This window comes from Diceros bicornis, chromosome 20, assembly GCF_020826845.1.
Source record: "Diceros bicornis minor isolate mBicDic1 chromosome 20, mDicBic1.mat.cur, whole genome shotgun sequence".
Taxonomy (NCBI): domain Eukaryota; kingdom Metazoa; phylum Chordata; class Mammalia; order Perissodactyla; family Rhinocerotidae; genus Diceros; species Diceros bicornis.
Genome location: NC_080759.1, coordinates 62342521 through 62459507, shown reverse-complemented (window position 1 = coordinate 62459507; position 116987 = coordinate 62342521). Strand labels below are relative to the sequence as shown.

General features: G+C 49.1%; 1 protein-coding gene across 1 annotated transcript; it reads left to right on the top strand.

The window, feature by feature from the left end:
* Nucleotides 1-33572: 33572 nt before the first annotated feature.
* Nucleotides 33573-113761, top strand: PLEKHG4B (pleckstrin homology and RhoGEF domain containing G4B). The gene is made up of 21 exons (XM_058563518.1): nt 33573-33790; nt 54605-54802; nt 70041-71253; nt 77188-77361; nt 77896-78019; nt 82458-82551; nt 88634-88720; nt 90687-90803; nt 91157-91255; nt 91928-92070; nt 92624-92765; nt 96831-96995; nt 97827-98584; nt 101073-101325; nt 102478-102567; nt 102639-102869; nt 105435-105605; nt 106239-106419; nt 109928-110044; nt 110250-110510; nt 113481-113761. Exons 1-21 carry the CDS (start codon nt 33740-33742, stop codon nt 113759-113761), a joined length of 4950 nt encoding a protein of 1649 aa, XP_058419501.1. The 5' UTR covers nt 33573-33739.
* The last annotated feature ends 3226 nt before the right edge of the window (nt 113762-116987 follow it).

Here is a 116987-nt window from a genome sequence, read left to right as displayed (position 1 = left end):
CTGTCCCAGCTCCCACCCCACCCCCAACCCCCTCCACCCCCACCCCCCACCCACCCCAGTTTCTGTAGTCAATAAGCATCTCACAGTGCAGTGTAAGAAAATAAAAGTGCTGTGGACAGTTCTGGAGCACATGCTGAGCCAACAGCTGGACATCAAGGCTGCCCTGTTACCTGAGGCTGGACTTCTCCACTGGGTTCCTAGCACCCAGCTTCTCTGCCAGCTGGTTGCTGTGAGGGGGCTGAGGCTGCCTCAGGATTGTAAGCACAGGTGCATTTCCGGGCAGGGCTGTAGTGGGCTGGAATGAGGCTGGAGGGTCTGGGGTGGCTTGTCTCCTGTTGTCTTCGTTCCTCTCATTCGTAGTGTTGGCCACATCGTCCTGGGAGCCACATTCCTCTGAGTGGCAAGTTTCTGGAGAGGGAGCAACTGGCCTGTTGTCTGCCAAAGAACAGCAGTCTTCATATGGCCTCTGTGTTCTCCCAACATGCACACACAGATTCACTCTTTCCATGTTCCATCTTCTCTTTAACTGGCTCTCCTTCTTCTAAGTTCTGAATCCTGGGTTTTTGTTGTTATTGTTGTTTGTTTATTTTTGCTTTAACCACTTCAATTTCTTTTCTTTCGATTCCCCATACTTTTTGCACCCTGATGTTTCCTGTGAAAGGAGATGATTGTGAGTCTTTTTAGTATGAAGGAGTGTCTGAGGGAATGTGCTTGAAGAGCACGTGTGTGAGGCAGGGTCTGTGAAGAGGGTCAGTGAGGATTGTGCACATAAATAATCCATAATCAATCTATAAATTAAAATTGGGGTGAGTTTATTGTGAGCCAGGTCTGAGGACTATAGCCCGGGGGCTTCCTTCCCCAAGGAAAGAAGCACACCAAAGAAGTGGGGTGTACAGAGTGGTTATATACCATCTTGGAACAAAGAGCATATATCACATATGACAGGAATACCTCTTCTACTACTGTCACACGATGCTTAGCTGGCATGGCAGATCAGTGGTCAGCAGGTCAGTGGTCACAAGGTGAGGACAGCAGGTTGATAATTAATCCTTAGTTTCCAGGAAGAGATGCTTATCCTTAAAGAAATGCTGATATGGGGGGAAGCTACACCCCTATCTTTAAGGCCATCATTCTTGTCTTTGGGACATTGTAAACATTTAAAACAGATATACAATGCATGCTCAACAGGCCATGTCAGGCCTTTTCGGAAAAACGAGATCAGGCTGAATTAGTTTTAAACCAGATGGCTTCCTCATATGCTCAAATATAGCCTATTGCTCTTCATTTCTTCATCAGGATGTGTATGAATGTGTTTACACCCCAAATTCATGATAGTGATGAAGGCTGAGGTGTTTGGGTGGGTTTTGTGAGGCAGGATGTCTCACAGGGTGGGTGTGCTGCTATGTGAGGTGAATGAGGTAGAAGAGAGTTTAGGGAGACTTTTAAATCCCAGAATTTCTCTCAACCTAGGTCCAGTGTTCTCAGTCTGGTTGGCCAGGTGCCAGCCAGTGAGCTGAGCATTTCCCATTTCCCTTTAACTCATTAAAAACCGTACAGCATCCCCATGAGTCAGCCTCAGGAAATGGCTGAGAGAAAGCCAGTGCTGGTCCAGGGTCACCCGGCTAAAGAGAGCCAGACAGGTCCTTCACACCCCCCCCCCCCCGCAGTGGCCTCCTGGGACCAGGCAGAGTGGGCACCTGGCCCCACTGCACAATGTGCTCCACCTGGACCCTAACAGCTTGAGAAATAGGATGAGGAAATGGAGAGTTCCCAGCTAAAACACATGGCAGAAGGGACCCTGAGGATTTTAGACAAAAAGACCTTTGTACTTAACCTACAGGCGAGGAGCTGAGGGAGCAGAAAAGGTGTATCTGGCAGGGTTGTGTGGGTGATGGGGGAGCCCTCAGGAAGAGTGCTCATCTCCAGGAGGCAGCAGCAGTCAAGACGGAGCCCCCAGCTCTCCTGGAGGAAATTGATTCCTTGTTTCCCAGGACTGCTGATAGAGAGTCCAAACTTCAGGGAAGGCACATTCAAGCCACATTCTAAGGACATTTTTGCAAAGGTCATGAATGACTATTTTGGAAACTAAGAAAACTATAAAGGAAAAAAAAACCCTGCCAATAATTTCACCACTAACAGATAATGTCATTGTAGCATTCTATATTCCTTTCTTGCCTTTTTTTATTTTATGATGGAAGTCAAACTGTTTGTATAATATTATTTATTTTTTAACTTAATATACTATTGTCTTGTCAGTCACATGTTTCACAAGCGTGAATAGTCACCCTATATTCTACAATATAGATATATCATGAATTTAACTCCAAAAATGTTTACACACACCCACAAAGAAGAGGAAAGAGATGGAAAAGCCAACATTTATTGAGCATTGACTGTGGGCCATGGACCATTCCTAGCAAATCCACACATATTAATAATCTCTCAGCAATCATACATGGGAATGACTATAATCCCCACTTTACAGTTAAAGAGAGCAAGCTTGTTTTAAACAGCTTTATTGCTATTGTATAAAAATATATACTCACTTAAAAACTTAACTCAGGAAAGTACAATGACATATCATACCCTTACCCAGAGATAGCCACTGTTAACATTTTGGAAAAATCTTTGCAGATATCATCCAGCACATTTCATGTTCATAAATGACTTTAAATAAATAAAAGAATACATGCTGATCTGTGCCCTGTCTCTTTAAAGGAACAAGATGTCATGGACATCTTTTCCATATCAATAAATATAATTGTACATTGTTTTTTAATGTTTACACAGGTGATTTGTGGTACTTATTAAAACTTATTAATACCTAACTTCTATTGGTGGAATTTTAGGGTGTTTTATTTTACTTTTAATGGAATTTCTAAGGAATATTTGTAAATCTTGCAAAGAAAAGATATGATTTTAAAACAAGTGATAATGTATGCTTTTAAGATACTTGTTATTTCATTTCTTAGGGGTTCACAAGAAAAGGTGAGCCCTTAGTACTGGAATAATTCAGTTCAGTTATGTTCACGATTGCCTGGCATCCCATTCTGGTTCATTTACCCTATTTTTCAGAGAGCTCAGATACCAGACAGACAGCCCAATAGCCAACAAGATGAAAGGTCATCTCCACCTCAGTTTTGGAAGCAAAGAGCATGCATTTTACCCTTAATTCTAAGCATGACAAATGGAGAGGATTTGTAGTGACTTACTTATTACAAAGTATTGGACTGACAATTGAAAAGCAAAAGGTGAATCAACCACTCTGTATTTTCCCAGACGAATCCCATTTAGACTCTAAAACACACACACACACACACACACACACACACACACACACGCACACACACACTTCCCCGTGGAAAACAGACCCAAAACACTGTTAGGTCAAAAATAAATTACACTACCTGGAAGTAAAATTAATTACACCACCAGATGACCTGGCACTTCCAGAACGTCTGAGTGAGGAGCTTGGCAGGTCCTCTTCCTAAAAAGCAATGACAATATTGGAGAAAATTTTTTAAAACACAGATTTCAGGACCCTGGAGGTGGGCCAGAGGCATGCAACAAACTGAGAAGCATTTATTCAGGAAATCTACTAAAGCTCGGTTGGAACAGTGGAAGTCTGTGGCGTTTTAGCCAGAGGCTGCTCCTGTTCCCCCAGGTCCAAGGCATGGTAGTTCTATAGGGAAGGGCAAGCCACAAGGCGGGGTAGCTTGATTTGGAGCCAAGTGTGGAAAAACCCATGTCCAGGGCCATTTTCAAAACAGTAGCAGTCTTGGTGTCACCCAGTCAGAGAGGCCAACAGCGCAGCTGCCCCTGGCCACGCTACGGTTTGGGGTAACCGCGGGCCAGCAGCCTGGGCAGAAGGTTAACTGAGAAGGAGAACCGTGTGCCACTGGTCTCCAGTCATTCTGGAAAGTTGCAAATATGCACAAGGCCGCACGCAAGCTCAGGAGAAGCCGGAGAGGGTCCCAGCTATGACTCATTCCTGGATGAATGTGAAGCCTTGCACACGCAGAAGGTAAAAGTTAGGACAGGCCTACAAACTGTCGGAGCTGTTAATGTAGTGGAAATGACACTCAGATCCATTGGCAAAGGAGGAAAGCCTCACTGGCTAATGGCGTTTGCTGTGGACTGAATTGTGTCCCCCCAAATCCATGTGCCGAAGCCCTGACCCCCAATGTGACTGTTATTGGAGATGGGGACTTTGAAGAAGTACTCAAGGGTAAGTGAGGTCATAAGGGTGGGCCCTGATCCAGTGGGACTGGTGTCCTTAGAAGAAGAAGAAGAGACACCAGGGATGCGCATGCACAGGAAGAAGACTTCAGCATCCAGGCCTGTGAGACCGTGAGTGTCGTTTAAGTCACCTAGTCTGTGATATTTGTCCAGTGGTCCAAAGCGACTGATCAGTATTTAAGCACAACCTCCTTGGATGAATTCAGAAGGAAAAGATCTACATAGAACAAAGGCTTCCCCACAAGACGGTAAGCAGAAGAGAAGTGTGAGCTGAATCTGACTTGTTGACTGTATCTGCCAGCACCCAGCACAGAACCAGCACACAGTACGTGCTCTGTGAATATCTGCTGAACGATGGGATGGACTGATGAACCGCAGAGCCCAGGTCCAGCCAGTGTCTCCATCCATGTCAGCACCTAAGAGAGCTCTGAGGGCTGGATGAGGGGAGCACCAGAGGGTCCCCTTTCTCCTCCCAGGACCCCGATGGCCTAAAGGGCTTTCTGAGGTCAGCCTTGCCCTCCTCCCTGATTGAGGCTAACATTCAATACCTTTCCCTTGGGTAGCGGTAGCAAGGGGGGTTTCAGGATTCATGAAAAGATGGATCTATCATAATCTCAATTCCCAGACCATATGGGGTATTGATATTTGCAGCAGCCTAACCCTGTTGGTAGTTCTCCCACGCAGGGGCACTGAAAGCGTCAGGAAACAGATGGATAGATGCCAATTTGTGCATGTAAGGCCATAACAAAAAGCTGGCTGTGACGTGGTTTGAAATAGAAAAAGAGACAATTTTTGTGATTTTTTAAAAAATAAAATTAGGATCCCAATACCACTGGATAAGAACCTAGAACACATTATCAAGTTATGTAAACTACTGGCAAGATGGTAGGGGCTGGAGGGCCGAGTGTCAGCACCAACAGCCTGTCATGTGAACGGGGAAGGTGGTATCTCTGGGGAGAGAGTTCCACCTTCTCCCTGACTCCCAGAACCACTTCCCAGCCCTTGTCTCACTTCATCCTGCCATCCGTGCTTGCTGCCCTGCCCAGATCTCTTGTCCAGCTCAGGTCCATCTCTCTCTGCTCTCACCCCCCTCTGGTACCTTGGTCCTGTCCCAGTGTCAGAGTCCCTGGGAGAGAAGGTAAGTCCAGCATCCATAGCATCAGGAACCATCTCAACCCCCACCTCTCCTCAATACATAAAGAGATCTTTACAATTAATAACGAAAGGACACAGATCCCGGTTGAGAAGAGGCATAAATAAGTGAGTCACACAAGAAGCAGAGGCACTGGTGAATCTGTGAAAGAAGTGTCCAGATCCAGACAGGTGGCTTTTTCTGTCCTTTCCAGTGCTGGTTCCTTTCAGAGTCCCAGCCTCTCGTCATTACTCCAAAGTGCACCCATGGCATGTTTATCTGAAATGTGCATTTGCCTGTATATTCTGTGACCAGACAGGGGATTTGTTTTTTCAAATGAAAAAGTGAGTTTGGCATTTATGCTTGAGAAGTGGAAATGTTGGAAATTCTGGGACTGTGACATTATAATTGCTAAGAAAGTCAGTATTTCTTCCTGTATTCGGGGGAGCCACAGGCTGACTGCAGCCTTCTCCATCCAGACAGGGCTGGTCCTGCTGAGGCGAGGCCAGCAGGGCCTCCTCCTCCAGCTCCTGTTGGCTCTGCAAGCTCTTCTCCTGTCCTGTATCCTGTGGTCTTGTTACTGGACACAAACACAGGTTCTTTACCCACCACACAAGAGAGGCCAAAGGAAAACTGGAACACCAGGCTTGTGGCAAGGAAGGGGTTTTTATTTCAGGTGATGTCAGCCAGGAGACAAGAGTGAGCCCTCGAATTTGTCCCATCTCCCCAAAAGATGGGAGGCAAGGGGTTTTAAAGGTTGTGAGGAATGTAGCTGCTTGTAGGGAGGGGGATCCTGTGGCCTTGCTGGTGGGCACTTTCCCATCAGCCTGCATTTGGCCTTGTGAGGCTGCTGGCAGGGAGGAGGATGATGAGATAAGGGAATGCCAGGTGGGTGTCCTTGGTTGTTTAACTTTGTAGCTGGCTTTTTCCGATTGCATATGTAAATACACCGGTTTGGGTAAACTGAAACTGCCCCATTTTGGCCATTTCAAAGTGACATCTCCTTTAGCATGTTTAATTAACATTGCCTGAAGGGTGGATTTATATGCTCTTACAATATCAGGCAGGGGAAACATTCCCCAGTGAGACACAATGTTTATCCCCATAACATAATTTATAATACAATCAGACAAAAGAAATGCATTTTACATAGAGCCTATTTAAATATACTAATTTTTACAAAACTTTATCTTAATTGTGTTTTTGTGTATGCGTGTTTGTGTCTGTATATATGTGCACATGTGTGTTTGTGTGTGCACTGTGTTTTTGCACATGCACATGTGTATTTGTGTGTACACATGCATGTGTTTTGGGAGGGCGGCTCTCCAGTCTTGGCACACGGCTCCCCTGGCTGGCTTGGCTGCCCCTGAACTTTGGGCTCTCTGTCCCTTATGGCCTCTGCCATCAGCCTTGCTGAGTTAGGGGTGGGCCTGGCCTGAGGGTCCCATGAAAGGCACAGGTCAGAGCAGCCCCCCAAGTTCCAGAGAGCTGTGCAGCCTTCTCCTCTCTGCAGCAGTGGGTCCAGGCCAGGTACACGCAGGGGGCTGGGGAGCTCTCCAGGGGCTGAGGCGGGCCTGGGCTCTGGGGAGGGATGTTTCTGGCCCTGGAAGGAGGAGCCAGGTTCAGTCCTGCCCCATCTAGCTGTGTCACACACACTTTGGGCTTCACAACTGCAGAAAGTCGGATTTTTCTCTTCCCTCATTTTTCTTGTTTACTTTTCCTGTCTTTCTCTCCCCACTTTATTGATTTGCTCTCAAAACACCTGTTTGTAAACTAGCGCTGAGGTGGTCCAGGGATAGCCTGTCCACCATCTGAGTTCTCACCACGTGAGCTCTGCCTGCATCCTGTCCGACCCTCAGTGCCCACTTCGTTCAGGCAACACCAGTGCCACCAGATTGGAGCTCACAGAACATTGGCAGGTTTCCTGTGTGCTCTTCCCAGAACCCAGGGGCAGAGACTGTTGGACAGAGGTGGTCACTGCGTCCTGCTCGGTCCCCTCCCCTCCTGGACCAACAGGTTCTGTTTCTGTCTCTCTCCTCAAGCACGCCCTGGGCCTCTTCCTCCTCCTCCTCCAGCTCCTCTGCTGCTGCACCTAGGTCCTGCCAAAACCACCCTATGGGGAGAAGCAACCCCCTAACGTCTGAGCAGGCCCTGTATTGAGGCGCACAGGGAGGATTCTGCAGAGAGGAGCGGGCTGGCAGAGGGTTGAGCCCTGGAGGTGCCTCTAAGGGGTGGAGGGGGTGTACCGAGGGGAGAACACCATTGGAAGGAAAACAGAAGCCCCTCCCCCCGGGTCAGAGGGAACACCCTGGGTCTCAGGTGCAGCGGGTGAAGCTCCTGTGGAAATCGGAAGCTGTTTCCCACTCTGACGAGGTGGGACTGTGGCAGAGAGTGAACGCATTGTTTTCATGGCAAAGGCTCCCGTTGGCTGCTCAGCCTGCATTCTGCTTCTGTGAGAGACACAGAGTGAGCCACGGGGCTTGTTATGAAAACACAGAATGGACGGTGGCAGGACCACACATGGGGATAACGTGCCCTGTGATGGGGAACAAGAGACAGGAGCACATTTTGGGGAGAGAAACAGTGCTTGGAAACAAGGCCAAACATACAACCCAGGAGAGTGGCAGTGTGGTCACCTCCCCAGAGAGCAGCAGTGTGGTGATTCGGGCAGTTTTCAGTGTGAAGACATATTTGCGTAAGGTTCCTCCAGGAACCCAGACTGATCCTTGTGGCACGTTTGTGCATCCTCTTCAGACACGTGAGTGTCCACGGAATGGGTTTCAGCAGCTGAGCCTGAAGTTTAATTTTCTCATCTCCATCCCTTTCTTGCTCCTCATCATAACCCAGAGTGGCCTCGTTTCGCGTGGCTGGGACGTTTAAGGGGCATTCAGTCCACAGGACAGCCCATCGTTGTCAACAGAGTTTTTCTTTCTGCTTCTTTTGTAGCTTCATTCAAACAGGAGCCACTAGTGAAACCCAGAGGGAAGTGGTGACGTCTCACAATTACTGACGCTTTTCACACCGCGGTGGGTAGACTAAAGTTTGCGCTACCTTGAGTTGAGATAAAAGTATGCATTTTCCCTTGTATTATTTAAAATACATTATGTGGTGTAGATTCAGCCAAAAAGAAAAAGCAAGTGCGCTTAGCACCCCTTCGATGCCACGAAACTGGGTCACAGCTGGCCTTCGTGTTGGATGAAGGGCAGCTAGTTCGATTGGAGAGGTGCAGGAAAGGCCTTTGCCACAGGAATGCCCCTCCCCCCTGCTCAACATGCCCCAGACGCCTTCAACAGGGAGACAGAAACTGGGTTAAAACGCACGTGCCTCGGAGAGAGAACTGGATGGGTCTCTGAATGACCCACATCCAGGAGACAGGAGCGCCCTTTGCCAGAAGCGATGTGGCCGAGGGAGGAGCCGGGGCTCGAGGAGGGCTTGGTGTTTGTGCGTCAGACGTGCAGTGAGTCTCATGAAAGGAGACGCAGAGGATTGTGAGGAACTCTCGAAAGGAATTGCGGCGGGCTTAACGAATGTTAGACCATATTTATTTTCACAAGTTATTTGTCAACCTTAAGTGAAACCACAGCTCTGAGAAGATTCAGGAGAGGGTTTAGGACATTTAACTGAATACTAGCTGGAACACTTTTACAGATGCTTTTTATTTGGAGATTTTATCAGAAATTTATTTTAATTAGAACTCTTTCTTCTCCATAAAATTTTAGGATTACATTTAACCTCAGAGGCCCTACCCAGTTTTTGGAAATACACCGCCTAGAATTCTGCGTCATGGCCTAGGCAGTCCAGGCCAGCCCACAATGCTCAGCAGCGGGTAATATGTCCAAGGCTGTACTACGTGCAGAACCAGCCCTCAAGAGTTACGTGGGAAATATATTCAGTTTCAGTTTGCCGTGCGAGTGAGGCCTTTGTCTCCCTCCAGCCATCGTGCGATGTCTCCTGCCTTCCACTTCTGCAGTTGTGGAGACGTGCGCTCTGGCCTGAAACGTGAGATGGACAGAAGAGGAGGGACAGACGTTTGCTGTCTGATGGGGGCGCTATAGAGGCTCCACATGAGAGGAAGGGCTCTGAGCTCTGACGGCCGGCCCCTTGGTCACTGTGTCCCAGCACGCTGCAGGCTGTTTCAGACAGAAAGGAAGGGGGTGGGAGAGAGGGTCAAAGACAGTGACCTCAGGGACAGATGCAGGTGTGGTCAGTTTACCAGGAAGAGGCTAGGGATGTCCCTTGACACTGCCCTCGCCCGCGGACTGCCCAGGACGGCCCTGAGGCAACGGTGTGTGGGCAGGAGTGCCGTGAAGGGTCTGAGGAGGGCTGCTGCTTCTGTCCAGCTGAGACAGGCATTTGGGTGCCTTTGTTTATAGGGAGGCGGGCATGCTGCAGTGACCAGCTTTAAGGAGGACCTGATAAGACAAGGTCTCAGCACAGCTTGTTTTATTGTGAAGGGGAGAAGTTCATCAGATTCCTCATCAGTGATTTGTGGAGAATTCAACAGGATTCAATGACAGCAGATGTTCTTGGCTCCACACTTGTTTATTTCTTGCTCAGGTAACAGTCGCGGCAGGCGGCCCCATTGGCAGATGGCTCTATCCAGCAGGTCATCCAGGTACCTTCCAGCCTGTGGCCCTGGCTTCCTCCAGGGCTACACCACCTGTCTCTAGGTGAAAACGGGAACGAGGGCCTCGAGGGGGCCCGGCAGGACCTCCCATGGGAGAGAGCTCAGTGCCACCGGAGCCACGCACCTGAACACAGCTCTGCTCTGGGAGGAAGAGCGGACTTGGTAAATGGCTAAAACAGCCCCAAATCTTAAAACTGCTAATCAGGAGAAGTGCCGAATAATGTTCTGTGGTTCAATGTAACTTTAGTCACAAATCTTTGGTGGTCTGCTATTTAACCATCTATAGATGTTGCGTGACACACGTGTGTGAAATGTGTGTGTGTGTGCAGTCAGTGCCCTAAGGCAGTGGACACCAGTGTGTCAGGATGCAAACTGCTCCCACTGTGACTTCTCTGTCATTGTCTTGTTACCCATGCCTGACGTTCCACAGAGCAGTGCCAGATTCTAAAGGCTGATTCCAGGCTGGGTCCAGTCATCTTGGTCCAGGGCAAAGAGGCAGGACCTCCCAAGCCCCAGGAAGACCTCCTGTGAGAGGGCCTGGCTCTGGAGGGGGCTCAGCCAATGGGACATGGCCAGTCGCCCTTCCCTTGAAGCAGCAGCCATGGGAACGGAGTCCCTGTGAGGTTGGCCACGCTGGAGCCCTTACTCTGTGCTCATCAGAAGGGCCCTCTCCAGCCTAAGTGAGTAGGAAGGAGCAAAACCGTGGCTCTCAGCTCCCAACCCAGGCAGGTTCCTTGCTTGTGCAGGAAGTATTAAGCCAGGAAAGTTCAGACACACCTCATAACAGAGCCAAGGAGCCTCCTTCACCAACTCCAGCTCCCTCTTAGCGTGTTTGCTGCTCTCGGGGTGGGCTCCCCTCATCCTGGTGGGGGTGCCATCTTGTCTGTCTGCACACCTGGCCTGCCTCACGCTCCGGCCAGCTCACCCCTGGAGGAGGCCAGCACTTGGGGGCTTGTATGAAGCCTGCAGACAGCTCTGGGTGAGTGAAGAGAGGGGTTAGGGCAGAGGGAAAAGCATGGGTGGTGGTGCGGGAGGAACTGAGGGCAACCTGGGCAGGATGGCCTCCACCTGGGAAGAAGGAGGGAAACGCACCAGCACACAACAGAGGATCAACAGCAGATGCAGGTCGTGCCGTCCCCAAAGGTGCAGAGCCAGCACCCCTCACCTCTGTTGTCCTGGCTGCCTGAGCCCTGATTGCAAAGCCCGCAGGTGGTGGGAGAGGCCTGAACAGTGTAGAGAACAAGAAAACACTGGTTTCAGGAAAATGATATTTCTTCTGCTCAGTGTGCATTCTTTGCCCAATTTGCTAGATTCTTTTCTTCTGGGTGTAGACGCTGCCTCACAGTGCAGAAGGCCCTTTGCTTCCAAACCCTGAGATCCCTTGGGGCTGCAGTCTCCTCCCTGTTGCTGCATTTTCAGCCTTTGAAAGAGAAGATCAAGGAGCAGAACGAGTAGGGTGAGCTGTGAGGAGGCTGCGTGCAGCTTGTCTAAACAGTTTCGGGAGATCACAGCAAGATTTCAGATCAAAGAGGCCAGCCAGGCTCTGCACACCCCCCAGCCCCTGCCCCGTGGGGCTCCGTCCTGCAGGGAGTCTCCTTTGTCCTTTCCACCAAGGGGCACCCTGCAGGGCGCCCTTCGGACCTCACTTGTCCTCAGTAATCCTGAGGAAAGGTGGCTCTTTATGTCTCTTTGGAACCAATGTTTCCAGAGTAGAAACATTCAAGAAGTTTAAGAGGGGCCGTTTTGAAAAGAGTTAATGAGAGAGAGAGAGAGAGAGAGAGAGAGAGAGGAGTTCTTATCTCAAGTAGCACAATATGCAATTACCAAACAATAATGGTTTTAATGAAATTCATTAACTCATCTTTGATGAGTAAAATGGCCAGATTGTAGGAATGCTCAAATCATTGCACTGAGCTGGCTTTATGTTGTATTTTAGTTCAGAGTGTCCAACTGAGCAGTCAAGGTAGGTTTGATACGTAACCTCAGGAAATTCTTTCCTTTCTCACACGTTGGCAGGACCAGGTGTCAGTAGGCTCAGTGTGGGATCCCGGAGGCAGACAGTGGGGAGGAGCCAGAGGACAAGGCCAGACTGAAGGGGAGGTGGGGGGGGCTCGACATGTCCTCCGTGCCCAGACGAGGGTCGGGATTGAAGGCAGGACCCCGTCCCCTAGCAGAGCAGAAGGTAGGAACGGGTCAGGAGGATGTGGCCCGGGGGCCCCTCTGTGGCTCCAGGCTGAGGGCAATGGACAGTCTGAAGGCCTGCAGTGTCCAGGACAGGAGCCATGGCCACACGTGGCTAGTGAGCACTTGAAGTGTGCCTCCCCCAAACTGAGAGGCTGTGAGTGTGAGGGACATGTGGATTTCTAAGATCGTAGTGGAAAAAAACAAAATATCTCAATAATTTCTATATTGATCTCGTGTTGAGTTACAGTATTTTGACTGTGCTGAGTTACATAACATATATTATTAAAATATATTGCATCTGCTTGTTTACTTCTGTTTACCTTTTTAAAACGTGACAAACAGAAACTTCCAGATGGCAGCCGTGGCTCACGTTCTCTTTCCAGACCATCCCTTGGGTGGAGAGCTGGCTCCCCTCACCAGAGTTCATCACAGTGCAGACTTTGAGCAAGGTTGGTTCCCAGGTGACTGGGATCTTGCGCACAAAAGGCAGCTTGTGGATCAGCATATTGATCACGAGGATGGGCATAGAAATCCACTGGGGCCATCCAGGATGAACTACTGGTTGCCACTGGGAGCAGGATTATGGTCCTGCAGTGAGGCCGTAGAGGGGGTACATGGGGCATCCCCCCCATCCCACAGTGAGGACGCTGCCCTGTGAAGCTTGTAGTGTCTCTCCATCCCTATGGCCATCTTCCTGGAGCACCTGTTTTATCTGATAAGGAACTCACAACATTATTTTCATACAAAGAAATTACCCTGCAGCTGAGTCTTGGAATCTAACACCACATGCCCGTGGAAATTCAACATAGTGCCTGGGTTCTAATAAGTTCTGGAAGCCAGGGCAGCCCTGCAGTCAGGTGTGCTGAGGAGCGCCACTGCCAGGTCATTTCCAGTGTGTTCCTGACCTCACTCTCCACCAGCCTCTCTCTCTCTACACTCCTTGTCTGTCTTTCCTACCCCGCCACGTTGTCTTCCTTCTCCATCCACTTTTCACTTCCCACCACTCTTACCATCAGGAACCTGTACAGAATCATCCCAAACCCACTACCGACTGTTTTGACCTTGAGGAAAAACAGGCAGGATGCTCCGCTCCTTTCTGTCCCTTTCCTGTGGTTCTCAGACCACCTATTTCGAGGAGCCCTGTCCAGAAACCTAATTTGTCATGGCATCTCCCAGTGAGCTCTCTTCACTCTGTGTGAGGAGAGCTCCAGGCTCCTGTTGTTCTCCAGGGGCCTCGTGTTACATCCCATCCAGCCTCTCCCAGGCACACAGTCCCGCTAACACGCAAGGAAACTGGCAATGCATCTTAGCGGTGTGCCCAGGAGAAAGAGGGGCCCTCTGTCTAGGCAAATGCTGAAGTCTCTATAGACCCAAGGTGTTTGCACTGGCTTCTCTCAAAGCTCGAATGTTCTTTCCCCCAGAGATCTATGCGTTCACAGCCTATTTTCTTTCAGGACCCTACTCAAATACCACCTATAAAGTGAGACCATTCCTAGACATCCCTTCTTTCAATTTTAACCCCTCCCCCAGTCCTTCATCTCCCCTCCTTCCCTGCTTCATTTTTCCTCCTTAATACTTCACCAGCTAAAATATTACGTATTTCACATATTTATTTTGGTTTATTGTATACTCCCCTTCTTGAATGTACACTCTATGAGGACGTGGAATTTCTATGTTTTGTTCAGTGCTGTTTTCCTAGAGCCTAGAATAGTTCCTGGTACACAGTAGGTGCTTGATGAACAGTTGCTGAACAACTGAACAAAGGTAAGAGCAGAAATTATTGAATTAGAAAACAAACAATACAATAGTATAAACAAAGCCAAAAGTTAGTTCTTTGACAAACTGACAAGCTCTGGTGAGACTAGTCAAGAAGAGAGGAGACAGAAATAATCAATATCAAGAATCAAAAATGTAAGTTCAGCTTCTGGTGTGAAGGAGTAAGCTCCTAACAAACCAATCCTCCCAGAGATAATAACTGTAAACTTCAGAGAAATCCCAAAACAACCACCTATGGGCACTGATGGGTGAACAAAAGCAGACAGGTTTTGGAGAAGAATCAAAAGGTAAGGAAGTGGCCATCACAAGATGAGTTCCAATTTTCATGGCCCTGAGGACAGCCACACCATGGTGCAGGGCGGCTAGAACTCCCATGGAAAGTCCACCTTCTTTCTGGCCTGAGGAACCAAGGGAAAGAGCCCAGGACAACCCAGGCCAACAGCTGTTGAAGGGAGTGTATCAGTCAGGGTCCACCCACAGAAGCAAAACTAGTAGGAGATAGAAGGAATTGGCTTCTGTGGTTGTGGGGGCTGGCTGAGCAGGTCTGAAATCCATTGCATGGGCTCTCAGGAAGGGAAGACCACAGGCAGGCTGGAACTCACAGGCATGGGCCAAAGCTGCTGTCCACAGGCAGAATCTCTCTCTCTCATTCTCAATCTCTCTCTCTCTCTCTCTCTCTCTCTCTCATCTCTCTTCTCTCAATCTCCCTCTCTCCTTAGTCCTGCTTTTAAGACCTTCCAGTTGATTTAATCAGGCCCACCAGATTATTCTGGACAATCTCCTTTACTTAATATCAATTGATTATGGATTTTAATTATATCCATCTATTGATTATGGACTTTAATTGCTCTCCTCAAAGCAACACCTAGATTAGTATTTCATTGAATAATGGGACTGTAGCCTAGCCAAATTGACAGATTTAAAAAAAATTAGAAGGAATCTGGAAAGGAGAGAGCTAGAGAGAATGGGATCTCTAAATTTTGCATATAAACTCTGCCTAGGTCTCAGGCCAATGCCCCAGCTACATATGCCTGAGGCCAACTGAAAGCTATCTGAACTGAGATCTTAACTGCTTGCCACCACAGGTGAGACAGAAAATGCAGTTTGAGTCTCACCAAGTCAATTACCCGCTAAAACAAACACATCAACACTCTTCAGAGGAGTATAACAGAATCCAGAGTCTCCACAACATCACATTCATGTTGCCTGAGATACAATCCAAAATTAATTGACATGTGAAGAACTAGGACAATGCCACTATTCTTAAGGGAAAAGACAATCAACAGAGGCCACACCCAAGATGACCCAGATGTGGGAATTATCAGACAGGGCTTTAGAGCAGCCACTGTAACTGTGCTCAACGAGGTAAAGGAAAATATGCTTGTAATGAAAAATAATATAGGAAATCTCAGAAGACAAATAGAAAATATAGAAAAAAACAACGGAGGTTTTATAACTGAACAATACAATATCTAAAATAGAAAATTTATTGTATGATCTTAATAACAGAATGTACATGAAGAGGAAAGTGTGATCTGGAATATAGACAAATAGAAATTGTCCAATTTTAAGAATAGAGAAGAGGAAAAAAAGAACAGAGCCTAAAGAATCTGTGGTACAATATCAAAAGGTCTAACATATGGGTAATTGGATTTCTTGACAGAGAGGAGACACAAAATGGGGCAGGAAAAACATTTGAATAAATAATGGTCCAAAATTTGGTAAGGAATGAAAAAAGAGACGTAACTACCAATATTGTAGATATTTAGAAATATGAGAATATTTTGAATAACTTGATGCTGATAAATTTAAAAATTTATGTGATGTAGACAAATTCCTAGAAAAATAAAACTTAAACTGACTCAAAAACAAGCAGTAAATCTAATAGTCTTAAAACCATCATAAGAGAGTGACGTCAGCATCATGGCGGAGTGAGCTTTCCCGTGAATTCTTCCCCCACAAGATACAACAAAAGTAACAGCCACAGACCAACAACGGAATCCCAGACAGTGAAAAGCTAGAGCGGAGGGATCCACACTGCCGCACATCTGAGAGCGGAACGTGCTGGGCCCCCAGAGGAAGTGGGGAGAGGTAAGGAGAACTCCGCTCCCTCCCCATCAGATCAGCGATCCGGTCCGCGCGGCTCCCAGAGAGGGGGGAGGGGCGGCCCTCGGCGGGAAACTGTAGCTCTTCGGGCTCTCTCAGCCAGTGGGAAACTCCCGCACAGAGGGCTCAGAGGAGCCACAGGGCTACCATCAACATCTGAGCAACCCAGAGAGCGGATAAAGAGGGGCAAACGAGAAGCCTCCCACGTCAGGGACCCAGAGGGCAAAAGAGAGAGCTCCCCCCTCCCCGCAACCCGGAGTCTGCAGCTCGACCAGATCTAGCGGTCCGAGGCAGACCTGAATAAACTGGACTGGACCCGTGGATCGCAGTGGGGAAACAAAACAAAACAAAACAAAACAAAACTGCGGATCGCAGCAGAAAAACTGGGGCAGAGCGCAGGAGGCTTAGACTACACAGCCCTTTACCACCAGACAGTGGCGGCAGGTGGAAATTGCAACCAGAGACTTCCAGGATGAGGAAAATCAAAACCAACACAGGAACCACAATGCAAAAATATATGAAATCACCAGACCAGAAACAAAATGACAAGCACCCAGAAATCAACCCCGAAGACACAGAAATCCATAAACTAAATGACAGAGATTTCAAAATAGCTATCATAAAAACACTCAACGAAATACGAGACAACACAGACAAACAATTAAATGAGATTAGGAGTTTCTTCACAAAAGAGATTGAAATCATAAAGAAAAACCTATCAGTGCTGATGGAGATGAAGAACACAATGGAGGAGATAAAGGAGAATCTGGAATCTTTAAAGAACAGAGCTGACAATATGGAGGAAAGAATTAGTACTTTAGAGGATAGGAATACAGATATACTCCAGATGGAAGAAGAGAGAGAACTAAGACTAAAAAGAAATGAAGAAAGACTCCGAGAAATATCGGACTCTATTAGAAAATGTAACATAAGAATTATAGGTATTCCTGAGGGAGAGGAGAGGGAAAGAGGAACAGAGAGCCTATTCAAGGAAATAATAGCTGAAAATTTCCCAAATCTGGGGAAGGAGCAGGAAATACCAGTAAGCGAAGCCAACAGGACGCCTATATATATTAACAGACAAAGGCCTTCACCACGACACCTAGTGGTAAGGCTAGCCAGGGTCAACGACAAAGAAACAATATTAAGGGCAGCTAGACAAAAACAAAAAATAACGTACAAAGGAACTCCCATCAGGCTCTCAGCGGATTTCTCAACAGAAACTTTTCAGGCTAGAAGAGACTGGAATGATATATTCAAAATACTAAAAGACAAAAACTTTCAGCCAAGAATACTCTATCCAGCAAAAATATCCTTCAAATATGATGGAGAAATAGTAACTCTCCCAGATAAACAAAAGCTAAGGGAGTTCATGGCCACGAGACCGCCACTACAAGAAATACTCAAGAAGGCCCTCAGGCCTGAAAACAAGAAGAGAAAGGGAACACAAAGCTTGGAGTAAGGAGAAAAGTAGGTAGACAAAATCAGAGAAATAGTAGATCTTTACCGGAATAGGTTAGCAACCACTTAAATACTAAACTCAAAGATCAAAGGAAGAAATTCACCAAAAATAAATTTAACCTCATCACTGTAAACACACAGCCACAACACAAGATAGAATAAGGTATAACAAGAGCAACTTAGAAGGGGAAGAGGAAAGTGACTGAATTGACTTACTATAAGGAAATAGGAGGCTATCAGATAATGGACTATCTCATACAGAAGATTTTTCGCCCAAACCTCAAGGTAACCACTAAACAAATAATCAAATTAAAAACACATATGATAAACAAAGAGAAAACTAGAAGAATCATAAGACAGAACAACCAAACTGAATTGGCAGTCCAAAACAAATGGGACAAGAAACAAAGGAAATGCAAAAGAACCAGAAAATAAGTGACAAAACAGCAAAATTCAGCCCTCATATTTCAATAATTACCCTAAATGTAAATGGATTGAACTCTCCAATCAAAAGATACAGAGTGGCAGGATGGATTAAAAAGCAAGACCCAACAATATGCTGCCTTCAGGAAACACATCTTAGCACTAAAGACAAGCACAGGCTCAGAGTGAAAGGATGGAAGACAATACTCCAAGCTAATGGCAAACAAAAGAAAGCAGGTGTTGCCATACTCATATCAGACAAAGTAGACTTCAAGATAAAACAGGTTAAGAAAGACAAAGAAGGGAAATATATAATGATAAAAGGGACACTCCATCAAGAAGACATATCACTTATAAATATATATGCACCCAACATAGGAGCACCAATGTACATAAAACAACTATTAACAAACCTAAAAGGAGAAATCAACAACAACACAATAATAGTAGGGGATCTTAACACCCCACTTACAGCAATGGATAGATCATCCAGACAAAAAGTTAATAAAGAAATATTAGACTTAAATGAAAAACTGGACGAGATAGACCTAGTAGACATATACAGAGCACTCCACCCAAAAACAGCTGACTACACATTCTTCTCAAGCGCGCATGGAACATTCTCTAGGATAGACCATATGTTGGGAAACAAAGCAAACCTCAATAAATTTAAGAAGATTGAAATCATAACAAGCATCTTTTCAGACCATAAGGCTATGAAACTGGAAATGAACCAGGAAAAAAAAACTGGGAAAGTGACAAAAATGTGGAGATTAAACAACATGCTACTGAACAACCAATGGATCATTGATGAAATTAAAGGAGAAATCAAAAACTATCTGGAAACAAACGAAAATGATAACATGCCATATCAAACCATATGGGACGCAGCAAAAGCGGTCCTGAGAGGGAAACTCATAGCGATACAAGCCCACCTTAACAAACAAGAAAAAGCCCTAATAGGCAACCTTAAATTACACCTAACAGAACTAGAAAAAGAAGAACAAACAAAGCCCAAAGCCAGCAGAAGGAGAGAAATAATAAAAATCAGAGCAGAAATAAATGATATTGAAACCAAAGAAACAGTAGAAAGGATTAATGAAACAAAGAGTTGGTTCTTCGAGAAGATAAACAAAATAGACAAACCCTTAGCCAGGCTAACTAAGAAAAAAAGAGAAGGGCTCAAGTAAATAAAATTAGAAATGAAAGAGGAGAAATTACAACGGATACCATGGAAATACAGAGGATTATAAGAGAATACTATGAGAAATTATATGCCAACAAATTGGACAATCTAGAAGAAATGGATAAATTCTTAGACTTATACAACCTCCCAAAATTGAACCAAGAAGAAATGGAGAATCTGAATAGACCAATCACAAGTAAAGAGATTGAAATAGTAATCAAAAACCTCCCAAAAAATAAAAGTCCAGGACCAGATGGCTTCTCCAGTGAATTTTACCAAACATTCAAAGAAGATTTAATACCCATCCTCCTCAAACTATTCCAAAAAATAGAGGAAGATGGAACACTTCCTGAATCATTCTATGAGGCCAACATCACCCTGATACCAAAACCAGACAAAGACAATACAAAGAAAGAAAATTACAGGCCAATATCGCTGATGAACATTGATGCAAAAATCCTCAACAAAATATTGGCAAACCGAATACAACAATATATTAAAAAGATCATACACCATGATCAAGTGGGATTTATACCAGAGACGCAGGGATGGTTCAACATCTGCAAATCAATCAACGTGATACATCACATCAACAAAACAAAGAATAAAAACCACATGATCGTCTCAATAGACGCAGAGAAGGCATTTGACAAGATACAACATCCATTTATGATAAAAACTCTCAATAAAATGGGAATAGAAGGAAAGTACCTCAACATAATAAAGGCCATATATGACAAACCCACAGCTAACATCATACTCAACGGGGAAAGACTGAAAGCCATTCCTCTGAGAACAGGAACGAGGCAGGGCTGCCCACTCTCACCACTCCTGTTCAACATAGTACTGGAGGTTTTGGCCAGACCAATTAGGCAAGAAAAAGGAATAAAAGGAATCCAAATAGGTAACGAAGAAGTGAAACTCTCACTATTTGCAGATGACATGATTGTATATATAGAAAACCCTAAAGAATCTGTTGGAAAACTGTTAGAAACAATCAACAACTACAGCAAAGTTGCAGGGTACAAAATCAATCTACAAAAATCAGTTGCATTTCTATATGCTAATAATGAACTAACAGAAAGAGAGCTCAAAAAGATAATACCATTTACAATTGCATCAAAAAGAATAACATACCTAGGAATAAATCTTACCAAGGAGGTGAAGGACCTATACAATGAGAACTACAAGACATTATTGAGGGAAATCTACGATGACATAAAGAAATGGAAAGATATCCCATGCACGTGGATTGGAAGAATAAACATAGTTAAAATGTCTATATTACCTAAAGCAATCTACAGATTCAATGCAATCCCAATCAGAATCCCAATGACATTCTTCACAGAAATAGAAAAAAGAATACTAAAATTTATATGGGGCAACAAAAGACCCCGAATAGCTAAAGAAATCCTAAAGAAAAAGAACAAAGCAGGAGGCATCACAATTCCTGACTTCAAAACGTACTACAAAGCAATAGTAATCAAAACAGCATGGTACTGGTACAAAAACAGACACACAGATCAATGGAACAGAATTGAAAGCCCAGAAATAAAACCACACATATACGGACAGCTAATTTTCGACAAAGGTGCTAAGGACATGCAATGGAGAAAGGAAAGTCTCTTCAATAAATGGTGTTGGGAAAACTGGACAGCCACATGCAAAAGAATGAAAGTGGACCATGTGCTATCGCCATTCACAAAAATTAACTCAAAATGGATCAAAGACCTGAAGGTGAGACCTGAAATTATAAAACTCATAGAAGAAAATATAGGCAACACACTATTTGACATTGGGTTTAAAGGAATCTTTTCGGATGACATGCCTACCCAGACTAGGGAAACTAAAGAAAAAATAAACAAGTGGGACTTTATCAGACTAAAGAGCTTTTATAAGACAAATGAAACCAGAATCAAGATGAACAAACAACCAACCAGCTGGGAGAGAATATTTGCAAAACATACATCTGACAAGGGGTTGATCTCCATAATATATAAAGAACTCACACAATTGAACAACAAAAAAACAAACAACCCGATCAAAAAATGGGCAGAGGAAATGAACAGACACTTCTCCAAGGAAGATATACAGATGGCCAATAGGCACATGAAAAGATGCTCAACATCACTAATCATCAGGGAAATGCAAATCAAAACAACACTAAGATACCACCTCACGCCCGTTAGAATGGCTATAATCACCAAGACAAAAAACAACAAATGTTGGAGAGGATGTGGAGAAACAGGAACCCTCATACACAGCTGGTGGGAATGCAAATTGGTGCAGCCTCTATGGAAAACGGTATGGAGATTCCTCAAAGAATTAAAAATAGAGATGCCCTATGATCCAGCCATCCCACTACTGGGAATCTATCCAACGCACCTGAAATCAACAATCCAAAGAGGCTTATGCACCCCTATGTTCATTGCAGCATTATTCACCATAGCCAAGAAGTGGAAGCAACCTAAGTGTCCCTCGACTGACGATTGGATTAAGAAAATGTGGTATATATATACAATGGAATACTACTCAGCCATAAAAAAAGACAAAATCGTCCCATTTGCAACAACATGGATGGGCCTGGAGCGTATTATGTTAAGTGAAATAAGCCAGAAAGAGAAAGACAAACACTGTATGATCTCACTCATATGTGGAATATAAACCAACACATGGACAGAGAAAACTGGACTGTGGTTACCCGGGAAGTGGGGGTGGGGGGTGGGCACAAGGGGTGAAGGGAGTCATATATGGGGTGATGGACAAACAAAAATGTACAACCCAAAATTTCACAATGTTAGAAACCATTAAAATATCAATAAAAAAAAAAAGAATACTAAAAAAAAAAAAAAAACCATCATAAAAAACTAAATCAACCATCAAAATTCATTTCCCTAGGAAAACTCCAGGTCCAGATGTTTCCCAGGAAGTTTATCAGACATATAAAGGGCAAATAATTCCAATATTACATAAATTCTTCTAAAGAATAGAAAATGAAAGAATATTTCCCAATTTATTTACAAGGTTAGCATAAGTCTTGATACTAAAATTGACAAGGCTAGAACAAGAAAGGAATAGTATAGGCCAATCTCATGCATGAACATAGGTGCAGAAATTCTAAAATATTAGTAAACTGGATCTAGTAATGTACAAAAATGGTACTATAGCATGATCAAATAGGGTTTATCCCAGGGAAGCAGGGCTAGTTTAACATTAGAAAATCAATTAATATAATCCACATATCAACAGATCAAAGGAGAAAAATCATATGATCATCTCCACTGCAACAGAAAAAGCATTTGAAAATTCAACATCTTTGGGAAGGGTTTGCCCTTACACTAGAGCTGAAGGTACACACAGCCATCAGTTCTGCCTCTGGGCATCTACAGTAGAAAGGTGTTGTGCCTGCTTATTGGGAGACGTGTTCAAGAATATTCACGGCAGCACTACTCTTTAGTGACCAAGAAGAGGAAATAACACGTGTGCACCAGAGGAAAATGGACACCCAAAGTGTGGTGTTTTGTACCATGGAAGACTGTGCAGGTCGTGAGGAGGAAGGAGCTGCAGCTCAGTGTGTGTTCATAGACATTCACACGCACATAATCACACCCATCTGTGAATCTCATAAACACAGCATAGGTCTCCAAACCAGGGACAACTAAATTCCATTGCGTAACTGTATGTGTGGGTGGTGAGCAAGGAAACATTCTACCGTGAGGTCAATGATGGCCTCAGGTGGGGAGGGGTCACAGGGACACAAGGGCTGCAGAGGATGCTCGGTGCACTAACCTGGCTGATGGCTAACAGAGGAGGTATACATCGCCTTATATACTCTTTTGATTATATGACAAGTCACAATAAAAGAGAAGAAATAATCAATAGGGACAAAAATGGGGCCCTGAACTTGGACCCAGAAAGCTGAGCCTGCACCATCAAGACTTGAGCTCTCCCTGCACATTTATGCAGGATCCACCTCCCCTCAGGTCTGACTCTCCAGGTGCCTCTTGTCCCACCTTTCTGCTCCTGGAGAAGGCAGAGGACCAGGCCTGCAGTCAGAGGTCAGGCCGGGGAAACACAAAGGGCGATCCCTCCCCCGATTCCAGGCTTCCCAGGCCCTCCCAACCACAGCTGTCCATCTCCCACCTTCACCACCTGGGACCGCTCTCTCTCAGGTCCACCTCCCAGGAGACGGTGTTGGCTGGCCTCCCTGGGCTGAGCTCAGACGCTGCATGTTGGTCACACTCCACTGAGGGGGTGCTTGAAATCCACCGCAAAGTTTCCATTTCCATCACATGCCCCTCCACGGGGGACGGGTGCTGCCCTTCTGGAGCTGAAGCCTTAGCGGGGAAGGCGGACGTGAATCGGACAACCGCAGGAATAACACCCAAAGTTACACCACACAAGTGCTAACGGGGGGCTACAGAGAGGCTTTGAAAGGGACCCAGCCAGTTAGAGGGGTGGGGGCTTTGCAGAGGGAGGGCTTCGGCTGAGATCTGCAAATGGGTGGGAGTTGGGCGGGGGATGGATGGGGAACAGCATGCGCCAAGTCCCTGTGGGCACAGAGTGTGGCTGGTCTGTGGCTCTGTGAGCCCTTCCAGTTGTTTCCTCCTCCCACACTCCACTGAAGGCAGCCAAAGCTGGCGGGCCGGCAGCGCAGCCCTGGCGTGAGGGCAGTAAACAGACTTCTGAGGAGTGGGAGGTGGGTCATCAGGCCCCCTTCTGCTCTTCAGAGCCCTCCGCATGCTCTTGAAGCCCGGACTTGGCTGGTGTGGTGGCCCGGGGCCTGCAGCGTCTGAGCCCACACCATGGTTTGTGTTTACACGGGCCTTCCCTGTCCTCCTGGGGCAGGTGTCTCCCATGTGCTGAGACGCACAGAAGGCCCTGCTGTGAAATAACTCACATTCCAAGGGAAGTAGAATGTTTGCCTCCGCGGGAGGGGAGGGCCTGAGTCTCACTTTGTGCTCAGAGTAAAATCCTGCGTATGATGGAAGGAGTGTGAGCAGACTGCTCAGGCCTCTCCAGCCCCTCCCCCTGAGCTCCCTGGGAGGCAACAGGTGGTGCAGGATTAGAACAGGTGGATGTTCTAAACCCTCTCATGATATTCGTTTTTTTTTTTTTTGAGGAAGATCGACCCTGAGCTAACATCTGCTGCCAATCTTCCTCTTTTCTTCTTTTTCCTCCCCAAAACCCCAGTACATAGTTGTATATCCTGGTTGTAGGACCTTCTAGTTTTTCTATGTGGGTCACCTGCCACAGCATGGCTTGATGATCGGTGAATAGATCTGTGCCCAGGATCAGAACTGGCAAACCCCGAGCCACTGAAGCAGAACATGCAAACTTATCACTATACCGCTGGGCCGGCCCCATGATGTTCGGTTTTGACTGAAAACAATTTTAATACGTATGCTACATGATTGTACCACTAGTGATCAAGGAGCATAGTTTCTATTGTATCTTGGAAGATTTAGCAAATTAACATGTTAGAAACTTTTAACAAGTTAAAAATTTTGATCTCAGTAATGGTCTTAGAGTTTTAATGTTTATTTAGATTTGAAATGCCTATAGTTGGAGAAAAAACATTTAAACATAGTAGCAAAACCTGTAAACAGGTGTAGCTCTTTTCTTGCACTGTAGTGTAACCTGAGCTGCTGCACACAGGCGTTTGCTGAAGGTCTTTGTTTTCCACAGTGGGCAAATGTTGGAGTGTGTTTGGGAAAGCATAATTGGGTAGCCTAGGACACGAGCATCGCCCCACCTGTGCTGTGTGAAAGGGCTGCAGCGCCCAACACGCTCGGTGACCTGTGAGCGGGGTCAGCCGGCCAGCACCGAGTTACGGATGGAGACAGACTCAAAGCAGAAGCCCTGCTGGGCCCGAGAACACGGCATCTTTGTGCCGCTGTGTCTGTGATCGCTGGTCACATTCACTTGGCTGAGCCACTTTCTGATATTTCGTGACCACCAAAACGTTCATCTAGAAAGCTAATATTTTCTGTTATTATGTTCTTTACTATAGCCTATCAGAACAACAAGAGATTGAGAGAAAGTGAAGTGAATGATCCAGTTTTTAAATGTAAGTGGCATCTGTGAAATGAAAAATACAAAAAGTTAAAATGTTCTACAAACAAGTAAATGAAGAAGTTCCCAACAAATTTGAGGCAAAGAGCATGCTCAAAAATGTCTCTTTATTAAAGACTTCTAAATGCTCAAACAACAGAACCTAAATGCTCAAAAGTAAAAGCCAAACAGCAGCTGTGGCCCACAGCCTGCCGGGTCCGTGACTCTTGGGGGCAGAGCCTCACAGTCCTGTCAGCAAGACAGCCCTGTCCCCTTCCCTGGATGCTTCATATTCCTGCCGCAGAGAGCTGACAGACAGCCACAGGTCATCTCCTCAAAGACACCTCCACAGGTCACCCCCCCAGGACAACCCATGGCCACACTGGCTGTGTCCCCAGCTCCCCTCCTCCACTTCCCTGTGGGGCCACACTAGCCTTTTGTAGTCCCATAATGCACTGTGCTCACCCTGCCTCAGGGACGCTGTGCCTGCTGATCCCTCTGTGGGGTGGGCTTGACCTCTGACCTCTGGGCGGTGAGCCCGTCTCTCCCTTCAACCTGACATGTCTACAGCCAGGCCCAAGCCTCCTTCTCTCTCTCTCGTCCCCTCCTGGTGCTTCTCACAACTTGTTTTGTCTTTTCTTCATTTGAGGCTGTCCCCACATTGGGAGGCGAGGCCTCTGAGGGCAGGGCTTGCATCTGCTTGTGTCCAGCTCAGTGTCCAGAGCTCACAGGTGCACAGTAGAAGGTGCTGGGCCCACCAGCACCTCCCTCATCTCCTTTCTGCTTCCCTGGGGGCCAACCTGATGGCCGTCCTGGCGAGGGGTTAACAAATGAGCAGCATCCATGTCCACTCCCCAAACACACTTCCCCTTACCTGCTGCTCTCTGCCTTTCCTTCATCTTGGGAGATAAAAGGTTAAAAATTCACGGGACTGATGGGGCAAGTGAGTCCAGTGCAGAGATGGCCTGGGATCAGGAAGGAAGGGAGGGCGAGAGGAAGGCAGGGGGTGTGCGTTAGCCTGCAAGAGGCAGGGAGGTCGAGGTGGGAAGGCACCAAGGGCTGAACCAGGATGGGGCTGGCAGATCACCAGGTTTGCAGAGGCCTGTTCAAGCCGCGCCCAAGGCCCTCCCAGGGCCTGGCCCTGGCCCAGTGCACACAGATGCTCCACGAAGCACATGTGAGTGGCCCTGCACAGGCTTCCCTCTGGCCTGGGGGGGAACTTCCACTGCAGGGCATTTCCACCATACCCAGCAGGTGTGTGGACCCCTCTGCAAGGAGCTCACTGAGTACCACAGCCTGCGCTGACAGAGGCGGGCATAGACTGCTCCTTGATGGAATTCTCATTCAATACACGCTCCATCCACCCTGTGCCTCCCCAGGATGCCCACTCAGCTGTTTCACATAATTGTTGTCTGTGGCCAGTATATTTCCCAAGATAATCTATGATTTAAACTTAAACTGAAAGATGGAGCAAATGTAGAATAGAATAAAAATTAAAAGTTGAAAAGCAATTTGAGCCATAAGCCCAGCCCTTGGCAGCTCCACAGCAGAAACCCAGACCGTGGAACTCGCTGCAGACGGTGGTGGTTCCGCAAGCAACATCCCACAGAGAAAAGGCGCTCCTGGTGCCGTGCACCCACAGAGACCTGCACAGTCGTTAACACAGAGGCCTCCTGGAGTCAAGCCTGCTTATGCCATTCCGTGCATGATTCTACGCTTTAATAGCATGTTAAAGTTAGTCCAGAGCATCTAGGGTCGTTCTGGGCTTTGCCTAAATGACACCACACCATTCTGATCCTTTGTAACTTTCTGTCTTTTTCATTCAAACTTGCTTCTGAGGTTTCTGTCTTTTCATTCACTTTATCAGCTGTACTCCTTTCCTAAGTGTCAGCTCGCTTTTCCGCACCCACGCTGATGGACATTTAGCGTGCCTCTGACACTGGGCCGTCACCGAGCTGCAGGAGGACTTAGTGAGGCCCTCGCCCAGCATGGCATTCTTCTCAGGTGTGTGCCTTGAGGGTGTTTGCTGAACAGGAAGTTTCGTCGCTCACCACCAATAGTCTCAGCAAACACCAAACACTTGGGGTTTTTAGACCTCAATATTTTAAAATATTAAATATTTTCACTTCATATTATATTTTATAAAAAATATTTTTAACTTTAAATATTTTTAGGCCTTAAATACTTTGCTAAATGACAGGTATAAAATGAGAGCTTGTTTACACTTGCATTTTCCTAATTACTAGAAATATTGAACATTTTTTGTTTACTGTCCATTAGGGTTTAGACTTTTGAAATGTCAATTCATAACCTTTGCCTAATATCCTATTAGATTGTCTTTCTTATTACTAGTTTTTAGGAGCTTTATATATATTCTGGATTCTGGTCATTACTTGGCCACAAGAGCATCAAACATCTCTCATTTTATGGCTCATCCTTTAAACGTATCACCCAGCAGTAGGAAATTTTAATGTAGTCAAATACATCAATCATTTTATTCAGTCTGTGCTTTGTGGCTCATTTATTAAATACTTCCCTATCCCAACTTCATAATGATCTTTTTTTTAAGTTTTAAGGTTTTGCCTTTCATATTTAGTTCTTCAATCTATTTGCAATTTATTTTCATTGAGGTAAAATTCACATATCGTAAAATTCACTATCTTAAGTGAAAAATTCAGTGGTTCGATACATTCACAACATTATGAAACCATCACCACCATCTAGTTCCAGAACATTTTCATCACCCCAAAAGGAACCCTTGTACCCATTAAGCATTCACTACCCATCAGCCCCTCTGCTGTGCCCCTGGCAAACAATCATTTGCTTCCTGTCTCTATGGATTTATCCACTCCAGATATTTAATATGAACAGAATCATACACTATGTGGCCTTTTGTGTCTGGCTTCTTTGAGTTAGCAAAATGTTTTTAAGGCTCATCCATGTTGTAGCATGTATCAGAACTCCATTCCTCTCCATGGCTGAATAATAGTCCATGGTAAGGATACCACATTTTGTTTATCCACTCATCTGTGTGTGGATATTGGCTTGTTTCCACATTCTGGCTATTGTGAACAGTGCTGCTACAAACATCTGTGTACAAGTTTTTGTGTGAACTTATATTTTCATTTCTCTTGGCCATATACCTAGGAATGGAATTGCTGGGTTACGTAGTAACTCCATGTTTAACTTTTTGAGGAAATGCTGAACTGTTTTCCACAGAGGCTGAACCATTTTACATTCCCAAGAGCAATGTACAAGGATTACAATTTCTCCATCCTCACCTACACTTATTATTTTCTCCTTTTTTATAGTCATCCCAGTGAGTGTGAAGTGGCATCTCACTGTAGATTTGATTTACATGTCCCCAGTGATTGTGATGCTTCGTGAGCTTGTTGGCCACGTGTGTATCTTCTTTGGAGAACTATTTAAGTCCTTTGCCCATTGCTTAATTGTTTGTCTCTGTTGTAGAGTTTTAGGAGCTCTTTGTGTATTCTGGATATTAATCCTTTATTGAATATATGAGTCACAAATATTTTCTCCCATTTTATGGGCTGTCTTTTCACTTTCTTGATAGTGTCCTTTGATGCACAAAATTTTTTAATTTTGATGAAGTCCAATTTACATATTTTTTCTTCTGTTGCTTGTGTTTTGGGTGTCATATCTAAGAAACCACTGCCAAATCCAAGGACTTGAAGATTTATTCCTGTGTTTTCTTCTAAGAATTTTATAGCTTTAGCTATAAAAGAAAAAAAAAAGCTTTATATCTTTAGCTATAAAATTTGATCCATTTTTAGTTAATTTTTGTATACGGTATGAGGTAAGAGTCCAACTTCATTCTTTTGCATGAGGATGTCTAGTTTTCCCACCACCATTTGTTGAAAAGACTGTCCTTTCCCCATTGAATGTTCTTGGCACCCTCGTTGAAAATCATAGTTTTGACCATATATGTGAGGGTTTATTTCTAGGCTCTATATTCTGTCCCATTGGTCTATATGTCCGTCCTTATGCAAGTACCATACTGTTTTAATTATTGTATCTTTGCAGTAATTTTCAAACTCAGGTAGTGTGAGTCTTCCAACTTTGTTCTTTTTTTCAAGACTGTTTTTGCTATTAGGGGCCCCTTGCAATTCCATGTGAATTTGAGGGTCAGCCTTTCCATTTCTGCAAAAAAGGCTCTTGGAATTTTGAAAGGGATTCTGTTGAATCTGTAGATCACTTTGGGTAGTATTGACATCTTTACAATGTTGTCTTCTTATCCATGAATATGGGATGTCTCTCCATTTATTTAGATTTTTTTCATCTCTTTCAGCAAAGTTTTACAGTTTTCAGCATACAAATCTTTCACCTCCTTGATTAGATTTATTCCTAAGTACTTAATTCTTTTGGACGCTATTGTAAAAGGAATCACTTTCTTAATTTCTCTTTTGGATTGTTCATTGCTGGTGTATAGAAACACAACTGATTTGTGTGTGTTGATCTTGTACCCTGCAACTTTGCTGAATTCATCTATTAGCTCTAGTAACTCTTTTGTGGATTCTTTGGCATTTTGTATATATAGGATCATGTCACTGTGAATAGAGATAGTTTTACCTCTTCCTTTCCAATTTGAATGCCTTTTATTTCTTTTTGTTGTCTCCAACAGCTCTGGATAGAACTTCCAGTGCAATGTTGAATAGAAGTGGTGAAAGCAGGCATCTTTGTCTTATTCCTGATCTCAGGGAGAAAGCTTTCAGTCTTTCACCACTGTGTATGATGTCAACTGTGGGTTTCCCATATATACTGTTTATCGTGTAGAGGAATTTTCTCTCTAATCCTAATTTTCTGAGAGTTTTTTTCATGAAAGAGTGTTGGATTTTTAAAATGCCGTTTTTGCCTCCATTAAGACGATCATGGGGTTTTTTCCCATCATTCTGTTAATGATGTGTTACATTGATCATTTTCTTATACTGAACCACTTTTGCATTCCAGGGATAAATCTCACTTGTTCATGGTGAATAATCCTTCTAGTATGGTGTCGGATTCTATTTGCTAAAATTTTGTTGAGGATTTTTGCATTTACATTTATCAGGGATACTGGTCTGTAGTTTCCTTTTCTTGTGATGTCTTTATCTGGCTTTGGTATCAGAGTAATGCTGCCCTCAAAATAAGTTAGGAAGTATTCCCTCTTCTTCATTTTTTTTGAGAGTTTGAGAAGGAGGCCCATCTACTCTTGCAAATTCTCACTATGGGCATGTTCCCCAGCTCAGTGCTGGTCCCTCTTCACTTCTGTCTGCACATTCAGCTCCTCATCTCTAAACACACTTATGTGTGAATGCTCCCAGATCTGTATTTCCAACCTGACTTCTTCTCTCAGCACCCAGCTCATACAGCAATAGCTCCACTCAACACATCTAACTGGCATCTCAACGTTAATATACCTTCTCCTCCAAAATCTGCTTCTCCTCCAGTCTCTCCCATCTCAGTAAATGGCACCAACTTCCACATGCTGATCAGGCCCCATATCCTTGATTTGCTGCCTTGGTGATGACTCTTAATTGAAGACAGGAGAATCCACTGCAGCTAATTTAAGCAGTAAGGAATGTGTTAGAAGATATTGGGTAGACTATAGCATCTGTGAGAGGGTCAGGTAACCGGGAACGGACAGAAACGTCAGTAACCCAGACAAACATCTGGTCGTGCTGTAGGATTGTGTCAGGAAAACCCCCACTGCCCTGTTTCCTTCTGCTCAGCATCAGTGCTGCCAGGGACAGGACCTGAACTGCCCCAGATGAACCAGACAGCTCCCCCACCGGTGTGCTGAGATAGCAGCTACTTCATGCAGTGTATGTGGTGCATGTCTCTGCAAAACCAGGCACATCTGTAATCTCAGATGCAAGGGGTCTGGGACATGTGGTTTTGCAGTCTCCAGCTTCTGTATACAGGAGGGTGCGCTAGAGGTGGCTGGCAGGGCCATGATCAGCTGATTCCCAATGCCTGCCTCTGTCCTCCTGGGCTTCCTTCCCTCACTCTCCACAGCCAGCCATCAGCCATTCCTCTCGGCTCTCTCTGCCTCTGAATACATCCTGCTTTACCATTTCTCACAACCTCTGTCATTGCCATCTTGATCCAACCCCCATCACTCTCATCAAGATCGTGGCAGTTGCTTCCTGACTGGTCTTCTTGCCTCGACCAGCTGTGGTCTCCACACAGCAGCCGAGGGGAGGTGCCAGGAATGTGAATCAGATAATGTCACTTCCTTTCCACACTCTATCCACAATGGTTTCCCAGGACACTCATCACCATGACCTACTTATCCCTGCAGCCTTTCCACCCTCGTCTCCTTTGTGTAAGCCCTCATTCACTGGGCTCCGAAGTACACCAGTCTTCTTCAAGCACACCAGATCCGTTCCCACCTGGGGGCTTTTGCACAGGCAGCTCCTTCAGCCTGGAAATCAGGAGCAGCTCCTGCCTTCATTTTCTTCTGGTCCCTGTGCAGTCTTCTCTGCCAGAGAGGCCTGCCTTCACCACCTGCTTTATTCAGATTTATTTTCTTTGCTCACTGGTATATTGCTTGTCTCCCTCCATCGGAATGTCAGGTCTCCTAGGGGCCTGACAGGGCCTATGCAGTGACTGGCCAAAAGTAGGTGAGCAATAAGTACCGTTTGAATAAATCAAGCCATCTCAATAGCACAAGTTTTTAGAAAAATGTCTTAGGAAATATCCCTGACTCTATGGATACACAGCAAAGAAGGAACCAGATCCTTAGAAACCGTGGCTGGAAACAGCACACAGAGGACTCCTGGGCTCTCCCTGTGTGGGCCCAGCTTTCCCTCTGCACAACAGAGGTGTGGCAGGGATGGGCTCCACCCTGGGCCCCAAAGTGTCCAGTAAGAGTGAGATTCCAGGGCTACCCCTGACCAGGCGTCCAGGTCACTGTCGACCTCCCCTGAGGTCAGCTCCTGAATCCTGGAGGAGATGACCAGAGACAAAGTCGCTTGCTCTGGAGGCGTGCCAACTTCCCGACTTCTGCCTTGGCAGGTGCTGTGGGCCCACACAGGTGTATACAGCATGGATCCTATTACTGGAGCAACACGGGCAGGACTCCCACAGGGAGAGCAGGTGAGAGTAGGATGAGGCAGGGATGCTTGGGGGCCTCAGGAGCCGCAGACACTGAGCAACACCCAGCTCCCCAGCACTGAGATGGGTGGGGCTGGATGTTCCAACCAGAGGAATTCCAAAAGGCCTTGTGCTCGGTGAGGGGTGGAACTCATCCCTGACACCCTTCACCTTCATCCACTCTGTAACCTGTGGCCAAGAGCATTTCAGCTCCAACACTATTCATTTCTCTGCACAACTGAACATTATCCCCAAATGAGCACATCTGTCCTGCAGCAGGTGGGATGAGCCAGCTTCCAGGTCTCTGGTCAGGCCACAGCGCAGGATGAGAGACCTGAAGGCAGGGTGAGTTCTGCTGTGAGAACCCCCTAGAGGAGGCTCTGCTGGGAGACCCCCAGATGGGGCCCTGCTGGGAGACCCTCCTAGAGGGGGCCCTGCTGGGAGACCCCCCCCCCCCACACACACACACACACACACGGCAAGTTCTTCTGAAACCCTGGCTGCGTTCCAGCACACAGCAGGTGCTCAGGGAAGGTGCTCCATGAGCAAGAACCCTACAAGTCACCTGGCTACAGGGAAGTAGTTTCTGACTGGAGTGGGGGAGATACTTTGTTTTTGGAGGTTCTCCATAAACCAAGGCATTAGAATTGCAAACCCAGTGAGACCCTGTTCAACTCTCCAGGTGTCTGATGTGCTAAGGAGGGGAAAGTGGGCCTCTTGGCTCAACCCCTTCTCAGATGCGTCCCAGAGGGCTCAAGAGCTCCTATTTATTGGGCAGAGAGCATCCCATCAGCGGGTGTTCCCACCGGGACGGGAAGAGGAGGCCGGTTGAATTACACCAGTGGAAATCAGGGTCCAATTGTCTTCAGCAGTCTGTCTATACTAGCGAAAATCAGAGACCTATCTGTCTACACCGGTGAAAGTGAGGTGTGAATCTGTCTACACTGGGGGAAGTCAGGGTCCCATAGTCTACACCAGCGGAAATCAGGCGCTGGTCTGTCTACACCGGCAGAAATCAGATGAGGCGCCACAGCCGCTTTTCTGAGAACAAAATGGCAGGTCCCCGAGGTTGCGTGAGAACAGAAGTAAAAGCAAATGCCACCGCCGCCCCCGCTCTGGGAGGGAGGAGCCCCGCGTCCCGCCCCGCGCCGGGTCGCCGCCCAGGTGCGTCTCCCGGAGGGGAGACCCCCTCCGCCCGGCCCCGGAGCCTCCGGGACGGGAGACCCCCCCCTCCGTCTCCGCCCCCGAGCTTCCGGGAGGGAAGACCCGGTGCATCCCCCCATCCACGCTCCGCCGCCCTCCATCCCCCGCCCCGGAGCCCTTGGGAGGGTCCACCTCAGCCCGACGCGGCCCTTCTCACGTCCCCGGCTCGGCCGGCGGAGGCCGGGAGGGCATCGCGCAGGGACAGCGGCCTCGGGGCGGTTTCCTCCGAGGTCGGGACAAAGACGGCGCCACCATGGCTCTCAGCGCTGAGGACTGCACAGGCGACAAGGGCAGGGGCGCCAAGGTAGGGGACCCGCCAAGGCGGGGAAGGGGGTCCCGGGGTGGCTGCTGCAGGAGGGGGAGGAAGCTTTGACTTTTCCGTCACTTAAAGACCAGTTTAGCAAACTTTTCCTTTAACCTCATGAATATTTATGAGAAAAGTATGCTTTTCAAGATATTTGCATTCCTGGGGTCTGAAGGGAGTGCAGGGGGAGGGGGTGCAGGGCTAAAGGACACTTGTGAGATCGTTGCCAGCAATGAGAATGCTTCCAACTTATTCGTTAGCTCAAACCTGGTGGGACAAACCAATGAACTATGGTGCTCAAATACAAAGAATTTTTACTAAAAAATACCAGGATTGACTTTTATGTTGGAATGTCAGTTGATTTAAATAATGAACATTGCCTAGTAAAACAAGACAGTCATTTCAGGTTTGGAAAAGTGTGATGGAGGCTGTTCTGTATTTTTTCGTGTGAATTGCAAAATGTGTGCTGGGTTTGTCTTTCATTTTTTCCTATGGAACGAGATTAAAGAGTGTTTTAGTATAGTAATTACTCTCTACTCCTGTTACCCAACAGCATTTTTACTTAAAAAGTTTAGTTGGTACTTTCAGGTGCCTAATTAAGAATTAAAACATATAATTAAAAAATTCAGTTAGAAGAAGTTGAAATCATGCATAATTAATAGCTTACGAAATGGCTGAGTTAAACTAGCTGAGCGTTAAGGCAGCCTTCTCCACGTAAAGAGATTTCAAAGTGGACAGAAGTGAGGTTTGGCTTCCCATTTCCCTGAACCTGCCTCAGATTCACAGGATCTGGGTCAAGAGGACCTTTGGAGGTCACTGTTTGGTCTCAGTGAAACTCGTTCAGATTCTGTGATTTTTAGCAGCAACACGGTTCCATTCACGATGGAATCATATCTCTGTGTTAGCTGTGCTGGGCGGCCGCCGTCAAGATAACGAACCCACTTCTGCTTCTGAGACGACACCCCGTTTTGATCTCACTGTGCAGGGTCTAGTCTGCAAGTGTGCAAGGGCGGCATGAGTTGGCAACACAAGTGGACTAGCCTGGTGGGCCGCAGAGAGCAGTCCCTGACCTTCCCAGCGGCTCGTGGGCCTGGGTGCCAGGTAACCTGTGGTTAGCGGGACACTCCTCATCGTTGTGTCCGGTTAGAGGGGACCAAGGCAGGTCTAGTCTGAAATTGCCTTTGTGAAATGCAGACCTCTGTCTGTGGCATGGTTAGTTCTCAACCCTGCTGGTGGTCTTTCATGAATACTTTACTACTTGCACAGCATGCCGGGCTAAGGAGATAAAGTCGGCCCTGAATTTGCCCCAAAGCTCTCTGAGATGTGTGTTCACAGGTTGTATCAGCCAACGAAACACCGGAGATCCCAGATTCCCAGATCTCAGTGTTTTTTATGAGAATCATTCAAGCCCGGATCACACGCCACCACCTCCCTCCTTCCAAATACAACTAATGTGTCCTCTCTTTGTGCTTGAACACGTACAAGTCACTTAGAGCCTGCTGGCTACCCATTCTGCAGACGGTGAGAAGCAAGGCTGCCACGCTGGCCCCCTGTCTCCTAGCCAAGAAGCAGCCGGTGGTTTTCCTCCCATACGACCATGCCCTGGAGCAGTGGGGCCTCTGCTCAGTGTTTGCCCTCCTGTCCTGTCAGTCAGCTCTTTGTGGGAAGCTCCATGGGGCGGGGCCTGTGGCTCCCTCCCCCTCATCGCCCCACCCCTGGCAGGACCTGGCCATGAGCGAGCAGGTGTGCACAAGCCAGTGCCCACTTGTCCCGCCAAGAATGAGCCCAGGGAGATGGTTGGTCTGACCTAGGAGCCCAGCGCACTTTCGAGGGGGTGGGGAGTGAAGAGGAGGCTGGGGTGAGGGAGGTGGTGTAAGTTCTGTCCTGCACGTGTTGGTCCTGGAGCACCTTGGGAATCTGGGGTCCCATGAGCAGAAGGCATCCCACAATCACCATTTACCTTACAAGGGGCCAAGGAAGGCAGGTGCCCGTGGGGAGTGGGGAGAGGCTCTGGACACTGACTGTTGTCCAGAGAGCAGGTCTGGGGGCTTGGAGACTGGATCCACACCCACATCAACCCTCTCTCAGCTGCCAGCCTTGGGGCTAGTAGTTCGGCCTCTCAGAGCTTCAGTCTGTTCATGGTTTACAGGAATGATGTGTGTCCCACCTACCTCCTGGAGCACCATCGAGGTCCAGTTTGAAAATGGATGTGTAGATGCTTCCTGAAAAGAAACCCAGTTCATCATTCAGCTGAATGTTCTTAAATTGAAGGCTGCCTCTGTCCTGATAGCAGGACACCTTTCCAGGTGTCTCCAGGTGTCTCGGTCCACACCTGGACCCAAATTCTCAAAGACAGAGCTTTCAGATACTTTTAGACAAGTGTCTGACCTTTAGGAATTTTCACCAACAGTGAGAAAACCTGGTTGTGCAAAAAATACTTTGTGGTGAATTTCTTTCAAAACTACTTATGTTTCTGAGATCTAGGACAGGGATTAAATCTAATGCCAACAACAGTTTGGGACATGTATTAATTTGAAGTTCTCCACTAGAATTGTTCAAGTCAACCAGGTAATAAGTATGTGCACCTCCCCTGGAGAAGTCTCACCTGTCTACAGATCCCTGACTTGGGGACCCCTGATCCTGGTGGGCGTCACCCTCAGAAAGCTCCCCTGGTCATCCTGCGTGCAGCTTCCCAACTTGGGGACCCCCAATCCTGGTGGGCATCACCCTCAGAAAGCTCCCCTGGTCATACTGCCTGCAGCCCTGCCCGCAGCACCCCCCCAGGCCCATCCTGCTGGGTTTCTCCCTAGGAGGGTCTCCATAGGAGGGTCCAAGCCGACATCATCTTGTGCCCATCTCCCCTGGCAGCACCAGCTTTGTTTCCTTCCCCTTGTTCCTCTGCTGCCTGGAATAGTGCTTCATAGCACACAGTAGGTACTCAACAAACACTTGTCACATAGTGGCAACCCCCTCTCACCCTTCTGAAGCCCACTTTCTCTCACACACACACACACCCCACCTGATCCCAGCCTTCCGTGGCCCGCTTGGAAGCGGAGCCGGCCCTGTGCCATTCTGTCTGCTGCTTTCCGCCTGACCCGAGCTCACGTTATTCCTGAGACTTTCAAGAATAAAAATGACAGCTGCAGAGGGAGCAGCCAGGTTACGGCCGATCCTGGGAAACTTTATTTCTCTAAGTGTGATATAGTCAAAGCAGGTCCACAACAGTTCTAGAGAAAGGCTGACAAGACCCGGTGGGACGTGGTGAATGTGCCCGGTGTGTGTGTTTTGGGGTTGGGACGATGGTGCACAGAGCAGAAGAGAAGAAAGGCCTGAGTTTTAAATGAATGGAAAGGGCTACCAGGAGAAGGATGGCCTGTCCCTTCGTTGTCCAGGGGAGGAGTCCGGGTTTGGCAGGAAAGCTTTGACCTGGAATTAGCTGGGGGCCATCAGGTGAGTCTCCTGCCCGCCCTGCTTCCTCTCTAGAGGGTGAAGGCCTTCATGAGCTTCTGAGAGCCCTTGGGCCCTGTCCCTGGCTGCAGTGAGACATCTGGCAGTGTGGCGCGGAGGCAGTGGGCTCAGTGGCTGGGGTGCAGGCTGTGTGGCCGAGTGGCCTGGGTTCAGTTCTGGTTTCCCCACTGAGTGGGTGGACAGGCAACCCCTCAACCTCACCATCTGTGGAACGGGATGATGACAGTGTTACAAAGTGCATACAACAGTGTCTGGCACACAGTAAGTGCTCTAAAAATGTTTTCCTTCTTGAATTCAAACACTGTCAGTAAAACACAGCAAGTGAGGAGGGAGAACAGTGACCCTACCCTGGGCAGAGGGGGCTGCTCACAGCACTAGCCAGAGGAGACCCCACACGTCCGGTCCCAATTTTCCCTGCATGCAGGGCCATGATTTTTACATCCCTGCGACTTGCTCATGGACACACACCTCTGCACCACATTCCCGCCCTCCCTCTAGATTTGCTGCCATTATTTGCAGAATCCCTGCCAGACCCGTGTGAGAATTCAGCAAACCTGGTCATGCCTTCTGCACTCAAAACCCTGTCCTGAAAGGGCACAAAAGTCGAGTAATTTCCTGGTCTGTAATCAGAACTTCCCGAGCCCGTTGTACCAGTGGGTTGTCCCTAGCAGTGGCAGCACTCCAAATACCGTCTTGATTAAGTGCACGTTTAAAATATCCTGATTTGTTTTAAACAGCGTTATAACTGGAAACTGCAAAAAAATCACCCTCTCTCACCTCCACCCTCACTCACTTCACACTCTTCATTCACCTCCCACCCCTCACTCAAAGGAGAGGCCAGTGGGGAGAGAAGCAAAATGTAAAAATTCCGAGTAATAAACCTGTGGTCACTTGAGCTGAGAACCTGTGGGTTCAAGGAAACCCACATCTTATGAGTGGCCATATCATCTGTTGTCTAAATTGGAGCACTTTGAGGGGGAAAAGAGAGGTAATGCTGAGACCTCAAGTGAAATTGTCTGGGAAACCCTGGACAGGGTCACCAGCCTTTGACTTGGGGTATCACGGCCTCCTAGAGACTGTGTTCTTAGCAATAGGGGTGGTCCCCCCTGTGTATGGGGGATGCTCATAGACTGAGCATCTGCTGACTTCCCTCCTAGAGCCAGGTGCTGTAATTCCCCGTGTGAGCCCCTCAGAGCCAGGCTGTACAGGCATGCTGGCTACCCAGCACCCAGTGAGTCGCTAGCAGAACTGCCACGTGGAGCCAGCAGGGGCCCACCCAGCAGACGTGGACGCACCCTCTGTCCTCACGCACCAGCCCACTAGTTAGGGCTCTGCCAGGTCCAGGCTCCTTGTACACTGAGCCTGGCCACCACTGGGAGCCCTGCCTCTTGGCAGTGATCTTCCAGTGTGCACCAGCACTCCTTTCCTCTATCCTATGCTTGTCTTTCTTGCTTCAAGGGCTCCCCCTGTTTTGGAATTCCAAGAGTTGGTATACTGCCTGCCATCCTGAGTGTGGTTTTGGGCTCCAGGCTCCAGCTTCATCTTTAGACTTAAGATCCCAACAGTTTTGTTCAGCATGTCTTTCTCTGTCCCTCTCTCGGCCCTCACATTGGAAACCACACAGGCCGTTCACATCATATGCAGCCATACATGCCAGGCCTGCCTTTGCCAGGGGCCACTGTGCTTTGCGGAGCAGCTCAGTGGTGACTTTCCTGGGGCAGGGAGGCCGTGAAATGCACTATTTAGCACTCCAAGTACATACATCACAGGTTTCTCATTAGAATAACTATTTTGTTGCTCTAATCATGTATATAGAGTGTGCATTTTCCCCTAAAATACCTTAAATTGTGCTTAACCACACTGCCACTTACCTCTACCTTCCTGCAATCCAATACAGCCTCAGGAGATATTCCTATAGAGCCTTCCCAGCAGAACTTCTGCAAACTTGAAGCCTTCACTCCAACCTCCTTCTGGAAAAAACAAAGGTACTTCAACCCAGGGCCAGCACCAATTCGCCGAACAACCTCAGCCCAATCAACACCGATTCCCAAACAACTTCAGCCTGGTGTCAGCAGTCATCTCCTGTCCCTCTCAAACTAAAGATTAAGTCTAAATCACAAGGTCCTTTAGGAGGGGCACAGGAGTCATGCGTAATTTAAAAGCATTTCTGTGGTTCCATTAGCACCATCAATTGGGGCTACTCACCTTAATGGTTAAAATCAAATTAGGACCTGGGTACCAGCCACCTTCAAGGCCCCGTCAAGTGGAGAAACACTGCCAGTCTGAGAGGGAGTTTTCTCAGATTCCTGTACTCCCATTTTGAAGAACCCAAATCAGACTGACTTGCATCTCAGCTGCAGTCACAGCAGTGGCCTGGGGTCCCTGCTCACAGGATGCTTCAGAAAGATGTTAGGTAACATTTTTAAGCTAGTAGTGCAAATATACGATGTCACACTCCCACTTATTGTTTTTGTACCTAGTCCTCTTTTATTTATGTTGGAATGTAATCTGAAAGTGTAAAAAAACATGTAATTGGTGATTCAGGTGGAATCTGCTGTCAGATCTACAATTTAAAATAATTAGTTTCAAGCCTCCCTCAAGAGATCATCTGGAATTACTTGTTTCTCTGTTGGAGACACGCATGGGGAAGGGCGGGGAGGCCAGGTGTGCTGGCTGAAGACAGGATGCCAGGCAGACACCCTCCAAGCAGCCGGACTCAGACAAAGGGAACTTACTCTGCTTTTGAAGGTGGTTTGTTTGGGCTCAATTTAACAGTGATGTGAACGAAAAAGGACAACAAAAAGGGAGATGAGAATAAGTTTTTCTCTTTTTACTTGAGAAGCCACACGTCTAATTGAGCTGGCACATTTCAAGAGCACTTCTCTTTCCTGCCAAAGGGTTTTCCAGATAAATTCAGCAGGAAAGAATGGTTATCATCAGTCATTCTCCTAAAGAACCTTAAACATGGGTGCAGAGACACACGGACACCGTTGGCCAAACAGGTGCCAAACTCGTCTACGTGTGCACCTTGGGGACTCCAGGTCTTCACAAAGGACTGATGTAGAAAAGTTAGGTGTAATTAAGACTACAGGAGATTTTTTTGAGTTGACGTAATCTTTTCTGATCTAGCCGTGGCTTAGAATGAACAAAGCCCTGACTTCCAGCTGAAATCGTATTTCAGCATGAGGAAACCAATCCGGACTGATTGAGGTTAACGTCAGTCATGCCCACTTTTTATCGAGCGCCTTCAAAGAACTAAAAGAACTAAAGAACTAAATTTAGCCAAAATGCCTTAAAAGCCAACATTTCATTGTCAGCTTGCATTTTGTATTAAAAAAGAAAAAGCCTTGAAGTCCTTTTAAGATGAAATATACTGTTACCCTTGTGGAATAATTGGGAATTACATTCATAGTAGTTTTCCCGTTTTACAAATGAAAAAACCAGATGTGCAGGAATTTCGGGGACTTTGTGCTATGCCACAGCCAATATAGAACCCCAGGTGACATTTGCCTGTGGTGTCCCCCCCGGCCTTGCCTGGGGCCCCAGGACACTGCCCACCACCTGGCCAGCCTCCCCTTCATCGGCACCTCCACACCAGCCTCTCCATCCGTTCCTGGGGCCTGTTTCTCATCCTGCCGGCCCTGTCTTACTCCTGCTCATTCTTCCTCCTGCCCCTCTGGTAGTCTCGTTTCCCTTCTGTGCTGAGGGCAGGGCTGTGTCTGTTTGACTGACCTCTGCAGAATCGGCAGGTAAACAGCAAGGTGGCATCGCTCCCTGGTCACTGCCAACACAACGGGCTCCCGAGCCCAGGGCAAGCCTTGGTCTGGTACCTGGTATTTGCAGCTGCTTCTGTCCTGGGTTAGGACCACATGAACAGGTGACAGGTGGTGAGGTCTGTGCTAAGGCTTCCCATGTGCAACCATCATTACGTAACAGATGCCGACATGAAAGTGTACCACAAGACTTTCACAGCCCCCAATTTGGGAATTCCCCTATAGCATGTTAGGCTATCGAAGGCAAAAAAGGATAACTGAGGACTTTAAATGACTGCTTTAGACATTTTCCGTGCACTTGACCATGAGTAGAAATGAACAAGCCCCCAGAGATAGAGGTGCTGGGTGGCCATCCCCTCACTCTGAGGCTAAGACCATCGACTGCCCAGCCTCAAAGCACGCTCACAGCAAAGCTGTTCCTGAGCAAAATCGGAGAGGATCACATGTCCTGACAATTAGCTGAAACTTGAGTGTTGAATCAGAGAATGGTGGTGTTAACAAAGCCCTTGCTCCTCCGTATCTTCACCCAGAAACGTAGCCGTGCTGCAGCCAGGTCCCTTCGACTCATGGGCAGCAGATGGAAGCAGGGTGGGGGCTGCCCCCTCCTCTGTCCACTCGTGCCCCTCGGCTGCCTGGCAAGAGTTCTTTCCCTGAGAGTGGGGTCAGCAGACCTTCCGTGAAGTGCCAGACAGTGAGTGTTTTAAACTCTGAGGGGCCGTACGGTCTCGGGCACAAATGCTCAGCTCTGCCTTTGTAGCACAAAAGCAGCCATGGGCAGAATGTGGAATGAGGGTGGCTGTGTCCCAATAAGGCTATATATGGACACTGAAATTTGAATTTCATAGAACTTTCATGTCACAAACTAGTATTCTTTTTTTTTTTGACCCCAAGGGTCATGGTTTGCCGACCTCTGAGTGTTTGGTAGAGAGCAACAGAAGAACGGAGTGACAACAGGATGCCCCCACACCTCCTGGCAAAATCCTGGGCACTCCTTCTGGTGTTTAGAGGCTGAAGAGGCAGACTTTACAAAGAACACCTGGTGGAGAGTGTGAGTGTGTCTGTAGAGGGAGATTTACTGGCAGATGAAACCCCATGAGTTCAGGGCACATTCTCTGAAGTCGGGCCAGTGCAGATTTGATAGCACGCTACTGACGTAACTGCACAATCAATGTGGACGGGTGGGGCTGTGTTGTTCTGACAGTCACAGGAGCTAGATGTGCGAATGTGGTTGTAAACCGTGAAGTGCCGTCTCATTTACCACCACTGCGATCATCGTGGCGTTAGGCGGCCACACAGTGGGACAGGTACATCTACACCCAGCTGGCTGCCTGGGAGCCGAGGTGCACGACGCTCCTGTGCCTGGGTTAGGGGCAGCTCCGTGGAAGGGTGTCTGAGGGGGAAACGGTCCACTCCTCACTCTGCACCAGCAGCTGGGCAGTCATGACCCCTCTGTTACCCCGCAGCTGACTCGGTTTCTTCCTCTGGAGGAAGGCCCTCTGATATTCTTTCTGTCTCTGAAGCTCTGTTTGGGGAGGATTGGTTTTAGAAATGCTTGAAAAGTTTTGTTTATATGATTTTGTTTAATAACATAGGATTGGTTCTATTTGTGATTTGTTTAACGTCAAGCCCTGGATAGGAAAGCAGGTCCCTTACAACATGATTACAATGGGAAATGAGATCCTCCAGCAATGGAAAAGGGAATCACGTTGAAGAAAGGACCGTAGCTCTGAGCTGGTGTATTCCAGCCTCTGAGGGCTGAGGGTTGTTCCCGCAAGAAGCGTGCAGCTCCCTGTGGCTTGTCCTCAGGAGGAGAGCTTCTGGCAGGCCCTGTCAGACACGCATCTGCCATGGGCCAGGTCCTCTCCTGAGGTCCCTGCCCTCAGTCCTCACTGCATCCTGTGAGCGCCTCCTGGGTACCAGCCAAGGAAACCAAGGCCCAGAGTGGAGATGGAGCAAGGTGCACAGGTCTGGCCCCTTCATTACACCTCTAACACAGTCAGGAGCCTAGAGGCCCATCCCGCTGCCCCAGCTGGATGTGCCGATGGGCAGGTGTGAGAGGGAGGATTCAGAATTCTTCCTCAGAACAGCCTTTCACTGCATCTGCCAGTTTCATCTCAGCAAGTTCTTAAAAAACACTACATTAGTCTGGGTAACTGGGATAAGCAAGAAGAACATAAAATCAGTTTTAAAAAGAGATTGTTGGGGGCTGGCCTGGTGGTGTGGCGGTTAGGTTTGCGCGCTCCGGGGTTCACAGGTTCAGATCCTGTGTGAAGACCTACGCACTGTTCATCAAGCCACGCCGAGGCGGCATCCCACATAAAAGAGCTACAACTCTACAACTGTGATACACAACTGTGTACTGGGGCTTTGGGGAGAAAAAAGAAAAAAAAGAGGAAGATTGGCAACAGACGTTAGCATAGGGCCAAATCTTCCTCAAAGGAAAAAAAAACAAATTGTTGGAGCATAAGGCACCTGGAAAGTCCTTGTTCTGGGTGGATTTGGGCATCTGAGGTGGGGGGAAAGAAAAGAAAGTGGCATTGCAGCCTCGTTCTACTCGTAAACTCGAGAAAAGCTGGCCCACCAGGATCTGAGTGTGAAATTACAAAGGGGAGCTGTCGCAGCCCCGAGACGGTCACTGGGCCGAGTGTTCAACGTTAACGGATTTTCGTTGTCAGGCATCCCCAGCACCCCATAATCCACCATAATCCGTACACCAGCTTTACAATGGCTGACGCCAGGTGGTGTGTGTCATATTTAGTAAGTTGTGTGTAAATTCAGAGAAGACATTTTCAGGGTTATATTTGGAATCATTTTCTGGATTCACCTCCTGGGCCTGTTACTCACGGTGTGGCCCTGGAGCTTGAACCCAGAAATAGCTCCTTTGTTTTGGCATTCTCCTAATTTGGCCCTGAAAACTGAAAAGTGTTGGTACCATGAAAAAGCAAAGTGTGTGGATGATGAAACTCAGATGTTTCCAGAACACTCTCAGTTTCCTGGAAATACAGACAAAATCAAGATTTGTCAATCAGGCCTCCCACCCTGGAGCTACCATGCCAACGGTGGGGGACAGAGCACCAAGGTTCTGCTCCTCGCCCACCTCATGGAGCTGGGTCTCCCCAGGAAGCTTCTAAGAACCAGCTGCAGTTCAGGATGCACCAGCGTGTCTGCAGACGGCTCAGTCCCTCCAGGTGCATTACCAGGAGGGCCCCTCAGTAGAGGTAGTCACCCGTGCCAAGGTGTGTGCCGCGGCTGCCCTGCTGGGTGAAGGCCGTGAGTTCAGGTGTCCCCTGGGTCCGTGTTCCCGGCCCTGGGGAGCATCTCAGGATGGGCAGCCTATGCTGCAGTAACCAGCGACTCCCGAGGCTCAGGGGTCAGCACAGCGATGACTCGCTCATGCTGCCCGCCCACCATGATGTTGATATCAGTTTTACTCTGGGGTCCAGGCTCGTGGAACGGCCTCTCGCTGAGGTGTTGCCCAACTCGTGGCAGAGGGAAAGGTAGCATGGTCGAGCACGAGCCGGCTCCCAGCGCTTCCACTGGAATTGGCACCTGCCACTGCCACCACGCTTTGTCACATGGCCATGCCTGACGCGAGGGCAGGGACATGCCATCCTCCCCAGGGAGGCAGGATTCCTTGAACAAACAGCCCCCCACGGAGGGTTTGCTCTGTTTTATGCCAGCACAGTACCTTAGTGGAATACGGGCATTTCCTCGTCCAGCATCACAGAGAATGGATGTTCCTCAGAGGGATCTTTTCCATGTAAATGAAGCATGCTCTTCTAGAGCCCGAGCTTCTCAGTCATAAACATTTGGTCAAACATTTCCCTGCCTCTCTCTTCTTTTTTGTTTTTTTTTTTTTGTTTCGTTTTTTTGTGTGTGAGGAAGAGTAGCCCTGAGCTAACATCCATTGCCGATCCTCCTCTTTTTGCTGAGGAGAATTGGCCCTGAGCTAACAGCTGTGCCCATTTCCTCTACTTTATATGGGACGCTGCCACAGCATGGCTTGATGAGCGGTGTGTAGATCCGAGCCTGGGATCCAAACCTGCGAACCCCAGGCCGCCGAAGCGGAGCGCATGAACTTAACCACTATGCCAACCAACAGGCCAGCCCCTCTGCCTCTCTCTTCTAAAGATTCTGTGGATGTTTCTTGATGTAACTCAACTCCGTGAACACACAGGGGCCGACCGCATGGTGCACTGGCTAAAAGCAGACCCTGGTTTTGGAGACACAAAACTAGAGGACAGCTAAGTGCTAAGTGAGCAGTTCTGAACTTGAGAAAGAAAGCTCACCTGGGTTAGGAAGGCAGAGAAGTGTTTGTGGAAAGCGTGAGGTGAGCTACAACAGCCCAGGGTCAGGGCCCAGGGAGCGCTGGTCAGGGAGAGAAGACCCAGCCCACCGGTGGCAGGCACTGCCTCAGCCCAGGAAAGGCCAAAGGTGGTGGCCGGGGTCAGTGATGGGGCCGGGTGGAGGCTCAGCGGGAGACACTGGCCCAGATGGAGCCATCCAGGACCCACTTCCCCAGCCAAGGACGCGCCGGTCATGGCGATGTCAGTCATGTAAACCCTCCTGCACCCTGGCCCAGGAAGCCCACTCTATAGAGGCAGCTGCAGCGGGGCCATCCCTAGTCTCCAGTCCTCTGTAGAATGGACACTCCGCTCCCTGGGGGTCCTCACATGCAGGACATCGCTAGAGCGAGCTCCTGTGTGCATCTCTGACTCTGGGACCCACTGGCACCTGAGAATCGACCAGGTGGCAAGGGCTACCTGAGGCTGCTTCCTGCGGGCCTGGCAGTATTTCTGCTCCTTCTGAGGCCCCTGCTCTGGTTTCATAGTTCAGTGGACCCTTGGGAACCAAGTCCTGGGCATCGCTCAGAGTAGCCAGAATTTCCCTGGAAACAATGGCCTTTTGCAGAATTGCCTGTCTTCCTTGACACCCACAAGGTGTTTAGTTAGAGACCCATGTCTCTGCCAGGCCCACTGCTTCCCCGGGCAGGCGGGCAGCCTTAGGACGTCGCCATCGCTCACTGACAAGTAGCTGTTGAAGGTCCAGTTCAGGAAGGACGTCGTAGATGGCAGGCACTTGTGGTTCACAGAACTCACACAGAACCCCTAACCCAGGGCCGGCCCCGTGGCTTAGCGGTTAAGTGCGCGCGCTCCGCTGCTGGCGGCCCGGGTTCGGATCCCGGGTGTGCACCAATGCACCGCTTCTCCGGCCATGCTGAGGCCGCGTCCCACATACAGCAACTAGAAGGATGTGCAACTGTGACATACAACTATCTACTGGGGCTTTGGGGGAAAAAATAAATAAATAAAAATAAAAAATAAAAGAACTCCTAACCTGAAGGTTGTTAATGTTAAAAAAGGGAGAAAGGGCAGGAAAGCGAGCCGTGGTGAGAGAAGAGGCTTCCTTAGCTTTGCATTCCACTGCTTCAGGACCCTCATTTGAATAGGAGCAATCTCTTAACCATTTCCAGTTACTTGAACACCCAGGCTGCTCTATGTGAGTGATCCGGCAGCTCCGTGTCCTGCCCCCTCGTCTTTCAGATGGGGTCTCGGTCCTTAGGTTGAAAATTTTGCTCTTGAGATTTTAAAAACACCTTAGGCCTAGATACAGAGTTGTTTTTAAATACTTGTATATTTATTTAATACTTCTTGTTGTTAGGTAGGAAAAACTTCAAGCAGTATTTAGTGTCCAATGTAGTGAACATTTAGCACTGCACTTTACAAACGAGTTTCAAATTAGAGTTTTTTTCTCACCACTGCTCTCTGCAAGCTCCATGCCTTGTTGAGATTCACTCTGATGGCCCCTCCTGCAGCAGGACAGGCTGAGAGCAGATCCAGGTGAAAACAAGACTGCAGAAGGGGAAGGTGGAGTCCAGGGGGACGCACGGCAGGAGTGAGGGGAGTGTTGGTGTGCTTTCCGAGTGTGTGTGTACATATGTGTGCCTGTGTGTATGTGTGTGCACGCATGCAGGGAGACGGTCTCTGTGCATGTGTGTGTGCGGGGAGATGAAGGTGCAGGGCGCAGTCCTCGTGTGTTTGTGCATGCATGCATGCATGCATGTGTGCGTGTGTGCACATGTGGGGAGACCGAGGGACAGGGTGCTGTCCCAGTCCCCTTGTCTTCCCACCGGGATTTGCTTGGTGCGGACTGTGGGCAGCAGGCTGGAATGTGCGGATTTCTGGGGCCCCCCCGCTGGGATGTGCTGACGCAGACCCACCTGTCTCCGGCTTTTGGGGTTAAAGATAATGGGCTCATTGTCAGTGCTCAGCCACTGTAAAGCCAGCTCCGGCCCTGCCCGACTCTCACTCCTGGAGGAGGGAGCCAGCCCTGGTGAGACAACCATGTGTGTTCCTGGGGACAGCCCCTGGGACCCACCTGACAGTGCTCCCTCGCTGTTTGCTTCCTCCTGGGAACCTGGCCCCGCAGACACCCTGCTGGGCCTGCTGGGCTCTGCTGGGCTTCTGGCTCTCAGCTGCTGGTCCCCCACCCTGGGCACCCAGGCCCTGGCCCCATCCTGTCCTGTTGTGGGTCCTGGGACGTTGCACTTGAGGCCTCAGAGATGGGTGGGCACCCTGCAGGAAGGGATAAGGAATCCCTGGAATGCTCCTGGTCGGCCCACCCTGTCTGCGGTGGGGAAGTGGTCTGCACCCTGCTTCCATAGCGAGGCCGGCCTGGACCCCAGGCACTGCTGTCTGCTTGCTCTGTGCTCCCGCCTGCCCACCCCACTCAGGGTCTGGCCTCGTTCCCTGGACCGTGGTCGGTTCTTTGGGGTCCTTTCCCCCTCAGACTGTGAGTTACTGGAGGGCGGGGATCACCCTGGGCAGGGGCTGGGTGGGGATGTTGGTATGGACAGAAGAAGGGAATTGGGCCAGCTGTGGGACATCCTGAGGCTTCCTGCCCAATGTACTGGTGTGGAAAGGGGACTCTGGACAGAGCACGGTGGTATCTGTCACCCAGGCCACAGGTGTGCCAGATATGTGTACCTGGGCTTCAGGGGGGGGGATGAAAGGTGTAAAGTGGTGCCCTTCCTGTGGCTTCACCACCCTCGGCTCAGTTATAACCCAGAGGTTTGAAAGGTGGCTGTTGAATCAGCTGTGGAATTAGGAGAGAAAGAATCTCATTGATAGAGGACTCCTCACAGCCCCCTCCCCAGCTGCTGGTGTCTCTCGTCTCCACTAGGCTTCCTGTGCCAATTTCAGTGGAATACGAGTCAGGAAAAATATGTGTCAGGAGAACCAAATATTTGCCTGGCAAGGCCTCTTGCCAGGCCCTGAGGATCTCTACGTCTATGTCCTCAGAATTCAAGGTGCACGTTGCTTTTGTTGATCACCAAACTCTTCCACAAGTGTAGAATGTGAACCTAAAGAGGCACAGGCATTTTCCCTTCCCTCTCCTTCCTTCTGGGTACTAGCTTTGGGCCAAAAGAATCTTCACCCTTAGAAACATCTTCAGACTCCCCACCTGTGAGGGTCAGGAATCCCAAATTCACAACAGCCTGCGAGAAAAAAGCAGGCTGGGTGTAGACAGGCCAGGTATACACATGCTGGATGTAAATGAGCCTAGTGTAGACAGGCCCGTGTAGATGGACCAGGTGTAGACAGGCCAGGTACAGACAAGTTGGATGTAGACAGGCCAGATGTAGACAGACCAGGTATAGATAGAACAGGTATAGACAGGTTGGATGTAGGCAGACCAGATGTAGACAGACCAGGTATAGATAGAACAGGTATAGACAGGTTGGATGTAGGCAGACCAGGTGTAGACAGAACAGGTATAGACAGGTTGGATATAGGCAGACCAGGTGTAGACAGAGCAGGTATAGACAGGTTGGATGTAGGAAGACCAGGTGTAGACAGACCAGGTATAGACAGGTTGGATGTGGGCAGCCCAGGTGTAGACAGACCAGGTATAGACAGGTTGGATGTAGGCAGACCAGGTATAGACAGACCAGGTGTAGACAGGTTGGATGTAGGCAGACCAGGTATAGGCAGGTTGGATGTAGGCAGACAAGGTATAGACAGACCAGGTATAGACAGGTTGGATGTGGGTAGCCCAGGTGTAGACAGACCAGGTACAGACAGGTTGGATGTAGGCAGACCAGGTGTAGACAGGCTGGCACACCAGCCCAGGTGAGGGCAGTAGGCTTTCTAGCCTGGTTTTCTTTGATTCAAAGGTGGATTCTGGGTCTGTGCACGCAGGAAACCAGAGATGGCCATCAGCACCCTGGGCAGGACGCCTGGTGCAGTCACTGGGCCCTTTCAGGAAGGAGGCCCCTGTTAACGGCACCTGAGTGGCTGTAATCAGGTTGGCTGCCAACCACACTCCTGGGGAGTGTGGGTTTCACACCTGGCCTCCTCATTCACACCCATAGGGCTGAGAAAGTGGCTATTGACGAAAAGTGGGGCAGAGGAGGTACAGTGTAGGCACTCCTCCCATCCCTGGGGCCCTGCTCAGAGGGACTGCAGGAACAGCTTGTGACCCACATTGGAGCCTACTGCTGCCCCTACATCCTGATTTTTGTTAATAAAATCTGGCCAGAGGCCACAGCGGTGAATTAAAAGGCTACCCTGACCTCCTGGGATGGAAGTGCCTGGGTGATGGGCACTGCCACGTCCCCACTCCACATAGTTCCACCCTAGTCTGAAGCATCTTGGGTTTTGCTGGGGGCTGGTCATGGGGCTACAGGAGGAGCCTAGCTTCCAGACCAGATGAGGGGCCTTTGTGACCACTATCCCTGACCCGGTCCACCCACCCAGGCCTTGCCTCCTGGTTGATGCTCCTAGCCCACCCTCTCCCACCCAACTGGAGCCCCCAGCCCACCCCCTCCCACCCCACTGGAGCCCCCGGCTCATCCCCTCCCACCCCACTGGAGCTCCCGGCTCATCCCCTCCCACCCCACTGGAGCCCCCCGACCCACCCCCTCCCACCCCACTGGAGCCCCCAGCCCATCTCCTCTCACTGCATTGGAGCCCCCAGCCCACCTTGTGTTTGCTCTTTGCACCCTGATGTCAGCACCCTGTGGAATTTTGGAATGAAACGACATGGCTGGGGCCCTGAGAAGCCACCTAGCCAGTCTTTCGCCACCATGGCTGCTCCATCCTCCCCTCACCCCACTCTGACCTCGAGCTAAGCATCCCATGGTCCTGTCCTAGAGATGCCCCACTGTCCCCTGGGTGCATAGACCCAAACGTGAGGGATCACCCACAAGATTGGGCAGCTGGGCTCCTTTGGTCACCAGGGGTGGCCACAGGGAAGGCGTCCCCAGGGTGGCTTTGCCGATGCCTTTGATGTTCTTGCACTTTCTGTCCCCACTGGAATGTGAGGGACTGCGCTAGGTCAACCACTAGCTCACATCTGTTCAAGGAGGGTGGGGAGAGGGTCTCAGAGCCCGGTCTATGCACCACCTGCTCGGGGACCTAGCTATCTAGCAGTCTGTCATTTTGGGGTACCTTTCCCTGGGCGATGGGGGTGGCCCCCTCAGTAAACCACTACAGACCCTCTCGGTAGGTAAAAGGATGCTGGTGTCTAGGGCCACCCGGCCAATGGCCACTCCAGCGGCCCTGGGGCTCCATCCTGGGCTTACACCTTCACTTAGGGATGTTGAACTTGAATTAAGATGTGAGCATTGATGGATGGGGTTTGCTGGGCCAGCCTAGGCCATGTTCCTGCAGCCTGCAGGGCCCCGGATGGGGCACCCCCTGATGTTCCATTGCCGCATTCATCAGCTGGCCTTCTCCTTTCAGTCAGTCCGGTCCTCGAAACAAGAAGAAATTTCCTCTGCTTTAACATTTGGCATGTTACCTGCCCCCTGGGTGGAAGAAGCAGGTCGTTTCCAGCTGATGTGTGTTTTAGAACCAAGCAGCCAGGTGTCTTTCCCAAGTCTTGGCAACCAACCCCCCACGGGGTGGGCACCAACAGACCTGTGGACCCCTATCCTCTGTCTTCTCGTCTCGGGCACGTGTGAGGTCTGGAGAATAGTAGGGAGGGCCCGTGCACTGAGACCGGGTCATCTCCTGTGGGCCTGGTGCCAGGAGGAACATGCTTAGTCACGGGGGAACACGAATGATGAGAAACAAGGATCTTGACTTTAAAAATAACCCCAACTTCAATAAAATTTTACCTAAAGTTAGTTGGGAAAATAAATCGTTTGTTGAAGAGTGAAGTTTTAAAATGTTTTTCCAGACATAAATTTTCTGTTGTTAAAGGCAGTCCTGCCAAATGACCAAACAGTGAATTAACAGTTCTGTGAAATGGTGATTAAATGCTTTTACACCAGTACTGGATCAGCCATTCCACTAACATGTATTTAGCACATAATCACATTCTAAGCCACAGTAAGATTTATGATCAAGTACAAGGCAAAGGTCCTGTGTTTGAAGTCAGCCCATCTCCATGCTTGTACATTTGGTTGAAACAGGAATCTTGAGTTATATAAGGAAAAGAAATCAGTCCTTTACTGTCAACAAGGTCATCAACATCTATCTTTGTGTCCTCTCATTCCTGTTATTTGGGATGTTTTTTTGGTGTGCCAGGTTTTGGTGAATGGGTGAGTTATATCGTACAGAGAGTGGGCCCAGATCGAAACAGTTACAGGTGCCCACATGACATTATCCCTGACCTTGTGTCTACTCTCTTCTCCTCCTCTGCACACGAAGACCTAGAAACTATTTTAAGAATTTGCCCACACATGTTTCTCTTGGCTCACCACTTATGTAGGCATGCACACACACTTTCAGAAGCCCTTGCACACATACGGGCCCTCAACACACCCAGTCCTCGAACGCAAACTTCGCCCTCACACACACCAGGCCTTCACACACACACACTGTCCTTCACAGACAGCTGGCCCTTGCACAGTGGCCCCCACACACAGATACCTGGCCCTCATATACACACTGGCCTTTACATACACGCCTGGCCCTGGTACCTACACGTTCAGCCCAGCAAACATCAGGGAAGGAAATGCTAAACAGAGTAAATCTTCCAGATGATTGAACTTCACTCTTTAAGATACCAAAACAATGTTCTCTTTTCAGCGTTTCTTATGGAAATCTTTCTAAAATATACTGTACACTTTCCTGTTTTCTTAAACTGAATTGAACATACTCAAGGTAATTTGATTTTGCTGGAATGTAATAGTTTCTGCCTCACTGCTCTCAGGCTTCCTTATGTCTGCCTCTCCCTCTTACAGTTTGTGTGTCCTGAAAACACTCAGTTGTCAGTGTCCAGTTGGCCTGCACTGAGCAAATGCTGCAGCACTCCAGCCTGGTCCAGCCCTCAGGCTGCGGGTTTGTTTGTATCTGTTCTGCCGTGCAGACCTAGACATCCACCTCTCGTCCTGTAACCTGGCTCATTCATCAGAACCCCTCTTCCCAAGAGTGAGAACAAGCACCATCCACAAAATGATTAGAGAGGTCCCACGGCAGTGGCCCTGGGCGCAGCATTGTGTCTCTGTCTCTCCCTAGTCATGAGGTGCACAGAATGCAGGTGACAGCCAGGAAGGGGCTGCGCGGGGGCCCTGCATGTAGTTACTCAGGGGTACATCAGCATATAAGAGGCTGGAGAAGTTGTTTCACTTGGCTTACCCAAGGCTTCCTCAATTTACTTGACCTGGGAAATGGCCTATCGGCTGGCAGACAGCTTCCCTTGGGCAACTCTTACCTAGACCAGGCTCTGAGTGGGGGCTGCACAGGGAATGGGAGCCCGTGGAGGGGTGCCCCCAAGCCAACTCTGGGAGCCTGATGCAGTCACAATGGAATCAAAGGGCAGAGAAGGGGTCAGGGAGGCCGTGGCTGCCCTGTGAGTGACCAGGCCTGTCTCTAGGGTCTCAGTGAGCATCAGCCCCTCACATTGGGCAGTTTTCAGAAGATGAACCAGTGAAGTGGACGACAGGAGATCTGTCAGGAGGTTGCTGACCACAGCTGGACACGAGAAGTCAGGACTTGCCCTTTGGATCTGGAGGAGGAATGGGCCTGGATTTGGGCATCTGAGCAGCCGGAGGACATCTCTCCCTGGGAAAGTCTAAAGTTTGCATTTCAATTCCTCCAAGATAGGTCATGAAAGACATGTCCCGTAGGATTGCGTTCCACTTCCTTCCTGCCAGTCTCACCATTAAGCGTTTGCTTCAAATCTCCATAAGGAGTGTCATGGCATGTCTGGCCCCTGGAGGGCGATTCCTGCCCCTGGCTCAAGACCAGCTCCGTTCATTCTCATGGACTGGATGTTTGCTTGTGACTCAGGTGTGGTTTGAGTTTTTGGAAATCAGACCACATTGGCATTTTCTGGACAAAATCAGTATTTAGATAATTCCCACCAACAAGTGAGTGGCCCTGTCTGGTGGGAAAGGGCCAGGTGTGTGGATGGAGGGGAGCAGATAGACATGGGAGGCCCGTGTGGAGCGTGGGAGCTCCAGAGGGTGTCTGACCTGCTGCCTCACCACTCTGACACAGAGGCAGGAGCTGAGCTGGCTCAGGTCTTCCTTGAGTCATGTGGTTTCCAGAAGCTGAAGTGACACTGCAGCACACACCTCCTTATTCATGGTATAGCCTGGCCCCTCAGACAGGACAGAATGCCTCTCTCCGGGTCCTTATCCACTTCAGGTCCAGAGGATTGGCTTTTTTATTTTCAGTTTACTTAGGAAACTATCCATATGATTAGCTGTTCAGAGGAGTCTCAGATGTCCCTTTAAAAATCGATTTTGCAACTTTAACCTCTTTGGCTATTAATGGTTATTTGTAGCCTTGCGTTTCTTTCCCAAACAAATGAACTTTGTGGTATTTCCCCAGGAAATGTTACATCTAAAAGTAGCATTAAACATTTTTTAAACTAAAAATTCTGTCTTTTCATAAAAGCATATTGCACCAAAAATGTAAAGGGGAAATTAGATACCAATGATACTGTTTCCAGAATGACTGAATAGGCACAATTCTGTGATTTTGATGAAGGATTTCCTAATAGTTTCTATTTAAATTTTTAAAAAATCATCAATACAATTAAAATGTATTTGCTGTAGATGAACTTCTTTTCTAAGTATAAAATGGCACATGGACCAGCTCTCTCCTCCCCACAGGGGTCCCTCCATTCCCTGTGCAGACCTAGGAGTGCCAGGGAGAGGGGCCCAGGGAAGGGGAAGGCCCCCTGAGAAATTCCACATGCTCCATGGAAGATCCTAAAATGCAGGATCTAAGGTGCATGTTTCAGAATTTGATGGATGGAACTTATGCCAAATCTAAACTTGATTGTCCCTTGTGTGATAACAGTGACAACCTTCACTTACAAGGTGTTATTTAGGGTTCCCCTCGTAGGCACAGGTGTCAGGTCTACCTAATGCAGGCATGAGCACTTCCTCAGTGTGCTTCTGCTGTGTGATAACATGAAGGACCAGCAGATCATCCCCAACAGGAACTCCCCTCTATTTGCCTGTACCTTCCCTATTTCACTAAGGTAAATCACATACCCAGACGTAAGACAGGTGCCTTCAAAGTGGACCCTTAAGTGCCAGCCTGTGAAAGCGTCCTGTGTACCTGATTAATTGATGTCTTAAATTTCCAGATCTTCTCTTCCATTTCAGGATCTGGAATCCCTCGACACCTATATCCAGAACACACTCTCTGCCCTCTACCCACCTTTTGAGGCCACAGCGGCCACAGTGCTCTGGCAGCTGTTCAGCGTGGCTGAGAGGCTCCATGGCGGGGATGGGCTACGCTGCCTCACTGATTTCCTCATCCCAGCCAAGAGGGCCCTACAGCACCTGCAGCAGGAAGCTTGTGTGAGTACCTCCTCTCAGGAGATAGAAACTGTGTAGGGACCTCACTCAGGGGACAGAGCCTGTGCGAGAACTTCCCCTCAGGGGACAGAGCCTTTGTGAGACCCTCCACAATTAAGGGGAAAGAGCCTGTGTGAGGACTTCCTCTCAAGGGACAGAGCCTGTGTGGGACCCTCCCCTAAAGGGACAAAGCCTGTGTGAGACCCTCCCCTCAGGGACAGAGCCTGTGTGAGACCCTCTGCTCAGGAGATAGAGCCTCTGTGAAACCCTCCCCTCAGGGACAGAGCCTGTGTGAGACCCTCCCCTCAGGGACAGCTCCTGTGTGAGACCCTCTGCTCAGGAGGCAGAGCCTCTGTGAGACCCTCTCCTCAAGGACAGAGCCTCTGTGAGACTCTCCCCTCAGGAGGCAGAGCCTCTGTGAGACCCTCCCCTCAGGTGACAGAGCCTGTGTGAGACCCTTCCCTCAGGGGACAGAGCCTGTGTGAGACTCTCCCCTCAGGAGGCAGAGCCTCTGTGAGACCCTCCCCTCGGGGGACAGAGCCTCTGTGAGACCCTCCCCTCAGGGGACAGAGCCTGTGTGAGACCCTCCCCTCAGGACAGAGCCTGTGTGAGACTCTTCCCTCAGGTGACAGAGCCTCTGTGAGACCCTCCCCTTGGGGGACAGAGCCTCTGTGAGACCCTCCCCTCAGGGGACAGAGCCTGTGTGAGACCCTCCCCTCAGGAGGCAGAGCCTCTGTGAGACCCTCCCCTCAGGGACAGAGCCTGTGTGAGACCCTCCCCTGAGGGGACAGAGCCTGTGTGAGACCCTCCCCTCAGGGACAGAGCCTGTGTGAGTACTTCCCCTGCAAGGAACACCTTACTGTTCTTGCCTGGAAGAAGTGACAGGCAAACTGTTACCTGGTACATGGAAAATATTTAAGCTGAGCAAGTGGAATTTAGGTCCGAGGAAATATGCCAATGAAAGAGGCAAAGTAGAGCCTGCCTCTGAGCATTTGAAATTAAACCTGTAATTAAAACAGATATAAAACAAGAGAGCATTTGTTAATTTCTTTCTGAAAGAAAGCTGTGAGGTTATGAAAAAATAAAAATAAATTGTAACCTCTTCCATTTTTTTATAGAGTTTAAACATATAAATGGAGATATCTTCCCATTCCCCTCTGTTTTATTGGTCCATATAGGCGCTGGCTCAGCTCCTTCCCTCTGGCTTCTGGCTCCTCCTTTCCCTCATCCAAAATGCTGGGTGAAATAAGGCTATGTGTCCCAGAGATGGGGCTTCTCAGTCCTGCCAGGGAGTATAGAGCTTGCTCTGTCTGCAGACATCCATTCTGGTTCCCTCCAGTGAGTTTGAATGAAGGAACTAAGTCACCCTCCTGAGTAGTCATCTCAAAGCCAACTTATTGGATCAGTTTCAGTATATACAAATAAACCCTGCTTAATGAATTTCTCATGTGTTTAGTTTATTTCTTGGGATATTTTTATTATTTTTGAGGCAATGTTAAAACTAATTATAGTCAAGTTGTGGGTATATTGCAGTGAGCTACTGGAAAGATTCATGGGTAAATCTTAAAAAGGAAGATTTTTATTAATCAGCACCTTTTATTGCTCCATTGATATTGAATTAGGGCTTAAAAAAAAAAAAAAAAACTACCACTGGGCTACTTTGATTTATTAAACTCTTTGAATGTCTTTTAGCTAGAATGACCATGGTAGAGAAATGATGAAGGATATCCTAGATTTATTCTTTGTATGAAGTAGTCTACCCAGAGGACATTTTCCTTTGTGATTATGTACCTTTTGTACATTTAAAGGATGCTGATTGACATAGGGAAGAAGCGGAAAAAGGTGCTGTCAGGAGAGAGAAACAGCAGCACAGGAACCAATCTGCTTTAAGTTGGATCTGAAAATACCTGTTTCCTTTCAAAGGTGTTTCTTGAAAAGCTGTTCTGAGCTAATGTTTTGCCTTATTTCTTCTGTTAAGCTTCTTTTTCCTTCCATTTTAACCATAAGTCCTACCCCTTCCCACTTACAAAATTGCTTATCTTCTGAGAAAGCCAAAGGAATATTAGTCTTTAATATGGATACATATTTACAAGTATTTAATTTGATAAGCACAAAAGGAAATTTAGGAACAATCTTACTATTTGCATATTTATATTGCTTTTTACTTTAATAAAATAAAATTTGATCATGTATGACATAGGAAAAAATGAACTTGACAACTGTGAATATAAACATATTTTAGTTAATATAAATTCAATGAAGCTTTTATTCATTTACTCACTATTGTATAAGTATGTGACTTGGAGATCATTATTAATCATATTAATTTTAAGATAAGTTGTCATATTAAGCTAAGAATTCAATAACCACCATTCTCCCACCCTCTATAGATACAAGAAATGCTTAAAATCACTCATCAACTTATTTATAACTTTGTTTCATCAAACTTTGAGTCTGAAATGTCTAGAGAAGTTTAAAGGAAGTAATCACCAAAGATATAAAAATGGAATGTTTCTACAAAGCGGGGAAAGCAGGGGGCAGGGGATTAGAATAAAGAGAATGGAATCAGAAAGGAGGGAGTAAAGGGAACAAAGACATGGGAAAGAAAAAGCGCAGCATATACAATAACAGGTGGAAAGTAAAGTTATTAAAAATGGTAGACCAGCTAAATTCTAATCAAAGGATAACTGGTGTAGCATTATTCATAGCAAACTAAATACAGTAAAGGGCAAAATACATTGTTAGAGCTAAAGAGGATCATTCAATAAGAATACTAGTAACAACCAGGAATACATAACAATCTGTAACACCTAACAACAGAGGTGCCTGAAAATGTTTGAAGCATAAATTGAGGGAATTACAAGGAGTAATTCACAATTATAGTACCTCTCTCCAAAGCAAACAAGATAAGCAGACCGCTTATTACTTAGGATATAGGTTTGAACACATGATATCTCTCTTCCACTAATGGGCACACACCGAGTGCTGAACCCACCAATTTTAGAATACACACCTTTCTCAAGCACACATGGGACACTGTCGAAAATTTGGTAAAATTCTGGTCAAATATTACAATTAGAGGATATACATTTATCTCAAAAATGTATACAATCAGAGAATATTAGAGAACATATGTTCTTCTTAAGTGTACATGTACATTTATCAAAATTAACCGAAATTGACCATTAGCCATAAAGAGTCAGCAAATACCTAAGATATCTAAAGATTGCAATGCAATAAAACTAGAAATCAATAATAAAAAAAAACTTACACTTGGAAAGTTGTAAATGCACTCCTAAATAGAGAAAGGGTCATACTGAGAACCACAAAGGAAACTGGCAAAACATTTGGAGCTGATGAGCAGGTGAGTCCTATTTCCAGTGAGGACCTAGAAGCGTGTGAAAGACCTTTACTCTTTCCAAACAACAAGAAATGCCTAGATACGCCAAAACAATTACACTTTCTTTTAAAGCCATCCAAGAGCTGTGGAAACACAAAGGTATAAAATACGTAAATTATGGAGAAACAATGCCTTCCTAAGTGAGCAAAGAACAGAGGACATTTTCATACCTGGGACCAGTCACTGAGGTTGTGGAGAGGATGGATGGAGGAGCAAGTTGCCAGAGAAGGATCATCTGTGCTCAGATAAGGAGAAATTGAACTTAAGAAACTTCAAGACTGACATACCAGATTGGAATCTGAAGGAGCCTTGATTGTGAGGATAATCTTCTCTACTAATCCTAAGCAATTCTCTTATGGGGAATTCTGCTAAGTGGAGACTGAGAAGTGGAGACAGAAAGCAAAAGGTCTCAAAATCTTATAGTCACATGGTTTCAAAGTGTCCTGATCTCCAACTCTCATGGTCTCATGGTCTCACAGTCTTAAAATTTTAGTCTCATAGTTTCAACATCTCTCAGTTTCAAAGTCCAGCGGTAATTGGTACCAGGCCCCCCTGGCTGGAGAGTTGTGAACTCACCATCAAAGTATTTAAAACCAGAGGTAAACTGAAATTAACCAAAGCTGAACCAAACCCCACCCAATTCAAATTTTATAAGATATCCCTGGTAGCCAAGGGAGTCAGACGCTGAGCTGGAAAGTGGGGAGACATCTCATGAGACTCTTTAGCTTAAATTCCAAGGCTCTGCTAGAGTTTAAAGGCACAACCCATCCCAACTACCTCTATTTCTAAATGCATTAAACTGATAAACTCGTCATCCTAGCTGCCTAACAGAGGAAAGAGCATTTCCTCTTTTAAAAAAATTATCTACTTTTGACAAAATCTCTGGCATAAAATTAAAAAATTACAAGATGTGCAAAGGCATCAGATTATCAACCCATAAACATAGGAAAAATTTGTCAGTAGAAACAGACTCATATAGACTACCCAGGTTTGGAGTTATCAGGCAAAGACTTTTTTTAAATTATGATAAACATATGGATGAAGTGGATGAAGAGATGGAGAATTTCATAAAAGATTTGAAAACTATAAAAAAAGAACAAAATGGAAATCTTAGAACTAAAAAATGCAATATCTACAGTAAAAAAAAAACTTACTGGGTGGGATTAACATAGATTGGACACAACAAAAGAAAGGATACATGAATTTGAAGACGTGCTAAAAGAAATCAAGAAAATGGAAGCACAGAGAGAAAAGAGAGTGGAGGAAAAAAATAAGCAAAGCCTCCATAACCTGTGGGAGTACTGAGCAGTCAAACATGTGTAATTGGATTCCCAGAAGGGGAAGAGTGAGGGGCCGGCCTGGTGGCGTAGTGGATAAATTTGTGCACTCTGCTTCAGTGTCCTGGGGTTCGCAGGTTTGAATCCCAGATGTGGACCACCTTAATGAGTGGTGACTCATTAGGCCATGCTGTGGCAGCATCTCACATACAAAATAGGGGAAGATGGGCACAGATGTTAGCTCAGGGCTAATCTTCCTCAGCAAAAAGAGGAAGATTGGCAATGGATGTTAGCTCAAGGCCAATCTTCCTCACCAAAAAACATTTTTAAAAAACAAGGGGATGAGTAAGAAAATAGGGCAGAAAACATATTTGAAGAAATGTTATTGGAAAATTTTCTAATTTGTTAAAAAACAGCAACCCATAGATCTAGGAAGCTCATCAAATCCAGAACAGAATAAATGAAAACAAAATAACACTTAGACACATTGTAATTAAAATGCTGAAAAACAATCATAAAGAGGAAATCTTAAAAGCTGGTGGAGAAAAAAGGCACATCTTTACATACGGGCGGCAGCAATAAGAATGATGGGTGACTTTTCTTCAGAAGCATTGGACTTTAAAAGACAATGGAAAAACATCTCTAAAACGTTGAAATCAAACTAAAATTCTATATCCAGCAAAAATATCTTTCAAACATGAAGATAAAATAATGGCATTTTCAGAGAAATAAAAGAATAGACTGCAGAGGTGCGATGCAAGAAATGCTAAAAGGAGGTCTTCAGGCTGAGGGAGATGGTCCCAGGTAGAAGCTCAGGTTTACAGTAAGGAATGAAGAGCATGAGAAAGGCTGAATATGGAGTCAGTGTGAATTTCTTTTAAAAAGTATCAACTGCTTAAAACAATATATTGTGGGATTTATAACGAATGTAGTAATCAAATATATGACAACAAAGCACAAAGTGTGGGAGGGAGTAAATTGAATTATACTACTATAAGAGTCTTGCATTGTTTTTAAATAATAAAATATTACTTGAAGATAGACTGTGATAAGTTAAAGATGCATATTGTAATCTTGAGAGCAACCTCAAGAAATAACACAAAGAACTATAACTAAAAATTCATGGGGGAGATAAATGAAATCCAAAAAATAGGAGAGGGAATAAAAGGAAGAACAAAGGAACAAAAAAGAATAAAAAGGGGCAAATAGAAATTACATGCCAAAGTGATAGATTTAGTCCAACTGTATCAATAATTATATTAAATGTGGTTAAATGAACTAAGCATTCCAAGTAAAAGGCACAGATTATCAGACTGGAAAAAAAGGCAAGAACTACTAGATACTGGTTATAAGAAATGTTCTTTAAATATAAAGACATACAAAGTGTGAAAGTAAAAGAATGGAAAAGATACACCACTAAGCACAAGAAAGTTACATGATGGTCTCAATATCAGACAAGTTAGATTTCACACAGTGGGTATCACCGGAGACAAATAGGGACGAGACATTTCATAATGATGAAAGGCTCGATTTGTCAGCAAGGTATGTAATAACAAAGCTTGAAAATACAGAGAGCCAAATGACGACACTAAATGGAGGTTTTCATGCTCCTCTCTCACCAACTGACAGAACAATTAGTCAAAAAAGGCCAGTAAGGATATAAAGGGTCTGAACAACACTATTAACAAACTGACCTATTTGACATTTGTGGAACATACATCCAACAAATGCAGAATACCCATTCTTTTCCAGTGCACATGAAACACTTTTCAAGATAGACTACATGCTGTAGGCCATCAAAAAATAAAGTTTCAATAAATTTCAAAGGACAGAAATCATACAGAGTATTTTTTTCCAACCACAGGATATTAAATCAGAATTAAATAACAAAAAAAGATAACTAGAAATTCCTAAAACATTTGGAAATGAAGTAACATATTTGTAAATAACCCATGGGTTAAAAAAAAATCACAAGGAAAATTATTGGAACTGAATCATAATGAGAACACAGCATGTAGAAATTTTTACATATAGCTAAAGCAATGCTTAGAGTATAATATATAGTTTTGGGGGGAGAAGTCTAATATTAACTATCTAAATTTCCACCTCAAGAAGCTAGGAAGAGAAGAGGTAATTAAATCCAATTTAATTGAAACCTAAACTGATTAAACATGAGTGCAAGATAGAGGGCAGCTTTTTCTGTGAAAACGAAGTTGAATCTTCTGCAAAGACTCACTAAACGTCACACAAAAAAAGTACCGTCATTTTAGGTATGAGCAATATAACTGAAAAGACTGGGATATTTTAGGGGGAAAAAATCCAGAAGAATCCTTATATTCATATTCCTTTCCTAATGTCTTAAATTCTTGTTCCACATCACAAGTACTGGAAGACAAAGCAGTCTGGGTGTGGTCAACCCAAGGAAGACAGGCAAGCTCTCCAAGTCAGCAGAAAAAGCTGGGCCTCCTGCGCCCATTAGAGTCCCATCAAGAGACAGAAACCAGACAGAAATGTAGTCAGGGGAGCTTAACGTAGAGAGCTATTATCTAGGAACATGGGATTAACTACAGAGGGACAAGCGGCTACGGAGAATCCCTGGGGCTGAGGGAGAGTCCCCAGGGAACAAACCTCAAGGGGGTCCCCTCCCCCATCCCCTCCAGGGTAGTGGTGTGTGAATGTGCATTTACATATTTAAAACAAAAATAAAACATTTGGAGTATGTATGACCATTGATTTTTTAGTGATGCCCTGCTTTACCAAGCCAACTACCAGTCCTGAACAGTCGGAGCTGGAGGAAGCTTAAAATGGTATTGTCAGCACTAAAAATCACTGGGGAGATGGCGGGTTTTCAGAATGTGACGAGCAGTCACTCTACACTCTGCAGGTCACTCAGGAAAATGTCTGTGTGGACTTTCTCCCCACCCAGGACCAGATTAAATCCAGGTGAGTTAGAGTTAAACACAAACAGAGAGAGAGGTAGGGAGTGAGTGGGAACCTGGTTTCCAACAGGAAAGGACTGACTTCTCACTCAAGCCAAGAGTGACATCACGAAGAGATGGAAACAGAGATTGATGGCAGAAACATCTAGAAAATTTGTGCTTCAGAAGCATCAGAAGCAAAATTAAAAGCCAAATGAAAGCTATTTCTTACATTGTGTTTGCAGAGAACTCATAGAAATAAGTAAAACACTAAGAGTCCAATAAAAAAGTTGGCAAAGCCCTGAAGAGAGAATTTGCAGAAGAGACGCTACAGTTCATGGAAGCCCTGGGAAGTCCAACCTCCTGGTGATCAGAGAAACACAAAGTAAATGACAAGACACAGTTTTTGCTTTGTAATGAACAGAAAAATGTAGAGATTAATATTTAGAGCAGAGAGAATTCAGTGAGATAGACAACCTGATACTCCTGTCATGATCATGGAAGTTGGAATGACCTCACGGGAAAGCAGTTGTTGTAACATATATGGAGACTCTTTAAATTGTCGTGCACAGTTTGAACCAGAAATTTTAGCCCACAGCAAATGATCTAAAGTGCAGGTCCAGATTTATTCCTAATAATATGTGTTGCAATATTACTTACAATAGAAAAAAATGGAAATAAATATTAGGGGGATGGTTAAATTAATAATGTGTGAATATGATGGACGTTATACAGAGATTAAAATTGTTTTTAAAGAAATTTCAAAAAAATACATGAGGAAATGATTATGATATAATATTAAGCCAAAAAGAGGGTGTATATTTGTTTCATATCAGTTTTCTTACCGTCCATTTTTTAAGACGAGGATGTGCAGTGACGTCAGCGTGCTTGTGCTGCTAGGCCCATGAGTATGGATGTGGAGTGTCCTGCTTTTCTACTTTCTTAACTTTAGAAATATCCCGTAATTAGTAAAATCAGAAAAGAAACCTTTGAAAGTCAGAGATAAAAGGAAAACTAATGTCCTAGTCTATGCAGCTTTACCTTACTTAGGTCCCTGATGTAGAATGCTCAGCCCCGACTGGAACACACAGACACTGACGAGGTCATGGGTGCATGGAGTTGCATGAGGCGGCCAGACTCCATGCACAGAGCTAGGACCGAGGGCACATTGAAGACCATCTAGTGGCCTGACCACTGCATAGTCGCCACTCGAGAAGCCAGTCAGCCAGTAAATATGTTCAGGTGCCTCTGGTGTCTGGTGTAGGCTGCTGAGTGGACAACCTGAGGTCAGCCACAGGACCAGGTGGACAGAGAGGACAGGCTTCCATGGACACACACAGAGGGAAACCTTCTGTCTGTGCACAGTCAGGCCCCAGGAAGGTTGCCCATCCCCTTGCCCAGGACAACTTGAGAGTGGACGTTCTCCATTGAACAATGGGATGCGGAGTTGTCAAGGGCCCAGGGAGGCTCAGCCACAGTTTTCACGTTTAATCCACAACCAAGTTCCCCTCTGGCTTTTCCAAAGGACCAGACGAGTTCTGTTTTGTTTTCAGTTTTCCAAGTGGGAGAATGATGCTGAGCTTTTTGAAATATTGTAATAACTGGTGTGATGCATCTATTATGATTGAACACCTGCTAATGATCTTGAGAAATTCAGGTTCCCGGACCGCTTTGTGAAAGCTCATTATAAAGAAGGATGCTGTACTTGTTTTAGCAGCTGAACTGCAGCCTTTAAACAGTGAGGCCCACTCACCTCCTTTCGAATAAAAAGCTTTGGTTCTGACACTTCCTCCTTGAAACACTGTAAACAGCCCGAGCACACCATTCAGAGAAGATATTGAGATGAAAGAAAGAATTACTCTTTGCAACCTGGAGTTTTCTCAGAACTGGAACTATTCAGAACATGACTAGAAGATTTATAGCATCTGTCTAATTTGGCAGCAGTCCCAGGGGAGCCAAAAGATTTACAATCAAAGCTGTGGTGATTTTACCCAAGGAGAATCTCAGAATTGTGGATTGCGTCAGGGCTAGGAAGAATGATGTTCTTCTCTCTATTTGTTTGCTTTTCAAACCCTTGATGTGCATTCTACTTTGGAATAATCTTGCCATAATTCAGTTGTTCATGGTATGTGCGTTATTATGAAATCAAAGCCAAAGCCCCCAAAAGTACGACCTGAAGAAGCTTCTCATCATTTCAACTGATACAGAAAAAACATTTTGACAAAATTCAACACCTTTTTATGGTAAAACCACTTAAACTAAGAACAGAAGGAAACTACTTCAACAAAATAAAGGCCATATATGAAAAACCTACAGCTAACTTCATACGCAGTGGTGACAGACTGAAAGGGTTTCCTCTAAGATCAGGAACAAGACAAGGATGCCCACTTTCTCCACTGCTATGCAACTCTGTCCTGGAAATTCTAGCCAAAACTATCTCTGTTCACAGATGGCGTGATGCTGTTATGTAGGAAACCATAATTATTTGATAAAAAATTGTTGGAACTAACAAACAACTTCAGCAAAGTTGCAGGATACAAAAATCAACATACACGAATCAGTGTGTTTCTATACACAAACAATGAACACTAGGAAAAGTAAGCTAAAAAAATTTCCATTTACAATAACATCCAAAAGAATAAAATATCTAGGAATAAATTTAAACAAGGAGGTGAAACATTTCTGAAAATTACAAAACATTGCTGAAATAAATAAAAGAAGACCTTAAAAATAGAAAGACATCCTGTGTTCACGGATTAGAAGATTTAATGTTGTTAAGCTATCAGTACTACCCAAAGCTATCTATAGATTCAATGCAATCTCAATCAAACAATATTTTTTGCAGAAACAGAAAAATCTATCATAAAATTCATATGGAATCTCAAAGGAACCCAAATAGCCAAAATAATCTTGAGGAAGAACAAAGTTAGAAGACTCACATTTCCTGATTTCGAAACTCATTACAAAGCCACAGTAATCAAAACAGTGTGGCACTGACATAAAGACAAACATATAGACCAATGAAATAGAATAGAGAGCCCAGAAATAAACCCTCACATACGTGGTCAAATGATCTTTGACAAGGATGCCAAGAGCATTCAATGGGGAAAAACAGGCTTTTCAACAAATGGGAAAACTGGATATCCACATGCAAAAGAATGAGGTTGGACCCTTACCTAACCATATACAAAAATTAAATCAAGATGGATCAAGGATCTAAAAGCAAGAGCTAAAACTATAAAACTCTTAGAATAAAACATAGGGAAAAAGCTTCAAGATGTTGTATTTGGCAATGGTTTCTTAGATATAATACCAAAAGCATAGGCAGCAAAAGTAAAAATAGATAAATTGGACCGCATCAAAATTTAAAACTTTGTCTGTAAAAGGGCACTATTAACAGAGCAAAAAAGCAACCCTCAGAATGGGAGAAAATATTTTCAAGTCACATATCTGATAAGGGATTAATATCCAAAATATGTGAATAACTCTAAAAATTCCACAAGAACAACAAAAAACAACCCCATTCAGAAATGGGCAAAGGTCTTGAATAGACATTTCTCCAAAGAAGACATACAAATGGCCAATAAGCACATGAAAAGATGCTCAGCATCACTAATCTTTAGGGAAACGCAAATCAAAACCACAATTAGATATCACTTTCCATTGATCAAGATGGCTATTACCAAAAAAACAGAAAACAAGAAACATTGTCGAGGATGTGGAGAAATTGAAATCCTTGTGCATTAAGGTAGGAATGTAAAATGGTGCAGCCACTGTGCAAGACAGTCTGGTCATTCCTCAAAAAAGCAAACATAGAATTATCATGTGATCCAGCAATTCCTCTTCTGGGGAGATACGTAAAAGAATTGAAAGCAGGGACTGGAACAGGTATTTGTACACCCATGTTCATAGCAGCACTGTCCACAATAGCCAGAAGATAGAAACAACCCAAATATCCATCAATAGATGAATGGATAAACAAAATGTGGCATATATATTCAATGGAATGTTATTCAGCCTTAAAAAAAACAAATTCTGACACATACTACAACATGGATGAACCTTGAGAACATTATGCTACGTAAATAAGCTGGTCACAAAAGGACAAATCCTGTGTGACTCTACTTATATGAGGCACTTCGCGTAGTCAAAGTCATAGAGACAGAAAGTAGATGGTGGGTGTCAGGAGCTGGGGGAGGGGAAATGGAGAGTTATTGTTTAATGGGTGGAGTTCCAATTTGGGAGGATGGAAAAGTCCTGGAGATGGATGGTGGTGACGGCTGCACAACAACATGAACCTACTTAATGCCGCTGAACTGTACTCCTAAATGAGGTTAAGACGGTAGATTTTATATTATGCATGTTTTTCCACAATAAAAGCAGCAGCAGCAGCTGCTGCTTCACGTTGTTTCCGACTGCCCTCCTGCTCTGGGCTTGTGCCTTGGGTCTACGGCAGCTGCCAGGCTGGGAACCTCACCGTTGCTGACCCCGTGGGGCCGAGCGACGTGCTGGATGTTCAGGTCTAGTGTGGGGAGGTTGCTGACCCCTCAGCAAGGACGATGACCCACATCTGCAGCCACCCACATTAGCGGGCACCAGCTCCACCCCAACGATCCCCGTGGGGCCTCCCAAGGGCCCTGGAATAGCCATACCCTTCGATGTCCTCTAAGGCCTCAGATTCCACAGAAGAATCTGAAACCCAGGCAGGGCCCCAGGCCCAAAGATGTACATGGTATTTTAATTTGTCAGAGCAAAATTTGGGGGAAATAAGTATCCAGCAGTGAAGTGATCTGTGTGAAGGGTTTCTAATAGCACAGGAAGTGCAGGTGAAATAACGTTAGGTGAAAAGTCAAGATGCGCAGTCGTATTTGTGATGTGATCTCAACCATTAAAAACGCACAGAAAGGGCCGGCCCCATGGCTTAGCGGTTAAGTGCGCACGCTCCACTACTGGAGGCCCGGGTTCGGATCCTGGGCGCACACCGACGCACCGCTTCTCTGGCCATGCTGAGGCCGCATCCCACATACAGCAACTAGAAGGATGTGCAACTATGACATAACAACTATCTACTGGGGTTTTGGGGAAAAAAAGGAGGAGGATTGGCAATAGATGTTAGCTCAGAGCTGATCTTCCTCAGCAAAAAGAGGAGGATTAGCATGGATGTTAGCTCAGGGCTGATCTTCCTCACAAAAAAAAAAAAAACCGCACAGAAAAAATAGTGAAAAGAAGCACATATAAACGTCGACAATTCCAACCTCTGGGGGTTGGTGTTGGGATTATTTTATTCTTTTTTTTTTTTTGTGGATCCTCCAGTTTGAGCAGAGCACAAGTATTATTTGTAATTAAATGTGGCCACAGGTGTGACGGTGCCTGGAGGGTGCTCAGCAAATACTGGCCCCATCTGCACCAGAGGCTGCGCTGTGCGTCCCTCCTCACAGGCCCTCAGCTCCCTGAGATCTGGACAACCCTCCTCCGTTCTGCATCCCATGTGCGAGTGCTCAGGAAGGCAGCAGGAACATGGTTCATCAGACCTTCGCTCCTAAGAACACACCAGTATATTTAAGGTACAGTTTCCAAAGTAAACTCCAGATATATGAAACTATTAAATATTTTTTAAACCTCAACTTTTAGGAAAACTAACAGAAAATAAATGTGAAAGGCAACCTTTAGTAAGATGTCATATTCTAAGTTTTAAGGCAATAAAAGATATCACAAAAAAATCAAGAAATTCAATTTGTATAAAATTTAAACTTCTGTAGAGAGGAAAAGAGTATAACTAAGCTATAAAGCAAATAAACTGGGACGAATATGTGCAGCAAGTGGATCCATAACGTACAGAAACGTTTGCTAATGGTGAGTGCAAAAAGTATTGTCTGTTAAATTTAAAAACAAAAAAACCTCACAGCAACTAATAAGGCAAAAATAAGACCACAATTCATAAAAGGAGCAAAAATTCATATAGAAAATGTACAGAAAAGAAAACAAGCATCATGAAAAGGGTTGGCTTCACTATCACATAGATGTGAATATTCCACGCTACACATATTAATTTAGAAAAGGATTTAACGTAAAGTTCATGCTGCTGAATCACGGCAGAGCTGTTATACGATCCGTCGCTGCTGACGCTGCATCTCTTTTGATGGCAAATTGCTCATATTGTCAAGAATCATAAAATACGTTCATAACCTTAAATCCTGTAATCCTAATCCCAGAAATGTATCCTAAAACGAAAATTTAAAAGAAGAAGAAACTGTATCATGAAAATTTCCTTGCGTTTATTATTTACAATAGAAGAAGCAGCACTGTAGATTTCTGACAATAGAGGAACAGTTCAATGCAGTCGTGCATCACATAATGACGGGGATGCGTTCTGAGAAATGTGTCGTTAGGCAATTTCATCGTTGCGTGAGCATCATAGAGTGACCTTACACAACCTAGATGGTACAGCCTACTACACACCTAGGCTCTATGGTACTAACCTTATGGGACCCCTGTCGTCTGTGTGGTCCATTGTTGACCAAATGTCGTGATGCAGTGGTAACCGCAGCCATCAAGGTGGTAACTGTGAGAGAGTAACAGAAATGTTTGCTGAGGATGACAGCAAACAAAAATACCAAATTATATCTACATTATTGTTACAGTTTAGAAAAGTTACATGGATAAGGGAAAGAAAAGCCGAAAATCTCTTGATTTTCGATATATATCGAAATATCTCGAATATATCGAGATATATTAGAATGAGATTTCTTTCTTTCTTTTTCATTTTCTCTATTGTTGTAATATGTTTGTGCAATGAAGTCATTGATGGAGTAGGGAAAAACCAAGTTGCAAAGCAAAAAATACTGAAACTAAACTCGTAGTGTAGAATGTGGTCCCATGTTAGAACGTGTAGCTGCAGCTTCTGACATCTCAGGGGGTCCCACCCTTTGTTCCCCAAACTGCCTGACACTCTCATGCCCTGTGAAGATGCTGCCCACATTTGACTTGTGTCTCATCCATCCTGAAGTCTAAACCTTTTCTAGAGCAAGTTCTTTTCAAAGAAGTGCTTAAGAATTCACCCCATAGTCTACAGCCTGGTTGTAAACTTCATTGACTCCTTCAAATAAGTAGAAAGGATTCTGTTGCATTAGGTCGGAGCTTGCAGCCGATGTTGCTGGTGTCCTGTCCGCATCCCGGGTCCTGTCACTGCACCCCCACCCTGCGACTCCAGAGGCAGGGATCTTCTTGGGGGGCTGCCCATGGGTGCCTGGGAAAGCCAGAAATGAGGTGGCGCTTAGACCAAGGGCTGGCGGAGTCAAGAGTGTGAAAGCCCAGCCCCTTGCCCAGGTGGGGACAGCTCCTAGGAGTAACTCACCCCAGAGTCCCCGTGGGCTCTGGCCGCAGCTGCCTGTGGTGAGTCTGGGCCTGGGTCTCCTCCCTCCCTGTCCTGGGGCCCTCCTCCTACAGCCTCCACAAACAGCTGTAAAAGTGTGTTTTTAACTGACTTCACTGAACCAAAAAGAAACCCCTGTTTTCAGTCCTAGTGATTTGTTTGGTGTTCTGAGGTGCAGGGGGCCCAGTCGCTCACCCTCCACTGATGGATGGAGACCAGGGGCTCTGACAGGCTCATACCGATGGTTGATCTCCTTCCTCCTCTCTTGTCCCAGGCCAGGTACACCGGCCTCGTCTTCTTCCACGAAGGCTGGCCGCTGTGCGTCCACGAGAAGGTGGTGGTGCAGTTGGCATCCCTGCGCGGAGTCAGGCTCAGGCCTGGGGACTTCTACCTTCAGGTCACCTCGGTGAGAAAGCAGTCGGCCAGACTGGTCTTAAAATGCCTCTCCCGTCTCGGAGGAGGCTCAGAAGAAGTCGCTGTCCCTGAAGCCATGTACGGCCGCGTCTTCACAGCAGAGTTCCTGGAATGGCTGAATGGGGAGCGGAACAGCGTCCCCTTGCAAAACTGCTTGCTGACCACAGGCTCGGCCGTCTACCGCATCCCGTGGAGCAACCTCACAGATCCCGTCTTCGTACCCATGACCAGAACTGTCCTGCCCAGTGGCTCCAGCCATCCCGGGCCTGAGCAGCTGCCGCCCCGCAGCACCTTGGAGGTCCTGGCGCCAGCACCAGCCTTGGCCAGCCCTTGTCCCCAGGGGAGCACTCCTTCCAGCGCCACCTCGACCCTACTCCCCCACAGTGGGCCTCCTGGCAGTGACCAGCCCAGCCATCTTCCTCACCTGAGAGGATCTGAGTGGGAAAGCCCCAGGGCCAGATCCGGAAGCTCCGACAGAGGCCTTGTAGGGGTCGGCCCCTCAGACCAGAGCCCATGGGAGCCCCCTGGGAGCCCTGAAGAACCAGGAGGGTGGCTGGACGCCCTGGACAAGAAGGACAGCCCCCAGGCCATCACCTTCCACAGGGACACAGTCAGCCTGAGCTCCAGGAGGCGGCCGCCCAGGGACCAGGCCAGCGTGGAGGCCAGACGCTGGTTCAGGAAGTCCTACATGGAGGCCCTGCGGAACCCCATGCCCCTGGGCTCCAGCTCCGAGGAGTCCCTCCGGGATGAGGCCTGCAGCTCCCAGACCAAGGAGGCCAGGGCAGAGGCTGACCCAACCCAGAAAGAAACCCCCAGCCCCCGGGGAGACCCCCAGGGGATCCCGAGTGAAGAGAGCAGTCCAGGAGCTGCTGGGAGGACCCTTCCCAGGAGGTCTCAGTCCTGGGACAGGTCCCTCAGAAGCTCCCAAAGTGACAGCCAGTGGGCTTCCAACCACTCAGCAAGTGCCAGGCCCTGGGGTCTCTTAGGACGACAAGCTGCGGGGACCAGAAATGCAGGCCCCAGCGGCCCCTCATGTGCCACAGCAGAGAGTCCTGGCTGCAACAAAGAAGAAGGTGAGTGTTCCCTCCTCCTCCCCCACACCCTCCCCTCCCTCTTCCTTCTCCCTAGTCTCTCCCCTCCCCCAACACCCTCCCCTCTTCCCCATTTTCCCCTGCTTCTCTGCTCTCTGCTCTCCTTATACTTTCCCCTCCTCCCTCCCTCACTCTTCCCCTCCTCCCTGCCTCACTCTCCCCTCCTCCATACCCTCCCCTCCTCCTCTCCCTTCCCCACACCCTCCCCTCTCTCCTCACCCCTCTTTCTCTCCTCCCTTCTCCCACTCTACTGCCTTGTCACCTTTCATCTGGTCAGTTGATTCGGTAGAAGCCTGTCTTCATATCTATATCGACTGTTGAAAATAAGGCTCACATGTGTTCATTTCCTGTGTCTGCCACAACCAAGTACAACAACATAAATTTATTCTCTCACAGTGCTGGAGGCCAGAAGTCTGACATCAAGGTGCCCCAGGATCTAGAGGAGGGTCCTTCCTGCCTCTTCCAGCTGCTGGGGCTCCAGGCATCCTTGGGCTTGTGTCCACAGCCGTTGCTCTTCTCCCTATGTCTCTGTGCCTCAGACCTCCTCTCCTTTCTCTTATAAGGACACCTATTATTGGATTTAGGGCCCACCCTAAACTTCACTTATTCATGTCTGCAAAGACCCTTTCCAAATAAGGTCACATTCACAGGATCTGGGAGTGGACACATCCTTTTTGGAGTGTCAACTTTAAAATAATATAGCCAGTTATTTTACCAGCAAAATGAGTTTATTCGGGAATAGCAAAAGAATTGCACTTCAGGACATGCCAGCTATGGCGAACCACAGGCAAGTCCAGAGAACAGACGAGGGGAGCTTGCTTCTACAGAGAAAAAGGGGGAATTGGGAGGGGCTGTTCTAAATGAAAGCCCATTGGAGGAGAGTAAGAATTCAGGATGGTGATGGCTTCTCATTGACTGAGCTGTGGCATTTCCATTGGCTGGGCTTATTGCCAGGCAAGAAGAAAATCTTCCTTCCTCCTGCTAGAGCAGTAAAGCGGTAGGCAACTTTCTGTTGGAGGTGCAAAGTACCTCTCTTCCTGTTTGGGGTAATTGATGAGTGATAGGGTATGAGAGCTCTCTCTACAGCCCTTCCCAACTTCAACATCAGCTGAGGTTTCCTTTATTAATTTTCACAGAGGTAACCATTCACCCCACCACATTGCATTAATACTCCTTTCATATAGGTAAATCAGGTGTAATGTTCATTTTTAAATAGAACTAGGTCGGTGATTTTATGCTCCTTAGTTGCAGACACACATCTTGAAGGACCTCATTAAGTCACTGAACTATTCCCTGTGGCATTCCTAAGTACAGGGATTGTCTCTTTTCCATATAGCTCTAGAGGGAAATGTGATTATTTAAAGGAGTGTTTGCAGGGCATGAAGAAAGAGAAGGAAAGAATGACAACGTATTTCTTAAGTCAAATATTTCAACTATTTCGCTTTTTTTAAATAAAAAAATATTCTGTGAAGAGCACGAACACTGGCTTTGGAAAGAAGTGAAAAGTGTGAAAGTGCTGTAGGCCTCGGAAAGCAGGTTTAGCCCAGCAACCCGACACAATACAGTAACGGAGCCTAAGCTCTCCTCTCTGCCCTTTCCTCACCTGCAAGACAGCAACACCAGCCTGCCCACCTGGCCCAACAAGGGGCTCCAACGGGGACAGCAGCCAGGGCTCTTGGAGACCCAGAGAATTGCTCGCAGCTCTGGATGGGCCTGCCCGCAGCACACTGCAAAGGACGCTCACCCAAAATTAAGTTGTCTGCTCCTGCTTGAAATTCTGACAGAATTTGGATGGCGTGGAACACATGCTGCACTTACTACAAAGCGTTTTATAATAAAATTATTTACTGAGGGTTAACACTCTTTAAAGACATTCTGTTGCCTCACTGCAGTTCAGCTAAAATTAAAATAAAGCAATAACTCCCCGGCCATTGTTTCTAGGTCCTAAACTTTTCTTTATGTCCATTTCCTTTCCTGTTTGTTTTGGGCAGAAAACACACACAATTCTTACACACATAGACTGGATGACAATGAAAACTCAAGTCTGCAGCTAATCCGTGTCTAGCAGATAGAGCCTATGTCTTCACCTCGTGTCAGGATAAAATACAATCAAGTAAATTTCTCTCCATGGAGAAATGCTGGCTGTGCAAACACCATCCGTGGACATTCAGGCGCAGCGTCACTGGACAACGTTGTAGCACAGGGTGGTAGATGTTGACGGCAACCAGACGAGATCTGACAATCATGAAGGTGGCAGGTTTAGTTCAAACAAACTGGTGCTGTCAAGTGGAAGCTGGGCCATGGCCGTGGCTCCCTATGTGCATCTGGGAAGACCCAAGGTCTCGTCATCAGAGATGCTGTATTCTCAAGTGATCGTTTGTCTTGGGCCCCAGTGGGCTTTGCCTACTCGGTATCCAGAAATTACACGTCAGAGAACACTGAGGGTTGTCGGGGGGAAGTCTCTTCCCCTGGAGGTGAGAGGAGTTTACTTCCTGGGGAGAGCGCCTCTTCCCTTCTTACTCCACCTCGTCTCCCTCTGCGGTGATCATGCAGAACCCGCCTGTGCAATGTCTGATGTCACAGGAGGAAGGAAGGCACTGTGAATAAGCAGACGCTGCTTCCACCTGTGAAGAGGTGGGCAGAAGAGCCGGAACGATTGATTACCCAACCAATGACCAGTGGGTCACTGATACAGGCGATTGCCTTCAGTCACTGCTGCCTGGCAACACACACCTGTCCCTGGAGTCGACAGTTTGTGGTGTGGTCCCAGACCCCATGTGTTCATTAATGCAGGAAAATGCCTCAGCTGGAGCCTCTTGCTGACACCTAAGTTGAAAAAGTAACATTTAGCACACTCATTCTTCTACAGTGACAAGTGCAGTTTGCTCCTCCTGTTCCAGCTTGTTCCTCCTGTTCCAGCTTGTTCCTCCTGTTCTGGCTTGCTCCTCCTCTGTTCTGGCTTGCTCCTCCTCTGTTCCGTCTTGCTCCAGTTCCTGAGACTTTGCTTTGTCTCTTCTTTGAACATAAAATTAACCTAATTTCAAAACTATAAACATAACTTTTCAGAATTCATTTCAAGAATATCATACTCAAATCATTCACCATTCATTCAACCACTAGTAACCAAGCAGCTGTTTCTTAGTTAGCCACATGAGGATGCTACTTTTATTCCTGGCCATTTTAATATTGTAGCCCCCAGGACCTCAGACTCCTCCTCTCACTGTTCCACGGTCTGCAGGCTAAATTCAGGAAAAGCCCACATGAATGACCTACTCAACTAGGAAGATGTCTAATGAGAAAAGTCCCACGTGAATGTTATGCTTGTTCCCCCTTCCATGTGAGAAAGCTTGGGGTTCGCTGCAGAATTGGAATATTTGGGAGGCCAAGGATTTTACCAATAGCTGGTGATGTGTTCTAAAAAATATATGAACATTCATGAAAAAAAATTTATTCTTAAGGATACTGTGTGATTGGAGCTCATCAACTGGTGAAGGGATAGACAGAATAAAGTCCATCCTACAATGGAAAGGAATGACGCTCTGACACAGGCAATGTCATGGGTGAACCTCAAAAACAATTATGCTGAGTGAAAGAAGCCAGACAAGAGACCACATAATGTTTGGTGGAAATGGTACATAAGTAGTACAGAAGGGAGACAAGTGGTTGCCTGGGGCTGGGGTGGGAGTGGAGACTCACTGTAAAGGGGCATGAGGGGTCTTTTTGGAGGGATAAAAATGTTCTAAGACTGATTTGTGGTGATAGCTGCACCACTTGGTAAGGTCAGTAAAAACCTCTGAATTGTCCACTTGAAATGGGCGAATTTTATGATATGTGTTAACTTGAAAAGCAAATTTACCAGTTATTTTACCCTCCAAACGAGTTTATTCAGGAATAACCAAAAGAATTGCAATTTCAGATGTGCACACTATGGCAAACCATAGGCCAATCCAGAAAACAAAGGAGGGGAGCTGCTTTTACAGAGAAAAATGGGGGGGAGGGGGCAAGTAGAGGTTGTTCTAAGTGAAAGTCCACTGGGGGAAAGCAACAGTTCAGGGTGGCAACAGCTTCTCATTGGCTGAGCTGTGTTGTTTCTCATTGGCTGAGCTGCACTGTTTCTCATTGGCTGAGCTGGGGTGTTTCTCATTGGCTGAGCTGCAGGAGCTTCTCATTGGATGAGTTGTGGTGTTTCTCATTGGCTGAGCTGCAGAGGCTTCTCATTGGCTGAGTTGCAGTGTGTCTGGTTGGCTGGGCTGTTGCTGGGTGGGAGAGAAATCTTCCTTCAGTAGTAAAGTAGCTGTACTTCTTGTCAGAGAAGCAAGGAATGATAGGGCACGAGAGCTCCCCCTGCAGGGGGAGAGCTTCCCTGCTCCAACTTAGTTAAGGTTTCTTTTATTAATTTCCACGTATGTAAAATATACCTCAATAAAGTTGTTTTTTATTTTTAAAATGCTGTGGACCTTTCTGGCCCAGCTAAAATGAGAAATCTGTAAACAAAGTTATAAGATGTTAGCGCTGAAAGAAGTTAAGGCAGAGGCTTACGGACAGGGAAGCAAAACCTGGATTGGCTCACGGTGCCCACTAGGTCTCAGGTTCCAGCGCCTGCAGGCCAGCTCTGGCCAAGCCTGTCCCTCCTACTGCAGGGGCAGCGCGGGCCTCGGGGGATGCAAGGCTGGGATGATGGACCTGCTTGCTCTGTCTGTGGTGTGTCTCATCCCCTGTGAAGTGCAGTGTGAGAACAGCACTGAGTAGTGAGCCCACAACCCGGGGCCACTGCCATCCCCTTCAAGGTGATGCTCAAGGGCGAGGCCCCCCCGCTGGCATGATGCTCGAGGGAGAGGCCCCCCTCCTCTGGGGTGATGCACAAGGGTGAGGTACCCTTCCTCTGGGGTGATGCACAAGGGCGAAGTACCCCTCCTCTGGGGTGATGCACAAGGGCGAGGTACCCCTCCTCTGGGGTGGTGCCCAAAGGCGAGGCCCTCCTCCTCTGGGGTGATGCATGAGGGCGAGGCTCCCCTCCTCTGGGGTGGTGCACGAGGGCGAGGCTCCCCCCTCCTCTGGGGTGGTGCCTGAGGGCAAGGCCCTCCTCGTCTGGGGTGATGCACAAGGGCGAGGCCCCCCACCTCTGGGATGGTGTACGAGGGCAAGGCCCCCCTCCTCTTGGGTGATGCTCGAGGGTAAGGTACCCCCTCCTCTGGGGTGATGCAGGAGTGTAAGCCCCCTTTCCTGGTGTGATATATGAGGGCGAGGACCCCCCACTCTCACTATGATAATGCTTGCCCTTCGGATGCTTTCACCCCCCATGGATATATTTTACAACAGTCTTTGGGAAATCTGTATTAGAAAATAAATTAGGATGACATCATTCAGTATAAAAATGTTTCCTGGGGCCGGCCCAGTAGCGTAGTGGTTAAGTACGTTCACTCCGCTTCGGCAGCCCAGGGTTCGCAGTTTCGGATCCCGGGCGCGCACCGACGCACTGCTTGTCAAACCATGCTGTAACAGCGTCCCATATAAAGTGGAGGAGGATGGGCACAGATGTTAGCCCAGGGCCAATCTTCCTCAGCAAAAATGAGGAGGATTGGCATCCAATGTTAGCTCAGGGTTGATCTTCCTCACAAAAACAAATAAATAAATAAAAGAAAATAAATAAGATGTTTCTCCCTGAGGTGTCTTAGGTAGTGAGCACTCTTGGGGAAACTGAAATATTCCATTTTTACATGTTTATTTATGCCCTACTTCTTAGGAACATGCCTGTCCTGTATGGTGTGGCACTCTTACATTTCACACCAGAAATGGGACAAGTTCTCAGGGAACCCCACTATTTTCTCACATGATTTTCTCCTTGGATTTGTGGCAAGCTGAGCAGCCACCTCCAAACCAGAGGCATACTTCATCTTTGACCTTCCCGTCGCCCAGCCAGTGTATACACCAGTGGCAGCAGCTTCCGGGGACAAGATGTGCTTGCTGAGCTGCTGTGCACCGAGGGTGAAGGACGGCTGCCTGGCATAGGAGACTCGCCCAACCGGGTGCCTGGGCAGGTGCTGGAAATCAACCAGGAGCTACTGCAGTCCGGGGTCGTCACCCTCCCAGGTGAGCATGGCTGTCTTGCTCTGTTCTGGCTGCTGTAACAAAATACCACAGACGGGGTAGCTTATAAACAACAGAAACTTATTTCCCACAGTTCTGGAGGCTGGACGTCCAAGATCAAGGTGCTGGCAAGGTTGGGTATTGGTGAGGGCCCACTTCCTGGTTCATAGTTGGCACTTTCTCCCTGTGTCCTTAGGTGGTAGAAAGGGCAAGGGAGCTCTGTGGGGTCTCTTTTATAAAGGCACTAATCCCACTCATGATGGCTCCACCCTCATGACCTAAACACCTGCCAAAGGCCCCACCTCCTAATACCATCAAATCAGACATTAGGATTTCAACTATGATTTTGAGGGGAACACAAACATTCAGACCTTATCAATGGCCATCACCTGCCAGGTGAGCAGCAGGCTCTCCTCTCCTGGAAAATCTCACATCTAGGCCATCAGTTTGCAGACCCTGGCTTGGTATTTCTCAAGCTTGAAGCCACATGTGTCCCCATTGGGGCAGCCCCCTTTCACACTCCCTCTGTTTCTGCAGGGACCCGAGACCGCCAGGGAAGAGCAGTGGCACAGGTCTGCCTGAGGGGCCCACTGTGGTCCAGCAAACACACCTCCAGTGCCGAGCTGATCTGCCTGCTGAAGTACCTCCATGGCATCCCCAGGTGGGACTGAGCCAGGTTCCCACCTTTCAGACCCCTTTGGGGATAAACCCCGGTGAGCGTGTGTCCTTACATGGGGCTTTCCATCTGTAACTTCAGGAGGCCCCTGGTGACGTGGGCAGCAGACTTCCACCTGCCCCTTGGGCTTTTGCTGTCTGGCCCCTCAATGCTGCCAGCCTCGTGTGACACCTCTCCCCTCTTTCCCAGATCCTCGGCTGTCCCCCACACACTGCTCCCCTCCCACTCAGCCTCACCTCTCCCCTCTGAATCAAGGCTCTGCCACGTACTATAGCCCTGAATTCTGTGCTGCTCTGCATTGTTCAATACTTGCTCTAAGCATTCTTTATCTACATGTTTTATACTCCACCTCTTTCTAAAAAAGATTTGAAGTGGCCCTGGATAAAGACATGAACTGACATAAACAGAATATTTAGAACGAACTGGTGAACAAATCACACAAATGAGTGGTACCTGGAACCAGGAAGCAGGGAAGACCGACTCGTGCTAAGCCTTATGTTCAGCCAGGCAGCGCCACATGCCAGGAAGAAAGAGAGCATGCCGGCTCCTCAAGAGAGCTGGCACATCTTTCCTGTTATGGAATTCTAGGAGGACCACGCCTCCTCAATCCTGCATAAGGACAATGGTGTGGAGCAGGTCTGATCAGGAAGCAGATGTGGCCTTCTCCAGGGCTGTGGTTTTGGGTGTCTCCGTGGACCAAGGACGGAGATGAGAAAGCCAGAGTCAAGGATGGTTAAAGTGCGTTATTTAGGGCCCCTCAGTCCCATCAGATGCAGACACACTTTGGACGGCTCTCATGGCCACCAGACCAAGAGTCCCCCACGGTGCTGGGTGGATGGAGCTCCCAGGGGAGGCAACATCACCCAACGGACAAGCTCAGTCCTGAGGTGTAGGCAGTAAAACTAGTGCCCTGCAGAGGACTGAGAACCTCACTCTGGGAAAGGAGTTAGGGAGAATACTTTAATTCTTTTTCTGCCTAAATGTTCCTGCAGTGATTCTATGTATCCAGAGTGAGGTTCCCTGTCCTCTGCAGGGCACTAGTTTTACTGCCTTCGGATGAGCCTGGGATTTCAAAGTTATCCTTCAGCACAGAATTCAAAATATAATGAAACTACTCTGAAAAAAAGTAGGGATTCATCCCCATATTAGTTTATACCTTGTAAGCCTCAGTTAAACATCTTCAAAGCCCTAGGATAATGACATTTTCTATTTAGCAAAAGCTTTCTTCTACGGGAGCCTCCAGAATTAGTTCGGGCAGTGATAGAGAGTGACCCTGATTGACAAGGGCGATCGCCTCCTACGCTTTTTGGAGTGTACGCCTTTCCACACGCTTAGCCTCGTTCAGCTGGCGAGCTGTGTGCTGTGTTCTCCATTTGCAATAAAACGCCTGAGAGGAGAGGGTTAGGTGACTTGTGGGGTCGTCAGGGCCAGGAGTTGAGCCTGGATTGTCAGCCCCTTCTGCTTGTTCAGCTCTGCCACAGCAAATTCAGACAGCCCAACTCTCCTCACCAGAGACGGCATCTTCCCCAGCTCACGAAGCTCTGGGAGAAAGCCAGAGTTCCTAAAGCACTTAGGGGAATGCACTCTGGAGCCTCATGGTCTGGCTGATTATTTCCCCACCAGCATTGTAATTTTCTTAGCATCTGATTGACTGTTGCACCTTGAGAAGTGAAAATCTGCCCACCCTGTGGGATGTGACACATGCCTTCAGATGTTGGAATGAGGTACCTGAGATGTCAGCATTGTTAGGAAAAGCGTCCAGCAGTGTCTTGTTATCAATTACTGCAGGTGTGTTACAAGGAGCCAGGTATTCCTGTGAGTGTGCCTTGTACGTGGACTACCATCCAACTCTTAGATATACAGAATCTCAAAATTAGAAAGGATCTTGGCTGTCATCCATTCAACCTCCTGTGCAATGCAGGAATCCATCCACCCACCCACCTTCTTACCCATCCACCATCCATCCAGCCAACATCATTCAACCACCCATCCATCCATCTATCCATCCATCTGTGCATCTATCCATCCACCATCCATCAATCCACACACCCACCCATCCATTACTCCATCCATCCATCCATCCACCTATCCATCCATCTATCCAACACTTACCTGAGAACACAAAAGAGAACAGCATATGGTTCCTGCCCTCAAGGAGACATATATGTGAACCCAAATCATCGCTGCTCCTAGCATAAAACAAGTCCACAGTGCTGGAAAGGAGCTGAGTCTCAGCCGGGACGGCGACTTCCCGCCCGTGCTCTGTGTCCTGGAGGAGGGTGAATGTTTGCAGACAGGAAGAGAAGGACTTTCTAGGTAGAAAGAAGAGCACACGCAAAGCCCCAGAGCAGTTGCTCACTTTCTGAGTCCAGAGGGCGCCCTGACAACAGGCAGGAGAGTGAGGACGAGAGACACTATGAAGGCAGTGGGTCCCCTGGGCCAGAACACCACGCTGACCTCAGGGGATGGAGAGGCCAGTGTGGTGGCAGGAAGATAGAAGAGAGGATTCCATAGACATGCAGACCTGGGATGCCAAGGGCAGGTCTGCACAGTGGCCTGGTGTGGACCAGGGACCCCGAGGGTGCCAGATTGGGGGAGCTTGGAGGCTGCCTGCACACAGGAGTGAGGCAGGAAGCAGAGGAGTTACATGAGCAGCTCCATCCCTCACAGGCAGTAGTGGAAGGAAAGCAAGTTTGTTCTGGGGGTTCTGGCTGAGTAGCCTGAGGCATCATAAGCCGCTCCAGACAGGAGCACGTGTCTCCCTTCCAATCCTGTGCCCACATGAATGCAGGAATGAATGACTGGATCCCTCTCAGCCTGCCCAGGACCAGGGTCCAGCAGCATCTGAACTCTGGACACAGTCCCCAGGAAGGGCTGGGTTGTTCACTCAGCAGCTGTCCCCTTCAGCAAAGCTGCCAAGTGGAGGAGATTGAGGAGGGGAACATGTGGGTCTGGACAACGGCCGCCTCCAGGGCTCACTTCCTGCGCCAAGACAAGCCCATATGGCAGCGAGACCAGGTCCGGCCTCTGAGGCTGCTGGCCGGAAGCAGACCCTGAGACACAGGTCCAGGGGCCTCAGTAGACTTCATGGCTGAAGACAAACCCCGTGGGGAAGGGCGTCAGGGAAGGGAGGCCCACAATCCAGCCATCCTCACTGGAGGCCACCGGGCCTGATCTCCAGGAAGCACCGGCACCAGGGAGGACACAGGACCCTCTGGGGAGGTGGAGTGCCGTGCCCGGCTCCTGACAGCACCACCCAGGACTGCTCCCAGGGCTGTAGACTCCACCGCGCTTCTAGCCACGCATGCGGCAAACAAGGTTCCCCAGCAGAGAAGGCCCTGGAGCAGAGATGTCGGGCTCTGGGCTCCCCCTAGAGTGGGAGGGAGGGGAGACGGGGTGCCAGCATCTGCCTGCTTCTCCCAACCTGGTCTTTTCTGAACAGCCAGGTGTGTCCAACTTAGATCCTAGAACACCACTTCTGTCCTCAACACATTGGTCTCCCCCAAGAAACACATCCTTTTAAAAAATATTCTTTAGCAATTATACCCCAAACTGAACACACCCTGACTATGGGGGCAAACAGGGACGCACTCGCCCTTTGGCCAGGACAGGGCACTAACACAACGTGTGGTTCCACCACTTTGTGTGAGCCAGTCAGCACATCACTGTCTCGTTGTGAGTGCTGTGTCCATTTTGAGATCGGCATCCAAAGGTACCACGTAATTAGGATATTAGTTAATCCTGGAAGTTAGAGTTGAAGAAGTTCCCCAAGGAACATGAAAGCTTTTGAAGAAAGAATATATCAACTCGCTCTTGCCTATTATTTTTTCCTATAAAATTTAGAACTGAAGCTTCCAGTCACAATCACAATAGAGACAACACTTTTCAATGGAGGTTTTCAAAAAATGGGAGTTTTAGTCTGGAGGATGTCTGTAGTGCTACCTGAGCTCTGGATAACCCTGATGACCTGACTGACTGTCCCGAGCTTCAGTCTGGAGAATGGGCTGTCCCTGTCTGGTTCCTATCCACCCCCAGAGGGGAAGTCTGTGTCCATATTAAAGCCCAAATGAACGAGTACAGGAAAGCTCTGGGGCCTTTGCCACCTTGGCGGGTGGTGAAGGCCTCTTCCATCCTGCACGCATCTGCAGCGTCCATGGGGTGGGAGAGCAAGTGACTGCAGCCCTGGACGCTGTCCGGCATGGCTGGTCCATCAGTGAGCCCTAATTGAGGGACTGCTCTCCAACTGATAAGCAGCTTGATTCCTCAGGAAGCAGAAAGTTGATGTGTGTGTAAAGTCGAGAATCCCGAACTTCCAGAACCAGGAGGACCTGGCTGAGGACGTGTCTCATTTGGAGATGGAGAAACTTGTTCTGAAAGAGGTATAACCTGCAGTGGTTAACACCATCTGTCTTTCTCTCTCCAGGAAGGAGGTGCGGGACCTGGGGCTGGTCATCCTGGTGGACGCACGCAAGAGTCCGGCTGCCCCTGCTCTCTCCCAGGCCTTGGCAGCACTGCAGGTGAGTCGGGGTCACTCTTGTCCTCGGGGCGCCCGAGCGTCTCACAGCCGCGTGGGCTGTGAGGGGCCCCCTCATGCCCCAGGAGCAGCTGATTGCAGCCACGCCACCACTCACCCTCAGTTTGAATCCCGGCCTGGGTGAGGGCCTGAGCTTAGAAGTGGAAAGGAGCACAGCAAAGAGCCCCCTCCTGCGTCCATCGGATGGTGAACTCTCTCTGGGTCAGGCACAGTCCTTGGGAAGGACTGTCCCGCAGCCCCTGGGTCATCGATGCAAACCTTAAAAGCAGAGCCAGCCAGGGTCAGCCCATGCAGGCGTTCTGGTCTCAGGGTCTGTCTCAGCAGGAATGAGGACCCCTTCCCTTCACAGCACGTCCATATCTAACATCTGACTCAATCGGGGTGCAGGGGTATCAACATCACCCTCCCAGATGGGGGCAGAACCTTGGAGGGGCAGCCACTGCTCGCTGTCAGGAGCAGAGCCCAGGATTCCAAGAGGCCTCTGGGATAGGGTCAAGGGAAATTGTCTGCCAGGCTTGTGGTTGCCCTAGGAAGACCTGATCCTGGATTCTGGGTCTTGAGTAAAATCCAGAGGGAAATGAGGAGTCCCTGGAATGGGGAGAAGGCCCCCCTGGGATGTTCCCAGGACCCAGTACCAGACGGGAGCCTGAGAATGTGAGTCTCCCTCAGATGTGTGTATACAGGGTCCCCATGTGCCGAGCGCTGTGCTGGGTCTGGGGTCTCAGAGGCCCCGGAAGCTTCTCCTGCTGCCCCCCATCCCTGAGCTAAAATCCTCCCCTCTATTCTGTCTCTGCTGAAGTGCAGGCACGGGTCGCCGATCTCACCCAGCTTCTTAAGTTTTGGGACGCCAAATGGAGGTTCTTTCAAGGGAAGACTCAGTAAGGTTGGGCGTATCTGAACGCAAGTGTTCCCGATCCTGAGAGCAGAGTCTGGGGAAAGCAAAGTGGAGCCCACGTGGGGCGGGGGCTGGGGGCACCAGGCCGAGAGACTTGGGGAGATTATGAAACCTCCAGGCAGGAGACAGGAGGCCAGGCAGTGGGATGGAGAGAAGGCCGGGTTGGCAGGAGCAGGAAGGCAAGTTAGGGTGCCTGGGCAGTGATGCTGCTCCTCGGCTGACACAGGAATAAAAGGCACGGAGCAGGTTCCGGCGGAGGAAACGAGCCCACACAGAGGCTACTGGCTCACACCTCACTAGTGAGGTCTGCCTTTCAGAGGGATAAACACGCTTATTCTTAGCTTCCACCAAAAAACGTTCACATTGCGTTCATTTAAAGCCCAAGTTTGCTCCACTAACACAGAGGAACAGGTTTGACTTGCCAAAATTCAGTTTCCATAAAATATCTCAGAAGCACATACAGTCACCCTTGGTGTCCACAGGATTCAACCAGCCACGGGTAGAAAGTCCTGTGATGGTTGGGTCTATACTGAACACGTACAGACTTTTTCTTGTTGTCATTATTCCCTAAACAATACAGTATAACAACTATTTACATAGCATTTACATTGTATTAGGTATTATAAATAATCTAGAGATGATTTAAGGTACACGAGAGGATGTGTGCAGGTTAGATGCAAATACTACACCATTTTATAGAAGGGACTTGAGCGTCCATGGATTTTGTTATCCAAAATTGGGCCCTGGAACCAGTCCCCCCACATAGGGAGAGACGACTATAAATTCCTTATTTGCTCATATCCCCTGCTCTCAGCCAGCTGTTGGGCTCAAAAATCAGAAACCAGGATGTCATCCAGGTTTTATGTTCATATTCTGCTCAAGGCTTGGAAATTCCTTTAAGATTTTAGTCTTTCTTAATTGTATGTAATTTTAAATAACGGTAAAGATTGAGAAATTGCCCAGCTGGAAGTTTTTTAAGAAAATAGGTAGTTGGCTACTTTTCAGAAAGACTTTGAGGGAAGGTCTGTTCAAAGATGGACCAGAGTGTCGGGGACCCCCAAGATTTCCTCAGAGTCCTGTGATTTTGCTAAAAGAGGATTTTTAATCTGAACTTCCTGGTTGGTTGTAATCAGACTGGCAAGAAGATGGCGTCTGTTTATATTTCAGAAATGCGTTTCTCCAGGAGCCTCCGATCAGCAACATCGATCAGCACCCACATAAATAGCAACTTGTAAAAACAGGAGAGAAAAACAACTTTTCTTTGTTTTTGTCTCCAAAACCAAACTAAAATGTCACCATTGATAAAATTATTTTGAAAAATTTAACCATAAGTTTTGATCAAAATCCTAGAAACCCTTTCATCTGCTTCAGCAGCTTGTTGGAAAAAACTGTACAGTCATGTTACAGATCTCTGAGAGCTGCCAAACCCGCCTGCGTGTGAGCACCTTCAGACCCCTTCAGATCCCAGGAAGCCCATGGAGCCGGGCACCGAGCCTGGACCTGGCATCACCGAGCACTCCCACGACGTGTGCTGGACTTGAGACGCCATCAGGTTCGGATGCCCACGGTCCTCAGGCACAGGGCATTTTGGAACGTCTCTCCTGGCCAGTGGTGACCTTGTGGGAAGACTCGATGAGCCTCAGAGGCCCAAACGGAGGCAGCAGCTCACGGCTCCACCAATGGAAGCCCCTCTGGAGGGCCCTGCCTGTCTCTCCCCCTCACGGGGACCCCGCCCCTGACACCCTTGTCGGCAGCAGCCCCGCCCTCCTTGGTCAGTGCTGCAGCCCCTCGAGGGCAGTGGGAGCCCCTGCCAAGGCGCCCACACAGGCCATGCCTAGCTCCCACTGTGCAGCCGGTCCCCACGGGCCGCAGAGCCCTCCCCTCTGGTCTCCCTCTGTCTCCTCAGTTTATCCCTCCCCCTCTCACCCTTGGTGCCCCATCGCCTCTGTGTTTCTTCCACCTTCGAGCCCCTGGGTGGTGGTTGGGGGCGTGTGGGGGGACCGTTCCAGTTCTTAAGCCCCATCTGCTGAGCCCGCTGCCCCCTTGCCAGCCCTGCTCATTAGCCCTTAAATCAGAGTCACTCCTTAAATCATTAGCTGCCCTGGAAAAAGTTCTGATGAGCAGAGTTTGACATTTTTTTTCACTGGAAGCCTGGAAATCTGGCGACTTGCTGCAGGACCCAGGACAGCACCATCCCCAGCGAGCAGGTGGGCCCCTTTCACGACCATAAAGGGCTCAGAGAACTGTCATTCTCAGAACAGTGCTGAGAGAGGAGGTGCAGGCTCTAGTGCGGGAACGTGGGCAGAAGCCCAGGCAAGAACAAGTAAGGCCCAGAACCATGTGTGTGACTGGCATGCTAGGGACCAACATTAGCACCCTCCTTCCCTGGAGACGTCCCTGACTCGCCCAGCGTGGCACTGGCCTTGTGGGAATTTATCTGGGTACCAGTAAGAAAGCTGTGCCTGCGGGCCCTGTGGGTACTCTCTCTGCTCTGTAGCATATGCGCATTGCATGCAGGACTAGGAACAAAGCAGGGCCATGCAACCAGGAGGATGCTGAAGCACGTCTGGGTGCTCCTGGGGCACTTAGGAAGCCAGAGTTAAGGGTCCTGCCTTCAATAGAGAGGAGAGTCGACACTTCCCCACTGCGCGAGAGGCCCAGGCAGGCCCCACCCGTGGGCCCAGAGCCCGTCAGTTGTCTTCTGAGTTCTGGGCGGATTGGACAAAACCAGCCCAGAACCACTGATCTCACCACTGGCGGACTTTCTTTGTAACAACATCCCTCCTCAGCATTTCTCTGTTCAGACTTCCCTTAAATCCTTTGCCACTCGGGTCCCACGGGGGAGACTGAGCCCTGAGTAAGATGCTCCCCCTCCGCCCACCCACACATCTCCCAAAGCAGAAGCTGGGAGGGGGAACGTCTGCAACGCCTTTGACTTTTTATCAAGAGAGAGTCTTCTGAGGAGCTTCACGGCAGCATTTGCGAGAGGAGTCCAGTTCTGTTCCTTGGTCTGATGTAACCATCCCACGATGCTGGACTCACACCACCCTGAGGCCTCAAGGCTTCGAGTCCTTGGGGCACAGGCCTCACGGAGAAAGCTGCGCCTTGCAGTCCTGCCTTTGGCTGGGCCAACAGCAAAGTCTGTGGTCCAAGGGAGAGGACTGAAGATGAGCTGCAATTTAAGGGTCATGCTTCCATTTTCAATTTCGTTTCCGAGGAATATACAAAAGCAGTTAAATTTTTTCACAGAGGGCAGAAAAACACAACTCTTTTTCTTAACTGTTTTCACTTATCTGAGAATCAATATTAATTTCCTTTGCAATAGTAACAAACCTTAACAGTAAAAATGCACTCAAATAGGAATATATGAGAAATATAAAACACTTTGCAAAACTGTTTGTAGTTTTAATACATGATAACTCAAAATTTTAGCTAAAAGAAATAGAATACAGTTCTAAAATGGGAAAGCAAGATAGTTTTTTTCTATGGCTTATTTGTTCAACAAGTATTTATGGAATGTCATCCACAAGAAGCCAGTCAACAAAAATATAAGTTTATAAGATGAATTTAATATGGATAAGAGGTCATCAATTAGTTCTGATGCCCATCCAGTAAGTTCATTTCAAAATAGGGGACTAGAGAAAAGCCTAAAATCTGTTTATCACTACAAGAAACTGTTAAAATGTAAACCTTTAAGGAATATGAATGAAGAGGCACTATGTAAATAAAAGGATTTTATTGCTGAACGATCTGGCCTCAATATAATCTAGCAAACAAAAACACTAAGGAGATTTGATTAAAGTCATAAACATATCAAAAAATAAGATTTTTTCAACCAATAGGGTTGGAACAATTGGACATCTGTATGCAAAAGAAAAGGAAAAAAAGAGAAATCCTCCACACATACCTCATGCTATATGCAAAAATTAACTAAAAATGGATTGTAGACCTACAGGTAAAATCTAAAACTACAAAGCCACCAGAAGAAAACATAGGAGAAAATCTTCATGACCTTGGTTTAGGCAAAGATTTCTTAGCTATGATAATCCATAAAAGAAAAAAATAATAAATTGGACTTCATCAAAATTAAAAACTTATCCTCAGAAGACACTGTTACTAAAATGAAAATACAAGCCACTGACTGAGAAAATGTTTGCAAAACACACATCTGATGAAGGACTTGTATCCAGAATATATAAAGTCTAAAAACTCAATAATAAGAAAACAAACAACCCAATAAAATATGGGCAAAAGATTTGAACACACTTCACCAAAGAAGATGTATGAATGGCAAATAAGCACATAAAAATATATTCAACATCATTAGTCAAAGGAGAGATGCAACTTAAAACCAAAATGAGATACACACACACACAACAAAACCCAACAATAACAAGTGCTTGGTATTGCTTGTGCAGGTGCAAAAGGGCCACTCTGGAAAACCAGCTGTTTCTTCAGAAGTTAAACATACACTTATCATAGAGCCCAGCAATCCCACTGCTAGACATTTACCCAAGAGAAATGAAAACTTAGGTTCACACAGTGTTTGTAGTGGCTTCATTTATGCTTGCCAAAAACTGGAAACAAACCAAATGTCCTTCAACTGGTGAATGGATGAACAGACCGTGATACCTGCGTGCAGTGGAATACTACCCAGCAAAGAAAAGGAATGAACTACAGATATTAACAGCAACATGGATGACCTTCAAATGTACTACACTAAGTGAAAGAAGCCAATACTATCTGAGTCCATTTATATGACATCTGGAAAAGGCAAATTTATTGAGACACAACACAGATCAATGGTTGCCAGGGCCTAGGGGGCTTGACTGCAAAGGAGATGAGGGAATTTGGGGGATGCAAAGCTCTTCTATGTCTTGGTTGTGGTGATGGTTACATGACTATAAGTTGTGTCAAAACTTAGGGAACCGTACACTAAAAAGGGTAAATTTTACTATATGTAAATTATAACCAATAAACCTGATTACAATTAAAATTCATAAGGGCAAATAACTTACATTCAGAGCAAAGGCAGCTACATTTTATGCATTCTAGGTCCTTTGGGAAAATATCAAGTAGGAGCAGCACCACTCAAAATTGGACAATTCTGTTAAGTCAGTGAAGTTAAAAATTAGAAAGCTAATCAATCTCTCTTACTTACTTATTTCAGAACACATCTCCTCCTACGATTCACAGTATTTTGCTCTTGGTGGATAAAGAATCAGCATTTAGGCCTGACAAGGATGCAACAATTCAGGTAATGGTTTTAGACCCTCAGCGTTAGATATGCCTCTGAGTGATGCATAAAATTAAATATTCAGGAACCCAGATGACATGAAATGTATGGAAGAATTTACGTGTCAGTTCTGGTTGTATCCATGTTTAGGCCTGGAAACCCATCTCCAATCCCTTAAGTTCCTGAAGGAGCCCTACAGAGCACAGTGTCAGAAAACGTTTTAAAATCTGATCTCTCTTCTCCACTTCATTTGTTTTCTTTCCTTCTCTGTCTTCCTGCTCCTTTCTCCTTTATCTGAAAACATCTTTACTTTGCCTCTGTTCTTGAATGATATTTTCATTAGATATAGAATTCTGGCTTTACAGCAGTTTTTTGTTTGTTTGTTTTTCCAGCACCTTAAAGGTGTTACTCTTTGTCTTCTGGCCTCCATAGTCTCTGAGGAAAAGGTCATAGTAATTCAAATAAGTGTTCATCTGTAGGAAACTTGTCATTTTCCTTTGCCTACTTCCAAGATTTTCTCTTTCTTTTCAGTAAATTGACTATAATGTGAGTAGGTATAGTTTTCTTCATATTTATCCTGCTAGGTTTAGCTGCACTTTTTGAATTTTTAAATTTATATGTATCACCAAATTTAGGAAGTTTTCAGTCATTATTTCTTGAAATGTTTTTTCTGCCTCATTCTCTCCTCTCTAGGACTTCAATTACACACTGTTATTGTCCTATAGGTTTTTAAGAATCTGTTATTTTTTCCTCTGTCTTCTTCAGATCAGATTGTTTCTATTGATCTGTCTTCAAGATCACTGACCCCACACTCTGTCATCTCCATTCAGCTATTAAGCCCATTTGTCGAATTTTTCAGTTCAGACATTGTGTTTTTCAGCTATAAAATTTCCACAGGGTTTTAAAATATATTTTCTGTATCTCTTCTGAGAAACCCTATCCTCTCATTAGCTGCAGGTATTTTTCCTTTACACCGTTGAGTGTAGTTATAATGGCGCTTTAAAGTCCTTGTCTAATAATCCCAACATCTGGGTTATCTCCAGTTGACCTCTGTTGATTGTCTTTTCCCTTGAGAATGAGTCACATTTTCCTGAATCTTTATGGGTCAAGTAATTTTGGATTACACTCCGGACATTGCAAATATTCTGTTGTAGAGACTCTGGATCCTGTTACAAACCTCCACAGAGTACCATTTTAACTGCATTTAGGTTGGTTAGACTCAGAGTGAAAACTATACCCTGTGTTGGTCCAGTTCAGTTCTTTTTGCCTTCAGCTGCTCAGAGGCTTCCCCTTGCATGGTTTAGGGTCAGCTAGAGTCCTGGGCAGAGCTCACGCACAATTGGATCTCCCTTTCCCCAGCTTTCTCCCTCGTGGGAATTGATCTTCACTTTCCACCCTGGCTCTGTCCTCCAATTCTTCAGGCCAGAAAGATGCCCATTTTCTATCAGAGCTGCAGCCATTCCAGTTTCACCACATTGGCAGCCTTGCCTTCAGGCCAAAGCCACATAAATGGGCAGCTCCCCCGGCTGGTCCCTTCATCCAAGGTTCACTTTCCCTCCACAGTAAGCCTGGCTCGGTTTGCCCTCTAGAGCTCTCAGATAGTTGTCATTCTGCTTGGTCCTGAGAAGGGTTGACTTTGCTGTCCCAGGAGCAGCACATCCTGGACATCCCTTCCCCTTCCTCTTTCTGCCCTTTTCTTCTCCCCTTATCTTGCCCTCTTTTCTTTCCCGATTTTCCCATTTCTTTGTCTTTCCTTAATTAGGCCTTTCCCTCCTTTCTCTCTCCTTTCACTTCTTCTCACCTTCATTCCTGTCCCCAACCACATCAGTCCGTTAGAGCTACCAGCAATGCAGGATAGCTGAACCCCAAACTGCCTCTCAATCCTCTCCACCCTGTAGTAGCAGTTCTCCCAGGGACGAGCTGTCACAGTGGTTTTCTCTGAGAGTTGCATCTGTGGCCGTAACCAGTGAACGCCTCTCCTTGGCAGTGTGAGGTGGTGGGCTCCCTGAAGGCCCTGCACAAGCTCGTGGACAACTCCCAGCTAACCGCAGACCTCGAGGGCTCCTTTCCCTATAGCCACAGTGACTGGATCTGCTTCCGGAGGGTAAGTGCAACTCACAGCTGCTGCGGGTGCCACAGTCTCCTGGGCTTCTCCTCATTTGGGTGTTTTCACTCAAATCTGAAAAGGGCATCGCCACCCCATCCCACGCCTGTCATAGTGGCCATTCAGTCTGTGTCTGGACAACACGCTGTGGCAGCTTGAGAATGCTGCTGGAATCCAGCCCTAGGTGGGGAAGGCGCTGCTCCCGAATGCTTCTGTGGACACCCACAGGTCCCTGAGGGATACCGCAACAGGCTTTACAACCTGAGATGGTTTAAATGTGGGAACTCACAGCTGCTTACTCCAGCTTCTGATGGCACGTGTCTTTATCCTCTCCTCTCCCTCAAACCACACAGAAGGTGGAGCTCTTCACCACAAACTGCGAGGATGCCATTGTTTTTCTACAAAATTCAGTCCGCTCCTTGAATGCCCACAGGCCCCTCAGCACAGCACAGGTAGGTTCCTGTGTGTTTTATTTTATTTGACAGATAGGTGGGAACATAGAGGTTTAGCCAAAACTTGAAAATAAATGTTTGGTTTCACCAGCATCTGTAGCAGAGATTTTCAGACCCCTTTGGATTTGTAAATCCCTTTTGATTAGCAAATGACTTCGAAAAGATCACTTCCTCCCCCTGGTGACCAAAAAAATCCCACCCTGCCCAGAAGAGAATCACCACTACGTTTGCTGATATGCCAACAAGGCAGAATAATTGCTGTTAGCAGCGAGTAATTCAAACATGACACAGAAACGGACTGGCCTGAGGGACCTGGAGCCTGGAGACTGGGGCCTGGAGGCGCCGCAGGGGTGCCCAGGGTGCGCAGGCGGGATCTGCACGTCCCTGTCTGAAACCAAGTTCTCCTCCTGCTGTTGAGGTTTAAGCTTCCCTCTTGTTTCCTGCCTGCGGTCTCACCCTCAGACTTCCCTTCCCTTGGGCAAGAGCACCTGGAACCCTGCTGCCTCACTGCAGGACTGGGTGCCACGTGTGGGTGCAGCCATCCCGCCACGCGCTTGCTTGATTGATACAAGCAGGAATGCGGGTCACGCCTCACATGCCTACCTAGCGTGAGACTGGGGAGGACCTGCCCTGGAGGAGGGGGTTCTACGCACATTGCTCCCACACATGCAGGAGGTCATGGAGTCAATCAGCAAGCACAAGGCGACTATGAAGCGTGTCCTGGAAGACACCCTGCTGGTCGCCCTCCGGCTGGAAGGTGGCACCGTGCTGGCACGGCTGAGGAGGGAGGAGCATGGCACCAGTGAAGACTGCCGGTGAGTGTTGCGCTGGGGCAGCCCATCCCAGGGGTGACACACAGAGCTCTGCCCTGGTCAGGGGAGGCCCGTCTCAGTCACATGCAGCGTCTCCAAGGAGCCCAAACCTCTGTTCCTTCTGACGGCCGCTTCCACTGGACCAGAGGCTGTCTGCATTCGTGTACTCCGGGGAAGAACTAGCAGGTTCCTTGGAGTGCTCATGTGGAAGACAACACCCGCCACAACAGGATTCATCAGTTGGAGGTCCTGACCGAATGCTTCTTCATCTAATGCTGTCCCAGGGCGCTGCGTCCACCCACCTACACTTCCCCGCCTCCGAGGTGCCTGCACCCATGGCCGGAGGGTGTCACGGCTCACAGGCTCCTGCTCTGGCTGTGGGCCTCCTCTGGGGCTTCCATTCTGTCAGACATGAGGACGTACAAAGGGTGCAGCTGTGTTTTTAACCCGATCATCACCAACAATGTGTTGAATGGTGAAGAATGTCTTCAGGAGACCGTCTGTGAACAAACCAGTGATCAGGATGCCACACCCGACAGCTGCCTTCTCTTTCCAGAGACACCATCCAGGCCGCCTCCAGGCTGTACAACCAACTGGACGAAGAGGTCCATAGGCTCGTCCTCACCTCCAACCGGTGTCTGCAGGAGCTGGAGAATCTGCGAGAACTGAGGATGCTCGAGGAGGGAGGTGACCAGTCAGTGCTCCAGGAGGGAGGTGACCAGGTCAGTGCTCGAGGAGGGAGGTGACCGGGTCGGTGCTCCGGGAGGGAGGTGACCGGGTCGGTGCTCCAGGAGGGAGGTGACCGGGTCGGTGCTCCAGGAGGGAGGTGACCGGTCAGTGATCAAGGAAGGAGGTGACCGGGTCGGTGCTCCAGGAGAGAGGTGACCGGGTCAGTGCTCCAGGAGGGAGGTAACCGGTTAGTGATCGAGGAAGGAGGTGACCAGGTCAGTGCTCCAGGAGGGAGGTGACCGGTCAGTGCTCCAGGAGGGAGGTGACTGGTCAGTGACCAAGGAAGGAGGTTACTGGGTCAGTGCTCTAGTCAGTAGAGCCAAAAGAGAAAAATATTTTGAAACTCTGCCACCTGAAATAACTAGTGTTAACACTCAATATAATACAATCCAGACTTTTGTCCATATACATATGAATATAAACGCTTTTCAAAAGCTTGTACATATTTTTAAGTAAAACTCTTGTTATTTTATGAACCACTATTTCCATGTAAATTAAGGTGGGGCCAGTAACCTGCGCACAGCCAGCAGTGTAGGACGAGGTGAAGAACGGCTGGAGGACATCTCTGGATCCTCGTCTGGCCTCTGCATCCCTTGAGTTTTCAGATGACCTTCAGGGTGACCAGGGTGGGAAGATCCCCACCGCCAAGGCGTCCAGCAGGTGTGGTGGAGTGTGGACGCTCCGCATCTTCCCCACCTTGGTCCTCCCACGACCAACCCTAGCTCCCAGTCATGAGCCAGCAGGGGACCGGGTGGTGGGAGATGATGACCCGGCTCATCCAGGCTGCAGGGCAGGGGAGCAGGAGCCATCAGCACCTCCAGGGCAAGTACTGACAAGAGCCTGAGCCAGCTCACCCTGTCCCTCGTGGTGGCAGCCTGAGCGTGACTGGGACACCCCAACCTGGAGAGGCTGCCCTGCTTGGGGGCACATCTGTCCTGGGGGACATCCTGTGGGGTCTTCTCCTTCTCCATCCTGTGGAGTCTCCTTCTCTATCCTGTGGGATCGCCTCCTCCACCCTGTGGGGCCTTCTTCTCCATCCTGTGGGGTCTCCTCTCTGTCCTGTGGGGCCCCCTTCTCAGTCCTGTGGGGTCTCCTTCTCCATCCTGTGGGGTCTCCTTCTCCATCCTGTAGTGTCTCCTCCTCCATCCTGTAGGGTCTCCTCCATCCTGTGGGGTCTTCTTCTCCATCCTGTGGGATCTCCTCTCTGCCTTGTGGGGTCTCCTATTTCCCATACTCCAAGTCTTCCTCCTTCTTCATTTTTCCATTGTTTTGAGCAGATGATCCTCCAGCACTTTCCAGAGAAACAGATGGTGGGATGAAAATTTTTGAGACCTTGCGTATCTGACAATGTCGTTTTCCGCCTTCACCTTTCATGGTGGTCAATTTCTCTCCCGAAGTTTGGAGGCACCATTTCATAGCCTTTAGCTTCACACGCTGTAGTTCAGAAGGCCTCGTCCACTCTGCCCTTGACCTTGGTCTGTGCCCTGTTTCTTCTCCCTGGACGCTTGTACACCTCTGGTCTCCTCAGGCGCTTCACCACGGGGAGCGGAGGGCTGGTGTCTCCTCCTGTGATATCGCATCGCTCTGCCCTGGAATCTCTTGGTCTGTCTTCGATGAGCTCTCCCATTTCCTAGAATTCCACACTTCCTGCTGGTTCAATAATTTCTCTCCTGTTCTAGTTTCCACACCGTTGGTTTTTTGTTCTCCTTTCACTGTCTGTTTTCTCAACTTTATCTTCTAACCCGTTTGATGTTTTGCTTCTGCTGTAAATTTTTAATTTCCATGGAATTTTGTTTGTTTTCTGAATGTCCCTTCCTTACAGCAGCCTGCCTTGCTCTTTGCTAGAATACTGATCCTGGTGAAGTCTGCACAGCCTCTGTCCCCTCCTAGGGGGTTTTCTGCAGGTTTGCTTTGGCTGCTGTTTTTCATGCTAGAGGCTTTCCTGGCGATCCTGAGGTCAGAGTGGGAACGGGGCCAGTGGAGGCTCATGAGGGCAGTGCCCTGTCAGGAGGCCAGCTGGTCAGATCCTCCAAAAATGACTCCTCTGATCCCGCCTGGAGGGGAGACTCAGTGTCTGCCTGGCCCCTGCCTGCCTCACCCTCCCCAGAGAGCACCCCAAGGCCCCCACTTCTCCACAGCCCCCCAAAGTCTCCTTCCCTCTCCTTGGCTTCGCCACCTGCTCAGGACTCCCCGAGGCCTTCCCACGGCCCCTCCCCCCCAGCATCTCTGCTCTCCCCATTCTTCGTACCTTAGAAGAACTTCAGGAGGGACCAGAATTAGACGTCTTACTCTGCCATCTTCACCCAAAACTAAATACGTTTTAACCTAAAAAGGGGATCATTCTATATAGAGTGTGTTTAATTTTATTTTTAACCTAAGAAGCGTATGCATATTATGGAAGAATTAGAAGAGAAATAGGTTTTTGCAGAAGTGAGAGCGTGCTGCACGCAGCTGCCTGTGTCGGCTTTGTCTAGGGGGCGCTGTGAGCCCAGCCCCTCACGGGCCACCCCTTGTGGGTTCACATGGTTCCTGCCCGGGCCTTGCCCTACTGTTTGCTATTACTCGTCAATACGGCTACGTCGTTCACACTCTGTGCTTGTTTGCTCTGGATGAATGCCAGGCTTGGGATTTGAGGTTTTACACATTTGCCAACAGCTCTGCAAACAGCCCCCAACCAGATTCTGGGCAGCAGCCTTTGAGACCCGGCCTCCTCGCACCTCTAGTGTCTGCCCATCTGAGGGTGAAAGTCAAGTGTCTCGTCCACTTTTGGATTTTTATGCCACAGTTGAACTTGTTCTACATACACTTATTGGTTGTTTTTATTTATTCTCTAATAAACGGCTTGTTCATGCACCTGGCCAGGGTCTCGATGTTTGTGACAGTCTCACCATCTTACTCCTACCGACCCTTGCGTATTTGCAGAAATTCCCCCAGTTTATTTGTCTTTTAACTTTGCTCCTGATTTAAATGGCCTTTTCAACCTTAGGGTTACAGAACGACAAATATATTCCATCATGAGACTTTTACAGTTTGAATTTCTCCATTTAAATCTTCAAACCAAATAGAATGTGTTTTTATGAGTTTGGAGGCCTCCACTCTGCTGCCACCTCCTCCTGTCCTTGGCGGTTCCGAGACTGCAGTGCTTACTTGTAAAAATCTCAATTTGATGTTTTTCTCCCTGACTCTGTCCACAAAGAGTGTATACTGCGGTCTCTCTCCTCTGCCCGTACATCTGAGATCACTAAATACAATCTTGTGGTCATAGGTCCAGCCCAATCGCTCTGTTTTTAATAACAAATTTCTTCCTGGGCGCCTGGCAACCAGGTGTCCTGGTGTTGCTATTTGATGAGAGTGAAGGGTTGACCTCTGTCCTGTTCACTACGTACCCAGTGACATTGCCACAGGATTTGTGTCTGAAATGAGAACCTTGTCACACTGCGTGGGTGCCCTCGGCCCCTCTGTCTCTCCCGGGCAGCCCCTGAGTGTCCACACACCACCAGCGTGAAGAATATTTCTGGGGTATGTTTAGCACAGTAACAAGTTTCAAAACTGAAAGCTCTGGATTCATTTTGTGATGGTCTTAATTTCCATTTCCAGACAATGAAAATAGTTATAAACTTGAGCCACAGAGATTTGTGGTCACCCCCTCTCAACCAGAGCACGTGATTCCCATCCACAGATTGTAAAAGGCATCCCACCATGTATTCAGGACGAGGCATGTGGTCTAAACGAACCAGAGGAACCAGCCCCTAAGTGGCATCTGGTGCCTCCTTCGTCCTCCACAGTCTTAGAGCTGGGCTCCTTCACACGTTTAAAAGTAAAACCTTCTTCTCCTACGTAGATCAAATCATGGTTTGAAGAAAAACGAGAGGAATTCCTGGGCCCTTTGGAGCTGCTGTCTCTTGAGAAGGTGCAGCAGCGGCAGCAGGAGCCCCGGGCCTTCCAGGAGAGGCTGACGGTGGGTACACACAGACACGGGCCTGGAGACACAGGCTAAATGCTGCTGGGACTGACCGTTTGTTCCTTGGCTACAGCAACATTGTCAGAAAGGACTACAGCTGGCGGAAGAGCACAACTCACAAGATGCAGAGGGCACGGTCCAGGACTTCAGACGGTGTCAGAGCGCCATGGCTGGCCAGGCTGAGTGGAGGGACGGAGAGCTGGCCAGTCGGGCCCACCCGTCCGAGTTCTATGAGTCGGTAAGAGACCCAGGGGAGTCCCTCTGGGGATCTGCCCGCTGCCTGTGCTCCTGTCCGGTGCAGGTGTTCAGTGAGCGCCGCCCCCATGTGGGTCTGCATGGCCGAGCTCTGGGACAGCTAGCCAGTCCTCCCGTCAGAGTACACCCCAGGCTCTCAGTAGGCACGTGAGGAGTTTATTTATTGTATGAAATAGATGGGCCAAATGGACGCATGGACTTTTCTGTATGTTGACCAGCTCAGTTATGAAGTTCACGCACTGCCCAAGACCCCAGAACCGTCACAGCAGCCCAGCACACACCTGCGAGCCTGCCAGCACCCTCGAACTGCCTGGCCCTTAGGGCCGCCAGGGCCGGAGCCAGGAGCACAGCCCCCCGTGAGGGAATCCCAGGGCAGGCCAGGCTAGGCCACGGGTAGGAATTCTCTGCCCTGCTGTCACGGCCTCTCAGGCTCCTACACCAGGAAGACACGTGGAATAACTGATTCCACCGACTCTCCAGCCCTGATGTCCCACGGTCCTGGGATGTCGCCCCCCGGGTGCGGTCGCGGGGTGTGGAGGGTACAGACCCCATTGGCCCAGACACACAATCGTCTTGTGTGCCCTTTGGGCGAGTCTGGCCAGAGCTGCCCTTATGGGCAGAGGGGTCTTCCTCTCACTCTGGCCGTCTGGCGCAGCCTAGTCCTTGATTTGGGCGACCTGAATAGCAGAACGAGTGTGACCTGAGTTCACTCGAGCCGCTCACTGGCCACACGGCCTTGGGCGGGGCCTGCCAAGGCCATTGCAGCCCGGACGGTCCTTTGCTGCCCTGACCAGCACCCCCCTCTGCTGCGCAGGTGAACAGGTGGATGCTGCGGGGCAGCGAGTGCCTGGAACCCTGGGGCCCAGAGCTGGTTGCTAAGTGTTTGCCGGAGGCTGTGGAAGCGGCTTCAGAGAGCTTCCCCAGGGCGAGCGCGGCGGTGCCGGGCCTGGGCGGCCAGCGGGTGCTGGGGCAGTGGCTTGCCTTTGGGCTGCAGTGCCAGCAGACCCCACTCCACTCACAGGAGGCCCTTCCTGGGACTGCCCTGGGCCCTGCTGTCCCCCTTCTGGGCCGGAGCCCCCTGAAGCATAAGCTTGCCCAGGGGGCCAAGGGGAGGCACCATGAGCCACCCTGGGTCCCCCTTGCTGACCCCAAGGGCCGAGCTGGGGAGTGGGCCCAACTGCTGCCCAGCCTCCCCGGACAGGCTGCTCTGTGTGGTCAGGAGAGTGAGCACCTGAGCCCAGGTGTGCCCACCCTGGACAGCAGCTCCCCCTGCTCCTCTGAGTCCATCCAGACATCTGCTGGCCACCCCAGGAAACATCCCCTGAAGAAAATTATGAAGAAAACACAAAACTTCGAGATTCCACAGCTTAACAGTGACTCCAGAGACTCCCGCTGGCCAGGCCACACTGGGGCCTTCATCAAAGGCCTGGAGGTGACCAGCACTGTGGCCTCAGAGAAGAAGCCCCCACTGAGGCCATGTGCTGAGAGCCCCTTGGTCACTCGGAACCGGAGTCTCTCCTCTCCCTCCAGGATCCAGTCCACAAAGGAGGATGGGAGGAGGCGAGCAGGAAGGTGAGGTGGACACCCCTCCAGCCTTTGGGTCTAGCGGTCAGTGGGGATCTAGAAACCCACAGCCATTCAGTGCACTTCTACAAAGTAGAATACCCACAGACATCCCTCCAGGCCCACCCTGTCCTGTCCAGGCTGGAACAGACTTGTGTTTGATTTTAGGCGAGATGTTAGTCACATCCCATGTCCCATGTTTGTAACCGAGTCATTGACAATCACTTCTTTTTTCGTGGTGTGTGGTAACCTAGCCCACCTGCTCTGAAGGCTAAACCACCAACTCTGGTCATTTGGAGCCCATTTACAGAAAGTTACAGTAAGCAAATCAAGCCCACAACATGAAGAAATTACCTTAAAAATGGCTTTTCTAAAAAAAAATTCTGTACGTGTTGAGGTAAGAAGTGTGTGCCCATGTATTGCCCATTTTAATTTGTTAAATCTTGAAGATGTTTGTAAAAAGATACTTTTTATTAGTTGTTTGGATAGAAAGTGGGCAAGAACTCTGCCCACCCCAATGACAGGTAATGGCACTTTCCTGGTATCTCCACAGCTGGCCTCGTGGGCTGTTGTCCCTTTTTTTTTTCAATTTTATTGAGGTCATAATAGTTTATAACACTGTGAAATTTCAGTCGTACATTACTATTTGTCAGTCACGATACATATATGCCCCTTACCCCTTCTGCCCTCCGCAACCCCATTCCCTCTGGTAACCACTAATCTGTTCTCTTTGTCTGTGCGTTTGTTTATCTTCCACATATGAGTGAAATCATACGGTATTTGTCTTTCTCTGTCTGGCTTATCTCACTTAACATAATACCCTCAAGGTCCATCCATGTTGTTGCAAATGGGACGATTCTGTCTTTTTATGGCTGAGTAGTATTCCATTGTATATGTATACCACATCTTTATCCATTCACTTGGGTACTTGGGTTGCTTCCACGTCTTGGCTATTGAATAACGCTGCATGTTGTCCCTTTTACAGTGAGCGGCATGGGCTGGAGGTGGCACATCCTCCTAGTTTTCTTTGCTTCTTGGGCTGGTGGATGGACTTCCTCCTTGTGCAGAGCACAGAGAGGGTTACAAAATACTCTTCTGAAACACACCTTTAAGTTTCAAAACCTCGAGCAGTTACAATGTGCCTTGTTAAAGGTGGAACTTCAGGTAGAACCGAGGTTTCATTTTTACATGACAGGAGCAGCTGGATGTATTTCCCGGTGGGCTAGAATCCATGGGAAGGCGGCAGGGAGAAATGCGGGTCTGTGAACTGCCTTCCAGCCCCATAAGCTCATTTTGAATGTTTTGGGGGCCACAGAATGCAGGGATGGGGGCCGTCCACTCACCAAGAGCCGCCCCTGGTTGCTCAGAGTGGATGTCCTGAGTCCAGAGGAAGCAGGTTTGGGAAGCCATCCTGTCTTCACCCCTGGGGACAGGTCCCCCCTCCTGCCATTCACAGGCCACAGAGCCACCAACCCAAACGCTGGCACCAGGGACCCCATGGCGCACCCAGAGAGGGAGTGGGGAGGGAGCATTAAACCAACCCCACCTTCCACAAATACCCAGACCTTCTGCCAATTGTCCAGGGAGGTCCTCTCACTTGGCCAGCAGTCATTTCCCTGGAAATTTCTAGCCATTATGTCCTCATGAGTCAATTTCCATTTAATTTGGTCCAAATCCCCAGACCATTCTAGTTTTTATTTTGTTTCCAAATATTTAGGACACTTGTTTCTGTGGGTGTTGACAGGAGTGGTGCTCCACGGCCCGGGCTACGGGGGCACTGGGGGCACCTCAGCCAGCACTGCCGCCGAGGGCTCCCAGCTCCCAACCAGCCAGAAGGTGCCATCTCCCCAGAAACAAGAGTGTTTGTGAAATCTGTGATGCGGGCATGAGAAGGGACAGGTTCCCCAGGTCTGCTGCAGACGGGATGTACTCAGCCGCATTCTGGCCACAGGCATATTTCCTGTCACTAGTTGCTTTTAATTTTTTTCCAATTTAAAAAAGCAAGTAAATACAAATAATGGCATAAAAGTCTGCCAACCCCCATTAGTGTCATCAGGATTGGGTAATTTAAGAAAGTTGCAGGGGGGATGCTATCAAATAGGAAGAAAAGTCATTATCAGCAGGGTGGGCCCGTTCACCAGTAGACTCTTCTTGTTTCATGCAACAAGTTTCTTTCTCATGTCATCCCTCCACTGTGTTTCTCGTCTTTTCTTATTCCTGTACATCACAGGGACAGCTCCAGGTAGCAGGGAGAGGAGGACTCGAGGTACGGAGCGTACTGGAAGTGCTTCCTTGCTGAAGACAGAAAACTTAGTTGGAAAGATTCTTATTTATCGTGCATCTCCTGTCCATGTATAAGCACGTTTATTCCTCCAGATGCTCAGTCTGTTTGTTTCTGTATGAGGCAGGAACCACACTGATGAAGCGTCTCGTGGGGCCCAGCGCAAGGCCCTGGCCTGCGGCGGCCTGAGTGTCCCCCCGGCTCTCTGTCTTCCAGCAACCGACTGCAGCACGTAATGGCCGAGATGATTTCCACGGAGAGGGAGTATGTTAGGTCCTTAGGATATGTCATCGACAACTATTTTCCAGAAATGGAAAGAATGGACCTGCCCCAGGACCTGCGAGGGAAGCGCAGCATCATTTTTGGGAACTTGGAGAAGCTCCACGACTTCCACTGCCAGCACTTCCTCAACGAGCTGGAACACTGCCGGCACTGCCCGTGGGCGGTGGGCCGCGGGTTCCTGAGACACGTGAGTCCCTCCCGGGCGCTGGGTCCACAGAAAGGACCCTGGTGTGGTGGGCGGAGGTGACATCAGCCCAGGTCGCCCTCTGAGAGGCCGGGGGTCTGAGTGCCCACGTTTCAAGCGATTCGGGTCGCTGCCGTCCAGGCTTAGGAAATTCGTCCCTCACGGTACATTAAGACCCGTCAATAAACAGACGCATGTGGGTGTGACAGCCCTGGACATTCTACTCGCAGTGTCGCCTGACGGCACCCTTGTCAAGAGCCACGTGGCACTGAGGGGCTTCACCCACATCCTCATACTTAACTCTGTCGTCGACCCCACTCCCTTACCACTCAAGGCTAATCAGCCAAAAGCAGCTCCCAAAAGCAGTTTGCTTCCTGCACCTAGGAAGCCCACCTGGTCCCCTTCACAACCCTCCTGCCGCAGCCCGCCAGCTCCCCTTCCACACGGACCCCAGGACCAGCCTGACGGGATTTCAACAGAGGCACCTGGGATGAGCAGATTGACTTGAGGAGAGTGGCTCTCTGTTTGATGAGTCTCTTCTCAACCATGAATATGGAACATTCCCCTACTGGGGTCTTTAATAAAATTCTTAATTCACTCTGAAAATTCTTTAAGTCGTTACCGAGCACTGTTCTGGGCTTTGGGGACCCAAGTGCTTCTATGCTATGGGCAGATGAAACATTATTAAATTAATCGTTATTATCATCATTATTAAGATGAGCATTATTAAATGTAAATTACCACAACAAAAACACCCGTGGGTGAAAGAAATCTCATGTGTTGTGTCTGTTCAGCTATTTCTTAAAAGGCGCTTTTAGCCATAAAGTGCAATTTCTGTATTGTTTTATGTCGACACTAACAGTGAGAATTTTAAACGTTTAGACACTTTGGTTCTTGGCCGTTAATGAATATTTCTAACACTCCCCATGCTCCTTCCCAGCCCTGCCCTGTGAGTGCTCCCTCCTCCCTCTTCCCCAAACTCTGTACTCTAAAGACCCTTCTAGAATTCTGGCGTGGACCCCTGGGAGCTCCTACCGTGTTTGGAAGCTGAGAGTCTTGAATGCAGCACCATCTCCCCTTCTCCTGACACGGTGAGAACTGGCCTGGAGGGCAGGGCAGCTGCGCCGACTCAGGGCGTGCCCTCCCCTTCTGCAGGAAAAGCAGTTTGGCATGTACGCGCTCTACAGCAAGAACAAGCCCCAGTCGGACGCCCTGCTCTGCGGCCGCGGCAACGCTTTCTTCGAGGTCAGCCCCCACCCCGCGAGCCGCGCCGACCCAGCCTGGCCCTAGCTGACCCTCTCGCCTGGCCCTTGCAGGACAAGCAGCGGAAGCTGGGCGACAAGATGGACCTGGCCTCCTACCTGCTGAAGCCTGTGCAGCGCCTGGGCAAGTACGCGCTGCTGCTGCAGGACCTGGTCAGGGAGGCTGGCCGCTGCCCCGCCCACGAGCAGGAGCTGGGCGAGCTGCAGGCCGCCGAGGACATGGTCCGCTTCCAGCTGCGCCATGGCAACAATCTGCTGGCCACGGACGCCGTCCGCGGCTGCGACGTAAGTGCTCCAGGCCCTGACGGCCGTTCCAGGGGAAAGACATGGCCTGGTCAGTACACACACCTTGCCTTCAGGGGAGTCCCCACCCAGAGGGGCAGGAGGGCAAGGGAACTCCACAGGGAGGGGGCTCCCTGTCCAGGTGATTGGGGTGTGAAAGGCAGGCAGGCTCTAAATGATAAAGATCTGCTTATCGGGCTATTTTAATACAACTGGATGCATGAAAATTAGAGCTTTGGGCCTAAGCTGCCGGCTCACAGGCCGGCGTTGGCTCTCCATGTGTGGCTGGCCTCTCTGCTCTCTGGAGGAGCTGAGGCCCGCGTCCACGATGCCACCACCCCCGCAGCGGCCTGGCTGGACCAGCACAGGCAGGAAGAGGAGACCTCCCTCTCAGGCAGGACTCCTGGCTCTAATGGTCGGGAGAAAGTGCAGGTGCCTTGCTAAGAACTGCATTCAGAGTTTCACGAGCAAGAAACCAAGCAGGGGCCCCTCTGACCGCCCTGGCTGCACAGTGACCCTGTGACTCGAGGCTCCCAATCCGCCACCCCGTGTGGACCATCCTTCCACTGACCTGCCTGTGAGGGGGCCGCACACCCCCTGACCCCGGACGCCCTGCACAGTGAACTGACTGGTGTGTGGGGCTTGGCTGAGGTTCTGCCCCTGGGACTGGGTGACAGCCAAGATGGGCCAGCTTTGCAGAAGTTGGCTCCCCATCACCCCACCCTGCCCTTTCACCCACATGGGCTTGAAAGTGGGGCCCCACAGCAGCTGGAGAAGGCAGGCCTGTGGCAGGCCCCAGTCCCGCGTGTCTGTGATGCTGTGGCCACAGCCAGAGATAGAGTCAGGCACAAAGGATAGGTCTCCTCGGTCACTACCATGGCAGTGGACAGCCATAGAGTGCTCAGGCTACCCCAGCATCTTCATCCCCAGAACCCACAGGCCCCCTCAAGCCCTCTTTGGTGAGCTCAGCTAAGTGATTTGGGATGCCAGGGATCAAACCAGCTGCTCTCAGGCCTCACCCAGGTCAGGGCCTGCAGGGGTCAGAAGGTTGTGGGAGGGACCCGTCAGTGGTGTCGGTCATTCGGCACACATCCCACAAAAGGAGCAGAGCCTGGCCAGGGCGTGGCAGCTACATCCTCCCGTAGCCGTTGGCCCATACCACAGCTTGGAGGGTTTCTCTGGGTCGAGCGAATGGCTCAGGGGTGGAATCCATAATGCGACTGTGAATGAGACTATCACCACATCAACAAGGGGGCTCCCTCAAAATGAACAAAAGAGGGGCCAGCCCTGTGGCGTAGTGGTTAAGTGCGTGCACTCCGTGGCTGGCCGCCCGGGTTCAGATCCCGGGCAGGTACCAATGCACCACTTGTCAGGCCATGCTGTGGCGGCGTCCCATATAAAGTGGAGGAAGATGGGCACAGATGTTAGCCCAGGGCCAGTCTTCCTCAGCAAAAAGAGGAGGACTGGGGGGCCGGCCCCGTGGCTTAGCGGTTGTGTGCGCGTGCTCCGCTGCTGGTGGCCCGGGTTTGGATCCCGGGCGCGCACTGACGCACCGCTTGTCCGGCCATGCTGAGACGGCATCCCACATACAGCAACTAGCAGGATGTGCAACTATGACATACAACTATCTACTGGGGCTTTGGGGAAAAAAAGGAGGAGGATTGGAAATAGATGTTAGCTCAGGGCTGGTCTTCCTTAGCCAAAAAAAAAAAGAAGAGGATTGGCACGGATGTTAGCTCAGGGCTGATCTTCCTCACAAAAAAAAAAAAAAAGAGGAGGATTGGCATGGATGTTAGCTCAGGGCTGATCTTCCTCACACACACACAAAAAATGAACAAAAGGGCTTTCAAGGGGAAGGTCGAGTGAAATTGAAGGAGGGGCTTTCATGTAACCTCCTTGCAGACGAGCGGGCACATGCTCACAAGGGACCCCACCGTAGGATTCTGCATCCATCACAGTGGGTGGGTCTTTGCCCCACTCATCCAAGCAATTCTCGGACACCAGCTGGGTGTCACACAATTTAATCCACTTCTGACTCTATCAACCTGGAGATGGCATCAGATCCCACAGGTTAAGGGCTTGTTCCTGTGAGCCTGCTCCCCCACACACACACACACACACACACTTCAGACGCCAGTCACAAGTCCAGGTTGTCACCTGCCTTCTGACCGATGAGCTATAGATGGGAGGTTCCCATGACCAAGTCTTTCTTGGGTCCAATTACTTTGCTAGGGCAGCTCACAGAACTCAGAAATGTTTTAGTCACTAGATCACTGGTTTATTATAAAAGGATTTAAGTCCGGAACAGCCAGATGAAGAGATGCAGAGGCCAAGGTGTGGGGAAGGGCGCGGAGCTTCCACGTCCTCTCTGAGCCGCCACTCTCCCCTAATCTCCGCCTGTTCACCAACCTGGGAGCTCTCCAAAGCCCGTCCTTTTGGGGTTTTATGGAGTCTTCATTACGCAGGTGTGATTGATTAAATCACTGGCCATTGGTGACTGAGCGCGGTCCGCAGCCCCTCCCCCTCCCCAAGGTCCAGGGCCCTAAGGGAGGTGTGCTCCGTCTGCAGGTGAACCTGAAGGAGCAGGGGCAGCTCAGATGCCAGAACGAGTTCGTCGTTTGCTGTGGAAGGAAGAAGTACCCGAGGCACGTGTTCCTTTTTGAAGAGCTCATCCTGTTTAGCAAGACCAAAAAGGTAGACGGAGGCCACGACATCTACGAGTACAAGCAGTCCTTCAAGGTAATGCGTCAGGACCCGGTCCACTGGAGACCGGCGGGGCCTCATGATTGTTATTTTCTGTGGCTCTTTGGCTGAACTTTGGAAACCTTAGGTCTTCAAAAGTTGCAAGGAGATGTCTGTCCTTGCTGGTTCTGTGAGCCGGTTCAGTAGCTGGAAAACAAATGTCTCCTCAATCAGTAACTTCATTTCATGGTTTGGTTAAGGTGAACATGGGAGGAGGCCTTCCCGTGTCTCGGGCGGGTCTCGGGGTGGCCCACCTGTCCCTCCCTGATGGAGGCTCTTGGGGTGAAGCTCCCAGGAGGAGCTCAAACCCACAACCCTTACCTACCAGCGCTGAGGAGCACCTCAGGGGGCCCGTGACCCCATCCAGCGTGAGACAGCCAGAGGGCGCCACAGAACCTTCAGTCCAGCCCTTGTTTCTCCAGAGGGAGCCAGTGTGGACATGGCGGGACTCGATCCATCCTGTACCCCGAGAGCCCCGGGACCGGCCTTGTCCACACTATTTGGTGTTTGAGTGAAGGGACCTCCAGCACTGAGGCACTGGGGTCAAGGTCAGCCAGAGAGTGGTCAGTTGTTCCAAGAGGGGACCTGTGGTTCCTGACGGTGTTGCCCTTCTGGTTCTTGTGCCTGCAGACGGCTGAGATTGGGATGACGGAGAACGTCGGAGACAGCGGCTTGAGGTTTGAGATCTGGTTCCGCAGACGGTGGAAGTCCCAGGACACCTACATTCTCCAGGCGAGCTCCACAGAGGTCAAGGCCGCCTGGACGCATGCCATAGGGAAGATCCTGTGGCAGCAGGCTCTGAGGAACAGAGGTGGGCGAGAGAGGGCTGTGGGGCCAGCTCCGTGTTCAGGGACCTGGTTTGGGACAGGCATTTGGGGCCTGTTTGGGGCAGATGGCCTGAGAGGCCCAGGCCCAGCTGGTGACCCCGAGGAGGCCCCTCAGCACCATTTACGAGGAAGTGCCTGGATCCTTCCTGTGACCACACAAAAACACTTATTTCTCCTTAAAACAAATATGAACAACACCCGCACACAGCAACTCTAGAGACGGTCTCACACTCCAGCTCCTTGACTCCCTTAGACCCACTGGGCTCAGCTTTCTGCCCCACCGTTGTCAAGGCCCCCTGACCTCCCGGAGCTGGGCCGATGGCTAGCCTGTGGTCTCCCCGTGGGTGAGGGCCTCTCCTCCGTGAGGTACCTCGTCCCTGCTGCCAGGACCCTCGGGTTTCCTCCTCCTTGATGTCTGCCCCTCGGTCCCTCCTCTCCTCTGATTTCGTCACTGTGGCGCCTCTGTCTACACTCACAAGGTGGCAGTTCATCCAGTCTGGCTGCTACAAATGCCATCTTCATAGTGACCCCTCCAAGACGGCCGTCCTGCTGGCAACTCTGACCCCCTAGGTCTGAGAAACCCTGAGGGCTGTAATGTCTGAACATCCAAACACGACTTCCTGGCCCCTCAGCGGCTGCCATCCTGGCCAGAGCCTTAACTTGTCACCAGAGATGCTGCACAGCTTCCCCACTGCCACCTCCTTCAAGGTGTAAACCCCCATGCACATGTACATGTGCACACACAGACACATGTACACACACAGACAGGTGCACACAGACACGTGCATACACAGAGACATGTGCATTCACACACAGACATGCACACACAGACACGTGCATACACAGACACGTGCACACACAGAGACACATGCACACACACAGACGTGCACACAGAGACCTGCACACACACACATGTGCATTCACACACAGACATGTGCACACACAGACACATGCACACACACAGACACGTGCACACACAGACACGTGCACACATGGGGACAGCCCAGTGGTGTAGCAGTTAAGTGCACACACTATGCTGTAGCGGCCCGGGGTTCGAAGGTTCAGATCCCGGGCATGCACCGACACACTGCTTGTCAAGCCATGCTGTGGCAGCGTCCCATATAAAATAGAGGAAGGTGGCCATGGATGTTAGCCCAGGGCCAGCCTTCCTCAGCAAAAAAGAGGAGGCTTTGCATTCGATGTTAGCTCAGGGCTGGTCTTCCTCACACACAAAAAAAAGACACCTGCACACACACAGACGTGTACACAGAAAGACACGTGTATTCACACACAGACATGTGCACACACAGACGTGCACACACAGACACATGCACACACAGACATGGGCACACAGAAAGACGTGCATTCACATAGATGTGCACACAGACACGTGCACACACAGAGACATGCACACACAGACGTGCACACAGAAAGACACATGAATTCACACACAGGCATGTGCACACACAGATGTACACACACAGACACGTGCACACAGAAAGACACATGCATTCATACAGAGACACGTGCACACACAGAGACACATGCACACACAGACATGTGCACACAGAAAGACACATGGATTCACACACAGACGTGCACTCACACAGACGTGCACACACAGACACATGCACATGTAACAGAGTGAAAAGGGGCTCCTTCTGCTCGCCACAATCTGGTGTCAATCGATTGTGAATGAGTCGGTTGTTGAGAAAGGAAAGTTTATATGATTAGCTAGGATAATCTAAAGATGGCAGACTAGTGTCCTAAAGAACCATCTTAAAATCACACAGAATCGTGAGGCAGTTATATAGGGGAAATGGGCAGGGAAGGAGGGGGTTTAGGGACATTAACCATCTGGTGTGATGAACTTTAAGGCACCAAATTATCTCTTTCTTCTGTCATTTGTGACAGGTACCAATGCAGAATTTTTCTTTCTGGAGGTCATCATGTTCCTGGGGAACTCAAAAAACAAAGTTATCATCTTATCACAGCTGGGAGGTATACACAAGCAAGAGTCATAGAACTAGAAGATCGTGTATTTTGCAAAAGTGAAAGCTGCTTAATCATCTAGGCTACAGGAAGGCCAGAGTGCATTCTCAGAGACTAGTGAGTCAGGGTCCCAGTTACAGGATCGCTTCCTTTCCCTAAGATGGCTTCCCTCATGCTAACCTAAGGTCTAGCTGTTACACACACATAGTCACATGCACACACAGAGACACATGCATGCACACACACAGATACCTGCACACACAGACACGTGCACACACAGAGACACATGCACATGCACAGACATGCACACACAGAGACACATGCATGCACACACACAGATACCTGCACACACAGACACGTGCACACACACAGATACATTCACAGAGACACATGCATGCACATGCACACAGACATGCATACACAGACACGTGCACACACAGACACATACATGCACACACAGGCATGTGCACACACAGTCATGTGCAAACAGAGATACATGCATGCACACAGATACACAAGCACACACACAGATACATGCACACACAGAGATACGTGCACACACAGACACATGCATGCACACACACAGACATGGGTACACAGACACATGCACACACACGGATACATGCACACAGAGACACATGCATGCACATGCACACAGACATGCATACACAGACACATGCACACACAGACATATACATACAGACACATACATGCACACACAGGCATGTGCACACAGTCGTGCAAACACAGAGATACATGCATGCACACAGAGACGTGCACACACAGATACAGGCATGCATGTATACACACAGACATGCATACATACGCACACACACGTGCATGTACACGGCAACTTTGCTCAGGATGCCCAGTGGCATCCTGAGGGGACCCTCAGTCCCCTTGGAGTGGAGCCAGCCTTTACGAGGAGCTGGAAGCCCACATGGCCTGGTACCTGTCCCCCTCCCGGGTCACTTCTGCTCCTGCTCCTCCCTTACCATCCCCCCACCAACTATAATTATTATTTTTTTTCTTTGCTTGGTTTTACTAAGGATTAATTCACTCTCAAACTCTCACCCTATGCTTAGACCTCCTCTCTGTATTCAAAGACACGCAGAAATCTGTCAGTTTGTCTTTCTTGTGGCCACGCCTCTCCTGGAGGCCTCTCTCCCTCACTCCAAGCTGGGCCGGGTGCACAGCCCACCTGCCTGCATCAGCAGACAGGGACCCTCCCTCCCTCCCTGGCTGGACACTCAGTTTCCAAGGTCCCATGTCTTCCTTTTTCTTGGTCCACTCCCTTGGGTTCCCTGAAGGAGGCCACTGCGAGGCCAGATCAGATGCGTGTGCTGAAATGGGGGCCCAGCACACCCGGGGACGCGGGGCTGGGCCAGGCCCTGACATGCTCCTGGTTTGGACTGACGGTGTCAGGGGTGCAGAGCGTCGTCAGGGGTGGCATCAAACCAAGGAGGAGCTTGGAAAACTGTCTACATTCTTCTATTTTAGAACTCAGAAGGCAGGAAATGGTGTCTATGGGGATGGGCGACAAACCGTTCGTGGACATCAAGCCCAGCGACGCGGCCATAAATGACCGGGCGATCGATTACATCATGCAGGGAACAGGTAACACAGCCCCGGCCCTCGCCTGCACTCTGCCCTGCCTGGAGTGCATCACGGGCCGTGTGGGCCCGCATGGCAGGCTGGACAGGTGGCAGCCACGTGATGCCTGAGGAACCTGGTCAGTTTTCCAGACGGCCGTCTTGTCCTTGAGTCTAGGCCACACTTTTGGAACAGAGGCCAGACCAACTTGCTTTCTGTCCCCTTCCAGGGTCACGAACCCGAGCGTCCATAGCTGTGCCCTCCTGTGACCACACCGCCCCCTTCAAGAGACCGCACTCCACCATCTCAGACAGCAGCACCTCCTCCTCCAGCAGCCAGGCCTCCTCTGCCCTGGGGCAGCCGACCCTGCACGTGTCTACCAGCCTGGCCCACCGGGGCCTGCTGAGCCCTACCCTCTGCCCCTGGCCGTGCGATATCAGCACCTGTATCGAGGAGGACGAGCTGGAGACAGGGAGCCAGCCTTCCACGCGTGAGTGCATGTTCGTGCTGGAGCAGCGCACGCTCCAGCCCCAGCAGCGGGTTTGGGTGGGGGAACCAGTTCACATGTTCGTCTGTTTCATTTGATTTAATATACTTTCAAAAGTTTTCAAACAAATTAGAATTTTTCTTTTATTGAAGAAAAAGCTTCCACTTCCAGCCAAGATGAGGTAGCAAGGAACAGATTTACAACAAACAGACAAAATACATGAAACGAAAGATTTCAAGACACAGGACATCCGGCTACAAAGGGCAGTGACCCTGAGAGACAGGAAGATGATTCCGCTTCGAGGGTTCCCAGGCCACAGTGCAGGGAGCCCAGTGACCCCCGAGTGGGGAAGACCAAGACAGTGGGTTTGCAGGGCGGAGTAGGAGAGAGCTGAGCAGCGAGAGGCCGCTGACAGATGGGTGCCCCAGAGTCCAGCACAGTACTGGTCAGCACAGCGTGTGAGGAGGCCACGCAGGGCCGGGAAACCTCTGAGAGGCTGGAACGCTCCTGCACACTCACCTGCCTGCTGTCCCCAAAGCCAGACGGGGACGCTCACGATCCCCGGGCCATGGGGCGAGGCCTCAGCAGGGCCTGCCTCAGGAGGAAGGAGTGACCAGACAGGACGCTGCTCCTGACGCACCACCTGGTTGTGACAGCAAGACCCGAGAGCATCACACGGTCTCCAGGCAACCTGACCACGTCCCAGAACAGAGCCCCCACACCCGACAAGGTGGATCCACAGCTGGCCTCCCACCAGAGCACCTGCAGCACAGAGGGAGGAGACATACACACGATGAGAGGAAATGAGTCAGATGGGGCAGAACCAGCGAGGGAGAGAAGGGAGGACGGCGGCCGGTGTTGTCGGAAACACCGCAGGTGAGGACAGTGCGCGGCATCTCTAGGGACTTAAATGGAAACTGTCAAAACAGAATTCATAGCCAACAGAACATCTTTCAAAAACAGTGAAATAAAGACATGTTCATACATACCAAAGCTAAAACATTTCATGACCAGCAGACCTGAAATGTTGAAGGACGGCCTTCAGGGAGAAGGAAAAGGATGCTGGGTGTCTAGAAAGGAGGTCCACGGGGCACGTGCAGGTTTCCTCTTCTGTTCATGTCTCTGTGGAGGGTAACTGGCCGCTCAAACCGGGCAGTGTGAAGACAGCACTGATGCCCTCGAGGCCTGTGTGCGAGGCCCACGCTCGGCCAGAGGGACTCGCTGTCCTGAGGCTTCATGGGGAAACGATGTCACATGAAGGTAGATTATGGTGCACTACATATAGATTATAAACCCAAAACCACCCGAGATAACAAACGGAAGAGTTACAGCTAATACGCCAACAAAGGAGATAAAATGGAGTCATAAGGAACACTCAGTCCAAAAGAAGTAGACGAGGAGGGGGAGGGGACAGACAGAGGGCCCAGGAGGGGGAGGGGACAGACAGAGGGCCCAGGAGGGAGAGGGAACAGACAGAGGGCCCAGGAGGGAGAGGGAACAGACAGAGGGCCCAGGAGGGGGAGGGGACAGACAGAGGGCCCAGGAGGGGAAGGGGACAGACAGAGGGCCCAGGAGGGAGAGGGGACAGACAGAGGGCCCAGGAGGGGGAGGGGACAGACAGAGGGCCCAGGAGGAGGAGCAGCCTGGACTCGCCCGGTCAGTTCGCACTGCAGTGTGGAAACGGGCACAAGGGGTGCGTGAGCGACACACGTGTGCTCTCCTGACCACGGGCACACGCGTGTTATGGTACATGGAGGGCATGCCGGTGTGTGTGTGTTCACTGCTGTCAGATTGCACACTTCAGAGATGTGCAGTTTACTGTACATCACTGACATCCCAGCGAAGCAGCATCTTGTGAAAGTGCCAGCCAGCACACACTCCCGCGAGGAGCAAGGGGACATTGTTGGCGGAGCTCACGCTGGTTTTGGCCACCTCAGTGGCCTGCGTGTGTAGACCGCAGGTCTCAGCTTTCCTCAGCTCGGCGAGGTCTCCTGGAGAAACCCCCTCCACAGCCCCAGTGCGGCCCGTCCTTGGGGCCACACCACCTGGGACAAGAGTCCTCTGGAGCCCCAAGTGTGCTACTGCCACCATGAAAACATGTCTGTGTGTGCTGCCACCAGCCACCGTCTCTGCACCTGACACCTGCAGGGGAGCCCAGGTGGGCCAGGTACTTCTGGGACCTGCTCAGAAGAGGCAGCAGCCACTGCAAGGGAAGCACACTGGGGACACGCCCAGCAGCATGGCCAGCCCAGAGCAACTGCACTCTCCAGCACGGGAGCCAGGATGTAAGGACGAGGTGGAAGGCTATGTTGGAGGGCTCAGCTCGGCCGCCTCAGCTCGGGGCAGAAACAACACTCTTGACTGCTCCAAAGAAGCGTGTGGGGAAAGCCACCCGCCCGCCACACGGGAGGTTGTGACTGTGCCCACACGGGGCCCAGAGCGCAGGTCCCCGCCATGGGATGCCACCCCACGGCCTGGACCCTCGGCTGCGGCTTGGTCTGGGGTGATACAGGCCAGGCCCCCGACAGCTCCGCGGGAAGACCTCGGGGAGGCCATACGCCCACACCCGTCTTGTTCCAGCGTTTTGTTTCGGGCGTGTGGCCCTTCTTTGGCCTCATTTTCTGTTTTTCCCCTTTGACGTGCACATCCCGGAACCGCCTGTGTGAGCCGGAGGCTTCCTGCTGTGGAGACTCCCTCCCGGTCCCGCGTCTACACTGGATCTGCTCTGATTTCAGACAAGCAGGTCAGGAAGCACTGGTCCATGAGCACAAGTGGTGTCTGACCTCCAGCAACGCCGTCCCTTCTGCTCTGACCCAGCCTCAGAGGTTGTCCCGTTATGAATCTGAACATTGAGCAGAAAACGCCTCATTCTCCATTTACAAGCCTCAGGGGCCGCTGAGGGCCCAGCACCGTAGGCAGGAGGGGCATGTGGTCGCACTGGTGGCCCGGCCCTAACTCTGCTCCTCTTCCCAGGGACCAGGAGCTCTGTGTCTTCACAGTGCGCATCGGGGGGCAGCGGCCCGGGCCTCCCCGGGGTGCTCTCTGATGAGGGCCTCCAGGGCGCCTCCCCCGCTCTTCCCAGGAGGGGCTCTCAGCCACAGCTCCACGGAGGTCAGTTCACCACGACCGTGAGTACCCCTCTTCTGAGAAGCCCTGGTGCTTGTGGGGGGTCATTGCCTACCCAAGCAATGAGGGACCACAGACCACCCCCCCACACACCCCCGACCCCCTGTCGTGGGTCACTCTGCATGTGAATTGGCTCCCCACCACAGCACCAGGTGCCAGCAGCCTGGCTGTGAAACCCAAGGCCTGGCTCCGTCCCTGGGCGGTTCCCAGTCACGTAGTGAGGGAGACTCACGGGCCTCTCGGCCGCCTAGATTCTGCCCTCCATGCGGAGGCCTGCCCCTGTACCATCAGCACGTGCTGGTTCCAGGCTCAGTGGTGGCCCCCGACTCCGGGCCGGCCTGAAAGCCACCCTCTTTATCAGAAATCCCACAGTCCTGGGTGAAGGAGGGCTGCCGGTCAGCCAAGATGGTTCCTGAACCCGGTGAGGAGCAGGCTGGAACCCACCACTGCGGGACGAGGGTTGGGCTCCACCTAGAGGGGCCCTTCCAGGGAGGTTCACAGGCCCGAAATCCTGCCCTTCCCAGGGGTCGCATCCCTGGGCAAGTCGCAGTGTTTCCCCACATTGATGGGGCTGTCAGGAGGGCCTCGATATCTGCCCCAGCCTGTTGTAGGAAGGGCAAGAGACACAGACAGACACCGCCCTGGATGTACACACAGGGACATCCTCCCCTGAGAGGGAGGGACAGAGGTAACCAAGGAAAGAGGCTGATGGACAGGAACCACAAGTCACGTCTTTCAAAGAGACTTTCTTCTCCGGACGTGGCCCGGCCTGTGTGATCAGGTGGCCTTCGCCCACCCCAAGTCGTAGACACCGCCACTTCAGCAAGCTCGTCCCAGTTCGGAGAGCTGCCCTTAGTTCACCCCCAGGCAGCATCAGAAGGGCAGGTCCGATTTTGAGGGTGTGCTGAGTCTGGGGAGGAGGTCTTTAGTCCACGTGCCCGTGATCACTCTGACGACCAGTTATGCTGTTCTAATTAGTATTTCCCTCCCCTTTCGCCAGAACAAAACCCCTCATGTCTGAGGCTTCTGGACAGTGGTTTGACTGGCAGGCAAAACCCCCCATAAGTATCGGGCTTTCCCGGCTTCCCCCGACGTAAGAGGGGGATTCTCTCATCTACCATAACCCCTAAGGTGCTGGGCTGGCCGCCACCCAGGCTGCCTGACCATGTCCCTGCCTTGTTCTTGGTGCTTCTGAAGCTCAGGTGCATGGTGGGACATTAACAGCTCCCAGGAGGGCCGTATTGGCCAGGCGGGGCTGCTCCCTGCTCTCCTCATCCGCTGACTAACCTTCCTGGAGGTCTCGCCGCCTAAACCCTCCGGTAACCGGCATAGCCAAAAGGGCGGTGTGAGCTTATTTCTGAGAGCTCAGGCATTCCTCCAACAGGAGGGGGCTGAGCCCAGGGGGCTGTTGGAGACCACTCCCACCCACCCCAGCCTCCAGAGGCGCCCTGAGAGCACCCCTCTGTCAGGAGCAGCTCCTGAGGGAACCAGTGCCCTTTCCTTTGGAGAACGGGGGCCTCCCTGACACCCACTCACACCTGCCCGCACCCTCGGCCTGGAGCTGGCCAGAGGGTGCTCTGAGGTCACCAGAGCTGCAGCACGGACCCTGCTGTGACGTCCAGTTACTTCCAATTTGCTGAAACATAAACCCTCTGGTAGCCGCCCAGTGGCGTTAGCAGCCCCTAATGAGGGAGGAAAGGAGGGAGGGCCTTGAGAAGAGCACAGCTGTCACCCAGGGGACCAGGCTGCATCCAGTGAGAAAACCCTTCTGCTCGCCGGATCGCCACAGCCAGGCTGTCACTCTCGCTTTCCCCGACTGGGTATGGGAATTCCCTGGGTGGGAGCCGCAGTCTGCCCACCTGGGCACGGCAGTCCCGCGTCTCCAGGAAGAGGCCCCGGCACTGCAGGTTCCTCGGGTGTGAGGCCACTTCCTTCACTGAGATCTCAGAGCCGGGACATTCTTGGGCAGGAGTGGGGAGGCACAAAGGAGCACCAGGAGACAACGGGGCAGCGGTGCCTCCGAGGGCCGTGCCCCCCCACCGAGTTCATGCAGGTTCAGGGGGCAGATTCGAGAGAATAAGCCCCAGCCCACCTGCTCCCTTCACCACCCGAAGCCAAGCCTGCACTGAGGGGCTTTAGCTGTGCTAGTAGGTCCGCGATCTAATTACAAATCTACATGTAAATGTGGATTCCTTGTGCCAGTCAGATAATGAGACTGTTCCACAAATCACGTTCGAAATCATCTAAGTGCTTTCAGTTCACAGGAGCGGCTGCTCATGAGACACACACACACTCATATGGGATCAGAACAGCAAACAGAACTGACACATTTCAGGGCTGAAACCCTTGACCCATGCTCGCCCTCCGATGCCAGCTGACGGCTGCCTGGTGCCGCCCTCCTGGCTCTCGCGCTGCACGCTCCCTCGGGCCCCAGCCTGTGGAGCTCAGGGACTAGCAGAGTGTCTGCCACGCGGGAAGAAGCCCTGCAGAGGACGCTTCTTCCTGTTGCCCTGTTCTTGTCCTCACGTGGCCTCAACTGCTTCTTAGAAAGTATTCGTGTCTCTGAATCTGAGAGTGCCTGGCGGGTGTGAGGACCCTGGCAGTGCCTCCCAGACCAGGACACTGTGCCGTCACAGGCCTGGGGGCCGGGGCCAGGTGGGTGGAGGCCCGGGATTGTGAGTGACAATGGTCGTTCTTTTGACAGCTGTGATGGGTCTGGATGAGATGCGGCTCCTCCAGGGAGAACCCCAGTCAGAGAGGCAGCTCGGCCCCACCTGGGCATGAGGTCTGGCAATGAAACTCAAGTTGGGGGGCTCCTGATGCTCCCCCAGCCATGGGCCACCCCGTCAGCACGCCCCTCTGGGCCTGGAAGTCACTTCGTCCTGGGCCCCCCCAACCTGGGCATTGCCAGGCCTCCCTCCATCCTGCCTTCGCAGCTCCTCTACCCCCGTGCTGCCCTGAGCTCTGCCACACTCCAGAGGCCACACTGAGGCCCAAGGTGGAAGCACGTGGACCCCCAGCTCCCAAGTGAAGGCAGGTGGGCGTGGGTGTCTCATAGCAGGGTAAGCCCTCTGGGACTCTCTCTCCAGCCTCCAGGCAACTCGGGCCCGTGGGCAATGGTCCCCGGGGTGCCCCACCGAGGTGCCTCCGGACGCAGGGCCAGCCTTTTCCTTTTTAACAAGTTGTATGTAGGTGGCAGGAGTGGTACTCGCGTTAGGCTCAGGGGCCACTGCTTACCACCTGTGAGCCTGGACGAGCCAGAGCCTGCTTCCCAGGGGGATCCCAGGTTGGGGGGGGGCACAGCACCTGGGAGGTCCTGTCGGTGTGGGCAGTGCCTCGAGAGGACCACCCCTC

What these genes read in the sequence shown, in the direction of transcription:
- PLEKHG4B (XM_058563518.1), top strand. Translation starts at nt 33,740, where the DNA reads ATGGCTCTCAGCGCTGAGGACTGCACAGGCGACAAGGGCAGGGGCGCC. An exon ending in TGGCTGCAACAAAGAAGAAG is followed by an intron (nt 71,254 to 77,187) that starts GTGAGTGTTCCC and finishes CCCGTCGCCCAG; the next exon opens with CCAGTGTATACACCAGTGGC. An exon ending in CGGGGTCGTCACCCTCCCAG is followed by an intron (nt 77,362 to 77,895) that starts GTGAGCATGGCT and finishes CTGTTTCTGCAG; the next exon opens with GGACCCGAGACCGCCAGGGA.